Consider the following 144,179-nt stretch of genomic DNA (forward strand, 5'->3'; position numbering starts at 1 on the left):
ACCCTATGACCCAGCAGTAGCACTGCTAGGAATTTACCCAAGGGATACAGGAGTGCTGATGCAGAGGGGCGCTTGTACCCCAATGTTTATAGCACCACTCTCAACAATAGCCAAATTATGGAAAGAGCCTAAATGTCCATCAACTGATAAATGGATAAAGAAAGTGTGGCTTATATACACGATGGAGTACTGCATGGAAATGAGAAAGAATGAAATATGGCCCTTTGTAGCAACGTGGATGGAACTGGAGAGGGTTCTGCTAAGTGAAATAAGACATACAAGGAAAGACAGATACCATATATGTTCACTCTTATGTGGATCCTGAGAAACTTAACAGGAACCCATGGGGGAGGGGAAGAAAAAAAAAAGAGCTTAGAGTGGGAGAGAGCCAAAGCATAAGAGACTCCTAAAAACTGAGAACAAACTGAGAGCTGATGGGGGGTGGGAGGGAGGGGAGCGTGGGTGATGGGTACTGAGGAGGGCACGCATTGGGATGAGCACTGGGTGTTGTATGGAAACCAATTTGGCAATAAATTTCATATATATTTTTTAAAAAACCATGAAGGAGAAAGAATCTCAGGTCAGATTGTTAGATGAGTATGCACAGCACCTCCCTGCATTAATAGCAGTGTCCCTGTGATTTCTAACAGCACAGTCCATTCTGGGGATCCGAAGAGAGGGACAGTACCTGGCAGAGGTTGGATCAGGATAATAGGACATGTAGGACGTTCAGTGTGACACTGTGACATGGCAAGAGAAGGGAATCCTGTCACAATCCCACATTTGTGAAGGGCTGTATGGGTGAGGTGAGTGGTCACATTTCCAGAATGTTGTCTAGGTGATAAGGCCCTTGCTCCTGATCTGGAGGGGCCCCAGGGGCGTGTTGCTTGGCCACCAAAGTGCAGAGCATTAGACATAATACAATGAGCCCCATGTCTTTTGGGTAAAAGGGTAAAACTCTCCCTGCTCCTCACGAACGTGTGTCAGATGTGGAGAAGGTGTGGAAGGATGGTCGGGCGAACCGAGACTCCTGGGAACGTTCGTCTGGGAAAAGTGTACAACAATGTCAATATATTCTAGACATAATGGGACGTGAAATGGTCTCACACCTCTTTTCTGATATTCCTACAAAAAAGTGGAGAGTGACGTTCCGTCTGGCCGTGGCAGGGGCTGGGCCTGAGGCCATGTTTGGGGAGCAGATGGGGTTCCAGGTTCATCTGGGACCAGGAGTCTCCGAGAGCTATCAGGGGAGCAGCAGTGTGTTTTCTGGGCCCTGGGATTCTTTGCATTGCCTCTGGGCCGTGGGTTTTGGGTTTCCCTGGTACCTGCACTCACCCTGAGTCAGCGCGGCCCCCTGCTGATGGCATGGGGCTTCCTCCTTTCCTCCAGGGAAGTAGAGCAAGGGCTCTCATTCAGCTTCTCCTCCATCTGTGGCATGTGGCTCTGTAAAGACAGTGCCCAGCAGGCAGGCAGGCAGGCAGGCAGGCAGGCAGGAGTGCTCAAAGACGTGTCTGCTTGCTTTCGCTTGTCCTCAGACCCATATGAATTCATTCCAGATATGGCACCACAGTGTGCACTCACCTCCCCCACGGAGGAGAAGCAAGGTGGCTTGAGGGCTTGGATTCAACCTGTTACAGGTTGGAGGCACCTCAGAGATCCCTTTTCCCTCCTTCCCAGCATGACATGTGCGTGGCCATGATGGGTCCACCAGGTGGTCCACTGCCATCCAACCTGCTCCGGTCCCGGGGAGGACCGGCCCCCATGTCCCCCATTCCCTGAAACTGAACATGAGGGGATGGGAGTGCCCAGGGAAGGCTCAGAGCTGTGACCTGGCCTGTCCTGACCTGCTCTAGGCAGCTCTGTGTTACCTTATGTGACCTCCTGGAAAACATCCTGAGGCATCGCCAGCGTGGGTTAAGGAAACCTCTCCAACATCTGAGTAATCCTGCGCACTGGGGTTTCTGGTATCCAGAGCCCCGGTACCTGGGAAAACAACAAGAGAACATCCTAAAGTCTCTGTGTCTGTAGGCAAGTGAGCCTGGTATGGGACCTTACTAGAACATGGGTGCCAGGTTACGGGAGTTCCAAGCTTTCCTGGGGCCTGTGGTGAGCAAAGTGATGTCACTGCCTAGGATCCACCTCCTGAGTCCCCTTCTGGGATAACACCTTTGCAAATAGTCCTCTCTTTGCTGACTGCTCACCCCCATTCTCCATGAAATGTCACATGGTTACACAGTTCCACCAGTGCACCCCTCTCCACAGTCCCCTGGGAAGGTCTGGGGCAGCCAGGGTCCCAGCTGTGAGACCTATCTGGGTTGAGACAGAACTCTTCTTTCTTACCTCTTTCTGGTCCCAGATTCGCGACTGTGCTTCTCAGGGATGGTCCGTGTCTTTTCTGCCCAATGGAGATCATTCTAGCCTGTACTTCCTCAGGAGGTCCTCAGGCATATGTGGGATGATATCTGTGAAATTGGAGCAGCGGTGTCACCTGTTGGAAATTTATCCAACCACATTGACTTCAACTTCTCACCTCCTCTGATTCTGCTGCTCCTCTGATCCCATCCCACAGTCCTTCCAGGTGTGTGTACGTGCGTGAGTGTGTGTGTGTATGTGTGTTTACCAGTGCTCGTTTTCTGGGGTCCCAGAAGGTCACATCCCCACCTAGGGAAGCATGGCCAAAAATTCCCTAAGAGCTTAGGTTCTCTACTTTCTAAAGCAATCCCTACAGAAGGGATTGGAGTTGGGGCCTAGTAGGACAGAACTCTCTTTTACATAGACTTGGTCAGTAGTGTGCCACGAGCCATTCCCTCCCTTTCCACTGAGTACATACAATGGGGACAGGGTGGCACTCAGTGGGTTGCCCTGGCCTGGGGGTCCTCCTCAGGGAAGAACGTGCTGGGATGTCTTCTGTGACGCTCCTCTTCAGCCTCACCCCCACGCCTCCTCCATGTCCACACCCAGTGACAGTAACACACCCTTTTCCAGACCCCCTCCGAAATCCTGGGTCAAATCCAGGACCCCATTTTGAGGACATGGAGTTGGGGTCATGCCTGGTTCTGCCTTTCTACCAGTCTGTGATTCTGGGCAAGGCACTGACCCTGGCAGGGCCTTCACTTTCCCCTCCCCTCAGTGGCTCCCTGGGATGCCCACATCCTGTCAACACATCCTTGTGGGATTTCCTTCCTGGAGTGTGGTATGGACGTAGTGTTTGATTTCTGTTGCAAAGAAGATGGCACCGTGACCCCAGACCAAACAAGTTTAGGTGATAAAATGTGCATGGCACGGCCACGTGCTCACTGTCACTCTCCGTGTTGTCTCTCAGCTCCTCACAGTGGGGACCAACCCCCGTGTTGAGTCGTGACACAGTTACACTAGCCTAGCCCTGAGAGACAACAACAGACAGGGAAGGACTAAGGCACTCGATGTGGACTGAATCGTGCCACCACCCTGAAGTGGGCTCAGGGGTTGAGTGAAGCAGTTTCTGTCTCAGTGATGACAGCAGCCCCAACCTCCTGAGAGGCTCTGGTAGGAGCCCCCAGCTGAGTCCTGCTGAATTCCTGGTCCCCTGGGCCTGTGAGGTGGCAATTTTATGAGGAAGCCACTAAGGGTGGGGGAATATTGTCCCACAGCACTAGAGCAGAGTAGTGACAACGTCCTCTGCCCCAGGCCCTGGCCCTCCTCACCCTCCCTCTCTGCTGTCCTCCGCAGCTCTCTCCGGTCTCCCTGGTCTCCTTTCACACGTCCCCTCTGAAACAACGACCCCTGCCTCCGAGTGTCCGCCCCACTGTGCCTTCTGCCAGGCTACATACCCTCGGACTTGTGCAGGGCTGGCTCGTTCTTGCACTGCGGCAGGAAATCTTAACGTTGCCTCAGCACAGCCTTGTCAGACCCTCCCCTGGTGGAGCTCAGGACCCAGTTGTCGCACCTGGAATTTTTCTATGGAGTCCTTGCTCATGTCATTCCCATTTTGTTTCATGTTCTTTCCATCTTCCTGGCTAGACCTTGAACTCCTAGAGGGAAGACGTGGCTGCCTTACTAGCACTGGCACTATGTGAATGCTCAGATGCTCATTCCCAGTGGCTGACTGAGGAGGTAAAGGGATCCCACCCACCATTTAGCAGCTCAGTCATTGTAGCCTAATTTACCTGGGTCATTTTTCAATACTTATTTTATCGTATATCTGTTCAGTCCACTCTAGTCGTCATTTGGGGCGTGAAATCACACTCCAAGATCAAGAGTCTCATGCCCCACTGACTGAAACAGCCAATTTTCATGGAACTAGACTGATTTCTAAGTTATCTTGCGGGTTAACATTTCGTACGTGTATTAGGTTATGCTGAATTACCAGAGAACGCGCCACATTTCAAAAAGCATGTCCCCACAGATTTCCTCACCTGACGTTGCTGGGTGTGTGTTTAGATTGGAGACTAAAGTCCTTCATGTGGTCATTGAGGAACCCAGAGTTCCTCCATTTTGTCCCTTCTCCCTCCCGAGGATATCAGGTAGTTGCACAACCAGCAGCACAAGGGGCGATAAAGGGGAAAGAGGACAAGGAAATGCACATGGGAGCATGTTATCAGCCTGGTCTAGAGTGCCTAAAATATCCACCTTTTCACTCATTCCTTGTTTTAAAGGCAAGGATTTTTAAGTAGTGATCTGTGAGCACCTATGTCCCACAAACCATAGAAACTGCATCCCTAGATGTGCACCACAAAACATACAAAGGTAATTCCTGATCTGAAGGAAAATTTTCTCCCTCCGGGACACATCGTATGAAGGGAATAAGAAGAGGAAACATCTTATGTGTGTGTTTGTGTGTGATGTCTACATATTAATGAATATGACGTTTTATCGCTATCTCTGAATATCTTTAAGAAGTGAAGGATCATTGACTTTTAAATAGAAGAATTAGTAAAACGATAAGTAAAAAGTCATAATTAGTGAGCTTACAGACATATAGTGTTAAGATATATGAGAGTAACGGGGCGCCAGGGTGGCTCAGTGGGTTGAGCGTCTGCCTTTGTCTCAGAACATGATCTCACGGTTCGTGGGTTCGAGCCCCGCATCGGGCTCTGTACTGACAGCCTGTTTCCGATTCTGTGTCTCCCTCTCTCTCTGCCCCTCCCCCACTCACGTTTTGTCTCCCTCTGTCTCAAAAATAAATAACCATTCAAAAACATTTAAAGAAATTCCATTAAGATCTAGGCCAGTAGGAAGTAAACGACTGGTGGTTGAGAAATCAATGAAGTGCCTCTTAAGATTGATTGTTTTCAAGTACGAAAACCCTCATAAACCACATGACTGTAAGTATAGTGTAAATATTGAAACTCCCGCCCATTTAGCCAGTTAAATGGAAAGAATTCCATATATCTGTGTTCACTTACACTTCGCCATCCAGAGCAGGGTCTGGTACACCTTGCACATTCAGTAGATGCTTGCTGAAAAATCGCATGGGTGATGGCCTGTCTCGCTCACCAAAAGAAATAAACGTTGAAAAGCAATTGTTGAAAAACAAGAAAAGGAAAATGGCACGGAGGAGTTGGGATCTGAGGCACAGTGTGAAGAAAACATGGGGGTTGGGAGGTAGTGGAGGTGGAAAGGCGGTTCCACAGAGTTGAAGGACATGCCACAGTCAGCGGTGGCAGGGTGGACTTGAGGGTGGGACCGCTGGTGGTGCAGTCCAGGTAGGGCCATGGGAAGGGCATGCAGAGCTGAAAAGCACCGGCCTTTCAAGGAGAAGGCAGGTGGAAGGAGTCTCGTGTGCCCAGTGTGTCTCCCTGTCCCTTAGGGCTGCCCTTGCGGTCACGGGTCACGAGCGAGGAGGGTGCACAGCTGCAGATGTCCACGGTTGGCGGGAACGTGAGGCAGAGTGAAGAACACAGAAGCCTAGGATGCAAGAGGGAGCACTGGGTTCATGTCCAGCCACCTCCCTGGGAAACCAGCTTTGCAAAAGCTTCCTGGGTCTCTTGAGGGGTGACAGGGAGGTGTCCACCTTGGGAGGAGACACCTGCCGGTGCATCTCCCACTGGCCTGGTCCCTGGAGGCCTCTGCCTCTCTCCCGGCTGTCAGTCTGGCCGGCAGTCGGTCAGAGCATCTGGTGGGTGCAGCGAGGTGCGGTGGTGCAGACCCTGGCGCCCAGGAGCTGTGCCCCCTGCGGGGGGTGTGGGTGTGGGTGGGGGGATGGGGCGGCTTGGATCCTGGGCCCAAGCAGGTGTGCGGGAGCGCGAGCGCGAGCGCACGCATGCGCGTGGGCCAGGGGCGGAGCCCGGTGAGGGCCACAGCTGAGGCTGCAGCCGTGCTGTGAGTCCTGGCTCCCAGCCCGCCTGCCGCCCCAAGCCCCCAAGTGTCTGGGCCAGCCAGGGACTGACGCCCACCTCAGCCCCCGACCGGGGACATGCTGCTGCCTGGCGCCTGCGACCTGGTAGCCATGGCATCGGCGGTAGGGGTAGCGGTAGTGCTCGCGGGAGCGCAGGCGGGGCTGGCGTGGAGAAGACTGGGAGCCATGAGCCTCCAGCCTCGGAGGGTGGCGGCCCTGCTGCTCCTGCTGCTCCTGGAGCCAGAGGCCAGGGTGCTGGATGCGCTTCCCGGGTGCCTCGGTCTTTGGCCAAGCTGGTGGAGTGCCAGAACTGGCAGGGGCAGAGCGCGATGCGATGGCCCCCGGCGCCCCCAAAAGACCAACTGGGAGAAGCCTAAAGGTGGAGCAGATGAGACCCACAGCCTCCCTCCAGGACCTGCCTCAGTCGCGGTGCTGCCAAGGTAGGGATCCTAGTGACAAGGTCCCATGTGGCCTTCCCCCCTGCCCCTCTCTGTCTTCCCCTTCCATCACCACCCCCCCCCCCCTCCCTGGTGAAGCACAAGGGACCTGAGATTCCAGAGAAATATTCCAGGGAGAGTCAGGGTGGTGGGCCTGAGTTGCTGGAGGCCAGCCGGGGACGGTGTTGAAGGGATTGAGAGTGGAAGCAGCAGGTGAACACAGGCCTTCTGCCTCCCCCCTCCATACCAGCTGCCCTTTGCTGCCCAGCCCGGCCCCGCCCCTGGTGGCACAGTTTCACCCTCTGATGGGGCGGGGGAGATCCCACCCGGCTTGTGGCTAAAGGGGGTCCTCTATCATGGGAGTCAATGGGATTCTGGCGTTTGAGGTCTGAGGTAGGTGTAGTGCAACTCCCTGTTGAGCTCTAAATTTCTGAAGGCAATTTGCGATCAATCAATGAACTCCGAGGCAATGGGCCAGGAATAAGTGGTGCTTCTTTCTTTTAGAGGGTGGTCCAGACTCTTTCCTACTTGGAGATGTGTGCTGAAGAGAACTGGGTGTATTGGATGGCGTCAGGCATCTTTTTGGGACATGTTGGGTGGGAACGTCTTCTTCGCACTCTCGCGAGGAAGGTGGATGGGAAAGCTCCTTGTTCCAGGCAGACTTTGGGTTTTGTTCTTCATAACTGTGGGGCGTGGCGCTTCATGTGTCCGTGGAACCCGTCCTGTGTTGCATTCGTTCTGTGTTTCAAGAGTTTCAGACCTTAGGAATCCCATCTCCTCCAGCATTCACCAGGCAGCATGAGGGAGAAGTGACTCTGAGCCCACCGGGTCTCTAGAAACCAGTGCATGTGTACCTGAGCAGACGGTGCTGGTCTCTCAGCCTCCTTTGGAAATGAGGTCTTGAGCAAACGCTCTTTCATTGCATGGGTTCCACCTCTGTCAGGTTGTTGGGGTTTGTGTTTGTGCATGGGTGTAAGTTTCTGCGGTGCCGTGTCCTGTATTTAGTCCGGACCGCGGCACGGTCCCAGTTCTTTCCAAAGACACAGTTTTGTTGCATAGGAAATTCTCATTTCAATAGTGTGTCCCAATGCTGTTACAACGGATGAAAACTTCCTGCAGGCAGCACCGTGACCTCACCGAAAGCAAAAGTCTGAGAACTGAGGCTTTCCCAAACTTCCATATCAAGCTGACTGGTACTTTATGTTTTCAGTAAGATGGTGTGGTGTAGGCCACTTTGAGCAGCTGAGGCTCCTAAGCATCTGGTTTGTCCCCGGGGGGTGAGTTGTCTCTGTCTGCAATTCAGGAGATTATGATTACCTTGAAGATCATTATTTTCTTGATTACCATGATTACTATATTCTGCATAACCCATCGCATGGAATTTGATAAGGAGCTCGATACCCGGAACCTTTACGTCACCAAACGCTCGCTACAACAAGGAGAAAAACAATCACTTTTGTGCGATGGACAATGCACCTTACCTTTATTGTACTCTTTTAGAGGTGTGTACATATGTTTAGAGTAATGAAAGTGTCCACTTAGATCTAAGGAGTTTTTGTGACATGATGGTACTTCAAGAAACCATAAAAATAATGGAAAAATCTAAGTTACCTAGTAATCTAAGCACTCTGTTCTTTTGGATACGAAATCCTAAGTAAAGAACTCTTCTTGCAAAACCTGCCAAGACCTGATACTTCGTTACTATTCACGTAGGTCTAGTGAATGGAATGGACTGAACTAAGGTCTCTGAAATAGAGGAAGCTAGAATTTGAGATATTGAGTCACCTTTACTCTCCCTTTCCCTGGTGACATGGTCTTTTTATATTCGGTGATGTCTTTTGACCTTTACCTTATTTCCCTCCTTCCTGCCCCCCAACCTTTGCAATCATCTTTATGTATTGATGGGCTTGTTTCATTCTGTTTTGAGGATTTTTGTTTTTTGTTTTCTTAGTTTTTGTTTCAGATTCCCCATATATGTGCGAGCATTCTGTATGTGTTTTTCTCTGTGTGAGTTCTTTCACTTGGCATAATGCCCTCTAGGCTATTATAAAACACTGTGGCATAATAACAGGTGTGAAGGTATTTTTGGGAGTTAGTGATTTCATGTGTTCTGTGTAGTACCTAGAGGGTAATTGAGGGAAGTTGCTGGATGACACGCATGTTCCTGTTTAATTTTTTGAGGAAACTTTATATTTTTCTGACTGCCTCTGCACCAAGTTCCAATGCCACCAACAGGGCACAATGATTCGCTTTCTTCCACATTGTACCCGACGCTTGTGTTTTCTTGTCTTTTTGATAAGACCGTTCAGACAGGTTTCAGGTGATATCTCTTTAGCTTTGGACTTTCATTTCCCTAATGTGGAGTGACATGGAACTTCTCTTCATGTATGTGGTGGCCATCTGTATGTCTTCATTGGAAGAATGCCTCTTCAGGACTCTGCCAGGTCCATCATTGCTCTTTGGTTTTGCATTGTGGCGCTGTAGGAGTTCTTGGTATCTTTTGTGTTTTAACCCTTGACCACGTATGTAGTTTGCAAGTATTTTCTCCCATTCACTATGTTGCCTTTCCATTCTGTGGAAGATATTGTTGCTGTGCAGAACTGGTTTTTTTAGTTTCATGTAGTCCCACTTGTTTAGTTTTCCTTTGTAGCTTTGGCTTCTGGTGTCAAATCCCAAAACTCAAGTCAAGACTGAGATCCAAACATTCTCGTGGGTGTGGCATTTGACTTTGTCCAGCAAAGCCAAGGACAGCAGAAAGGATTGCTTCAGACTCCACGCAAGTCAAGAGAGGTGAGAGGGAGTTTAAGGGACGTCTCTGCGAGCTGCTCTCAGGCTCCCGTAGTCATTAAGCCTACAAACGATGTGCAACACGCCAGCGGGCCACATGCTAGAAAGAACGTATTGAAGACATGGTGCAAACCACATCTAGACAGGATAAAATATTCCACGCGACAACACGGTCCAAGGACTTGGTGAGCCCATGCAGAACCCAACCCCTAGATACACACGCACTAGATCAGCCAAGTCTCGCCTGCCCCCCAGATACACACCAACTAGGTAAGTGAGCTGCTGCTGGCTGTTTGCAGGAAGGCCAGAGAGCAGTGATCTGCTCGGCAAAGCGTTCCCTATAATCTCCCAACTCAGGACATCGGTGTGCGACTTCCCACACCTCCTGTCCAAGGTCTTATCCAGGTCTTTTGTGGTTTCAGGTCTCAAGTCTGTAATACATTTTAACTTCGTTTCTGTGTGTGATGTTAAATAGGTGTCAGGTTGTGTTTCTGCGCCTGTTGTTTTCCTGTGCCCAGTGATTCTGGGCACCACCTATTGAGGAGACTGCCTTTGCCTCAGGTTATATTCGTGGTTCTTTGGTTGTGAATTAATTGGTTACATATGTGTGGGTTTCTTCCTGGGCCTTCCGTTCTGTTCCAATGACCTGTGTGTCTGCTATTAGCCGAATAGTGTACTGCTTGTGTTATTGTAGCTTTGAGATCTTGTTTCAAATCAGAAAGCATGATGCTTCCAGCTGTGTTCCTCCTTCTTAAACTGACTTTGGTATTCAGAGCCTTTTGTGGTTCTGTCCACCTTGAAGGATTATTCTATTTTTGGTAACGTGCTTCCACTTTGATAGGGATTGCACCTACAAAATGTGTAGATGCTTAAGTAGTGTGGACATTTTGAGAATCTTAATTCTTGGGATCCCCTAGCATAGAATGTCTTTCTGCTTATTTCTGTCTTTTCAAACTCTTTCTCCACTGATTTCTTCTTTTCAGGAAAGAGGTCTTTCTCCTTCATGGTTAAAGTCATTCTTTTCTTTTTTAAGTTTTCTATATTTTTTCTTGACAGAGAGAGATACATGGAAACACAGATACACACACACACACACACACACACACACACACACACACACACAGAGAGACAGACAGAGAGAGACAGAGAGAGCACATATGAGTGGGGAAGAACTGAGAGAAAGGAGACACAGAATCTAAAGTCAGAATCTAGGCTCCAGACTCTGAGTTGTCAGCACAGAGCCCCACACAGGGCTCAAAACAACATCATGAGATCACGACCTTAGCCAAAGTCAGATGCTTCACTGACTGTGCCACCCAGGTGTTTGTAGGCTAAATTTCCTCTTAAGCTTTTTCTTCTCTTGGAGTGATTTTAAATTATTTTCTTAATTTCTCTCTCTCTGAGACTTTGTTATTCATGTATAGAATTGAAGCACAATATGTACAATGACATACATATTAACATGACTGAATTCACTTATTAGGTCTACCAGTAAGGTTGTGGAGTCACTGCGGTCTCTCTAGAGCATCTCATGCACTCCCAATAAGTGAAAAAGTACCTGGGAACATAGGATGATGCGATCGCATTTAGATGAGAGTAAGCAGAAACATGGAGTGAGAGTGTGCAAATTTTCTGAAATGTTTTGTGGGTGATATAATCCAACAAGTCCATAAACAAGGTTCGTTTGGATATACGTTTTCTTTAAACCAGACCCAGAGAGCTGTGACATAAATATATGCTTCCCAACACATTGCCACAACACGCCCTGTGCATCTTGGGAGGTAGCCACCTTGTCTCTCTTTTCTGTCCTGGAACCCAGTGCCTGACTCCCCCACTCAGTGAATTCATCTCAGAATACCGCAGTTGGGAAGAGACATATGTTTTTCATAGACTTCCTGAAAGGCACCTCAAAAGCATTGGATTTTACAAGGTTGTGTCTGATCTGCCTGGAATCCTCTGAGGATGTGTCGGTTGGAATGGCACTTTCTTTGCTGGGAGATCAGGGAGCCCTGCAGTATTCCTGTGTGCCTTGTGGCCGGTCACCAGAGGGTGCTGTGTGGCTGCTCATGACAGGGACACTGCTCCCCAAAGATGGGGCTGGCAGGTGCCTGGCGTCACTGCTGGAGGAGCCTGAAGGGTGGAGGGGCTTGACTCGCTCTCAAGAGCCTTGACTGAGTCTCCATCCTGCAGTCTCCTTGAGCTCCTGATGTGCTGTGTAAAGGACTCTCTGGCTTGCCGAGGTTCAAGTGGTTCTTGCTGTTGCCACTCAGTCGTCAGGACGAACACATTCAGGTCATGGTCTTTAACTCATTGACCCGATCTGCACTTAGAGGTACTTTCCTGAGAGTAAGCGACCCCGCCTGGGAGGAGGGCCAGCAAGCAGACAGCAGTGGCCAAGCCTGCATCCTCCACCGGCCTGAAAGCAGGTACTGGCTGCTCTACTGAGAAGCAGAGCTATGGAACAGGAGGTGCACAGGCAGCTGGGGTTTGTCATGGGATGGGGCCTGGATGAGTGTGTTCCAGGGCATGGGGCAGGGATGCTGTGCAGGAGGTCAGAATGAGGGAGTGTGGTTTCTTTCCTGCCCCATGGGTCACTCCTAGGTACCCTGATGGCCACAGTGCTGGCTTGTCCTCCTGATTCTTCAGGGATCCACTCAGTCCCAGGGGTCCCTGCTTTTCACAGAAGACCCCAACAGAATAAAGAGTCTGTAGATATTGGAAACTGGAGGCAGCGCCCGAAAAATGCCTATAAATTATGTCCCCAAAGTTGTGCTTGGTGTACGTGCCTACAGAAAGGGAGAGTTTCGGTACACATGTACCCTTGTGTACACTGACGAGAGACAAAATATTGGAATTGGCCCAGTCATTCAGCTTCTGGAGACGTAGAGTAAAGGATGATGTGTGGCCCCTGAGAATGCAGAAGGGGACAGGACTGTGCCTGTCCACTGTGGGGACATCCCATAGTACAAGACCATGGTCCTGGATGGATGCCCAACCTGTCACACTACTCATGAACACAAACACAGACAACTGCTGCACTCAAAGCCAAAGGACTGTGAAGATGACACCATGTCTTGGGGGCCATTATTTCTTCAAAGAATATACACTTTTTTTCCCGTATGTATTTGTTGTTTCCTATTTATTTTTTTGGAAAGAGCAAGAAGGGGAATCCTGACCAGGGCTTCAAGCTGTCATTGCAGAACCTGACTTGGGACTTGATCTCGAGAACCATGAGATCATGACCTGAGCCAAATTCGACTCGGAAACTCGCCCATTGAGCCACCTTGGTGCCTGTCCTCATTCTTTAAATCTTCCTTTTACTGAATACAAGTCACCTGTAGGAAACCTTTCAGAACTTTATACTTTATTGCCTAATAGATTAGCATAAATGGCATATTGACGGTTTCATTTGGGTATTTTTATAATATGCACGTTAGACCAATATCACCATGGCCAGTCCAGGAAAATGAAAGATTTTCCAGGTATTCGCTCTGGTCCAGACATTTCTCTTCTGGCTTCTGCTCTTGTGTCAAACCTCAGAAGGTCCCCATGCCAGATAATGAAGATATTTCAAGTGGGGACTTCACCTAATCTTTGTTGTTTGAGGACTATTCCTCTGTCATAAAAAATATTAGTGCCATTGAATATTTAAGCAATTATTAATCGGTCTCCTGTCATGTAGCCAGACACAACAGGCCATGTTGAGTGTTTGCACACACATGGAAATCCCAGAGGAGCTAAAGCAGCAGAAACCGAGATCGCTGGTTGCAGAGACTGGGGTGAGGGAATGAGCCGTGGGTGATTAGTAGTCCACGTGTCTCTGTGATGGAAATGTTCTAGGAGTACATAGTGGTCACGGGTATAAAATCCTGTGAATGTACGTACTGACACTTGAAGTTGTAATTTCAAAGGATGAGAGTAAATTTTTTGGAGCTTAATTTATGTTTTAAGTATAAACCAGTAGTACATAAGGACACTAAATACCTCTATACCCACTACTAAAATGACAACGAATGCCATGACAAGGTCAGGGAATTCATCCTTTGGGGCTGCGGCCGACATGAGCTGCTGTTGGGGAGCTGAGGCTGGTTGCTCAGCTGCAGCAGGTGGTTGCTCCAGCCCTTCCGTGACCCCGCCGGCTGGGGCTGAGGGCTGCTCATGCTCTGGGGCCACCAAAGGGGCAGGTGGCTCTTCCAGATCCTGTCTGTCAGCCAGAGCTGGGAGTACCTCCTGCCCTGGTGGGGACGCTGTAGTGAGGGTCTCCGATTCTCGTACGCGCTGAGCTCCAGGAGAACTGGTGGCTTCTGGGAGCCTGGGCTGCGAGGCTGCAGTGGGCACCACAGAGATAGCGGGGGCTCGCTCCCGAGGGACGTGTGGATGTGGCTCTGGAGCTGCTGCCAAAGCTTCAAGAATAGAAAGTGTCATCACCGTGATTGCCATTCCATGGCAGGAAACCTCTCCCGCAGACATTGTCATCTGAGTCAAAGGACCCACCAGGAGGAAATCTCCCAGACGGCAGGCTAATGGAACAGTGATCTGAGACTAGTCCCTACGCCTGGCCCACCTGCAGTCTCAGGAAACACGTTCTCTGTGGCATACCCCGTCCCCTCCACATGCCCACATCTCCCACCCAGAGTCCTCCTCGCCCTGAGACTCTGGCTCATTGGGCTCACGGTGTTTCCGCCATGAGTAGAGAAGGCGGGCGCGGTGCTGCAGCTCGGAGCCCGGCATGTGGACGGATCCTTACATACGCCCGCAGCAGCTTCAAGCTGGTGAAGTCTGGAGGCTGGAAAAAGTCCTCGGGGTAGTGATCCAGCCAGGTGCCCAGGATGGAGGAGATGGCCCTGGGGATACAAAAGTAGCCAGAATAATCACCATGGGGTGTTCCTCCCACTGATGTCTCAGGACAGGCCTGTGGGACCTGGCCTCTATGCCTCCTGCTCCTGGATGTCCAGAGGGTGGTCCTATACGTTGTCCACCTGTGATTTGGCAGTCCCGCCTACGAGAGACCTGGTCACTGAAGAGGGACCGTCAAGATTCTGTTTGACGGGAACCCCTTAACCAATGATGTGGTTGTCTCTGTCCTTCTTGGGGAAGCCAGCCAGACTCCTCGCTGTGTCCCGAGCCAACCTACCACCGGAAATCAAGTCCGTGCGTGAGTGGAGGGGTGGTGTCGGGGTGAGTCAGTGCCTTCACTGCATACCCTAGCGCTCCATGAAAATCTGCACAAATACGGGACAAGGGGACTCTGTCTCTTACCTGGGCTTGCTGGGACCCTCCTGATGCCTTCAACGTGACGACCTGTGCCTCTGTGCTGCCTCATGCCCTCAGTGCACATGTGGGTGTCCTCCCGCTGACACTGTTCTCCCATCGTGTGGGTGATATGTGCTCCTTGAGCCCTCACTGTGTCTCCTGTACCCTTGCTAAGCACGCACTGTGGATGTTCCCCAAGGTGGTGAGCGTGATGCTCCCCAAAACCGTTATTCTGGGTCCCCTGATGGGGGTGGAGGCAAGGCTGTGAGTGGGAACAGATGGGGTTGGACTCTCTAAGGGGCTGACGCGGTCCTCTGGCGCCCTCTGCTGCCTCCCTGTGCCCAAAGCCCATCCTCTACCAGACAGGACAGGACCCCTTTCCTTGCTTCCAGGGAGAATCCCTCAGAACTTTGCCCTCTCACAGGACTCTCAGACGTGTGGGATGCTGGGTCCTGCGGCCCCTCCCACGCACAGTCTCAGCACTGACCTCCTTTAGAAGGAAGGCCATCCAGCATGAGCTCAGCCTACTCACATTTTCTCCTGTTCCCTGGGTCTGGAGGAGGCCAGAAGGACATCATATGAGCTGTCCTGTGGATGCTACATCTTGTCCTATCCAGAGTCACTGACTGCTGACTAGAATGCAGCTCTGGAGGGGAGGGTACTGTCAGCTCTGTCCATGGGATCCCAGTCAGCTCCTACAGAAGTGCCTGCACCTAGTAGGGCTTGCTGCGTGTTTGAAGTATGATAGGGCCCCAGTCAGCTCCATCACACATATTGCTGTGGGTCTGGGCATCCTGCTCATCCTGGGCATCCTTGACTGGTTTGAGCCAGGACTCAGACACACGGATAGAGCCTCCAATATCCTTTTCCAATGGGAAAACAGCCCAACTCAACACCTGGCGACAGTGAGGGATGAGGCAGAAAGTTGATCATGGGGAAGAGGACAAAGATGACCCAGCAGCGACGCAGCCCTGCCAGCAGAGCTTTCCACAGGCCAGGGTGACTTTCCCTGCAGTGCCCCCACTGAGGACCTGGAGTGTTTCCACCCGGATCAGAGGAACAAAGTGAGACTCCAGGACGTTTGGTGACTTTCCTGAGACTCAGAGCTTTCAGGGGCTGAATCACACTGGGCTGTGAAGGGCAGGGTGCTCACCTCATAAACCGTATGTCCAGGACCTGCGGGGTGGTAGCAAAAGCTCTGTATGTTCTCAAGAATGTGAAGAGGTAGGAGGGGTCTCTACCAAGGAAGCAGGTACCAGGTGCTCCCCTCGCTGTTCCAGTAGCATCCAGCCTCCTTCGATGGTCCACTCCACACAGTTCTCATGTCGCGCATGGGTGAGAAGTTCGTACCCTGAGTTAGAACACAGGAGGGACACAGAGTCAGACACAGCACCATGGACATCAGGAGGCTTGGGGTCAAGAATGCAGACCAAACCCCCAAGCCATCAGTGACTTGTGGCAAGAGTGAGACCTGGGTGCCCAGAGTCCGAAGAAGGATGTTGGCATTCACACGGGAATTTGAGGTGGGAAATGGCTGAACACGTTTGGATCTCCGATCAGACATCCCCACAGGCGAGGGAATTAAAAGCAAAAATGAACTATTGGGACCTCATGAAGATAAAAAGCTTCTGCACAGCAAAGGACACAACCAACAAAACTCAAAGGCAACCAATGGATTGGGAAAAGATATTTGCAAATGACATATCGGACAAAGGGCTAGTATCCAAAATCTATAAAGAGCTCCCCAAACTCCACACCTGAAAAACAAACAATCCACTGAAGAAGTGGGCAGAAAACATGAATAGACACTTCTCTAAAGCATCCGGATGGCCAACAGGCACATGAAAAGATGCTCAACGTCGCTCCCCATCAGGGAAATACAAATCAAAACCACACTCAGCTATCACGTCACGCCAGTCAGAGTGGCCAAAATGAACGAATCAGGAGACGGGAACAGGAGGACGTTGTCACTGCTCTACTGCTGTGGGACGGGGGTCCCTCGGGGGTTATGGGGATCTCGGACGAGCCTCCAAATGTTATGCCCAGAATTCGTGATCCCCAAATACTGCCAGGGAGCCGTGTCCGATGTAAGCAACGGAGCCTTTATTTGAGCTAGCTCGAGCTCAATCCCCTACCTGCACAAACGCAGCGGTGAGATACCAGGGAGAGCATGTTTCCAAAGCAGAAAGGTTTTATTGGGGCCTAGGGGCAGTTGGTGAGGTAATGGCTATGGCCTCAGCCGATTGGCTGGGGAAGGGTCAGAGTTCTGTCAGGCAGGTGGGGGAGGGGGTGGCTCAGGGGAGCACCAACTCCCCTAGGGGCAGTTGGTGAGGTAATGGCTATGGCCTCAGCCAATTAGCTGGGGAAGGGTCCAAGTTCTATTAGGCAGGTGGGGGAGGGGGTGGCTCAAGGGGAGGAGGTGTGGTCAAGGTGAAGGACACAGAACAAGATGGAGTTTGCCAGCATATGCCCGCCCTTTCAGAATTACCTTCGTATGTTTTGTGGTACATATCTAGGGATGCATTTTCTATGGTTTGTGGGACATAGGTGCTCACAGATCACTACTTAAAAATCCTTGCCTTTAAAACAAGGAATGAGTGAAAAGGTGGATATTTTAGGCACTCTAGACCAGGCTGATAACATGCTCCCATGTGCATTTCCTTGTCCTCTTTCCCCTTTATCGCCCCTTGTGCTGCTGGTTGTGCAACTACCTGATATCCTCGGGAGGGAGAAGGGACAAAATGGAGGAACTCTGGGTTCCTCAATGACCACATGAAGGACTTTAGTCTCCAATCTAAACACACACCCAGCAACGTCAGGTGAGGAAATCTGTGGGGACATGCTTTTTGAAATGTGGCGCGTTCTCTGGTAATTCAGCATGACCTAATACACGTACGAAATGTTAACCCGCAAGATAACTTAGAAATCAGTGTAGTTCCATTAAAATTGGCTGTTTCAGTCAGTAGGGCATGAGACTCTTGATCTTGGAGTGTGATTTCACGCCCCAAATTACGACTAGTGGACTCAACAGATATATGATAAAATAAGTATTGAAAAATGATCCAGGTAAATTAGGCTGTAATGACTGAGCTGCTAAATGGTGGGATGGATACCCTTACCACTTCAGTCAGCCACTGGAAATGAGCATCTGAGCAGTCACATAGTGCCAGTGTCGGTAAGACAGCCACGTCTTCCCTCTAGGAGTTCAAGGTCTAGCCAGGAAGATGGAAAGAACATGAAACAAAATGGGAATGACATGAGCAAGGACTCCATAGAAAAATTCCAGGTGCGACAACTGGGTCCTGAGCTCCACCAGGGGAGGGTCTGACAAGGCTGTGCTGAGGCAACGTTAAGATTTCCTGCCGCAGTGCAAGAACGAGCCAGCCCTGCACAAGTCCGAGGGTATGTAGCCTGGCAGAAGGCACAGTGGGGCGGACACTCGGAGGCAGGGGTCGTTGTTTCAGAGGGGACGTGTGAAAGGAGACCAGGGAGACCGGAAAGAGCTGCGGAGGACAGCAGAGAGGGAGGGTGAGGAGGGCCAGGGCCTGGGGCAGGAGGACGTTGTCACTACTCTGCTCTAGTGCCGTGGGACAATATTCCCCCACCCTTAGTGGCTTCCTCATAAAATTGCCACCTCACAGGCCCAGGGGACCAGGAATTCAGCAGGGCTCAGCTGGGGGCTCCTGCCAGAGCCTCTCAGGAGGTTGGGGCTGCTGTCATCACTGAGACACAACATGCTACTCAACCCCTGAGCCCACTTCAGGGTGGTGGCACGATTCAGTCCACATCGAGTGCCTTAGTCCTTCCCTGTCTGTTGTTGTCTCTCAGGGCTAGGCTAGTGTAACTGTCTGTGTCACAACTCAACACGGGGGTTGGTCCCCACTGTGAGGGGCTGAGAGACAACACAGAGAGTGACAGTGAGCACGTGGCCGTGCCATGCACATTTTATCACCTAAACTTGTTTGGTCTGGGGTCACGGTGCCATCTTCTTTGCAACAGAAATCAAACACTACGTCCATACCACACTCCAGGAAGGAAATCCCACAAGGATGTGTTGACAGGATGTGGGCATCCCAGGGAGCCACTGAGGGGAGGGGAAAGTGAAGACCCTGCCAGGGTCAGTGCCTTGCCCAGAATCACAGACTGGTAGAAAGGCAGAACCAGGCATGACCCCAACTCCATGTCCTCAAAATGGGGTCCTGGATTTGACCCAGGATTTCGGAGGGGGTCTGGAAAAGGGTGTGTTACTGTCACTGGATGCGGACATGGAGGTGGCGTGGGGGTGAGGCTGAAGAGGAGCGTCACAGAAGACATCCCAGCACGTTCTTCCCTGAGGAGGACCCCCAGGCCAGGGCAACCCACTGAGTGCCACCCTGTCCCCATTGTATGTACCCAGTGGAAAGGCAGGGAATGGCTCGTGGCACACTACTGACCAAGTCTACGTAAAAGAGAGTTCTGTTCTACTAGGCCCCAACTCCAATCCCTTCTGTAGGGATTGCTTTAGAAAGTAGAGAACCTAAGCTCCTAGGAAATGTTTGGCCATCCTTCCCTAGGTGGGGATGTGACCTTCTGGGACCCCAGAAAACAAGCACTGGTAAACACACATACACACACACACTCACGCACGTACACACACCTGGAAGGACTGTGGGATGGGATCAGAGGAGCAGCAGAATCAGAGGAGGTGAGAAGTTGAAGTCAATGTGGTTGGATAAATTTCCAACAGGTGACACTGCTGCTCCAATTTCACAGATATCATCCCACATATGCCTGAGGACATCCTGAGGACATCCTGAGGACATCCTGAGGACATGCTAGAATGATCTCCATTGGGCAGAAAAGACACGGACCATCCCTGAGAAGCACAGTCGCGAATCTGGGACCAGAAAGAGGTAAGAAAGAAGAGTTCTGTCTCAACCCAGATAGGTCTCACAGCTGGGACCCTGGCTGCCCCAGACCTTCCCAGGGGACTGTGGAGAGGGGTGCACTGGTGGAACTGTGTAACCATGTGACACTGGGGGTGAGCAGTCAGCAAAGAGAGGACTATTTGCAAAGGTGTTATCCCAGGAGGGGACTCAGGAGGTGGATCCTAGGCAGTGACATAACTTTGCTCACAACAGGCCCCAAGAAAGCTTGGAACTCCCATAACCTGGCACCCATGTTCTAGAAAGGTCCCATACCAGGCTCACTTGCCTACAGACACAGAGACTTTAGGATGTTCTCTTGTTGTTTTCCCAGGTACCGGGGCTCTGGATACCAGAAACCCCAGTGTGTAGGATTACTCAGATGTTGGAGAGGTTTCCTTAACCCACGCTGGCGATGCCTCAGGATGTTTTCCAGGAGGTCACATAAGGTAACACAGAGCAGCCTAGAGCAGGCCAGGTCAGGTCAGGTCACAGCTCTGAGCCTTCCCTGGGCACCCCCATCCCCTCATGTTCAGTTTCGGGGAAAGGGGGACATGGGGGCCGGTCCTCCCCTGGACCAGAGCAGGTTGGATGGCAGTGGACCACCTGGTGGACCCATCATGGCCATGCACATGTCATGCTGGGAAGGAGGGAAAAGGGATCTCTGAGGTGCCTCTAACCTGTAACAGGTTGAATCCAAGGCCTGCCGTCTGGGAGATTTCCTCCTGGTGGGTTCTTTGACTCAGATGACAATGTCTGCGGGAGAGGTTTCCTGCCATGGAATGGCAATCACGGTGATGACACTTTCTATTCTTGAAGCTTTGGCAGCAGCTCTAGAGCCACATCCACACGTCCCTCGGGAGCGAGCCCCCGCTATCTCTGTGGTGCCCACTGCAGCCTCGCAGCCCAGGCTCCCAGAAGCCACCAGTTCTCCTGGAGCTCAGCGCGTACGAGAATCAGAGACCCTCACTACAGCGTCCCCACCAGGGCAGGAGGTACTCCCAGCTCTGGCTGACAGACAGGGGCTGGAAGAGCCACCTGCCCCTTTGGTGGCCCCAGAGCATGAGCAGCCCTCAGCCCCAGCCGGCGGGGTCACGGAAGGGCTGGAGCAACCACCTGCTGCAGCTGAGCAACCAGCCTCAGCTCCCCAACAGCGGCTCATGTCGGCCGCAGCCCTCAAAGGATGAATTCCCTGACCTTGTCATGGCATTCGTTGTCATTTTAGTAGTGGGTATAGAGGTATTTAGTGTCCTTATGTACTACTGGTTTATACTTAAAACATAAACTAAGTTCCAAAAAATTTACTCTCATCCTTTGAAATTACAACTTCAAGTGTCAGTACGTACATTCACAGGATTTTACACCCGTGACCACTATGTACTCCTAGAACATTTCCATCACAGAGACACGTGGACTACTAATCACAAACGGCTCATTCCCTCACCCCAGTCTCTGCAACCAGCGATCTCGGTTTCTGCTGCTTTAGCTCCTCTGGGATTTCCATGTGTGTGCAAACACTCAACATGGCCTGTTGTGTCTGGCTACATGACAGGAGACCGATTAATAATTGCTTAAATATTCAATGGCACTAATATTTTTTTCTGACAGAGGAATAGTCCTCAAAGAACAAAGATTAGGTGAAGTCCCCACTTGAAATATCTTCATTATCTGGCATGGGGACCTTCTGAGGTTTGACACAAGAGCAGAAGCCAGAAGAGAAATGTCTGGACCAGAGCGAATACCTGGAAAATCTTTCATTTTCCTGGACTGGCCATGGTGATATTGGTCTAACGTGCATATTATAAAAATACCCAAATGAAACCGTCAATATGCCATTTATGCTAATCTATTAGGCAATAAAGTATAAAGTTCTGAAAGGTTTCCTACAGGTGACTTGTATTCAGTAAAAGGAAGATTTAAAGAATGAGGACAGGCACCAAGGTGGCTCAATGGGCGAGTTTCCGAGTCGAATTTGGCTCAGGTCATGATCTCATGGTTCTCGAGATCAAGTCCCAAGTCAGGTTCTGCAATGACAGCTTGAAGCCCTGGTCAGGATTCCCCTTCTTGCTCTTTCCAAAAAAATAAATAGGAAACAACAAATACATACGGGAAAAAAAGTGTATATTCTTTGAAGAAATAATGGCCCCCAAGACATGGTGTCATCTTCACAGTCCTTTGGCTTTGAGTGCAGCAGTTGTCTGTGTTTGTGTTCATGAGTAGTGTGACAGGTTGGGCATCCATCCAGGACCATGGTCTTGTACTATGGGATGTCCCCACAGTGGACAGGCACAGTCCTGTCCCCTTCTGCATTCTCAGGGGCCACACATCATCCTTTACTCTACGTCTCCAGAAGCTGAATGACTGGGCCAATTCCAATATTTTGTCTCTCGTCAGTGTACACAAGGGTACATGTGTACCGAAACTCTCCCTTTCTGTAGGCACGTACACCAAGCACAACTTTGGGGACATAATTTATAGGCATTTTTCGGGCGCTGCCTCCAGTTTCCAATATCTACAGACTCTTTATTCTGTTGGGGTCTTCTGTGAAAAGCAGGGACCCCTGGGACTGAGTGGATCCCTGAAGAATCAGGAGGACAAGCCAGCACTGTGGCCATCAGGGTACCTAGGAGTGACCCATGGGGCAGGAAAGAAACCACACTCCCTCATTCTGACCTCCTGCACAGCATCCCTGCCCCATGCCCTGGAACACACTCATCCAGGCCCCATCCCATGACAAACCCCAGCTGCCTGTGCACCTCCTGTTCCATAGCTCTGCTTCTCAGTAGAGCAGCCAGTACCTGCTTTCAGGCCGGTGGAGGATGCAGGCTTGGCCACTGCTGTCTGCTTGCTGGCCCTCCTCCCAGGCGGGGTCGCTTACTCTCAGGAAAGTACCTCTAAGTGCAGATCGGGTCAATGAGTTAAAGACCATGACCTGAATGTGTTCGTCCTGTCGACTGAGTGGCAACAGCAAGAACCACTTGAACCTCGGCAAGCCAGAGAGTCCTTTACACAGCACATCAGGAGCTCAAGGAGACTGCAGGATGGAGACTCAGTCAAGGCTCTTGAGAGCGAGTCAAGCCCCTCCACCCTTCAGGCTCCTCCAGCAGTGACGCCAGGCACCTGCCAGCCCCATCTTTGGGGAGCAGTGTCCCTGTCATGAGCAGCCACACAGCACCCTCTGGTGACCGGCCACAAGGCACACAGGAATACTGCAGGGCTCCCTGATCTCCCAGCAAAGAAAGTGCCATTCCAACCGACACATCCTCAGAGGATTCCAGGCAGATCAGACACAACCTTGTAAAATCCAATGCTTTTGAGGTGCCTTTCAGGAAGTCTATGAAAAACATATGTCTCTTCCCAACTGCGGTATTCTGAGATGAATTCACTGAGTGGGGGAGTCAGGCACTGGGTTCCAGGACAGAAAAGAGAGACAAGGTGGCTACCTCCCAAGATGCACAGGGCGTGTTGTGGCAATGTGTTGGGAAGCATATATTTATGTCACAGCTCTCTGGGTCTGGTTTAAAGAAAACGTATATCCAAACGAACCTTGTTTATGGACTTGTTGGATTATATCACCCACAAAACATTTCAGAAAATTTGCACACTCTCACTCCATGTTTCTGCTTACTCTCATCTAAATGCGATCGCATCATCCTATGTTCCCAGGTACTTTTTCACTTATTGGGAGTGCATGAGATGCTCTAGAGAGACCGCAGTGACTCCACAACCTTACTGGTAGACCTAATAAGTGAATTCAGTCATGTTAAGATATGTATGTCATTGTACATATTGTGCTTCAATTCTATACATGAATAACAAAGTCTCAGAGAGAGAAATTAAGAAAATAATTTAAAATCACTCCAAGAGAAGAAAAAGCTTAAGAGGAAATTTAGCCTACAAACACCTGGGTGGCACAGTCAGTGAAGCATCTGACTTTGGCTAAGGTCATGATCTCATGATGTTGTTTTGAGCCCTGTGTGGGGCTCTGTGCTGACAGCTCAGAGTCTGGAGCCTACTTTAGATTCTGTGTCTCCTTTCTCTCAGTTCTTCCCCACTCATATGCGCTCTCTCTGTCTCTCTCTCTCTCTGTCTGTCTGTGTGTGTGTGTGTGTGTGTGTGTCTGTGTATCTGTGTTTCCATGTATCTCTCTCTGTCAAGGAAAAACATAGAAAACTTAAAAAAGAAAAGAATGACTTTAACCATGAAGGAGAAAGACCTCTTTCCTGAAAAGAAGAAATCAGTGGAGAAAGAGTTTGAAAAGACAGAAATAAGCAGAAAGACATTCTATGCTAGGGGATCCCAAGAATTAAGATTCTCAAAATGTCCACACTACTTAAGCATCTACACATTTTGTAGGTGCAATCCCTATCAAAGTGGAAGCACGTTACCAAAAATAGAATAATCCTTCAAGGTAGACAGAACCACAAAAGGCTCTGAATACCAAAGTCAGTTTAAGAAGGAGGAACACAGCTGGAAGCATCATGTTTTCTGATTTGAAACTAGATCTCAAAGCTACAATAACACAAGCAGTACACTATTCGGCTAATAGCAGACACACAGGTCACTGGAACAGAACGGAAGGCCCAGGAAGAAACCCACACATATGTAACCAATTAATTCACAACCAAAGAACCACAAATATAACCTGAGGCAAAGGCAGTCTCCTCAATAGGTGGTGCCCAGAATCACTGGGCACAGGAAAACAACAGGCGCAGAAACACAACCTGACACCTATTTAACATCACACACAGAAACGAAGTTAAAATGTATTACAGACTTGAGACCTGAAACCACAAAAGACCTGGATAAGACCTTGGACAGGAGGTGTGGGAAATCGCACACCGATGTCCTGAGTTGGGAGATTATAGGGAACGCTTTGCCGAGCAGATCACTGCTCTCTGGCCTTCCTGCAAACAGCCAGCAGCAGCTCACTTACCTAGTTGGTGTGTATCTGGGGGGCAGGCGAGACTTGGCTGATCTAGTGCGTGTGTATCTAGGGGTTGGGTTCTGCATGGGCTCACCAAGTCCTTGGACCGTGTTGTCACGTGGAATATTTTATCCTGTGTAGACGTGTTTTGCACCATGTCTTCAATACGTTCTTTCTAGCATGTGGCCCGCTGGCGTGTTGCACATCGTTTGTGGGCTTAATGACTACGGGAGCCTGAGAGCAACTCACAGAGACGTCCCTTAAAGTCCCTCTTACCTCTCTTGCGTGGAGTCTGAAGCAATCCTTTCTGCTGTCCTTGGCTTTGCTGGACAAAGCCAAATGCCAAACCCACGAGAATGTTTGGATCTCAGTCTTGACTTGAGTTTTGGGATTTGACACCAGAAGCCAAAGCTACAAAGGAAAACTAAACAAGTGGGACTACATGAAACTAAAAAAACCAGTTCTGCACAGCAACAATATCTTCCACAGAATGGAAAGGCAACATAGTGAATGGGAGAAAATACTTGCAAACTACATACGTGGTCAAGGGTTAAAACACAAAAGATACCAAGAACTACGGCGCCACAATGCAAAACCAAAGAGCAATGATGGACCTGGCAGAGTCCTGAAGAGGCATTCTTCCAATGAAGACATACAGATGGCCACCAAATACATGAAGAGAAGTTCCATGTCACTCCACATTAGGGAAATGAAAGTCCAAAGCTAAAGAGATATCACCTGAAACCTGTCTGAACGGTCTTATCAAAAAGACAAGAAAACACAAGCGTCGGGTACAATGTGGAAGAAAGCGAATCATTGTGCCCTGTTGGTGGCATTGGAACTTGGTGCAGAGGCAGTCGGAAAAATATAAAGTTTCCTCAAAAAATTAAACAGGAACATGCGTGTCATCCAGCAACTTCCCTCAATTACCCTCTAGGTACTACACAGAACACATGAAATCACTAACTCCCAAAAATACCTTCACACCTGTTATTATGCCACAGTGTTTTATAATAGCCTAGAGGGCATTATGCCAAGTGAAAGAACTCACACAGAGAAAAACACATACAGAATGCTCGCACATATATGGGGAATCTGAAACAAAAACTAAGAAAACAAAAAACAAAAATCCTCAAAACAGAATGAAACAAGCCCATCAATACATAAAGATGATTGCTAAGGTGGGGGGGCAGGAAGGAGGGAAATAGGGTAATGGTCAAAATACATCACCAAATATAAAAAGACCATGTCACCAGGGAAAGGGAGAGTAAAGGTGACTCAATATCTCAAATTCTAGCTTCCTCTATTTCAGAGACCTTAGTTCAGTCCATTCCATTCACTAGACCTACGTGAATAGTAACGAAGTATCAGGTCTTGGCAGTTTTTGCAAGATGAGTTCTTACTTAGGATTTCATATCCAAAAGGACAGAGTGCTTAGATTACTAGGTAACTTAGATTTTTCCATTATTTTTATGGTTTCTTGAAGTACCATCATGTCACAAAACACTCCTTAGATCTAAGTGGACACTTTCATTACTCTAAACATATGTACATACCTCTAAAAGAGTACAATAAAGGTAAGGTGCATTGTCCATAGCACAAAAGTGATTGTTTTTCTCCTTGTTCTGGTGAGCATTTGGTGACGAAAAGGTTCCATGTATCGAGCTCCTTATCAAATTCCATGCGATGGGTTATGCATTGAATTCTGAGATGATTTCCACTCACTTTCATGGTAATCATGAAAATAATGATCTTCAAGATAATCATAATCTCCTGAATTGCTGACAGAGACAACTCACCCCCCGGGGACAAAACAGACGCTTAGGAGCCTCAGCTGCTCAAAGTGGCCTACACCACACCATCTTACTGAAAACATAAAGTACCAGTCAGCTTGATATGGAAGTTTGGGAAAGCTTCAGTTCTCAGACTTTTGCTTTCGGTGAGGTCACGGTGCTGCCTGCAGGAAGTTTTCATCCGTTGTAACAGCATTGGGACACACTATTGAAATGAGAATTTCCTATGCAACAAAACTGTGTCTTTGGAAAGAACTGGGACCGTGCCGCGGTCCGGACTAAATACAGGACACGGCACCGCAGACACTTACACCCATGCACAAACACAAACCCCAACAACCTGACAGAGGTGGAACCCATGCAATGAAAGAGCATTTGCTCAAGACCTCATTTCCAAAGGAGGCTGAGAGAGGAGCACTGCCTGCTCAAATACACATGCACTGGCTTCTAGAGACCCGGTGGGTTCAGAGTCACTTCTCCGTCATGTTGCCTCGTGAGTCCCGGAAGAGATGTGATTCCTATGGTCTGAAACTCTTGAAACACGGAACGAATGCAAGAGAGGAGGCGCTCCATGGAAACATGAAGCGCCACGCACCCACGGATATCAAGAAAAAAACCCACAAGTCTGCCTTTGACAAGGAGCTTTTCCATCCACCTTCCTCTCCAGAGTGTGAAGAAGACCTTCCCACCCAACATGTCCCAAAAAGATGACTTTGGACTCCATCTAAAACACCCAATCCTCTTCAACACACATCTCCAAGTAGGAAAGAGATAGGACCATCCTTTATAGGAGAGAAGCGCCACTTATTCCTGGCCCATTTGCTCAGAGTTCATTGATTGAATGCAAATTGACTTCAGAAATGAAGTGCTTAACAGGGAGTTGCACTTCCCCTAATTCAGACTCCACACCCCATATTCCCATTGACTCCCATGATAGACGACAGCCTGTAGCCAATAGCGGTGGGTGGGGGGATCTTCCGTCCCATCAGAGGGTGCAACTTTGCAACCAGGGGCTGGGTGGCGGAGGTCAGGGGGTTTGGAGTGGGGAGGCAGGAGGCCTGTGTTCACCTGCTGCTTCCACTCTCAATCCCTTCAACACCTTCCCTGGCTGGCCTCCAGCAACTCAGGCCCACCACCCTGACTCTCCCTGGAATGTTTCTCTGGAATCTGCGGTGCCTGTGCTTCATTTTCACAGGCAGGAATGTTTCCTCCTGCTCATGGCTGCGACTCTCCTGCCCTTGCCTTGACATTTTCCCACAACCCCAAGTCCACGCTTTTGTTAGTTCCTTCCTTCCTGTGTTCGCACATCCACCCTCCAGCCACCAACCCAGTCACACATCCAACGGCACTCAGGGCGCCCCCCTCTCGACCTGCGCCACTCCCCACCTCCGGAGCCTAACCCCCTACTCGATCTGGGGCCCTCCTCCTCCAGGGAACCGGGGTCCAACCCAGAAAGCTCACTCCTGAGTCCTCCAGACTGCAGCTGCAAAGGAGCCCAAGAAGAAGCCCGGAGGACGAGGGCCGGGGGGGGGGGGGGGGGGGGGACGGGGGGGGGTGGTCATGGAAGGGGAAGACAGAGAGGGGCAGGGGGCAAGGCCACATGGGACCTTGTCACTAGGATCCCTACCTTGGCAGCACCGCGACTGAGGCAGGTCCTGGAGGGAGGCTGTGGGACTCAGCTGCTCCACCTTTAGGCTTCTCCCAGATGGTCTTTCTGGGGCGCCGGGGGGGGGGGGGGGGGGGGAGGGGGGGGCGTCGCATCGCGCTCTGCCCCTGCCAGTGCTGGCACTCCACCACCAGCGCAGCCAAAGACCAAGGCGCCCGTGGAGCGCGTCCCGCGCCCTGGCCTCTGGCTCCAGGAGCAGCAGGAGCAGCAGGGCCACCACCCTCAGGTGCTGGAGGCTCAGGGCTCCCAGTCTTCTCCGCGTGGGCCGCGAGAGCGCTATGGCTAGCGCTACTGCTATCCCTACCGCCACCACCACCGCCATGGCTACCGTGTTGCAGGCGCCAGGCAGCATCATGTCCCCGTTGGGCGCGGGGGGGGGGGGTGGTGGTGGGCGTCAGCCCCTGGCTGGCCCAGACACTTGGGGGCTTGGGGCGGCAGGCAGGCTGGGAGCCAGGACTCACAGCACCGCTGCAGCCTTCGCTGTGGCCTTCACCGGGCTCCGCCCCTGGCCCACGCGCATGAGCGCACTCGTGAGCTTGCTCCCGCACACCTGCTTGGGCCCAGGATCCAAGCCGCCCCATCCCCCCACCCCCACCCCCACCCCCCGCAGGGGGTACAGCTCCTGGGCGCCAGGGTCTGCACCACCGCACCTCGCTGCGCCCACCAGATGCTCTGACCGCCTGCCCGCCAGCCTGACAGCCGGGAGCCAGGCAGAGGGCTCCAGAGACCAGGCCAGTGGGAGGGGACTGGCAGGTGTCTCCTCCCCAGGTGGAGACCTCCCTGTCACCCCCAAAGAGACCCAGGAAGCTTTTGCAAAGCTGGTTTCCCAGGGAGGTGGCTGTACATGAACCCAGTGCTCCTCAAATAATAATGCTCAAATACTCAAATAATAATGCTAAAGTAACACCGTCGAGTTAATTACAAAGCAAATGAATGGCTGTGACTTAAGATCTAAGAGATTCACACTCCACAAAGAGGCAATTAAAATACATGAGCTAGGAGGTACTCAAAATGGTTTGCCCAGGTCTGGCACTTAACTCATACCTGAGGGAACAGTCAGCATCCTCTTCCCAGACATCAGTCACCTGAGCATCTACAAGTATGGTGGGAGTTCAAATGGCAAAGGAAGAGAGGAGGGAAACAAGCAGAGATCATGTGGTACTTTCAGGCACCTGCAGCATCCAGGTTAGTCGCTGACTAAAGACTGCCAAGTCTTCATCCCCTCAGAGCCACTGTGCATCTGTCAAGAAATAAACACCCCAGAGGGCCTGCCTAGAGACAAGTTCACAATCTGTTGATCCAGCCTACACAAAGAGTTAAGGTTCAAGTGGGGGACTTTCCCATGGCCTCCCACAACACTAAGGCACTTCTCCTTTTACAAGTGAATCAACTGAGTCAATGAGAGCTTCAGTAATTTCCTCAAAGACTCCCAGCCAAGGCACACAAAGTGGAGATTCTATAACACATGGTCATGTCATCATCTGCTAACATCCATATGTTCATGTCCCCTCAAAATCCATAGATTGGAATCCTAATGCCTGATGTGATGGTATTAGCGGGTGGGGCCTCTGGAAGTTGATTAGATCATGAGGTCCTCATGAATGGGATTAGTGCTCTTGTAAAAGAGACGCCACAGAGACCCCTTGCTCCTTCTACCAAGGGAGGACACAGCCAGAAGGTGTTTGGCTATGAATCAGGAAGATGGCCCTCATAGGACTCAACCATGCTGGGCCCTTGATCTTAGACTTCCCGGCCCTCAGAGCCATAAGAAAGAAATTTCTGTGTTCAATTTTGTTAGAGCAGACCGAACGGACTGAGACACCACCCAAACAGATGTTGACAAGTTTAACTAGACAAGATGTAGAATGTTAATGTGAAATAGAATTACAATAAATACATTGACCTCAATTTCAGGGTTTTTTTTTTTAACGTTTTATTTTTGAGAGAGACAGACAGATGGACAGAGCACAAACAGGGGAGGGGCACAGAGAGAGGGAGACCCAGAATCTGAAGCATACTCCAGGCCCAGCACAGAACCCAACTCGGTTGCTCCAACACACAAACTGCAAGATCACCACCTGAGCCAAGGTCAAACACTCAACGGACTGAACCACTCAGGTGCCCGATTGACAGTTTCCAAAAAATATAAATTACAGTATACATCTCCACAACTGTTGTGAGGATTTGTGGGTTACCAGGAGCCCCTGTCAAAAGATTTTGATGCCACTGAAAACTCAATGTGAATCTCTTGGCTTATCTTATCTGCATATGACAAGGTCCACAGGAGGGTTCTGATAGAGCCAGTCAGATCATGCCTATAGAACAGAGTGTCCTGAATGTTCAAGTAAGATATAATGGGAAGACATAGGAGGCAAGCCAAAGGCTTCATGACAAAATATACTTACCGCTGAACTCATTCTTTCTTAGCAGTGCACCAACAACCCAGCCCACTTAATGAAAGCAGCTCTAGAATCAATCTTTGGCAACAGGATCATAGGAGAGTACACCACAAATACCACACAAAGGGACAGCAAAATGATCTCGCAGATCTCACGAAGATGCACTACCCCATGAAGCCTATGAAAGGAACAAAGAATCTGGAAGTTCAGCCATAATAATGACTGAAAGGAGAATTCATGCTGAAAGGAGAATGGTAGCAAGAAAAAAGACCGAGAAAAGCTAAAAGAGGGCAATGAAGGTAGAGGGTTCGTTACTAGAGCAATTAATTATGTAAATATATATATATATATACATATATATACACACACACGTATATGTATATGTATATGTATATGTATATGTATATGTATATGTATATGTATATGTATAGATGTGGAAAAGACAGTACCTAGAAGCGCAATCAAGACATAGGCAAATCAGAACCCTGGAAGTGCTCTGCTGATGACCATAAAATTGCCCAGATGCTTCTAGTGTCTTCGGAATAGTTGTTTGGCTTTGTTTTCAAGACATGGCTTGTTCCCTCCAAGGGCTGATTTGGATTGCACAAATCTCATCCAAGGTGCAGTCATAGAGGAACTCAAGGGAAGAATGAGGTGTGCCTGGAACCCTGCTCACCTCCTGCTGTCAACTCTCAGCTGGGCCTAAAGGGGAAGGTGGGATGGTATCCTTTGGACCTGCCCTTGCCTCAATCCTGGGATCCTTGTGCGCCTCCCCCAAGAGGCCACGAGGGGCACCGTGGTCCTGCTCTCGGAACCCACAGTGTAGAAGCAGGAACCCAGATGTTCAGTGCATGAAGATTTTGCAGGCAGGTGTCATCCTGAATGCCCAGGGCTTCCTGACTTTTGGTCACCCTTCCCCCAACATTGGCCTAAGGCCTGTCGTGCCCAGGTCTGCGGGGGAAGGGTTGGGGGGCAGGTGGCCATGAATGCTGAGCTCCCCAGGATCTGATCAAACAGGGAGAAAGATGAGTGCTTCTCTTGCTGGTGCAAAGTTTTCCCTCATCTTCCCCTCAGGCTGACACAGCCTTTCCTGTGTTGGCCTGTGTGAAAGACAATTTCAAGGTGGAGCCAGGCAAACCTAGATGAACAGAGTACCTGTGCCTGCCCAAATGGAGCTGGTGGCCGTGTGCAGATACACCTGTGCTGGCACAGACTGTCTTCTCCCTCAGGCCGCGCTGCCGTTGGCCTGTGCATGTTCTTCCCACCTGAGTTTTCGTTTGCGAGATTACCTCCACTAAGCACACTCCACCTATCTGCAAAGGGCTCCTTATCCGCTTGGTGAACTCACACTTCTCGGACTTTGAGGTCCTCTTCTGCCGTGCTGGCTTGCCATCTATGTAAGAGCCTCCAGGCCTTCAAATCTAGAGGCTGCACGGAATCCTTGCTTCTATAAATTATTATGATGGTTTTTGACTATTGCTGGAAGTGTCTCATCTGCTGCTCCCACAAAAGGAAGGTTTGGGCCCGCCAAAAAGCGGAGTGGGAGAGGGGCTCTCATCCTCAGCTTCTGTTCCTCCCACAGGAACATCCTCTATAATTCCATACACCACAACATACCCTGATTCTGGGGATTCTTTCCTTTTCAAGTGTGTCTCCCCACAACTAAGCCCAGCTCTCTCCACAGCAGTCAAATACGTGTCTTGTGGTTCTGGAGAGTCAGAAGCAGAGAAATTTCCCAAGAGAAAAGGAAGAGCATGCCATGTGGGGTCAAGGAGTCACCCTGCAGAATCTGGATCTAGATTTCCCAGGTCATTCTAGGTTGATATTTGAGGTCAAACTGGATGATAAGAAAATCCAAGAAGATCTTCGGTCTAGGTCATTCCTACATGTAAGAAATTGTGCTATGAAATCATCAACCACGTGACAAGTCACAGGTCAGTCACACCTGGCTGGCTCCATTGGTAGAGCATGTGAATCTTGATCTTGGGGTCAGTGAGTTCAAGCCCCACACTGGGCATGGAGCTAACTGAAAAAAAGTAAATTCACAGATCCTTCTTCACAAGGGGGAAGTGGATTGTGAGTGCCAGTTCCAGAACATAGACAAAACTGAGTTAGATTCTGGAAATGCCCAGGTAGGATACGCTGCTGAGGCCGATGACCGAGTGTCACCCACCTTAATCAGCTTAGGCTGCCTGCACAGAATACCACAGAACACCATGTCTGGGTTTACCAGACATCTGTTTGTCACAATTCTGGAGGCTGGAAATCTAAGATCAAAATGGGAAGTTCTCACCAATTCAGGTGTCAGTGAGAGCTCTGTTCCCGTCCTCACACAGGGCCCTCTTTGCCCTGTGGTCTCACGTGTCCTTTTCTGGGTGCTTGTGCACGGGTGGGAGGTGGGGAGCTCAAGCTCACTGTTTTGGGGACATTAACCCTATTGGATCAAGGGCCCCATGCCCTTAACTGCATTTAACCTTATATCTTCTGTAAAGGCCTTTCTGCAAAGACAGTCACACTGGGCATTAGAGTTCATTGTGTGACTTTTTAACAGGACACAGTCCACACACACTCCTCCAGCCCTGTCCCCCCATGAAATCTGCTTGCAGCACACAGCTCTTATCCCTGAGAACCTTCAAGGCACTGGATCCTCAGATTCCTCCCACCACAGAGTTCCTCCTTCTCTCTCCCCAATTCAAATGCCTCAACACTGGCACGTGCACGGTCTTTCTTTCCCTTTTCCCTTTCGTTCAGTTATGTTCTGGGAAATGTATACATGTCATACTGAAATAGTTTGAAAAATGACAAGCTCTGCTCATAATTTCTGCAGCAGCAAGCACAGAGCTGAATGTATTGCTTCCTTCAGGAAGGGCAAGCCCTGTCAGTCACTCACGGTCTCTCTGAACCGGCCACACTGCTGATCTTATGTAGAATTTTTGGCAAGTGTGGAGTTCTGGAAATGGTGGATGTCGGGGACATACATGAGTTGGTGTCAGCTGCTGACAGGTTGGCTCTCAAAAGCAGGAGACTGACGGGTGGTAATGTGCTGATTTAAGGAATGAGGAGATTGCATTGATTGACATATTTTAGACATGTGTTCACTGATGGGAGTAGCTATGGTAGACTAGAGCTTCCCACAAATGTCCACATGCTCACCCCATGAGTTTGGGAATATGCTACTTTACACGGCGATAGAGACTTTGTAGCTGTGATAAGATGAAGGAATTTGAGCTGGGGAGATTAGCCTGGAGGGGCCAATGTAATCACAAGGGTCCATGTCAGTGAAACAGGGAGAGTCAGTGTCAAGATCATGTGACGTGAGAGTAACTGATCAGACATGGCCGGCTTTGGAGATGGCACGGGCTCCAAGACAAAAAGGTGGGCATCCTCTAAAGGCTGGAAGGGACAACAAACAGATTCTTCCATGGAGTCCAGAGAAAGAAATTCAGTCCTGCTGCCATGTTGACTTTAGTGCCGGGAGACTCACTGCGGACTTTTCATGTCCAGAGCGTAACAATTAGTTGGTGTGGTTTTAAGCAAGGGAGTTTGTGGGAATCTGTTACAATAGGAGTAGGAGGCTCCTAGAGTGGTCACTGACGGATACAGGTGATTGAAAACATGCTTTAATGCGTATTTATTACCATGGCTTTAGAATAATTGCTCTATTCTGAGAAATGTGAAATTTAAAAGTTTTCAAGGTTCATTGTAAATGATTTAAATAATACTGAAGGTTGAATCAACCATCCACACTAAGAATTCTATCCCCTGACCCTATGCTCTGGGCAGTATCAATGTCTGAGTTGTGTTGTGCACGGGTGTGTGTTTGGGAGAGGGTCGGGGAGCGATTGGCACTGGGTTTAGAATGTTCTCCACAAGGCTGTCTACATGGTGTTGGGCACTGGAGGATCTTTTGTCACATCCTGTGCATTCAGTGTCTGAAATCCCTTTGCATGTATGAGGAATATCCCACATTTTGAAACTGAAGGTTCACATACCGGGCTTCTCAGTTTCCCTAAGAGCTAAGATGCCAGCCAGTCCCAATCAGAGACAATTACTCCAGCTTTTAACATGAGTTGCGAGACACAGGGAGCAAGCACTGGAGACATTCCTTCTGGACTCTGCCACAAAATCATCTCAAGCCCAGAAAAGGCTATCAGTTTTTCCCCATTGAGGATGATATTCGCTGTGGGTCTTTCATACATGGTCTTCAGGATGTTGAGGTTTGTTCCTTCTGTTCCTAATTTATTGAGGGTTTTCATTCCAGAAAGAATGCTGTCCTTTGTGAATTCCTTCTTCTCCATCGATTGAGAGGATATGTCCTGCCCTCCTCAAAAGGAGTCACGATTCCCTGTTGACAAATCTCCCATGATCTAGGGGGAAATCGCGAGGGAACTAAGGCCACCTCTTGCAAGAAATTTGGCCAAATCTCCCAGGAAGTCAGCAGAAGCAGGAACTCCTAGCCTCGCCTGATGCACACAGGGTATGCTGGCAGGGCTGGGACATTCCTGGATTGAGGACCGCTGGGAACAACTGTAGTTGCACCAAAGCTCAAAGATGCCACCAGCACTTCCACATCAGGTGCCTGGCTCATACCCCCAGCCTTTCAGTGTCCTAGGTGCAGGAGGGTGAGACGCAGACCAAGACAGGAAGGGATGAGCCAGACAGCCCATTTTCCACACACAAATACAGGGGACACAAACCAGAAAGTAGGAGAGTACAGAGAGACAACACGCACAGGAACTGGCCGTGAACACACGAACCGAGTCCCTGAGAACTTTCCCAGGCTTTGGACATTTCAGTGCAGTCTGTGTCGTCCTGCCCCTGAATTCACAGCCACTCTTCCCTGGTGACCACTGGCGCTTGATGAAGGGAAAATCTCCTGAGATCTAAGGTCATATCTCAGAACACGTGTGTCCAAAACTCACCAGATCTTGAGTCACATCTCACAGGAAATTGGCAGCAGGAGGAACTTCCTGGTCTTGGCTGTACCTGCAAGGCACACCGCCAGGGCTGGGACATTTCTGCATGGGGACTGCTGCGACATCCAGGGGTGTACAAAAGCCAACAGACACCGGAAGCAATTCACACGAATGGCCTCGCTCGTACTTTCTGCCACTCCCAGCCTTAAGGTACTCTATAGCTAAACACAGACCAATGAAGTAAGAACAAATGGACTGGAGGCCCATTTGTCACACCGAACGACAGGACAGAGAAATCTGAGGGCAGGAGGGGAAGGGAGAAACAACGTGCACAGAAAGTGGCTTCTGTGATCACACAAAGAGGCTACTTGAGAGCTGTCCCAGACATTGGACATTGGAGCAGACTGTGTCTATCCGGAGTCCGTAAAAGGAAGCCACAGTCCCCTGGTCACAAGTATCCCGTGATCTAGGGACAATTCTCGTGAGATATAAGGCCAGATCATGCAAGATCTAACTGCACCTCTCAGGAGATCTCGGGACAAATCTCACAGGAACTCAGTAGGAGTGGGAACTCACTCACTTCGTCTGGTTTGTGCAGGACAGGGACATTCATGGATTGGGGACACCTAGGAACTCCTGTACTTCCACAAATGTCTCCAGGCGCCACCACCAAAGTGTCCCGAGGTGTCTCACCAGTACTCCCCGAGCCTCTCAGCATTCTAGGAACAGTGGCGGTAACACGGACTACTGAAATAGGAGAGAATGGCTGTGAGAAGAAAACCTAGGGGGAAAAAAAGATAAAAGGGGCCAGCCTGATGCCTGAGGCTGGATACTCCCCATGCTTTCTAATGGCTTCTGTGATCTTCTCTGCCTCCTGCCTCCACCAACTACCAGTGGAGCACCTCTGATAACTGATAAGGATCCCCTTCCATTTTTCTTTTGTCTCTCAACCCCCTGACATCACTGCCAGAAAAGGAGGCGAAGGCCGAGGTGCGGGGCTCAGCCTTTGGAGGGGACTCCACTGGGCCGGCAACGTTGCCCCATAAACAGTGTTTTCTCATTGCCTGAATGAGTGTGGCTGGGCTCTTCCTGGGTGCCAAGTAAGTGCTGTAACAGCTGGACTGCATATTGTTCATGCTAAACGAGAGGTGGTGCAAACAGGAGGTCAGGAGGTGCAGAGAGAAACAAAGTGCACAGGAGCCGCCTCTTCTGAACACAGAGGCAGCCTGCCATTGCACCTCCCAGGGTGCAGGAACTTGAGGGCATTCTGTGTCTCTCCTGCCTCCAGAGAACACAGCCACCTCGTCCCTGTTGACAAGTCTCCTGTGATCTCGGGGCAGATCTCATTAGATCCATGGCCAAATTTGGCAAGATCTTTTCCAACCTCCTGGGAACTTGGCAGGAGCGGGAACTAGGTAGCCTAACCTCTTTTGTGCAGGATAAAGAAGTCGACTTGTGCTCTACCTGGGTTGGGGACACCTTGGAAAACCTGTGGTCCCACAGTAGACTCTGCCATGTCACCAGCATCAAGACACGAGGGATGGTGTTCGTATTTCCTGTCTGTCTCAGCACCCTGGATGTGGTGGGTGAAACACCTGGCCACAGAAACAGGGGCTGCTGGACCAGATTGACCCGTTATTCCCAGTAAACTAGAGGCGCAAGACACAGCAGAGGAGGAGGAGTGGGGTGAAGCACAGTGCCCAGAAATGGACTCGTGTGAACACAGAAAAAGTATCCTTGAGCGCTGTCCTAGGCCATGGACACTTAGCGCAGTCTGTGTCTGTCGTGACTCGAAAAGATGCAGCCACCTCTGCTCGGTCGACAAATCTTGTGAGGTCCCCAGGCCAAATCTCACGAGACGTCAGGCCAAATATAGCCAGAAGGGGGCAGGCACGACAACTCCTTAGTGTAGTCACCTTTGTGCAGTGTAAATAGGCAGGGTTGGGACACTCCTGCTTTGTGGACTGCTACCAACACCCAGGGTCCCACAAACAACCCAAGGCCACCACCCAAAGGATATGAGCTCCCTGGCTCATCCTTTCCAACTCATCCAGCGTTCCAAGAGCAGCCGGGGTAACAACCACCACTAAAATAGGGAACACTTGGCCTGGTGGCCCTTTCTTTCTGTGAAGCTAGAGGGGATTGAAACAGGAGGTGAGGAGGTGTGGGGGAAAGGAAAGTGCACAGCACCTGCTCCCCTGAACACACAATAAGCCCTCGTTGATTCTCCCGGGCTGTGGAACCTTGAAGGCACTCTGTGTTTCTTCTAATCTCAGAGCAAACGGCCAACTCTGTCCTGTTGACAGATGTCATGAATTTGAGGGGCAAATCTCATGAGATCTTAGGTCAACTCTGTCGAGATCTCAGGCCATATCTCACAGGAAGTTGTGGCAGCCAGAACTTCCTCTCCTAGCCCGGTTTGTGCAGGGGAATTAGGGAGGGCTGTAATATTCCTGGACCGGGGACACCTAGGAAAACATGGAGGCACACAATAGCTTCCTCTATGTCACCAGCACCCAGACACAAGGGGGCTCCTTCCAACTTCCTCTCTCAGCATTCTCATTACCGAGAGATCATGACCTCACTAGAAAGAAAGAGTGGGGTGCTGAAGTGTAAGTGAACACAGATATGTGGAATTCTTTCCATTTAACTGGCTAACTGGGCTGCAGTTTCAATATTTACACTATACTTGCAGTCATGTGGTTTATGAGAGTTTTCATACTTGAAAACAATCAATCTTAAGAGGCACTTCATTGATTTCTCAACCACCAGTCGTTTAATTCCTACTGGCATAGATCTTAATGTAATTTCTTTAAATGTTTTTTAATGGTTATGTATTTTTGAGACAGAGGGAGACAAAGTGTGAGTGGGGGAGGGGCAGAGAGAGAGGGAGACACAGAATCGGAAACAGGCTGTCAGCACAGAGCCCGATGCGGGGCTCGAACCCACAAACCGTGAGATCATGATCTGAGACGAAGGCGGACGCTCAACCCACTGAGCCACCCTGGCGCCCCGATACTCTCATATATCTTAATACTATATGTCTGTAAGCTCACAAATTATGATTTTTAACCTATTGTTTTACTAATTCTTCTATTTAAAAGTCAATGATCCTTCACTTCTTAAAGATATTCAGAGATAGTGATAAAACGTCATATTCATTAATATGTAGACATCACACACAAACACACACATAGATGTTTACTCTTCTTATTTCCTTCATACAATGTGTCCTGGAGGGAGAAAATTTTCCTTCAGCTCAGGAATTACCTTTGTATGTTTTCTGGTGCATATCTAGGGATGCATTTTCTATGTTTTGTGGGACATAGTTTCGCACAGATCATTACTTAAAACTTCCTTGCCTTTAAAACAAGGAATGAGTGAAAAGGTGGATATTTTAGGCACTCTAGACCAGGCTGATAACATGCCCCAGGTGCATTTCCTTGTTCTCTTTCCCCTTTACCACCCCTTGTGCTGCTGATTGTCAAGTACCTGATATCCTTGGGAGGGAGAAGGGACAAAATGGAGGAAATCTGGGTTCCTCAATGACCACATGAAGGACTTTAGTCTCCAATCTAAACACACACCCAGCACCGTCATGTGAAGAAATCTATGGGGACATGCTTTTGAAATGTGGCACGTTCTCTTGTAATTCAGCATAACCTAATATACGTACAAAATGTTAACCTGCAATATAACTTAGAAATCAGTCTAGTTCCATTAAAATTGGTTCTTTCCGTCAGTAGGGCATGAGACTCTTGATCTTGGAGTGTGATTTCACGCCCAAAATGATGACTATACTGGAGTGAACAAATATACGATAAAATAAGTATTGAAAAATTACCCAGGTAAATTAGGCTACGATGACTGAGCTGCTAAATGGTGGGATGGATCCCCTTACCTCTTCAGTCAGCCACTGGGAATGAGCATCTGAGAATTCACATAGTGCCAGTGCTGGTAAGGCAGCCACATCTTCCCTCTAGGAGTTCAAGGTCTAGCCAGGAAGATGGAAAGAACATGAAACAAAAATGGGAATGACATGAGCAATGACTCCATAGAAAAAAAATCCAGGTGTGACAACTGAGTCCTGAGCTCCACCAGGGGAGGGTCTGACAAGGCTGTGCTGAGGCAACGTTAATATATCCTGCTGCAGTGCAAGAACGAGTCATCCCTGCACAAGTCCGAGTAAATGTAGCCTGGCAAGTTGGTGTTCAGTTGGGGATCCTAGTCCCATCCTTGTGACTGTGCAATAGGTTTGGTAACAGGGCCCCTGGGAAGTTGGTGTCAAAACCATTCAGGCATTCAGATGCCTAGGGAATTGGAAGAGCCCACGTTGGAACATTTGCACTTCGACTAGGCCAGAGGACTGGGAAGGGAGCTGGCCTCCTTTCTTGGCTGAGGGGACATGAAGTTACACATCCCCTTTCCAGATTGTTCCCATTCCCATTGGAAATATTGGCCCTCATAATGGACACTTGCTTCCCATGGTTCTATGTCTAACTATGTACCTGTTTAGACTTAGTGTTGGAGCTGTCACTCACTCAACTGGCGCCCAGGCATAGATTTTCACACAAGCCTGTGCATGTTGGAAGTGGGCAGCCCACTTCCACTGGCAAGCAAGCAAGGCAGCCCAGCCACTGCTAATGGCAGCACTTGCACTTATTCAGACTTGGATTTACCTTCCATCTGGGGGCACAGAGGGGTCAGCAGGACCACAGGCATAAGTGGTGGGTGCAGGTCACCACCACAATGAGGTTTCTGGGTCAGGTGCCAAGGCATGAACAACCCTGTGCATCAGGCAGTTCCATAGCTGCCTCAGTGGCCCAGCAAAGCCACTCTGTGGTCATGGTGTGGCAGCCATGGCATTGGCCTATGCAGTACTGTCCTCCTTCAACATACTCAACAGTAACGACAGTGATAGTTCTGGCTGGCAGGACTAGTTCCACAACAGCCCCAAGGACAGTGGCAGAAGGCAGGGCCTGGCAGATAGGGTGGCACCCATTAGAGCAACACTTAGTGTTTGTCTCCTTACCAGTTCACCTCTCCCAGCCCACATTTGGAGGATTAAAGTGCTTTCACATGTTTACCCTCGCATGAAATGGATATGCATGTTGTGATGTGTAAGAGGGCCAGGAATAAACTATGTGAGGAGATAACTTAGTCAAGATGCTGGCCAGTGTGCAGTATGCCTGGAGAAATGCAGAGGAACGAACTAGAACAGGGTTGCTTTGTCTATTCCCATATTATTAAGGTTGCACTGGTTTAAAATAAATAGATACTGACTTGAGCATCATTCAGATACTGTAACAACTTCCCATTTTATAGTTATTCTCGTCTTTTCAAGATGTTTCAAAACCCAAGAGGCTCTGAGGGTCTGTTCATGGCAAAACAAAAAGAAAAACATAGGTCTACTTGGCCAGAAACCTGAGTTTGAGACTCATGCAGAGATGAACAAGCATACAGGGAAGTCTATCCTGTAAAGACCCTGGGGCCCTTTGGGACAACATATGCCACAGTCACAATAAATGGACCAGAACCCCAGTAAGACAATCACATGGAATGGACCCCAGCATGGGCTCAGCACTAAAATAGAGAAAAGGGGTGAAAACATATAGAGGGAATCCCAGAAGTCTGCATCAGAGATAAAAATGAGATAATATAGGAAGTTATGTGACTAGCACAGTCTTCCCCAGTTCACTGACTGACTCAGGAAAGAGAAACACCAGCAGGATTTGGCCAACAGTGCCATGTATAAGTTCCACCTGAAAGCCCTGTCATCAAGAAGCCTTCCGATTTTGTTTTTCAGAATCAGAGGGAAAGACCTGGTTCTACTTATGTGCTCTATCCTTGCCATCAGGACATAGGGGCAGTGGTGATACAGCTGTAGCAGGGATGTACTCCCAGCCGATGGGTAAGTGTTTGGAAGCAGTACATGGTACAGAATTCCATCCAAGGGGACTTTATGTGGTGATCAGATCTTGGAGCATCATGCCCACATGAAAACTGCCTGTTCTTCAAAATGAATGGATCTATATTAGTGAGGGGAGGGAGGGCAACTGGATAGTGATGCTTGTGCATACACTAGCCAGCTAAGCAACACCATGTGCTCAGGGACAGAAGGGCCAGGTTTCCTCTTAGATATTAGACCCAGAGAACCGTCAATTTACAGGAACTGACTGGGAATCTGGCACCATTCATATAGTCATGGCTGTGTTAATAACAGCCCTATGGTCCTGGAACATGAACTGAGACCTAGCTAGAAAATCAGCAATGGGATGTGTATGAGTACAAGCACTGCCAAAGTTCTTCATCTCCAAAGAGAATAGCATCCATCTGCAAAGGAGATATCTCTCTTAATTAAGTCTTGATGCAGATAGTAGGATGGCTCCCTTCCTAAAACCTCTGGCTTAGCCTACACACAAGCATTTTCCAGTGGGCACCTGCAAATGCTCTAGGCCTGGCGATGTCTACAAATTCTGAAACACAACTCCCAAAGCCCCTGTGACCAAACCTATTGCACACTCACCAAAATTGTTCCAGACTCCCTGCTTAATAGGAAAAGATATGACTCTGAGACACTGGCTCTGAAAGGATTCCAGGGAATCCCTTGATTCAAAAGAAGAGCAGTTATTCACTATTCCTATAATAGCCCGCTAAGCAAGAAGAGTTTGAGGACATGAGGGTCAGTTGTTCTCTGAGACATCAGACTCTGAGAGTCCTCCACTGGCTCAGGAACTGACTGAAACTGACTTCCAATCCTTGGAACATGGCTGGGTATAGACAGCCACATTGTCTTTCTGTGTGAACAGAGAGCAAGTTAGAAAAGCAGCAATGGGAGAGGAATGACTACAAGGCCAAAGTTCTCCATTCAAATGGGCACAGGTCTAATTGAGGAAGGAGATATCTCTAACATCCCTTCCTCTTGTCTCACCCAGGATGCAGGATCCTCCCCTAAACACTGGCTTAAACTACCCTCAAGGATTCTCCGTGGGCATCTTTACACACCTTAGGTTTGGGGGTGGCCACGTAATTATAAAATGAAATTAAGAAGGACCCAAAGCAATACCTATATCAACATCACAAGGATACCACCAAATTCCCAAGCTGAAACAAGAGGATATTGCTCTAAGAAACTGACTCTGAATAAATTATATGCAGGATGTTTCTTCACAAAAAGGGTTAAGTGGTGGAGATAGAGACACAGACTGCGAGAGTTCTTCATCACGCATGAGATTTGGAGAATGTTGAGAATGAAGTACCCAGTGCAGTCTCCTCTCAACCAAGTTATATCCGGAATAAGAAATGCCTGTGGGCTTAGGCCAAAAGAAGCCTCTGAAGGACTACATCTGGGAGCCCTGTCAGCAAGAAGCCTGCATTTTTTTCCATAGGAACCAGTGAATTATGGTTTTGGGTATCCCTCCCCCTTTTTCAATCAGTTGAGCAAGGCAGCAGTGTTTGAGCTGTAGCTGTTGGGTTCTGCTGGCTCTTGCTCAGGATTCTGGAACAAGGATTTGGTTCCCTCCATCCTGGCAAGGGCTCTTCTAGTGCTGACCCCCTCCCATTCATGTTGCCCATGTGCTAACTTTCTGCTTGTCAGAATGAAGAAAACTCAATCGTCCAGGTCAGTCAGGCAAGCTGGCTCCCCTTTACCTTACATAGCACAGCAGGCCAACCACCAAGCACCAAGGGAGTAAATGCTTTCTTTCCTTTGGTAGAACAAAGCCTGATAGCTCTCACTTAGCACAGGAGCATAGTGGGAGTTTGCAGCCTACCCAGTAGTGCCAGCTGAGTGAGTGATGGCCCCATGGCTCCTAAGGGAGAAAAAATTATCAAAATACAGAAAGGAAAAGGAAATGCAAGGAGAGACAAAGCTCAACACTTCCAGTGGGAATGGGGATACACTTGGAAAGAAGATGTCTTGTTTCATTTGCCCTCAGCCCAGAAAGATGCCAGTTCCCTGGCCAGATCTCTGGCCCAGCCTACATATGAAACATCCTTTGCTTGGCTGCTAAAAATGCCCTGAATGGCTGCATCCTTCTGAAAGCCAGTCACAAGGATTTTAAATAGGAGCCTTGTGGCAAAATCTCTCCACCAGTCACAAGGACTGGACCAGACTCCCAGGTGGAAGGCAGAGGATAGGACTTGGAGACATTGACTCTGAATGGATTGCGGGAAGAACCTTGTTTTTAGAGAAGGAGCAAAGATGTGTGAAGTTGAATAAGGAAAACCAGAACTCTTCAAAGATTGGAAGGGGAATTCTATGGAAAAGTGAGTGCCCAGCAAGAGCTCTGGTAACATGGCTGTGGGAAGAAGAAGAAACACCAGAGGTCTTAGGGAAATATGCTCCCTAGAATCTCCATTTGGGAGCTGTGTTGGCACCAGGCCTGACTTCTTCCTTCGGAAGGACCTAGAGAGCCCTGGGACTTGGTCTGCCTTTCTTGCTTTCTCCATCATTGAATGGAGTGAGCTCTGACAGTGTTTTAGCTGGGAGGTGCCCCAGATGTGGCTCCAAAGTGTGGAGAGAGGCATTGGTGCCCACTTCTGTCAAGGGCAGTTTCTGGGCTCACCAGCTTCTGGAGCTCACCAGCTCACCAGCTACTGCTCTTGTGTGAACTGTCTGCCTTTCAGGGGGAAGAAACCTCAATCAGGCAGAGCAATGGGTCAAGCTGTCTACACTCCCCCCACCCCTTGCTACAAACAGCCAAGCACCAAGCTCAGGAATAGGAGGGCTATTCTCATTTGGTGTATACGATGCTGATGGCTGTCACTGAGCACGGGACAGTGAGAACACAACATCCATCCCTAGGAGCCCACTGAGTGTGTGCCAGCTCCATAGCTCCTAAGCATGAATGAAGGCAGAGTCAGAGACACAGTAAGGGTGATGGAATGGCTACAGCCATGACCAAAGGGCATTCAATATTTCCACAATGGGAGTGAAACCAATATGGCATGGAGATGTGTTTCTTCATGTCCCCTAGGTGCAGCAAGGAGGCCAGCTCCCTTCTAATACCGTCTGGTCCAGCCTCCAAACAAACTGGTCTCGGGTGGTCCACTGCCAAGGCCCTATGGCTCTACATGTCTAAGTAGTCCTGAAACCAGAAGGCCAGGGATCATTTGGCTCAACCTGTCCCACAGTCACAAAAGCTGATCCACATTGGACATCTCCAAGCCAGAGATAGTACTCTGAAAGACTGAATTTGTATGGACCCTGAGAAGATTTGATGGATAATAAACAATGTCATTAAACTTGATATACCTAAGGCAAGAGTTCTTCATTAAGGACAAGAATTGGGTTATGTTTACAAAAAATGCTGATCCTGGCATTCAAAATTGGCTGTCCAATGCACCCAATCCTCATGCCTCTCCCACACTCTATCAGGCATGGTCAATTCAGCCTTCCAGGGAGATCTGTGCACTGGTACCAGTTCTGTTCCTGAAACCTCCTGGGACCTAACCCTGACCCTAGCCAAGGATCTTTCCTTATTGGGGGCCAAATTTGCAGGTCTGAAAGGAATGGATATGGGGCCCATAACAGATGCAGATTATTCAGCATGGATGTTGTGAAATCACCCTGTCATATCCAAAGTAAGGATGGAGCTGCACAAGGGGGATCCTGAAGCCCGACCTGAGCTTGGCCCACATCATAGGCTGGCCCTTGAACCCAAAGACTAAGCCTGACCCACAGCCTCCCTTGAGCACTCAACTCAGCCCTCCAGCAAATTCAAGGCACTGTTGGTGGTTGTGCCCCTAGCACTTCCTGTGAGCCAACCCTAACCCTAGCCATGTCTCTGCTTCTGAGAGGGATCACATCCTAGGTCTGAAAAAAGAACAGACTTGGGACTCATGATGGGTGCTGAAATATTGAGTGAGGTATGCTGAATTTGACCTTGGGATTTCCAGGCCCTGAATGGAGCTTCAAAGGGGATCCAGTGCCTAAATCTAAGCCTGGAACACACAATGGGCTGTTCACTGCACCCAAAGCCTATTATTGTTACACACCCTAACAGGTGCACTTACTCACCCCTCCTGGGAAATCCCTGTATTGGTGTAGGTTCTGTCCCTGAAGTTTCCTGGACCTAACCCTGACCCTAGCCAAGGCTCTTTCCCTATGGGGGACCAATCTGTAGGTCTGAGAATAGAAAATAGATTTGGTGCCCATAACCAGTGCAAGATCATTCAGCATGGAACTTGTAAACTCATCAGACCATTTGCAAAACAGGGATGGAGATTCCCAAGGGAGATCCTGAGGCCAAAGCTAAGCTTGGCACATACCTTGGGCTGGTCCTTGAACACAAAGGCAAAGCCTGACTCGCACCCTGACATGCGCCCTCACCACAGTCCCCAGGGAGAACCCTGTGCTGTTGGGGTTTCAGCCCCTGGAGCCTCCAGGGACCTTATGATAATCCCAGCCAAGGCTCTGGCCATAAGGGAGCCCAACATGGACATGTGCAAAAAGAACAGATTTAGGTTCAATGACCAATGGGGAATATCTCAGGGTGAAAGTCAGAATTTCACCATGACATTTCCAAAGGAGGGGTGGATCTGCACGAGATGATGCTGAGACCTTACATAACTTTGGCCCACAAATCTTCTGGCTCCTGTATTTAAACCCAAAATTTGACATGTACCCAACCATGCACCCTCAACTCAGCCTTCAAGGCAGATGACCGCATTGTTGTTGTTTGTGTCTCTAGCACTTCCAGGGAGCCATCCTTAACCTTAGCCTTGGCTCTGCTTCTAAGAGGGCCCACCTTTTACCAAAAGAACAGATTTGGACCACATGATGGGCATTGAAATACTCAGCGAGTAACACTGGAGTTGACCATGGGTTTTCTAAAGCCTGAAAGTGGGGCAAAGTGCTAAGCATGGAACACATAATGGGCCATCCACTGCACCCAAATCCTGTGCCTGTCCAGCACACTAATAGTCGCACTCAAATATGCCCTTCTGGGAGATCACTGGACTAGTATGGTTCTGTACCTGAAAACTTCCAGGACCTAACCATAACACTAGCCAATGCTCTTTCATGATGGGGGTACAATTCCTTGGTCTAAGAGCAGAACAGTTTTGGGGCCCACAAACAGTGCAAGAATATTCAGCATGGGATTTGGAAAATCGCTATGCAATTTCCAAAGCAGGGAAGGAACTGCTCACAGGGCATCATGAAGGCAAATCTAAGCTTTGCCATGGATAAGACCTGCCCTGGAACCCAAAGATTAAGCCTGACCCACACCCTACCATGTGCCTTCAACTCTGTGTTCTGGGGAGACCACTGCACTACTGAGCTTTTAGGCCCTGGTGCCTCCTGGGACCTAACCTGAACATTTGGCAGTGCTCTGGTCCTACGGGGGCCCACATGGAGGTTTGGGAAAAGGATAGATGTTGTCCCAGTGGCCGACGGGGAATATCTCAGTGTGGAAGCCAGAATATTGCCATGACATTTCCATGGCTGGAATAGAGCTGCTGGAGGGGATCCCAAGACTTTGTCTAATCCTGGTCCACACAATCCTGTGGCTCTGGAATTCAAACCTTAAGCCTGACTGGTATCAGACCATGCGCCCTCAACCCAGCCCACCTTGGAGACCACTGTGCTGCTGGTAGTTCAACTCCTAGTGCCTCCTGGGTGCTTTTCCTAATCCTAGCCTGGACTATGACCCTAAGTGGACCTGCCATCGAGGTCTGAGAAAAGAATAGATTTGTCCAGGTGGACAACAGGGAATATCTCAGCCTGGAAGCCAGCATTTCACCACAACATTTCCATGACCAGGATGGAACTGCAGGAGGAGATGGTCCTTGCCTAAGGTCCTTGCCTAACCTTGGCACACACTATCTTGTGGATCCTGAATCCAAACTCTAAGCAGCTTACAAACCATGTTACATTTTCCAGTAGCTTGATGTGCTATTTAGAAAGACAAAATAAGGATAAGGAAGAAAATAAAAATCCTGGCATTCGAAGGCAATCACAGCCTAGGTTATTTTTCTACATATGAACATTATTTTCAGAGTGGAATCTCAATGTGAATTAGGTTATTTGGTTGAGTAAACTGTTTTTGTTTTTGTTTGTTTTTGTTATTGTATGGTTTTCATTTTAACAGGGTAAATGCAAGTCCATATCTTTAAATATCCATTTATATTGGTTGTCAACCTTTTTTACTCTAATCATCATAAAGAATAATCTTCACCTGATGACAGTGCCCTAAATAGTACACAGAAATGAGAACAAGTAACCACAGAAGGAATACTCTCTAACATTTTCCTTAAATAAACCATACCTAAGTAGCTGCACGAGTTTGCATTCCAACCTGCAGCGCAAGAGTGTTCCCCTTTCTCCATATCCTTACCAACAACTGATGTCTTTTCTGTTGTTAATTTTAGGCATTCTAACAGGTGTGAGGTGGAATCTCATCATGGTTTTGCTTTGCATTTCCTAATGATGAGTGATGTTGAGCATCTTTCCACGTGTCTGTTTGCCATCTGGAAGTCTTCCTTGGAAAAGTGTCTATTCATATCTTCTGCCCATTTCATAACTGGGCTGTTTGAATTTTGGGTGTTGAGTTTGATCCTCTCTGTCTGAGAAGGAGGTGTCCCATTGAAGGCTCTTAGAGTCAAGCACAGATCACAAATGCCTACATGAATTCTTTGTGCAAATTTCTAATCACTGTCTTTGGTTTCTAAAAGCAGAACCTCTCACCATAATCAAAGCTGATGGCAACTGACATCATGGCAACAATCACCCTCCAGTAAGAGAGTTGGGGTCCCTCTCACTACTGAAACATAAGTGCCCTTAGCTCTAATGCCCAAAAAGGGGTCTAGTTTCAGGAGTTTGGTGAAACGTTTTTGCTGGTTTGGTGGACAAATCCATTGTCCTATGTTCACTTTTCTAATAATGAGTGAGGCTGGACATTCATCACTTACAGCCATTTTGGAAATGGCCACTGTTCTCGCTTCTGGGGTATGCCTGCTCAACATACTCTCCTGGACTTTCCCAGGGGATGCAGACAGTGATGCATGTCCAGTCAAGAAACTTCACTCCTTATAAAACCACTACACTGTTAGTGACTGCCTTCTAACCAGTGAAACCCAGTTGGAGTGATGGGAGATCAATTTCAAGACTTCATGACAAAAATTCTGTCACTTTCTTCTTACTTTGTCCTGTGTTTGTTCCATCTCTCTCTCCTCTCTACTCCGCTGTCTCCCTCCTGCCCTTTCTCTCTCCTCCCTTCTTTCTGTATCTCTACTCTCTCTGTCTCTCTCTGTGTGTGTCTCTCTGCTTTCTGTCCTCATTTGCTCCCTCTGTCTCTCCATGAACCCTGGAAATGGGGAGATCAAATACTTAACTTAGGGGCTACCCTATGAGACCCCTATATAGGAGAGAAAGATATACGTTCCCTGGTCAAAAGATTGAAATAGGCTCTCAGTTCAAACTGAATTCTGATATTGCCCATGTGAGTGAGCTTGGGAGTAAAATATCACCCTGTTCAGTCTCCGTTGAGACCACAGCCCTGGGTTCATAGAGACTTTGAGGCAGTATCACACAGCTATGCTGTGCCTGGATTTTCTCCCAGAAAAATGTGAGCTATTAAATATTCGTAGTTTTAAGATTCAAGGTATTCGAATAATGCTGTCAGAGAGGAATGGATAACTAACGGTCTAATAGATCCCAGCATCTGGTCTATGATCTGCCTTCTCCCTGCCTCTCCCCTTCCAGAATCCTACAGGCACATTTTCCACCTTTCTAATGTTTCTAATGGACAAACACAATTTTGTCTCCTATTCTCTGCACCAGCAATATCTTCTCCCTGACACACTGCAGACATGTGCAGTGTGGATTCCTTTTGTCATTCTGGCTCCAGTAAATGTCACCTCAGTGCAGCCTTTCATATACTCCAGTGACTCCCCAACCTGTCCTCACATCACACTCATTCTTTTCACAATTATATTTCTGGCTTTTTTTTTTTTTTTTTCACATGTCTTTCATACCTTTGTTCATCTCCCCCTCCAAAATGTGAATACCTGGCAGGCAGGGACCACTTTGTCATTGTAAGCCTTGCACTTAGGCCCACCAGATCCCCAAGCACAAGGTGAGTGCTTGGGACAGTTACTGAACGAAGAAATAGAAAGACCATGGAACACTCCATCTAGATTTTGACCAGCTTAATCTGTGGAGATAGCTGCTAGTAATGGGAGATTCCTGTTGTATCCAGAATGACCTCTGAATGACCTTTCCCTGGTCCAGTTTCTCCAGCAAAACTCAGTGGACACCACTGACACTGGAGGCTGCCTGTTCCCTGATGTCCAGCACTAGCACTGGAGCCACAGGCATGAAGATCCCCAAACAAAATCAGCACTTTTATGTGACTGAGAGGAAGGTAGTGGCCCTTTAAGGTCCCAGGATAAAGCTCAGGACCTACAGACTCCAGGACTGTGCAAGGGAACTCAGGCTTCAGCCATTCCCCTTACTCTGTCCATCCCCAGTATATAGTCTTTGCTCATGGGCATCCTCAGGTTGCCAGGACAATGACTCCTTTGATTCCAAATGAAGACTCTGGGTGTCCAACAAAGACTGATATTGTGCTTGGACTCTAGACTCAGTGTACAGTGCTCTGACATATCCTTCCCTATCCCAAATCCTCACCAACCCAATTCCCGAAGCCTCTAGGCTCTCAAAGACTTCCAACAAATGTAGAGCATTTCTACAGTATCTCAGAACACAGTGAGTCACTGATAGAGAGCCAAGGCCAACTGAGCATTTATGATAGTATGCAACTCTGGAGAAACCCACTGGTAACATAACTGTCTATGGAAAAACATTGAAGCCTTTTCTTCTGTAGCTGTTGTCTAAGCAAAGGGGAATTATTCATAATTCCAGGTTCCCACAGAATTGGACTGCTGTACCCTAGTCCTTTCCTCAGAGAGACCTGAGCTCCCACCTAGAACAGGGACTGGCAAATGTTTTCTCTAAGGGGCCAGACTATAAATATTTTAGGCTTTGTGGGCCATACGGTGTCTGTCACAACTACTCAACTCTGCCTTTGTAGCATGATAGCATTAATACACAATACATAAATAAATGAGCATGCTGTGTTACCCATAAAACTACACAAATAGGGACTGGGCCACAGGACCTAGCATGTAGACTGCACTTTGCATTGACTTAGGTAAAGGAACTCAGCCATGCAGCTTAAATTCTGAGCCTCATGTGTTAAAAAAAAAGATGAAGGAAAAGTGCTTACTGCATATGGCCTTTTATTAGGAATTATAAAAAGTAAATGGAGTAAGGTATGTAAGCCTCTTAGCATCAGGCCCGGATATTGCTTGTTTAATAAATAGTAATATACTTTTTTGAAGTCAGTAAAAGAGACTCTCCAATGTTAGTAGCCCATTCTCATTTCACAACTTAAAAAAAAAAAAAAAAGGGTAGGTTTAGAAAAGCCAAATGGAATTAACAAGAGGGAATTTAAGGTGCCCACACCTGTAACATCCAGGGGTATTGCTGGCCTCAGGCATAGCTGGACATAAGGGTTTTGCATGTGCTATTCCTTCCACCTGAAATGTTCTCCACATCCTTGTCTGCCTACACTTGCCAAAAGTCTTTCTCAACGTTCAGATTTCAATGCATTCTTTAGGGAAGGTTTTCCTAAATTCTTGACTAGAAAAACTCTCCCTAGAACAAGATTTTAAAATCCTCCTTTAGCATTATTCATAGCTGTGCTTTAACATTATGAGTAACACTTTTCTTCCTTACTAGTCCACAAGCTCCAAGAAACTTTGATATGCACAGGAATCACCATGCAATCTAAAATGCAGATTCTGGTTCAGTAGGTCTAAGGTGGGCCTCAGAATTTGCATTTCTAACAAGTTTTTAGGCCATGCCAAAGCCAAGGCTACTGGTCAGCACACCACATTTTGAGTATCAAGGGCTTCATTATCCTAGACCTCTTATTCCCTTCTTTCCCATTAAATCCTATTAATTACTTTTGCAGAGAGGAGTGTCTATTTTTTTCCCCTTCAACCCATCAGCCTAGGTTCCCAAAGCTTCTCCTTTTATTACAGTCAATCCCCCTCCATCTCCAACACCACCACTACTTATGGACTGGCTTAGCAAGGAATTTCCCAAACAGAAGCCCTCTCTTGAGGAACGGTAGAGCCATTGACTAAAATGTTTCCTCCCCACCCTCTTTTTTTCCACTTGATTCCTTCAGGCAGTAAACCCTAAGGAGAGAATCTATTGTTAGGATTTAAGGTGCCAGCAAGGTGCATTCCTTTTTCTCCTTCCCGATTCTGGGGACCAATTCAGCTATAAACATAGGAGAGAGACTAAGTTTTTTAAAAAAGTACCAGCTTTATTATGACAAAGATTGGGAAATGTAGCTGGGATCCAAAGCCAAATAGGTTTGCTACTCTGCTCTTAGAGTAACTTTCTTTCAAAGCTTCAAGCCACCCCACTACAGAGGAAGAGCCTACCCCTGTCACCTACCACATGGACAAATGGAGAATTCAGGTGCACCTAGAGGGAGGTTGGGCTTTGCTGCTTAGTTTCTTTTTCAGCTTTATCACTAAAGGCAGGTTGCTCCTACCACAGAAGTGGGTGAGGAGCAGAGAGGGATCAAGGGCACTACTATGTTACTTTCCTTCCAGAAGACCCTCTAACACAAAGCATTAGTACAGTGGGATAAAGGGCTTTTTTCTTCTAGGTGGACAAAAAGCCTAATTTGTTCTGAAATCTCAGACCTCAAATCCCTCTTTTCTCACTAAGCCTTCTATGAAAGTCAAAGGAAAAAACAAAGGTCACCATATTTTGGGTAAACAAATGGCAGGGGATACTTGTGGCTTTACTTCAGTGAAGCTCTGGAAGACAGTGATGATTGGGGGTGGGGGTGGGGGTGGGGTTTCAGAGGAAGGAGTATTTGGGAAATGCTGCAGTTGGCTGGGGCCAGAATGGCTCCAGTAGCCCCAAAGGATGATGAGGGCAGTTGTAAATAGCAGAGGAAGGACTCCTGCTCCATCTCTCCAGATTCTATTTTCTCCCATCTTTTCCTTCTCCTTCTGCAATTCTTACCAATTAGTAAAACTAATGGATGTTTTCATTTTAATCTCTTGACCACACACAAAACAAGCTTAAGATGAGTAGTCATCAATTAGTAATCACATAACCCATGACAAAGACTTTGACCAAACTTTTAGTCAGGCTCCTCTGAACCCTCTTCTCAAACTAGGCCTCAAACTTTGGATTTCCACGTCTGTCTTTGCATCACCCAATTTAGCAAAACTCTTAAGTCAGTTCCATGAGAATCAATATCTGATCAAATCCCTTGTCCCCCAGCCCTGGTATTTGAGTACACTGGCCTGCCTTCAGCAAGAACCTTATCAAGTTGGTTTAGACAGAATTCCCTCCCCATGTTTCCTCTTAGTAATTTTCCATCCACTGAAAATACAATTTGGAATTGAGCCTGGTTCTATACTGAGATCTGTTTTCATCTATCACAAGTCTTAATTAAATAAAACCAGTTTATACCACTTTACTATCCAGCTCTGGTTTTGGCACCCACCCCCACCTCTAATACCAAATACGGCCAATATTTTTGAAATACCAGAGTTATCAGGCCCAAATGGGAGATGCCATTGCACTACATTCTAATCACATATTTGCCTCATGCTAGATGCTGTACAACACACAAAAATAGATACAATATTTCCTGGCCACAAAGGATATTTGATGTGAATAATAAAACAAGAGAACCAACTGACCAATATTTATTAAACTGTTTTATATGGCAAATAAAAGAACAACCTTAAGGAGTTTTGGTTCCTACCTTGAGGTATATGGTGACAGAATCATGGAAATCGAGGTAGAAAATAGAGTGCTGACACCAATGACTTCCCAGCTCCTAAACCTCACAATGGGAAGGTAGTAGGCAAAAAGCAAGAGGGAGACATTCACAAAGGCAAGAAATCTAACACAAGCTTCAAAGAAAATGCAACAGGACAACCAATGAAATGAAAGGGAAGATTCCTGGGAATCAGCTCTGCCTCAAGTCAGCTGTGTCTCAACAGAAGCAGTGAGTCTAGATAAGCCAAGGGCTGCAAGTATGAACACATTTGTTGGCTCTTAACGGGATGCCTCCTCCTTGGCCTCAAGTCTCATTTCCTCCTGGAAGTTTTCATTTCTAAACTAGAAAACTGACCATGCCACTCCCCTGTTAAATAAGAGCCTTCAGTGCCTAAGAAATAAGACCCTAGCTCCTTGATCTGGCTTATAGGGACCCAACAGATTTAATCTGTGGGACTCCCTCCTCCAGACACAATGCTCTAGCAACACTGTTCCCAGGGTACTCGCCAGCTTGTTTCTCACTTCCTTCTCTTTGCTCATGTCAGCACTCTGCCAAGAAAAGCCCTCCTCTCACCTGTACACAACTAACCTAGTTATGAAGATTTGGTTTGTAGGTTTTCCCCAAACCTTCCTCCAGATGACCAGGGGCATACCTCTTTTACTGGACCTATTACATTACAGTGACCAGTTTGTATGACTGGTTTGCTTTCGACAAAGTTAGCGAGGAAAGCGGCTATGTCTTATTCATTTTTAGAATCCTTAGCACCTAGCATACTCGCCCAGTGACAGTTTGTTGGGTGAAACATAACTCCTTAAAGCAGGGAAGAGGCTATTTTGCAGTGGTTCAGTGCATGAGTAAGATTTAAAGGCTGGTTCTCATATTTACTATCTGGGTGACTTCAAATAAAATTTTCCAATATGCTAATGAAAACAAACCTGGCAATACCCATCTGATAGGGTTGTTGGGAAGAGTAAATTAAATCAGGCATACGAAGCACTTGGCTCAGCTCTACCAAGGTTAGTTCTCTCATCCCTATTACATGTGTCCCAACTCCCAAATATCACTCCCAACACAGCTCGGGACAGTAAGCAAATCCTGTTTGCCCAAGATATGTTTAATTGTAAGAATAGAGATAGAGGTCAACTCTTCATAAAAAGCAAACTATGGTCCCATCTTAGATGTGCCGCATGTTTCCTTCTCTTCCTTCTTTGAGTAGCAGTATTTCTGGATTTCTTCTGCAAGCCACAGGCAGTGCAGGATGCGTTTCTTTTCAGCAGCCAGTTCCTTTTCAGAGAACTGGCCCAAGAGTTTCTGGACAAATATGTTTTGATCTTTCAGGAAAATATTCTTATTGACTCCTACATTTGGCATATTCTCCAGGGACCCAGATTTAAAATGGAAGCTTAAATGTCTGTTTCGTTTTAGACCAGGTCCTTTCTCTTCAATCCATGTGAGCGGACTGCAAAGACAAAAGAATCATAAATGTTAGAGATTACAAGAGAGTGCAGGTGGATGTTTGCTAGCCCGTGAGAACCTGGTAACAGGTCTGCATATTGTACCTATCTTCCCTGAAGCTGCTGCTCAATGTAGTGGCTCAGGTGGCATCTTGACCTCTACCAGCCTCCCAAAGGCCTTGGGCGATTGTTTCCAACTTCAGGGCCAAACAGTCCTTCATTTAATTTTGCCATCAGGCAAGGGAATGCACTCAATGATTTTGTGTGAACATGTTTGTTTTTTCTTGTGACTGTCTTATCTGTAACTTTTTAAAAAAGTTTTTATTTTAATTCCAGTTACTTAACAGTGTACAATATATTAGTTTCAGGCGTACAATATAGTGATTAAACACTTCCATACATTATCCGGTGTGTGCATACTGACTGTTGGCACTTTACTGTCAACTGAATAGAGTAGGGCTGAGGATGGGACCTTGTCCACACACGTTCTGGGCTTGGACAACACTTAGCTCCAGACATCCCAACCCAAAACACAAGTTTTAAATTCACAGACCGCTCCTCCGCTCTTTCTCTCTGCAAGAACTTTCATTTGCAAATATTTGCATTTGTCAACTTGGGCATAGACTACCAACAAAAAGCTTCTTAGGTCTCCCCTTCCACAGGGAGGTGTTTAACCACATCCATATCCCGAGTTTCAGCCTGCATCTGCAAACCCGGTGGAGGTGGTGATTTCTAACTGCTCTTCCCAGGCTCTTAAGGATGAGCAGGCAGGGACCACACTCCTACCAGCTGTCTTTGACAGGAGAGCTGAAACATGTAACTCTTCTATACATTGACTATCCACATGACATTTGGATTAAAAAAGTATTGTTTATTTTTACAAAGTGTGAAAACTGTTGGTAAGATGGAAAGAACACGGGCTTGAGAATTAAGCTGCACTAGGGTTATCTGGATGACCTTGGGCTCTAAGACAATGACACCTACGTCATTGGCAGGTGAAGACTGCAACAAGGGAAACACGAGACCTGATGTGGTTTCTAAGACCTTCCTTTCTTGTGCCCTTCCCATGCAGTTTGGGGGAGAAGGTGTCACAATCTGGGGACAGGAGACAGGCTGCCTAAGTGTGATTCTCACACAACACTTAGTTCTGTGCCTTTAGCAAGTTTCTTAACAGTGCTGAACCTCAGTTTCCCAGGTGATCATAATAATTCCCACTTAGAGAGTTCGCATAAAGATTCTATGAGAAAATCCTTGTTAAAGGGCTAGGCCTGTGCCTGGCACACAGTAAGCACTCAGTAAACAGTCTCTAACACCAGCACTTCCACAACAGGAATTCAAGTAATGATCCCTGTCTGGCTAGTCCTTTTATTGTGACCTCTCAAAATCATGCTTCCCACCACCTCCCACCCCCCCCCCCTTCCCTATTCCCAGTTATGGTTCTGTTCTATTCTACTCTATTGTTTGAAGGTAGCTATAACTTAAAAAATTGTGTCTGGAAACAACTGGCACAGGCTCCTAATGTGCAGTTAACAACCCTAGAAAGACATCTACTTATAGTTGAAAGCTGAAACTCAGGCCTGCAGACTGAGTCAAGTTTTGGGGGAGAGAGAGAAAAGAAGCCCACAGATCCCAAGCATTCTTCCCAAGCACAGTCAGAAGCCATAACTGCATTTACAGGATAAGATGGCCTTTCTCTGTCACAGAGGACACTATACTAAGCGGCATGTAAACCAAGCAGGGACTTACTTGCTTTGAAGAGCTACATTTCACCAAGTTGTCTATTCTGGAAGTCATTAAAATGATAAAATGATTCATGTATAAATCAATGATAGCCCATACATAAAAAATTCATATTCAGGTCAGACAGAGTCTAAAAGATAGTAGTTAGATTAGTAAACTAGTAAAACTAAGGTGTTCAATCTATCATTTAAAAATTTTTGATTATGACTCCAATTTTTAAAAATAAATTATTACAAACTCTATCATCAAAAAGTTGGTCTCACTTCTAAAACATTAATCTCCATGGCTAGTTTTGTTTTACTTAACTGAGGTAGGTGACATTAACACTGTATTAGTTTCAGCTCATGGCTAGTTTTAAAAGCACATGGTACACGCTTTAAAACATTCCAGAATTTGATAACAAAGATGAACATTAATGCTGTTTATTCACTGCTTTAACGTTGGATACAAATAAATTTGAGACAGGGGCACCTGGGTGGCTCTATCAGTCGAGCATCTGACTCTTGATTTCAGCTCAGGTCATGATCCCAAAGTTGTGGGATTGAACCCCACATCAGGCTCCAGGCAGAGTATGGAGCCTGCTTGGGATCTTCTCTCTCTCCCTCTGCCCCTCTACCCTGCTCGTGCTCTCTATCCCTCTCTCTCAAATAAAATAAATAATAAAATAAATAATTTTTTTTTTTTAAAGGGAACAAAAAGAAATTTGAGATATTCCAAAGGTTCTGATCTACCTAAGAAAATTTCTCATATCCTTCCATAGAACATGGAGTCTTAAAGTCTGAGGAAATGCCAAACATCAAGGATGTTTCCTGTTTCAATTTCCTAATCAGTGGACATGACTAATAAATATACAGCTTCACCTATGCTATTGTGGTGGTGTGACAGTAAAAGTACAATCTGTGAAGTAGAAAGTATTATATGTAATTAACAACTTATTATAATATGTTGTTTGCCATCTGTCCCAACCTCTCATCTGATGCCTGCCCCGCCTTTGCAATAATGAGTTAGTCTCTGCTTCCCTCACATCTTATTTCCTGTCAAGGACTGAGAAGAGCACACTTTCCTCTGAGAAGCATGACCTGACCTCTCCACATTCCCCTTTTCTGTGCTCCAGAAGCACCCTGAGCTATGTTTAGCTCTGGCTACTGGGGACAGCACCTGTCCGTGGGGATGGTCAGACCAGAGCTGCAATTCTTACACTTACAATGTCAGGGTCCGCTAGTGCTATTACTCCAAATGCAGCACTTGCAGGTTCCGCGTGCTCTATCTTCCTTCATCTGTGACCTCTGCCTTTCCCCAGCAAAGAGGAAACTCCTCAAAATGGACAAAGATCAGGCTTCATTCAGGAACCCAAATACTTTTCTCTTTTTGTAAATACCCAATGGTCTGTTTCTTTTACTACCAAGAGCCCCACCAGCTGGAAGCACATTTAGAAACACTCCAAAACACTTGTTATTTTAAATATTTTATAGAGCCCAAGTGCTTTTCAAGGAGAATTATGAATATGCTTTTGTTTTAAAAGACTTGTTATAAAAAATAAAGAATCAGAACACTTTGGGAATAGTATGACAGTATAAGATAAAGCTGAGAAACAGAACCTTAAATTGTAGTCACAATGAGGGATGGATATTTGGACACGTGATAAGCAAGCAGGATAAAATGTCAACGGCAAGATCTAGGTAGTAGTTGTATGGGTGTTCACTGCAAAATTCTTCCAACTTTACCATATGTCTGAAACATTCATAATAAAATGTTGGAAAAAATTCAGGTTTCAGGGGTAAATTGGATTTCTGTTACTTCATCTGATCTTGCTCACTTGTGTGGCTTAGGCAACTTGCTCAAATTCTGTAAGCCTCTATGTACTTCTTGGCAAAGGGGATCATGTTCGTCTTATTTACCTTCCAAGGCTGCTGTGAGGATGAATAAGGCAACATAAGTGAAACCCCAGCACCTACTGTGTCTACAAAAGCAGACAGTCCTTCTGGAGTTGGGGTTGGGGGTCTAGGCCCTCTGGGCTCTGTCTAGATTCACCTTTGTGAACATATGACAATGTCCTCAAGTTTCCTCCTCACAGTTTCTCACAACCTACCGTTTGTTCTCTGTCTCTAAGCACACAGTCATTTTCATATGTTGATCTTCCTTTCGCTCTTCCAAAGTGGCGGATATAAGAGAAAGTTCCCCAAAGAGGGAGACCAGCCAGGTCAGGCGAGAAATGCCACTGAACGCAGGGAAGCCAAACCGCTCTTCTTCCAATGGGCCAGCTGTGGGGAATCACAAATACCATGGGAAGTGGGAAGTAAGGACTGATAGCTGGAGAGCTGAGGGTGCAAGTGGGCAGGTGTGTGGCTAGGTCCTCAAGACAAAGCAACCTTGCCTTACAGCATGATATGCAAGATGACTACTAATATTTAGGTGCCTGAATGAAAACTTCATAGAAGCATTTCTCTTTTTTCTTGTTTACTTGATTCAATTTTCTTAGGAAAATAAAACATCTTATTGGAAACAGCAGTCCATCTAGCCCATAGGATAATAAAAGTATTTCAGGCTTCTACTATGCACATGTGGTTTACATATAGTAAACATACACACACATACATACATACCCTCTTCAGTTAGTGATTTAAAGAAGTCTTATAAAAGAAAAAGAATCAAGATATTTTAGGCCCCCAAGCCTATATTCCTATAAATACCATATAACTAACAATAGGGTAAATGACAATAGGGTGAAGGCACCATGATAGCTATGAAGAAAACAGCAATACCTATAAACTATGTCAATATAAAAAAAAACTGATACAGTGTTAAGTGTTTCCTTAGTCTTCATAATCTCCTACACAAAAGTACATTAAAAAAAATATCTGTGTGAGAAATACGTGTGGTTAAGATATTGCTCCCGACTCTCTCCAGCCCCAATTTTAAACATAACCCAAACTTAAAAGGCTACATAACCTGTTACGTTGTTTATAAACTAATTCCTTACAAATTTGATACTGACTTGAAAGGAATTCATATTATGACTATGTTTTAAAAAAGAGAACAAGCTATAAATAAAAGCAAAAAAAATTATAAGTTTCATAGACAACATGGTTTGAAGTCACTAGGACCTAAATATCAAAGTTACAAAAGAAAGATTTCTCCCTCTCAGCTGGTTACTGTCTGCTCTTGGGCTTTTTGGAGAGGACAGAGCAGCCATCAAATGTTTGAGCCATGAAGTCAGAGGCCTGAGCTCCAATCTGGCTCTGCCAACAAAGCTGTTTTTGACAACTTTGTGAAGCTATTCACCTCTCTGAGCTTCCTTTTCTCTGTGTGTATAATGGGGGTATAAATACTCACTTTATAGGATTATCATATATGAATTAACATGAACTAATTAATACATTCACATACGTGGCACAGTTCCTTGTACAGGTTCATGGTTATTATTGTTACAACTCTATCATTATTTTAAAAGATGAAGGTGGATTTTAAAAAGGGGTTTCACTGTTATTTTCTGAAAATTCATTAGGAGATAAATGGTTTTACCACTTAGCAATGCCTGACCATGTCAAGGTTTTGCTTCTATAAGGAAAGCCCTCAGGAAAGGTTCCAAATACTCTAGGATATAGCCAGATAAGAAGGCAATCCAAAGAGCAGGAGGCTCCAGGATGCTCATATCCTATTGCTAATGGAGCTCCTCAAATAATGACCAACATAGAGCAAATAATCATATATAGTGTAGACCAAATATTCTGGGGGCTGCCCATGTCCTTGTAACGTGTTGGAGGAAGAAAGGGGCTATGAATATTGTTTACTCTGCAAAGAGAACAAAAATATTCTCCTCTCCAAGAACCTGAGTCCATGTTCAACCTCCTGTGGAAAAATAGTCTCCAATTTGTTAAGATTTAATGAGGAAAATTCTATCTAAGAGGTTGGGACAGAAGCATTTGTAAGCTTAAGATTTCTAACATACTTTTACCTAAGGTCCACCAAGCACTTAAATCTCATTTGAGGAAAGAAAAAAAAATGGCTATTTTTATTGTTTGTGGAAGCATGGGAAGATTATATTAAATTGGCCTTCAGTCAGACAGTCTTTAGAAAAAATGAATCCAAATTAACATCCTAGAGAACTAGGAAAGAACCTAGTTAGCTTTCTGGCCTCACCAGTTACACATGACCTGTGATCCCACCTCAAACTGACCTGTAAAGAGGAGAGACCCTTTTAGCAGGTCTTTTCCCACCACTTCTTTTTTCAGGAATGCAAACTCCTCCATCAAGAGTTCAACATGCTCCTCATGCAAGACCTTTCCTGTCATGACAAAAATGGGAGTAAAAAAGGCAGTCATCATCAGTCATGTATAGATGTGCATCCCAGAGTCTAGGTCTGTCTTCTACCAGCACAGAAGGACACAGCGACTGCAGAACCACCTGGGGTACCACTATACCCTTACACACCCCATCTGGAGGTGATGTCAGTTCTCAACTTACAACAGAAATGAAAGTCTAAGAAAGCAACATGATATCTACCTGCCCCAAAGGCAAGATGAGATCTGGGAAGTATCTGAGCTGAGTGCTAACTTCTCTTCTAGCCAGAATGGGGCAGTGCAGCATAAAAATCTAAGAAACAAGGAGAAGAAAAGGAATTTTGAGGACTGAAGAGAAGCTAAAATTAGACTCTTTATTTCAAAAACTGGAAGAACCAAGTGACTTTTTCAAATTACCCAGGTTGGAGGGTGGATAGATAATTATTCGTAACTAAAATTTTGGATTATAAAAGAAAGCTGTTAATTTTTTTTGCTCTGGTGGCTTTTTCTTACCTAGGTTAGAAGATTCATAAAATACCAGAACTGGTTCCCCTTCTTCAATAGTTCTTTATTTTCAACTAATCCCACATGACTATTTTTTTTTAAATATATATTCCTTCCATATCACCAACCTCTCTAGGTACACAAAACAAAACAAAACTCAGGAAAAACTTAAAGTATAAGAAAGCTCTTTTGTTCAAATATGTTTTGTTCAGTATTTCCCTTTTATTTTTATTTATTTATTTTTATATCTCTCTGGCTTATTTACTACTTGTTACAAGTTTGTGCCCTTAAACATTATGAATCTTACCCCTCACACATCCTATTCCCTGGTGGTAATCACCATTTCACTGGCTATTTTTTTTTTATAGGTTTGACTTTCTAGATTCCACAAATTAGTGATAATCATATAGTACTTGTCTTTCTCTGACTTATCGCACTTAGCATAATGTGCTCAAGGTTTATCCGTGTTGTTGCAAATGGCAGGATATCCTCTTTTCCCACTGCTGAATAATATTCCAGTTTATATATGTACCACATCTTTTTTTTTTTTTTTTTTAACATTCATCTGTTGATGGGCATTTGGGTTGCTTCCATGTCTTGGTTATTGTGAATAATGCTACAATGAACATGGGTGTGCAGTTATCCCTTCGATGCACTGATTTCAATTCCTTCAGATATATACCCAGGAGTGGGTTTCTGGATCATCTGACAGTTCTGTTTTTAATCTTTTGAAGACCCGTCATACTGTTTTCCATTTTGGATATGCCAGTTTACATTCCAACCAAGAGTACATCAGAGTTCCTTTTTCCCCACATCCTTATCAACATTTGTTACCTCATTGTTTGAAAATAGCTACCATAATAGATGTGAGGTGATACCTCATTGTGGTTTTGGTATGCCTGATGATTAGTGACCGTGAACTCCTCTTCATACATCTGTTGACATACCTGTTTGTATATCTTCTTTGGAAATGTGTCTCTTAAATTCCTCTGCCAATTTTCTAATTGGATTGTTTGCTTTTCCCCTATTAGCTGTGTGAGTTCTTTGTATTTTAGATATTAACCCCTTATGACATATATAGTTTGCAAATATTTTTTCCCATTCTATAGGTTGCCATTTCAGTTTACTGAATATTTCCTTTACTGTGTAGAAGCTCTTTAGTTTGATGTGTTTATGTTTATTTTAGCTTTCTTTGCCTGTGAAGTTGGTGTCTTATCCAAGCTAACACTGCTAAAAACAAAGTCAAGGATTTTCCCCCTATGTTTTCTTTTAGGAGTTTTAGTGTCAGGTAAGTCTCTTTTTCTTATGATTTCATATGTCTCTGACACATTTCAAGACAATTTCTGTGACTGATGTAAGACAGGAGTCCAGTTTCATTCTTTTACATGTGCATATCCAGTTTTCCTAACACCACTGATTGAAGAGACTACCATTTTCCCACTGTATGTTCTTGGTGCCCTTGTCAAATATTAGTTAACCACGTATGCATGGGTTTATGTTTGAGCTCTCTATACTGTTCCACTGGTCTATGTGCCTGATTTTATGCCAGTGCCACACTGTTTTGATTCCTATACCTTTGTATCATAAATTGTAATTTAGGAAGTGTGATGCTTCCAGATTTATTCTTCATTCTCAAGATTGTTTTTGGTATTTAGGGTCTCTTATGGTTCCACACAAATTTCAGAATGGTTTTACTATTTCTATAAAAATAATGCCATTGGAATTTTGCTAGGGATTGCACTGGATCTATAAATTGTTTTACAAAGTATGAACTTTAAAAATATCTATCCTTCCAATCCAAGAACATGAGGTACCTTTCCAATTAGTTGTGTCTTCTTCAATCTGTTTTTAAAAATTTTTTATTTAAATTTCAGTTAGTTAACATACAGTGTATTGTTAGTTTCATTATACTGTATGTTTCAGGTGTACAATTTAGTAATTCAACACTTAACATATAACACATGGTGCTCAATTACAAGTACACTCCTTAATCCTCAATACCTATTTAACCCATTCCCACCCCCCCCCCACTTCTCCTCTGGTAACCATGTGTTTGTTCTCTATAGCTAAAAGTGTGTGTTTGGTTTACCTCTCTTTCTCTTTTGTTCCCCTATGATCATTTGTTTTGTTTCTTAAATTCCACATATGAATGGAATTATATGGTATTTGTCTTTTTCTGACTGACTTATTTCGCTTAGCATAAACCTCTCTAGCTCCATCCACGTCCTTTTTTTGCAAGATTTCATTCTTTTTTATGGCTGAGTAATATTCCATTGTATATAAATATACCACATTTTCTTTATTCATTCATCTGTCAAAGAACCTTTGGGTCGTTTCCATAATTTGGGTATTGTAGATGCTGCTGCTATAAACATTCAGGGTACATGTACCCCTTTGAATTTGTATTTTTGTATTCTTGGGGTAAATATCTATTAGTGCAATTGCTGGATCTTCATTAATCCCTTTCATCAATGTCTTACAGTTTTCAGTGTACATGTCTTTCACCTCCTTGGTTAAATTTATTCCTAAGTATTTTATTGTTTTTAATGGTACTACAAATGGGATTGCTTTCTTATTTCTCTTTCAGATAATTTGTTAGTATATAGAAACACAAATGATTTCTGCATGCTAATTTTGTATCTGCAACTTTACTTGCTTATTTTATTAGTTCAAACAGTTTTTTGGTGGAGTCTTTAGGGTATTCTGCATATAAGAGCATGTCATCTGCAGAGACAATTTTACTTTTTCTTTCTAATTTGGATGCCTTTTATTTCTCTTTCTTGCCTAATTGCTCTATGACTTCCAGTACTACGTTAAACAGAACACAGTGATAAGAGTGGGCATCCTTGTCTTGTTCCTGATCTTGGAGGAAAAGCTTTCAGTGTTTCACCACGAAGTATGAGGTTAGCTGTGGGCTTTTCAATATATTATTATACTGAGAAACATCCCATCTAAACCTAATTTGTTCAGATTTTTTTTTTTTTATCACAAAAGAACTGCCAAATGCTTTTTCTGCACCTATGGAGATGATGATATATTTATCCTTCATTATGTTAATGATTTACATACGCTGAATGATGCTTGCATCCCAGGGAGGAACATCATTAAATCCTCGTGTATGATCCTGTTAATGTGTTCTAGAATTTGGCACTAGTATTTTGGTGAAGATTCTGCATCTATGTCCATTATGGATATTGACCTGTAATTTTCTTTTCTCTTAATGTTCTTGTCTTGGATCATGGTATGTTGGTAATGCTGGCCTCATAAAAGGAGTTCGAAAGTGTTCTTTCCTCTTCAATTTTCTGTAAGAGTTTGAGAAGGATTGGTAACAATTCTTTACATGTTTGGTAGAATTCACCTGTGAAGCCATCTCATCCTGGACATTTATATGTTGGGATTTATTATTATTTATTATTGTCATCATCATCATCTAATCCCTTCCTCATTGTTGGTCTGTTCCATTTTTCTATTACTTCATGATTAAATCTTGGTAAATTACATTTCTATGCATCTATCCATTTCTTCTAAGTTATCTAATTTTTTGGCATAAAATTGTTCATAGTAGTCTTATGATCCTTTGTATTTCTGCGGTATCAGTTATACTGTTTCCTCCCTCACTTATTCCAGTCATTTTTTTTTTCCTGGTAAGTGCAGCTAAAGGTTTGTCAATTTTGTATTTCTATTCAAAAAACCAACTCAGTTTCATTTATCTTTTCCATCATCTTTCTAGTCTCTATTTCATTTATTTCTGCTCTAATCTTTATTATTTTCTTCTGCTTTGTTCATTTTCTACTTCCTTGAAATGTAAAATTAGGTTGTTTGAGATCTTTCTCTTTTCTTAATATAAGTATTTACCGCTATAAATCTTCCTCTTAGAAATGTTTTTGCTAGATGCAATAATTTTTGGTATGTTTGTTTCCATTTTCGTTCATCTCAAGATTTTTTTTAAATTTCCCTTTCGATTTCTTCTTTTGACCCACTGTTTTTTCAGAAGTGTGTGGTTTACATATTTATGAATTTTCCAGCTTTCCTATTATTCACTTTTATACCATATCATGTGGTCAAATACTTGATAAGATTTCACTCTTATTAAATTTGTTAACAGTTGTTTGTGGCCTAACATATGATCTATCCTGAAGAATGTTCCATGTTCCATTCTTGAGAAGAATGTATATTCTGTTGTTGGTGGTTGAAATGCTCTGTACTCTGTACATGTCTATTGGGTCCATTTGGTCTAAGTGTAATTCAAATCCATTATTTCCATATTATATTTCTATGTGGATGATTTATCCATTGTTGAAAGCAAGGTATTGAAATCCTCTATTATTGCATTGCTATCTACTTTTGTCTTCAGATCTATAAACTATTTAATGTATCTAGGTGTTCCAATACTGGATGTCTATATATATATTTCTTAATGTTTATGTTTATTTTTGAGACAGAGAAAGACACAGCATGAGCTGGGGAGGGGCAGAGAGAGAGGGAGACACAGAGTACAAAGCAGGCTCCAGGCTCTGAGCTGTGAGCACAGAGCCTGACACAGGGCTCAAACTCATCAAGTGCAAGATCATGACCTGACCCAACATCTGAAGCTCAACCAACTGAGCCACCCAGGTGCCCCTATTGGATGCCTAAAAATTTACTATTGTTACAACCTCTCAGTGAATTGATCCCTTTATCTTATCTCTTGCTGCAGCTTTTCACTTAAAGTCTATTTTGTCTAATATCAGTATAGCTACTCCAGCTTCTTTTGGTTTCTATTTGCATAGAATATTTTTCCATCCTTTTAGTTTTGGTCTATGAGTGTTCTTATAGGCACCATATACTTGGATCTTTTTTTTTTTTTTTTTGTAATTCATTGAGCCACCCTATGTCTTTTAGTGGAGAATGTAAGTCATTTACATCATTGATAGGTAACACTTTTGTCTTTTAACCTATGTGCTAGAGGTCACTATTGCAATATGCAGAAAATTAACTATATATTTATATATTTACCTTTAACAGTGAATTTTATACTTCCATATATTTTCATGTTATTAATTCACATCCTTTCAGCTTGAAGAACTCCCTTTAGCATTTCTTATAAGGCAGATCTAATGATGATAAATTACCCCAGCTTTTATTTGCTTGGGAAAGACTTTATCTCTCCTTCATTTCTAAAGTTTGTGATTGACAGTTCTGAAGTATTCTTGGTTGATTGTGTTTTTCTTTGAGCACATGGAAGGCCTGCTGGGCCTTCTGCTGAGAAGTCTGCTGACAGCTGTATCAGGATTCCCTTGTATGTGGTGAGTCTTTTTTCTCTTGCTGCTTTTAGAATTCTTTGATTTTTTTGAGAGCTTGACTACAATGTGATCTCTTTGGATTAAATCATTTTGGGGACACTTGAGCTTCATGTTCCTGGATGACTGTATCTCTCCCTAGTTTTGGAAAGTTTTTAGCCATTATTTCTTCAAATAAGTTTTCCCTGTCTTTTGCTCTCCTTTCTCCTTCTGGGACTCCCATAATGTGAATATTGTTTCAATTGACGTTGTCCCATAATTCACATACACTTTCTTTGCTCTTTTTCAATTTAATTTCTTTTTTCCCACTGATTGGATAATATCAAGAGACCTGTCTTCACATGCATAGATTCTTTCTTCTACCTGATTGAGCCTGTTGTTGAAGCTCTCTACTGAATTTTTCATTTCATTCACTTATATGCTTAAGCTCCAAAATGTATGTATTTATGTCTTATGATTTCTCATTTTGTTCATACATTGTTTTCCTGAGTTTGTTTATTGTTCTCTTGAATCATGCTGAGCTTCCTTCAAGTAATTATTTAGAATTTTCAGGTAACTTGTAGATTTCCACTTCTTTTGTGTCAGTTATTAGAAAATTATTGTGTTCCTGATAATGTCATGCTTGTTTTTTTCCTATTTCTGATGGCTTTTGCATTGATGTCTGTGTATTTGAAGCAGTCACCTCAATATCTTTCAGCAATGTTTTGCAGTTTGTCATATATAGTTTTTATTATCATGAGGTAGTTTCCTTCTATTTATTGTTAGTTTGTTGAATGTTTTTATCATTAAAGGGCGCCGAATTTGGTCAAATGCATTTTTCTGCAACAACTGAGGTGATCATGTGGGTTTTGTCCTTCATTCTTTTAATGTGGTATATCACATTCTTTGTTTTCATATGTTGACCCAATTCTTGCATCCCAGGAATAAATCCCACTTGGTCCTGCTGAATCTAGGCTGCTAACATTCTGATGAGAATTTCTGCATCTGCAGAAACCAGATATACTGGTCTTTACTTTTCTTGTAGTTAACTTTGTCTGGCTTTGGTATCAGGCAATGCTGGCCTCATATAAGTCTGAAAGTGTTCTTTCCTCTTTAATTTTTTGGAAAGTTTTGAGTAGAATTGTTGTTACTTCTATAAATGTTTGGTAGTATTTTCCAGTGAAGCCATCTGATCCTGGGCTTTTCTAGTTAGGAAGTTACTGTTTCAGTCTTCTTACTAGTTATAGGTATGTACAGAATTTATGATTCAGTTGGTATTTTGTCTGTTTTTAGGAACTTATCCACTTACTCTATGTTATCCAGTTGTTGGAGTATACTTGTTCATAGTAGTCTCCTGTAATACATTTATTTCTGTGGCATGTCATAATGTCTCCTTTACACTTCTGAGTTTATTTGAATCTTTTTTTCCTAGTTAATCTAGCTAAGAGTTTGTCAATTTTTTAAATCTTTTCAAAAATCAATTGCTTTAGTTTCTTTGAAATTTTCTATTGTTTTTCTATTTATTTATTTATTTATTTCTATTCTAATCTTTATTTATTTATTTATTTATTTATTTATTTATTTATTTATTTATTTATTTATTTATTTCTATTCTAATCTTTATTATTTTCCTTTTTTTCTGCTAACTTTTGATTTAGTTCAGTCTTCTAGTTCCTTGAGGTGTAAAGTTAGGTTGTTGACTTGAGATCTTCCTTCTTGTTTAATGTGTTTACCACCATAAATGTTCTTCTTTGTACTGTTTTTACTATATCCCACATATTTTGGTATGCTGCATTTTCACTTTCATTTTCTCAAGATATTTCTAATCACTCTTGTGATTTTTCCCTTCACCCATTGGCTAACTAACAGTATACTGTTTAATTTTCATGTATTTGTGGATTTTCCAGTTTTTCTTCTGCTGTTGATTTCTAGTTTCATTCCACTGTGTTCTGAAAAGACACTTAGCATGATTTCAATCTTTTTAAATTTGTTAAGACTTATTGTGGCCTACATACAGTCTATCCTGGAGAACGATCTATGTGTGCTTGAGAAGAATGTGTATTCTGCTATTATTGGATGAAGTATTCTCTATATGTCTGTTCAGTTGGTGTTGTCCAAGTCCTCTGTTTCATATATTGACCTTCTGGCTGGTTTTCCTATCCATTACTCAAAGTGGAGTACTGAAGTCTCCTATTATTGTGTCCCTTCAACAATGTTTGCTTCATTCATTTGGGAGCTCTAATGTTAGGTGAACTGACCCTTTTATCATTATATAACGTCCTTCTTCATCTCTTATGACACTTTTTGATTTAAAGCCTATTTTGTTTGATAAATTTATGTCTTCTTGCTCTTTTGGTTACTATTCACATGGAATATCTTTTTCCATCCTTTTAGTGCATATGTGTCTTTAGATCTGAAGTCTCTTGTAGACAGTATACAGTTGGACCTTGTTTTTGTTTTGTTTTAATCCACTGAGCCAATCTAAGTCTTTTGATTAGGGAGTTTAACCATTTACATTTGAAGTAATCACTGACAGAAAAAAAAACTTCTACTGCCATTTTGTTAACTGTTGTCTATAAATTCTTGCAGTATTTTGTCCTTCTTTTCCTCTCTTACTGCCTTCTTTTGTGTTTTGTTGATTTTTTTTTTTTGGTGACATGTTTTGATTCCTTTCTCATTTCCTTTTGCACATCTCATGTGGTTACTGTGGGGATTAAATAAAACTTCTAATTATAGTAATCTACCTTAAACTAATAAAAACTTCAACTGTATACAAAAACTTTATTCCTTTACATTTCCAACCTCCCACTTTATTTTACTCATATCACAAATTATATCTATTTATATTGTATATCCATTAACATAGATTTATAGTTATTTCTTATGCTCTGTCTTTCCAATTTCATACTAGAATTAAAAATGATTGGGGTGCCTGGGTAGCTGAGTCAGTTAAATGTCCAACTTCGGCCCAGGTCATAATCTCATGGTCCATGAGTTTGAGCTGCACACAGGCTCTGTGCTGACTGCTCACAGTCTGGAACCTGCTTCGGATTCTGTGTCTCCCTCTCTCTCTGCCCCTCCCCTGCTCATGCTCTTGCTCTCTCAAAAATAAACATTAAAAAAATTGTTTGATGATTTATGAACCAACAAAATACTACAAGATTCTATATTTCTTTTTATGTTTCCCTTTACCAGAGTACTTTTTATTTTCATATGATTAATTGCTGTTTAAAATCCTTTTGCTTCAGTTTAAATGACTCCCTTTAGCATTTTTTGTAGAATAAGTCTAGTAGTGATTAATTCCCTCAGTTGTTGTTTTTCCAGGAAAGTCTTAATTTCACCTTCATTTCTGAAGAACAGTTTTGATGAATATAGTATTCTTGGTTGGCAGTTGTATTTCTTTCAACAAATTGAATATATCATCCAACTCCCTCTGGCCTACAAGGTTGGTGAGAATTCTGCTGATAAGCTTATTAGGAGCTCCTTGAGAAGTCACTTTTCTCTTGCCTTTTTCAAGATTCTGCCTTTATGGTCTTTACAGTGTGATTATGTGTCTTGGTGTGGATCTCTGGAATTACTCTAGTTGGAGTTCATTAAGTGTCTTCAATTTGTATTCCATTTCCTTCCTCAAATTTGGGAAGTGTTCAGCCATGATTATTCCACATAAGCTCACTGCTCCCTCTGGGACTTGTATAATACATATATTGATCTGTTTGATGGTGTACCATAAATCCCTTAAGCTTTCTTCACTTTTCTTCATTCTTTTTCTTTTTGCCCCTTTGACTCAAATTTCAAATGACCCATCTTCAAATGTACCAATTCTTTCACTTGATCAAGTTTGCTGTTGAACCCTTGCACATTTTTCAATTCAGTCATTTTATTCTTCATCTCTAGAATTTTTTTGTTTTTTATAGTTTACAGCTCTTTGTTGATATATTCATTTTGTTCATGCACTGTTTTCCTGATTTTATTCACTTGTCTGTGTCCTCTTTTAGCTATCTTTTAGAGTTACTTTGAATTCTTTATCAGATAATTCATAGTTCTCTATTTCTTTAGGATTAGTTTCTGGAGATTCATTTTGTTCCTTTAAGAGGCCAATTTTTCCTTGTTTCTTTTTATGCCTTGTGATCACTTGTTGAGATCTGAATATTTGGAAAAACAGCCACTTCTCCCAGTCTTTACAGACTGACTTTTTGTAAGGAAAGACCTTCTCCAGGCAGGCTAGCAATTCAACGAGCCTCTCAAATCCTTCCTGGGGATGTATCTTCTCTGGGATTATGTGTATAATTTCCAAGTGAAAGAGGTTTGCCCCTGTTCTCAAAAACCTAATATCTTGCTCACCCTGGTTTCTTTATGCAGTACTGCAGTCTCTCTGTTGCTATAACAAATCACAGAGTTTGCCTTGTTCTTGGCAGCCTCTAATCTCGCATCTAAAGTACACTACTGCTTCCTTCAGCACCCCAAGTCAAGAGAGATAGAAACCAGTCTCTCAAGCAGCCCTTGCAAAACCAGAACACTAGATGCAGGTTCCACTCATCTTTCTTCCCCCAAGGGAGAAGCTAAGACTTGGGAGTTTTGTCCTGATCACACCCTGTTCTGCCAGGGTGAAGGTGAGCAAATGCAATGAACCTTGTTACCGGCTTCAACGCAGCTCTTCTTGGCTTTGTGTATGCCTGGGTGACTACAACCATTTAAATTGTTTCTGGAATTCTCACAAAGGCAATATGGTCTATATATTGCTCTTAAGTCAGTGTCTCCACGGCAGAATGAGGTCCTAGTGCTTCCTATTCCACCATCTTGCTGACATTATTCCCAAATTATCCTTAACTTTTGCCATACAAACTGATATTGCATTTAGGTATTCCAAGTTGAATAAAATTATTACTTCCCTGGGCTACAATGTAAATGTTATAGTTACATTTTCAACTCATTTTCAGCAGATTAATCTTACCTAGTTGTGAACATATGGCAATGTGGGCTCCTCAAAAGCAAGGGTCATCTTTTTATTATCTCTATTGTTAATAAGTACGGTATCTCATACATAATAACTATTGTGTAAAAACTGCTTAATAAACGCTCTGAGTTATAAATACTTGCCTAGAGAAAAAAATGTCAGTTTCATTGCTAAGAACCTTTTTCTTTTTAAAAGCCATTAATGATCTAAACATATCCACCCAGATTGTGCTTGCTAATGGAGATAATACCAAGGCTCTAATATAACACTTATCCTTAGTTTTTAAAAAACTAAGCTTATTATTTTTAATTAACTAAAGTCCATATTTTGTTCAGATTTCCTTAGTTTACACCTAATGTGCTTTTTCTGTTTCCAGATACCACATCACATTTAGTTATCATATCTCCTTAGGCTCCTCTTGGGTTAGAAAGTTTCTTAAACTTCCTTTGTTTTTTAATGACTTTGACAGTTCTGAAGAGTATTGGCCAGGAATTTTGTAGAATGCCCCTCAACTGGGATTTTTCTGATGTTATTCTCATGATCACACTGGGGTTATGGATAGGGGAGGAAAACTACAGAGGTAATGAACCATTCTCATCATATCATGTCAAGAATACATCCTGTTATCATAACTTACCACTGCTGATGTTACTTTTGATCAACTAGCTAAGGTAGTGTTTGGTTTCTCTAGTGTAAAGTGTACTCTTTTCCCCTCCTTTCTATATTTACACTTTGGAAGGAAGTCACTATGTGCAGGATATTACCTTTCTGAGAAAATTTAGCCTGTTATTTTGTAGCATGTTCCACATTCTAGTTTGCTTGATTTTTTACAGTGCCATTTAATTTGCTCCTTTATCCTTGCATGTCCTGTAAGTCTCAATTATATGATTGACACTGTGTACATCACATCAGATGGTATGTATCATCAGACTGACCCATATCAGCAATCATTCGGTTAGGATGAAAACAACAGAGCTCTTCATTGTAAAGGCACATTTTTTTTTTTTCTTTCCTTTGCAGTTAGCAAGAAATCTATGGTGTATGCTTTGGTGTCTTGTTCTTTGTCCATGGATATCTGTGCTATAAGAAAATAATATACAAAGGTGATGGCCTCAAAGCTCCTCTTACTCACAGCAGTAATTCTCTATCTCCTCATTCAAACACCTCCTGAAGGTCTACTCAGTTCTAGGCACTGCTTAGCTGCTGTGGCGATGGGCTCTGTCCTTCAGCAGCACATCCCAGTGCTACAGAGTGCTACAAGAGTTTCAATAAAGTCTGACCAGTCTACACTGGTGATAAGCACAAGGTGCTTTCTTTGGTGATTTTCATGCAATTGTTCATGATACTTTGCTCATATATTAAAGCTTTTCAATAGCAAATGTTGAAACAAAGAGTTTTTAATTTAAACTTCATGTAACTAGGTCCCTTAATCATTAAACATTATAGTTAATTCTTGTTGCCTCCATAGAGGGACTTGTGCAGGTAATGTAAAAACAAAAATCTCTGGAAGGCAGTATGGCTTAGAGGAATGAATGTAGACTTCAGAGCTGGAAAAGACTGAATTCAAATCTCTATCTTCCAATTAGTAGTCCTGTTACTAGCTTTGTGATCTGGCACAAATTACTTAACTTCTCTGAGCCATGGATTCCTATACATAATCTCCTATACATAAGAGAAAATACCTACCTCCAAGGGTTTCTAGAATTAAACAAAATAATATATGAAACACGTAGTAGAGTTCCCAAGTTCCTAACATGTAGGAGATATTTGATAAATACTCCTCTTGAGAAACAACACAAACTAGAAAAGTATGCACATAATTGCAAATGACATATCAGATAAAGGGTTAGTATCCAAAATCTGTAAGAACTTATCAAACTCCACACCCAAAAAGTGAATAATCCAGTGAAGAAATGGGCAAAAGACATGAATAGACACTTCTCCAAAGAAGACATCCAGATGGCTAAGAGACACATGAAAAGATGCTCAACATCACTCATCATCAGGGAAATACAAATCAAAACCACAATGAGATACCACCTCACGCCTGTCAGAATGGCTAAAATTAACAACTCAGGCAACGACAGAGTTGGCAAGGATACAGAGAAAAGAGGATCTCTTTTGTACTGCTGGTGGGAATGCAAACTGGTGCAGCCACTCTGGAAAACAGTATGGAGGTTCCTCAAAAAACTAAAAATAGAAGTACCCTACACTCAGCAATTGCACTACTAGGTATTTATCCCAGGGTTACAGGTGTACTATTTCGAAGGGACACATGCACCCCAATGTTTATAGCAGCACTAGCAAAAAGAATGAAATCTTGCCATTTGCAAGTACACAGATGGAACTGGAAGGTATTATGCTAAACGAAATTAGTCAGAGAAAGACAAATACCATATGACTTCACTCATATGAGGACTTTACGATACAAAACAGATGAACATAAGGAAAGGGAAGCAAAAAGAATATAAAAACAGGGAGGGGGACAAAACATAAGAGACTCTTAAATACAGAGAATAAACAGAGGGTTGCTGGAGGGGTTGTGGGAGGGGGGATGGGCTAAATGGGTAAGGGGCATTAAGGAGTCTACTCCTGAAATCATTGTTGCACTATATGCTAACTTAGATGTAAATTAAACAATAAATTAATTAATTAAAAATAAAAAAAATAGGGACACCTGGGTAGCTCAGTCGGTTAAGCGTCTGACTTCAGCTCAGATCATGATCTCACTGCTCACGGGTTCAAGCCCCACCTTAGGCTCTGTGCTGACAGCTTGGAGCCTGGAGCCTGCTTCGAATTCTATGTCCCCCTCTCTCTCTGCCTCTCCCAAAATCACACTCTGTTTCTTTCTCTCTCTCTCTCAAAAATAAATAAGCATTAACAAAAATTTTTTTGAATAAAAAATTTAAAAAAGTATGCATATAAGACTTGGGCATGCATTACTCTGACTTGGGCATTTTTCTACTACCAATGTTTCATATGAATAACACCAAAATAATATCATGGCACTGGCACAGGGCAAAGCTAATTCATGCTTTTCATTAGAGTCAAAGACTCTGATAAGTCTCTAACAAAAATGTGCAAATTCCCACGCATCCCTCCGCCCTGCTGGCCCTCCACACGTGCTCCTTATGCATGCCTACAATTTTGGGGATGAGTAGGGGGTTGGGAGCCCACAGGACCAGTAACATATCTGACATAGGGTTAAGTTTTAAAGGCATAAAGATGGTACCAAAGACATTTTACAGGCAGAAACTCTAAAAGAGGGTCTGTGCTCCAGACAGAACATACGTCACCTTTCTGCTCAGCCAGCTTCCACAGGTCCTGAGCTGCTTCCCAAGACAGTGTCATTGGATATTCCACAAGGACATGCTTACCAGCATTAAGGAACTGCCTTTGGAAAAAAGAGAGAGAAAATATATTCAAGTAAGCTTCACTAAAATGCCCTGCATAACAGAGAATGGAATGTTATAAATACACATAAATCTCCAAGTTATGTAGGACTACAGATGAGAATCAGTGAGAACTGGGGCCAGAGGATAAGGAGGACGAATTGTACTTCCTATTATTTTCTAATGCGCTAGAGGAGAATGACTTTCCAGGTATGTGTTAATTTGAACATGCATCCATTCAACTACTCATGTATTCAACTAGGCACTATTTATCAGCTACTCTGGAGGAGAAATAAAAGACATTAATATGAAAATTGTCTATTACCACATGATAGCTATAAATAAAGACTACCAAACCCATGAACCCATGACAGCAGCTCTGCCTGAGGCAGTTTGAGAAGATTTCAGTAACTACATCTGAATTGGGTCTTGAAATAGGAGGCATTTTCCAGGTGCAACATGCAAGATGAGGGAATTTCACTTTGGGCAGCATATGCAGAGGCGTGGATATTTATGGGAAATTTGTCCATCTGGATAATAGTATGAATTTCGGCATGGCAGGGAAGCGGACTCAGGGACGAGAGGGAAACAAAATCATGAAAGTAGCTGAGAGTCTGACTGTGAAGAACCCAGAATGCTACACTCAGAAGTTTGGATTTTATTTTCTAGATACTCTTAAGGTACAAACATTTATAAGATGAAAATTACACAATTACCTTTTTAAGGAAATACATTCTGGTGCCAAAGTGGGTTAAAGGGAACCAAGGAAAGGTGTTTCTTTCCACACTAGAGTTGGAGTGACAATGAGGGAGCAGCTTACTCCTGGGGAACAGCACGGTGGCAGCTTCAATTTAATGTAAGGACCTAAGAGGGCAGTGAGATTCAGGGAGGCGACTGGTACTGCCTTGTTAGCCGCCAGATCCTGTGTGGGGCTCCTCCTTCCAGGGTCAGTACCACCCAATGCTTGAAGGGCTCTAAGCTTTGCATTTGAAGCTGGGGCAGAGGAACATGTCACCTCCCTTGCTCTATGATATCGATGCCACCACTACTTCTTTCCTCACCTCTTGGCAAAAATACTTCATATTAAAGGAACTCCTGGAGATATTTAACAATATTAAAAGCACAAGAAAGGATTACAACAATCTGCCAAGGCACAGAATAGATGCTGGCTCCACATCCTACCATGAGAAGAAACCAACACTATTCAAACTACTGTCAGTTTTTTACAAAGAAAACTCTTTAATTCTTTGTTTCTATTGTTTTAAATTACAGTGTACTAAATAAATTTTAGTTTTACATAATTTTCATTTTCTTATATTTTTATAACCAATAGTAAGAGTTTTTAGGATTTTGACAATTTTTAAAGGTAATGGCCCCACTGTAATTTTTCCCTTTAAAAAATTTTTTTTTTTTTTTTTTTAACATTTATTCATCTTCAAGAGACAGAGACAGAGTGCGAGTGGGGAAGGGGCAGAGAGAGAGGGAAACACAGAATCCGAAGCAGGCTCTAGGCTCTGAGCTGTCAGCGCAGAGCCTGACACGGGGCTCGAGCCCACCAACCATGAGATCATGACCTGAGCTGAAGTTGGACGCTTACCCAACTGAGCCACACAGGTGCCCCTTTTCCCTTTGATTATTAAAACTTCTTTGCAAGATTTCAGCTTTCCCAGTCATTTTTATACTCCTGCACTACTGTGCAAGGCAAGGAATACCTACATTGAAAACCCACCTGATATAGTCCTCATGGCTGGAGCTCTCACTGCAGATATAAGCAACCTCTACCTCTGGGCTGGAAAGAGCATTTTCCAAAGAAATCTGCTGGACTTCATCAATGTTCCCGAGCTCTCGTCTAGTTAAGAATAATAGAAATGCAACTCAAAAGTACACAGAATATCAAATAAATAAATGACCACATATATACATATATATATATATATATGTTATATTTATATTTATATTTATATTTATATTTATATTTATACTTGTATTTATTTGAATTTATCCTTCTCTTCTCCTCCCAACAATGTCCTGATAATTAGCTTTTGGGCTTTTGGATATAAAGAAATTAATTTCCTCTGTCCCATTTCCAGGACAGTTTCCAACATGGAGTGAGAAAAACAGCCTCAGGGTTTAAGTCAAGAGATCTGGCACTGAGTGCCAACACTACTGCTAACAGCCTACATGACATGGCGGTCTTTGAATTATTCCATCTCTAAAATAAAAACAACTGATCTCCTTTTATCTCATGAGAAGTGGTCTCTATGATCACAGCCAGCTCCAAGCATTTGGCCAAACACTGACTATACCAGACTTCATTCACAGTCTAAAAGAGGAAGGAAGGCACACATGCATAAATGTAGCACCATCACAACATTAATACAAGAAACGTTGTGTTGGGGGTATAGGTGGGTAATTCAAGGAAGGCAGGGAATATCCACTTTAAGGTTTCAGAGTAGGCTTCCAGGGGAGATGCTACAACACAGCGGGTAGGTCATGAAGAATGGGGAACAGTGTGAGAATGGCAGGACTGTAAAGCAGGCCATCTTCCCTCCTGACTTGGGTAGCTTAGGAGTTTCGACTGTATCAGTCACAGCAGCCAGCTAGCAGGGGACTGGGGCTTATGGGACAAAGAGAGGCCCTGCTTCAGCCTTGAGCCCAAGTGTTGTGTTCAACCTGGCTTCAGGCAGGGGTGCAATGGGAGTTACAGTGCTAATAATAATTTTGATATCCCATTTGTGTGCAACTCCCTTAGAATCTTACTGAGAGGAGAAGACTGCCCAAGGGCAGACTCCTAGCACTTCTGGGTCTCTCTACTGTCCCCAAACCCACTTTATATCCTTAAGGGAAAAGCCAGGTTTGAGACAGGTCAACTGGAGGAAAGTAGGTCCCATGAATTAAGATATGGAAAAAACATCTGCAGGGACCATCACAGGAGTTAAAACATGCTTTGTGCCACTATTTATTCGATTTCTCTAAAGCGCTAGAAAGCAGAGACGTGTCTAAGTTGCATGCCACCCCCTCTCCTTAGCCAAGAAAGTGCCTACATCTTGTTCACTCATAAATTAACACTCCTAAATGATGTTATATGGTGTTAGTTCAGTGAATGGTGTGTATGAGGAAGTGGTAAGTGGTGAAGGAAGGTGCTGAGCACCTTCTCTATGGGTCAGGGAAGAAGAAACATGGTAGGAAGTCTGGTTTTGATTGAGTTATAGGAGATAAACGAAACCTTAAAGAAAAGTAAGGCTCAAAATTATCAAAAGGAAAATAACACATGTTGCTTAGATGAAGGGCTTTGGAATCAAATAGACATGCATGCAAATCCAGGTCTTAGACTTTCCAGCTGTGTGTCCATAGTCAAATTATTTAACCCCTCTGTGGCTCAGTTTCTGTATCTGTAAAGTAGGGTTGATAATGGTATTTATGTCAAATAGCTGAAAAGGCTTATAAAACCCAGGGCCACTACATAGATGGCCATCATAACTGACATAATGATTAACTGGTACACACCTAATGCCTTCTTTTAGCCAATCCACATGTGTTCACTGTGACCCTTCTGTAACTATTAGGCACTGCTCTCATCTTCTCTGCCTTTGTCTTCACAGTCCCATCAAGGCTGACTCGCCTTACACCCCAGCCGCAGGCCCAGCACTCCAGACCCCAAAGCCATCCAAACTTGAGATCCTGTGGGGCTGACCCTGAGCACAGTTCTCTGGAATGACCCCAGAGCTGGCTTTCTCTCTCCTGGGTCTGGAGAGTCTCTATGTCCCAAGCCCTAATCCATTCTCACTGGTCTTCCCATGAATTACAAGGCACAAGACAAATGCCAGCCACCTGGATACGAAGCCAATCAGGTTCAGGAACGCCGAGGAAGCATGTGGATTCCGCAAGTCCCTGATCCGCACTGAGCCAGCTCTGCCAACGCCAACCACCACCACTCCAAACTTTCTCTCAGGCTGAAAAACACAGGACCACGGTAGGATTTAAAAACAGTCCATGCATCTAGCAGAGAACAGCAGAACAAAGACCTGTGACCAGGACCAGTCAGAGTCCAGACAAGGAAGGAAAGGAGCCAACCCAGAACCAAAAGTTGCAGCATACAAGGGGCAAATAGGACACTCCCTGAAATGAGAGCTCGGAGAGAAGTCAGCTCCACCCAAGATATATTTCTACAGGAGCTCAAGTGTATCATCCGTGGAGAAGGCTCCTCACATCTGGTTCTCCACTTTGCCACCCTTCCAAAGATAAGAGATTTTCCTCGTTAAGCTGTACCTCTGTACTCCCTGAATCCTTCCTCCAGTGGACATACAAATCTGATACAGGTGGGACTCATTCCGAGGCCACAGGTACTTAGTGAGATGCTGGCACACAGAACACAGGGAAAACCATGAGCAGTCACCTTGTTCAGATTCCACATTGGCTGTCTGCATTCCAACCAACTTCACTCCCACGGTACTGTGGTAGCTTACCTATTACTCAGGTATACTGCTGGGTGCTGTATGCAAATAGTATCAGAATGAAAAAATCAAGTCAGTTCTTTAAAGGTACAGAGCCACTTAATATAATCCAAACTGATAAAAAATTATCTACACATCCCTTACACCCAGTTCTTCTTGGATGTCTCTCAGCATACAAATGGGAACATCACCTAGGACTCACCTGTCACCTGAGATATCTGGTATCACCATTTCCCACTAATTCTGCCCCTTCCTGTGTAAACTGTTCTAGTGTTGACCCAGGATTTCTTTGTCTCCACCTGATGCCACACTAAATCACCAACTGCTCTCACTCCTAATCTCACCCTTTCCATGTCTCATCGACAGGCCTGCCAGAGCAGTTGCTTAAGATAAAAACTAAGTCCCTCCCCTGATTAAAGCCTCCATTTTCCTGTTATTGACTGACTGTGTCCTCCTAAAATTCATATGTTGAAATCCTAACCCCCAATATAACAGTATTAGGAAGTAGGGACTTTGGGAGGTAATTAGGATTAGAGGAGTGCATAAGGTAGGAGCCCTCATGAATGGGATTAGTGCCCTTATGAGTCACAAAAGACCTTGCTTCCTCGCCCTGCTCTCTGCCCAGGTGTCAGCAATCTGCAATCCAGAAGAGCTCCCTTACCAGAACCCCACCACACAGCCTGATCTTGGACTTCTAGCCCCCGAACTGTAAGAAATAGACTTCTGTTGTTTATAAGCCATCTGGTCTGTGGTACTTTCTTTGCTTTATCATAGCAGCCTAAACTGAGACACCAGGTAAAGAGAGAAAAATACCAAAGCCCAAGTTCTTTAAAAAAGAAAAGAATCCTCAATCATTATGCTGTACATCTGATACTAATGTATTATGTGTCAATTATATCTCAACAAAAAAAAATACTTTAACATAAAAAAAAAAAAAAAAACCCTCTGCCCCTTGGTGTTCATGGAACAAAAACATGGGAAGTTTTTCATTCTCTACTCCAACCCCTCACCCAAGGTATATTTCCCTCACTCTCCATCTCAGTAATGCCACCACCATCTACTAGGTTGCTCAGGTCCTTAAACTTGGGAGTTATCCTGGCCTTTTTTCTCTGCCCCGCATTCCATACCCAATTCACCCATAAGTGGCCAAGATCCGTCCATAAGCCTTCTATCTACTTCTGTCCATCTTCATTGCTACCCCCTAATCCAAGCTACCATCTCCTCTTTTGGACTGTTCCCACAGCTTTTATAACTGCTTTACTTCTTGCCCTGTTCTATTCTTTTTAATTTTTTTTTAACGTTTATTTATTGTTGAGACAGAGAGAGAGCATGAACGGGGGAGGGGCAGAGACAGAGAGGGAGAGAGAATCCCTGGTAGTTTCCATGCTGACAGTGTGGGGCCTAATGCAGGGCTCAATCTCACAAAAATCTCAAATCTCAAGTCTCTAGAGCCGAAATCAAGAGTTGGATGCTTAACCAACTGAGCCACCCAGGCACCACTGTTTGCTACCTTTAAGTCTTTGCAAATCCTTTGTCCCTTGAGCTCCTCCCTACTCCCCACCAGGACACCTTCAAAACTTTCAAGACCCAAGGATCTTACGAAGCCCTTTTTGATGCTATCAGTTAGATTTTTTGTATCTAATAAAATTCACCCATTTTAGTGTACATTTCCATGAGTTTTGACCAACATACATATTACTACCACAAGTAAAGATATAGAATAATTCTATCAGCCTCCTCCATAATTACCTACGTCCTTTGTAAAAGTCAAATCCAACTCCCACTCCAGGCAACCATTGATTGGCTTACTGTGTCAACAGTTTTGCCTTTTCCAGAAAGTCATATAAATGAAGTCATACAGTATATAGTCTTTTGAGTCTGGCTTCAACTTAGAACAATGCATTTTTCATCTATGTTGTTACATGTTGCAGTAATTTCTTTCTTTTTATTACTAAGTAGTAGTAGTCCATTGTATACATATCCTGGTTTGTTTATCCATTTAGCAAAGGAAGAACATTTCTGATGCTCCAAGCTCGAATGAATTCATAATTCATTCTTTTATGAATAAAACCGCTATAGTCAATCATGGACTAGTTTTTGTATAAACACAGTTCTTATTTAACTTGGGTAAATACCTAGGTATAAGAGTGCTGGGTCATATGTTAAGTCATATGTTTGTGAATTATGTTAAGTCATACATATGTTATGTCTGCTGGGTCACATGTTAAGTATGGGTTTAATTTTATGAGAAATTGTGAAACTATTTACTGAAGTGAACCTTGGCAAAGCTATATGTGCTGTTCTGCATTCTCACCACCAATGTCTGAGTTCTACATTCTTACCAACACCTGGTACCATCAGGTTTTTCTCCTCTTCTTCATTTTAGCCAGTATAATTGGTATGTTGTGGTATCTCTGATTTCTACATATATTTCCATAATGACTAGTGATGTTGAGCATTGTTTTGTGTGCTTATTTGCCATCTGCCTATAGATGTCTGTATCTTCTTTGTTAAAGCATCTGTTAAAATCTTTTGCCACCTTCTGCTGGATTGTTATTATTGAGTTTTTAGAGTTCTTTATATGTTTTTAATATATTCATTTTGTTCATTTATCAAATTTGTAATTTGCAAACAGCTTCCAGTCTGTAGCTTGTCTTTTCATTTTCTTAAGAATGGCTCTTGAGAGGCTAAAGTTAAAGTTCTTAATTTTGATGAAGTCCAACTTATCACAAAAATTTTAATATAACATTCTTCTGGCTAACCCAAGGGTACAAAGGTTTTCTCCTATGCTTTCTTTTAGCAGTTTTGTAGTTAAGATTTACAGTTTTAGTTATGTTATAATTTATATTCTGATTTGAATTTTTATATATGGTGTTAAGGTAGATACAAGGGCTCTTGATAGGTAGAGATGCAGCCTCTAGAATGTGTATTCCACAGGCTCTATACCAACTGTCTACAATGAGGCAGAAGTATGCCAGGCTTGTATGTAAATATACCCAGACTTCACACCCAGCTCATGTGCCATCTCCTCTGGAGGCCAGCAAGGTTCTTTTTTTTTTTTTTTTCCTCTTTGCATATGATATCCAATTGTTCCAACAAAAATTTATTGAGAAAAACTATTCTTTTTCCATTTAAATGCCTTTGCATTTTTGGGGGTGGATATTGTCTCAATTATTGTAGTTTTGTAGTAAGTTTTAACCTTACTACAAAGTTAACTATAAACTTACTATAAACCTAACTATCAATTACTGTCAACCTTCCAACTTTTTTTTCTTTTCAAAAATTCTAGTTTTCCTGGCTTTACATATAAATTTTAGGATGAGCTTGTCAATTTCTACCAAAAAGAAAAAAACTGCCAGGATTTTGAATGGGATTACATTGAATATAGTTTGGGGGGGAAAAAACAAATATCCTGGAATAATGAATCTTCAAATCCATGAACATGGTATATATCCCCATTTATTTAGGTCTTCTTTGACTTCGTTCATTCTATCATTTTCAGTGTATGAATCTTGCCATGTTTTGTTAAATTTATACCTAAGTATTTATGATTTTTAGTGCTAGTAAATACTATGTTTTTTTAGTTTCCACTTCTCATTGTTTATTGCAAAGATATAATTGATTTTTATATGCCAATTTGGATCTTGTAATCCTGCTGAACTCATTACTTCTAGCAGCTTTTTTTGTAGATTCTGTCAGATTTTCTAGATAGACCATAAAGTCAGACATAAATAGAGATGGTTTCATTTTTTCCTTCCCAATCTGCAGTGCTTTATTTACTTTTCTTGCCTTATTGCACTGGGTGGGTCTTCCACTATGATTTTGACTAGGATTAGTGACAGTAGACATTCTTGCCTACTTTCTAATCTAAGGGGAAAAACTTTGGGTCTTTTACCATGAAAACTTAAGTTAGCTGTAGATTTTTTTGTAGATACCCTTTATCATGATGTGAATATTTCCTTCTATTCATATTTTTGCTGTTTTTTAAAACTATAAATGGTTTTTATGGTTTTTAAAACTAAAAACAGTTTAATCAAATTCCTTTTCTGATCTATTGAGATGATCATATAATTTTTTTTCTTCTTAAAGTCTATGGATCTGATGATGCCTTTCATTCCTAGGATAAACATCACTTGGCCATCGCATATTATCCTTTTTATTTATTGATGATTCTATTCACTAAAATCTTATTAAGAGTGTTTGCATTTATGCTCATGAGAGTTACTGGTCCGTAATTTTCTTGTAATGTAAAATGATTTCTAGGATAATTGATTTTATAAAAGTATTCTCTTTTATATCGCCTTTATAAAATATTTTATACCACTGTTGATGCCACTGAAGAGCAATCTTTTCTTTAAGGTACTAACTCCAATAGATGATACATGCTCTTAAAATAGGTGTCCCTTACCTAATAAAATTAAGATCACTGCTAAGTTTCTTGGTTTATGGCTAGACAAGAAGCTAGTAGCACATTTAAACTCAGTAACATTCTTCATTAAAAACTGTGAGATCATCCACTTAAAACTTTCAGAATAATTCATAGAAAGTATATTAAATTACACACTGAATGGTACACATGCTGAACTACTAACCATAGATATTTATACACAAAGCAGCTCTTTTAAGAAATAAGACTCGGGGAGCCTGGGTGGCTCAGTCAGTTAAGCGTCCGACTTCGGCTCAGGTCATGATCTCGCGGTCCGTGAGTTCGAGCCCCGCGTAGGGCTCTGTGCTGACCGCTGAGAGCCTGGAGCCTGTTTCAGATTCTGTGTCTCCCTCTCTCTCTGACCCTCCCCCGTTCATGCTCTGTCTCTCTCTCTCAAAAATAAATAAACGTTAAAAAAAAAAAAAAAAAAGAAATAAGACTCATAGGGGCACCTGGGTCGTTCAGTTGGTTAAGCATCCAGCTCTTGGTTTTGGTTCATGTCATGATCTCATGCTTCAGGAGTTCAAGCCTCCATTGGGCTCTGTACTGACACTGCAGAGCCTGCTTGGGATTCTCTCTCACTCTCTTTCTCTCTCTCTCTCTGTCCCTCCCCTCCTCGTGCTGTCTCTGTCTCTCTCAATAGTAAATAAGTAAACTTAAAACAAAAAATAAGATTCATAAATATGTCTGTCTTGGTATAATATATATAATTGAGATGAATAAAGTTTGGAAGATCAATGTTGTTACACTATGTTCTGTTAGTATCTTTAAAAATCACACAATTAGCAATCCATTTGTGTTTATGGTATTCATATATATAAGCTTACATTTAACAAAAAAAACCTCTGTACGTAATAAAAAGGTTATATATTTAATTATATATAACATGTATGTGTGTGTTTACACACACACACACACACACACACACACTATACTATTATTTAAAACACTTTCCTAAAGTCAAACCCTCCTCTTCAGCTGCAATAACTTTTCATGCTTAACTGCTGACATCTGGAAGCCCCTCTGGTATTAGGTACAGAACGCAGTGATAAAAGACCAAGCAAAAGCCATTAACCAAAAGGTCTTTTTTTTTTTTTTTTTAACATTTATTTATTATTGAGAGACAGAGAGACACAGAGCGTGAGCAAGGGAGGGGAAGAGAGGGGGAGACACAGAATCCAAAGTAGGCTCCAGGCTCTGAGCTGCCAGCACAGAGCCTGACGTGGAGCTCAAACTCACAAACTGCGAGAGCATGACCTGAGCCCATGTCAGTCAGTTAACCAACTGAGCCACCCAGGCGGCCCTCGAGGTCTTTAAATTGATGGTCATCTTCATCTGCACCTTCACAACCCTCACCATTAAGCCCATCATCCATACAATGATCTACTTTTTCATGTTTGTTTCCCATCACTGTTAACTGTGACAATGTTACAGGGAGCCTGTTGCTGACCTCTTTCTTGCCTAACAGGAAATCATCCAACTTGCTGTACATAAACTAGTAACATGACTTCCGTTGCCATGATAAACTGAAAAAAGGAAGAAAAGAAATATACTGTGCTGAAGGGAACTGCAGCTTATGAAAACATGTACCTCTAATCTAGCCAGTGTCAACTGACATTTTCATTTAGCACTGACCCTCCCTGTGCATTCATTTGAACATCCTCCTTTGGATCCATTTTCTTTAACCACTAGATTTGGAGCTGGTGAGATTACTCCCCAGGAACATGTGCCAAATGTAGAGGCTGTGAAGCAGTAGGCTGAGCTGGGTTGGCATTTGATGTGGCCTGAGCTGAAACTACTGTTCGATATTGCACATAATACTAATGAGCATACGTATTTGTCATCATAACACTTGCAGGGGGGCTAAAAGCAGGATACACTGGGAATCTAGGTGGAATAGTTTGCCTGAGAAACTAGCTATCTCCATTTCTTTACATTACATGTGGGAACTGGTAACTCTGTATAGGGTCCATTTGTGCTTGTAGAAGCGTGCACTGTCTCAATCCTTCTGAAGTACTGGAAGCTCTAAACAAGGTTTGTTTGTTTGTTTCTTTCTTTCCTTTTTTTTTAACACACTCCCTCAAAAAACACATAGTGTATTATTCCATTTATACAAAAGTCTGGGCAGTGCAAAGTAATCTATACTGACAGAAGGCAGATTAGAGATCACTTGCCTAGTTGACAGATGGTGAGGAGGGATGAAGAGAGAAATTACAAAGGAAAATGAAGAAGCTTCTGCAGGTGATGCATAACCTCATTACCTAGATTGCTAGGATGTATTCACAGATGTATACATACATCAAAACTTATCAAAGTGCATGGTGAATATGTGCAGTGTATTATATATCGAGTATACCTCAATAAAGGTGTTTTTTAAAAGGATTATCTAATATCTTAAGACATGCTTCTCAAAGTTTCCCACCAAAGTTTTATTCTATACAATAAAAGGAATAAAAGCTTAGGGGTCTGGGAATATAACCCACAGCCACAAAAACTAAGCTTCTTTAAGTCTCAAGCTATATCTTAAAAATCTGTATGTATATTGGGGCTCAGTCAGTTAAGCATCTGACTCTTGATTTTAGCTCAGGTCATGTTTTCATGGTTCATGAGTTCGAGCACTGCATCAGGCTCTGAGCTGACAATGCAGAGCCTGCTTGGAATTCTCTCTCCCCCTCTCCCTCTGGTCCTCCCTCTCAAAATAAATAAACTTTAAAAAATATTGTATACATGTTACTTCATAGTCCATAAATTATGTGTTTCATTAGTGTAAACATAATGTTTAATATTAATTACAAGTTAAATTCTATAACATTTCCCTCCACAAATTTTCAGGTTACATAGATACCACAAGAAGATGTACTCTGTTTTCTTTGTGCCAATTGCTTACAACTAACAGAAGTATACAAAATTTTTTGCACAATTGAAAAGTCTGAATGCTTTTATTGTTTTTCTGTACTGTTTATCTTCTCTTACTCCTCTTTTTTTTCACTTATAATTATTGCAAAACTGGGGCAATAAAACGTTTGCCAGTATTAGATACCACTTTCCTCTTTTAAGGAAGTAACACTTAAGAATTCAAAATATTTGTCATTTAATCAATTTGAAAGGAAAAAATACATTAGACTTTTCATTTATCCAGGAAGGGGGCATTTTTGTTTCTGAACAACTGAATATTCTAGATATTCCAGAAAACCTTGTTTTGTTTTGTTTTTTTTGTTTTTGGGTTTTTTTTTGGTTTACTTTCCACTGGATTAGACAATGCCTTAGGATAATTACGAACTTCAGGTTTTACTATATAGTCCCATGGCTTTTGAGAAAGGTGGAGAAAAATCTGCATTGCAATGGCCCTGAACAAATCTTCCAGGCCTATAGACTCATCTGTCTGCTATGGTCTCTTGAGTATTTATTGAACATGCAACACATGATTCTGATTACTTGAGTTTGCCTTTTCGTGATGAACTATTTGTAATTTTATGATGCTTTATAGGTAGGTGGTTTTATTTTTATTTTGAGAGAGATGGAGAGAGAGAGAGCACCGGCAGAGGAGGGGCAGAGAGATAGTAAGAGAGAGAGAATCTGAAGCAAGCCAGCACAGATTTCACAAACCATGAGATCATGACCTGAGCCGAAATAAAGAGTAAGATGCTCAACTGAGCCACCTAGGCAACCCTAGGTAAGTGGTTTCAAATAAATACATATGTCACTTACTCTAGAATAAAGAAATAATTGAAAATTACTTTTTGGAATGGTACAGAGTTGAACTCATCTAAGCAAGTTCGACCATGGTCAGGTTGACCATAGCTTGCCTACACTGTCTTAATCCATCTGAGAAAAAATAGGCAGCTCTAAACATAGGTTTCTAACTGGATGATGGAGAGGTTGATCTTGAGTTGTTTGAACTGGAATTGTTGCTGATGCCAACACTTCATGATTTTCTCTATTGGTACTGTGTTTTGGAAACTGACAGGAGTTCACTAAGTACACAAATGATAAACTATATGACACTCATTTTGTTTTCAGATGTCTTTCAGCTGCAAATGACCAGAAAGGAGTCTGCCCAAACACACCGATCTCTGACCCTTTGTCAAATATATTATCTCACAATTACCATGGGTTAGGTCCTCTGCTCAGAGTCTCAAGGCTACAGTTAGGAGTTGACCACGTTATGTTCTCATCCATAACAGCTCAGGGTTCTCTTCCAAGCTCCTATGATTGCCAAGAGAATTCAGTTCCTTACAGTTGTAGGACAGAGTCCCTTAAGTCCTAGAAGCCACCGTCAGTTCCCTGACAAATGTCCCTCTCCATAGGCGTGCCCATCATAGCAACCTGTGTCTTCAATCCAGCAGAATTTCTCTCAGTAGAAACATTTTTTAGTTAAAAACGATTCAACTTATTTAATAGGTATAGTTGGAATATACATACATTAAAGTTGCCCATTGTTTTTCTTTTAGATTAAGACACTTGATAAACTCAGTTTATTATGAATCTTCATTTTGGAAAACATGCTAAATTATTTATTATTATTATTATTATTATTATTATTAAGACTTTTTCCAAGAGTGTCTGGGTGGCTCAGTTGGTTAAGCATCTGACTTTTGATCTCAGCTCAGGTCATCATCTCATGGTTTGTGAGATCGAGCCCCATGTCAGGCTCTGTACTAACAGTGCAGAGCCTGCTTGAGATTCTCTCTCCCCCTCTCTCACTGCCCTTCCCTATCAGCTCTCTCTCAAAATGAACTTAAAAAAAAAAAAACTTTTTCCAGAAGACAGTGGAGTAGTAGACACTGGGCATGTCTTGTCCCTCAAACACAGCTACAACAACATCGAAACATCTGGAACACCTAGGAAACGGATCTAAGGATTAACAGAACATTCTGCATAATTTGAGGGAAAGAATGTGGCAGGTATGTGGTGTGGAGAGGTGAACTGGGGGAGAGAAGAGCCATGCTGTCGTGGAGGGGCAGGAGCTGTTTTCATGGAGCTATTTCACGGAGAAGAGAAAGAGAGAGGGGGAGATAAGGCTCTGCATTGGGATCATGCAAGAAAAGTACTCCCCCTGCAAGTAGCTAGAGAGAAAGAAAGACAGAAAGAATGAAAACACGAGCAGGGGACTACACAAGAAAACTGTTTCCCAAAACCATTGATGGGGAAAAAAGAGAGGGTTTCAATACTGCCAATTATTTGCAAACAGTGGAGCTCAGGCTGAAATTTTGGAATTCATGCTCCAATAAGGAAGCAGGGCAGAGCCTCGGGAGCAGGCAGCACAGTCTGAGGATCCCCTAGGTTTCATAGGGAGAAGTGGCTCCACTGCTAGGAGTGCATTCAGTAGAGGTGATACAGCCTCTCCATGAGCAAAAGACCTGGTGGGTGTCATAGAACTGCCTGTTCACTGGTATAGGAACAAAGACACAGGCTGAAGGCAGGCTGTGTGTTGTGATTTTACCATAAACTCTGAGCTGTTGCCACTGCACGGTGACATTAACATTTTCTGGAACAAGCAAGTGCTGGCCAGAGCATGGCAAGAACCTCCCCCAGAGGATCAACGTGGACATGAGCCACAGGTGTCTCCGCAGTGTGGGGTTTTTGAAACACAGTGGCAACTGAGATAAAACTCTGGAGGGAGGCACCACCTGGCAGGTGGACAGCTTGGAAACAGACAGGGTGAATCTCACTTCTGATATTTGTTAACTTCTGGCTTTTCTTTTTCCAAAGCCAAGTTAAAGGTTTATAAATTCTAATGACCTCAAAAAGTTTTTGCTTTCCCTGATTTTCCCAATTGTTTTTGTTTGTTTCCTATTACATAGATTTCTGTTGTTATTTTTATTACTTCAAATTGTCTGCTTATTTTGAATTTAACATGCTTTCTTCTTTTTAGTTTGAGGATAAGAGTTTAGGTCCCTGATTTGAAACCCTTTCCCCCCCCCCCCCCAAAAATAAGCATTTAGTCCTATAAATTTCTCTGGGATGACAATGTTTTAGCTGCATCCCACAAATTGTAAAATGCCACACTTTCATTTTTATTCAGTTTATTGTCTAATCTCCTTTTTGATTAATTCTTTGGCCATGGATTATTTGGAAATGTGTTATTTGGATTACAAATGTTTACAGATTTTCCAGATATTTTTCTATTATGGATCTCTCATTCGGTTGCATTGCAGTCACAAAACATCCTTTAAGAAAGAAAGAAAGAAAGAAAGAAAGAAAGAAAGAAAGAAAGAAAGAAAGAAAGAAAGAAAGAAAGAAAGAAAAAAGAAAATAATTATTTAAATGATCTGAATCATCAAAAAAATTTTGAAACACGCTTTATGATCCAGAATACGGCCTATCCTGGTAAATGTTTTAGGCACATTTGAAAAGAATGTATATTCTACAGTTGTTGGGTGGACCTTTCCATAATACCTTCTGTTATTAGATATATAAATGTTTAGGTTGGTTATGTCTTTTTGATTAATGGACTCCTTCATCATTCTGAAATGACCATTTTTTTCCAGTTAATACTTCTGCCCTTAAATTTATTTTGTCTGATACTAACAATCCACTTCTGGTTTCCACTGATTAGTGGTAGCATAGTACTTTTTTCCCCCAATCTTTTATCTTTAACCTTTGTGTGTTTTTATATCTAAAGTGAGTTTCTTTAAGCAGCATATAGTCAGGTCTTGTTCAATCTAACAGTTTCTGCCTTTCAGTGAAGTGTTTAGACAATTTACATTATAATCATTGAGATGGTTAGGTTTAAACCAACACTTTATTGTTTGTCTTCTATTTGTCCAATCTATTCTGTCCCTCTTTTTCTGCCTTCTTTTAGATTAATACAGTATTTCTTATGATTCCATTTTACCTCATTTATTGGCTATAGCTGCAACTTCTCTTTAGTGGTTATTTAAAGGCTTTTATATTGTACATATTTTACTTATCACAGCTACCTGAAAACAATATACCATTTCACATATAAGACTCTTACAATATTATACTTCCATCTCCTCTCTCCCAAACTTTATACTACCATTTTTACACAATGTACTTCTAATTTTTTCTTATTTTCTTAATGTTTTTATTTATTTTTGAGAGAAAGAGACACAGAGCGAGTGCCTCAATGTACTTCTACTTTTGATTAAACTCCACAAGGTATCAGTTAGGAACAGATCTTAAAAAAAAGAAATCATTCTAAGTGTTCTTAGCATAAAGTTGTAATATAAGAAATTAGAGGGTGGGAACTAGCAGAAGGCAGAGGAAAGGGCAATAGAAAGGAGCAGAAAGAGAAGATGCACACAGGTTGAGGAGGTTGAAGGTAACAGAAAGGAGCCAGTAAGGGTGGGCAATGGATTTCTAGCAACCAGGATATCTAAAATTCCATTTTCGGTTGTTTGCTTTACTTTATCTTGAACCTTTGGGTAAATGCCACTACAGTAGAGGAAAAGGAGCAGATTCAAGACAGCAGAAAAAGGACACACATACAGGACAGCAAAGTGACTCAAAAATTCAGAGCCAAATCATAGTCATGGAATGAACTTGCTCCCTCTTTTGGAGTCAGAGAAGCTGGGGTCTGGAGCTCCAGATCTGATCACAGCATTTGAAGGAAGTCAGGATTAAGAAAACATGCTCTGCTAACTTAGAAAAAACTTGTTTTGAGATGAAAAAGGTAAGAGAAAATGTAAAATAATTTTAGAGGAACCTTGAGAGGTGAGACATGGGGACACGTGCTGAACTACCACTCTGGGAGGGGGGGAAGGAGATTCCAAATAATCAGGGACAACAATCTAATGTTTTTCATCCACTGTTCACAAGGATCAAAAAGTTTGACAGCACATTGGTGGGTGTGGAAAAAGAGGTATAGTCATACACTGCAAGTGGGAGAGAAAAATGGGCAAATTTGTGGAGAGCAACTTGGAAATACTTATGCAAATTCTCTGTGCTCCAATAAATCCATTTCTAAAAATGCATCCTATAGAGATACACAATGAGATGATTTAAGTTTATTGCAGCCTTATTTGTAACAGCAAAAGATTGAAAATAACATGTGGACTGTATTATATATTATATTATATATTATAATAGCAGGCTGGTTATGTACATTTGGTATGCTCTTAAAATGGAATATTACAGGGGCAACTGGGTGACTCAGTTGGTTAAGCAGCCAACTTTGGCTCAGGTCATGACTTCGCAGTCCATGAGTTCGAGCCCCGCATCGGGCCTTTGCTGACAGCTCAGAGCCTGAAACCTGCTTCGGATTCTGTGTCTTCCTGTCTCTCGGCCCCTCTCCCACTCATGCTCTGTCTCTCTTGCTCTCAAAAATAAATAAACATTAAAAAAAACTTAATGAAATATTACACTGCTATAGAAAAGAACAAGGAAGTTCTTTTTGTATTTAAAGGGACTGATCTCCAAGATAGATTGCTAGGTGAGAATAGCAAAAAACAGATCAGTGTTAAGCTGTGTGCTATAGTTTGTACAAAAAAGAAGGAGCCATATGGAGAGAAAAAAAATATTTGTTGTATATGTTTAGAATCTCTCTGAAAGAAAGATTCCAGGAACACAAAGTTACGTGGGAGCATGAGAAACAGAATAGCTGGGAGGGAAGAGAATTTTTTTCTAAAGCCTTTAAAATTTTGAATCAACTGAATATATTAGTTACCTAAAATAAAAACACTTAAAATACATACAAATATCTAAGGGATGCTCCAAGTAGATAAGAACTTGACAGCTTATGGACTCTTTGGCTTACTCCCATCTCCCTTCCTGGAGTTCCCTCTATAAGGCCCAGAATCTTCTGCTGTCCCATGTTGGGGACTTTCTGCCCCTGACGGTGTCCTGTCCAATGTCCCCAATCATCTGACTCCTCACAACTGCTGTTTCCACCCATACTTTCTGGCCCAGTTGTAATCTGGTTTTCAATGCTTCTCTGCTTCATCACAGATCTGAGACCTTCTCGTTGCTAAATTCAAGGGCTTTTTCTCTACTGAATTCCCCTAGACCTCAGACCTATTTAAAATTCAAATGGACCTTCCCTCCTTTCTTCTCACCTCATACTGAGGTTTTCTTTTCATACTTCACTTTCCTTCTTCACCCTGCCCCCTGGAAGTGCATAATTCCCAGCACTCAATCCTTGTCCCTCTGTTTTCCTCTCTTCCCCATAGTCCCAGAGGTTGGGGGAGGGGGGAGTCCCTTCACCATGACCACTTTTATGCTGAAGACTCCAACATCCTGAGCTGTGAGCCATTCTTTCCTCCAAGTTCCAATCATAAGAAGAAATGCCAATTGGGCATTTCCAGTTTCCACCTGGCCATCTCATTCTGACCTGGATCATCCACTCTGTGCTAGATGCCAGCCATCCACTCTACCTGACTGGCTATGCTCTGAAATTCTGGGCAAATGCCAATGGCTCTACAAATTCTATCAGGCACCCAGCTTGAAATGCTCAAAATCCCGGGAGTCATTCGTGTACTCAGCAAAGTTCCTCTGAGATCCAAGGGCTCGCTGAGGCTGACAATCTTTCTCCGCCCTTCTACTCCAGCCAGACTCTGAATCACAGCAAATTTTCCTTGAAATTTTCTGTCATATGATTTCCTTCCTCTACATTTTCTCTAACCCACCCAAGTTCTGGATTGCATTACAGGATTACTGAACAGTTTCTGAACCATCTGATCATTTGACTAAATGATGACTGACACTTGGTGAGGACAAACTAAGTATGAGGCATCATGCCAGATGCTGTGGGTATACTAAGATGAACAAGATACACAGACAGCTATATTTGAGGTCAGAGAATGGAAAGTAACCAAAAAGTAAAGAGCAATGAGAATCAAGGAGAGGGAGATACCACTTCTAGAGAGAAATCCCTGAGAAACTTTTCATGCAACAGTAACAACATTTGAACTGGATGGACAGGATTAGCTGAATATACACAAGAAGAAAGACATTCATGGAGTCAGAGACATCAGGGCTTGCATCACCATTCTGCCCCCAATACCCTGTGACTTGAGCAATTTACTTAACCCTCCTTTTCCTTATCTACAAAACTGAGACAATAATAGCATCTTGCTCCTAGGTGTCTTGTTAGGATTAAACAGATACACATCACGGGATACTGTGCAACAGATTAACTATATGTTTTATCTTGAAAATGTAGTGCTGAGTAGGAAAAAAAGAAAGAGAACTAGATATAAACTGTAACATAATACAATTACTAAAATTAAAAGTATATTACACAGTGGTTGCCAGGGGTTAGGGGTGGGAAGGCTGTGACAAACAAAGGAGCAACAACAGAAAGGAATATTTTGGAGTAAGGGTCTAAATCTTGATTGTGGTAATTCACAGAACTGTACACCAAAAAAAATTAAAAAGCTAATCTCACCAAATGTAAATGTGAAGGGTATTTATACAAAGACAGTGACATATAGTTTCCTAAATACATGAAAACAAGAAGACAATCATTTAATACATTAGAACAGCTGTCTTTGAGGGTGAGAATGGGGATGAAGACCAAAAGGAATGAGAACATACATACAAGAGAGGAGCCTTGCACAGACCAATAAAGACAACATGTCACGAACAGAGGCTGAGAAGTCTGTTCTATGCCTAAGGTCTCCTCCTCTGCCCCTCAAAAGACCTAGAAGAGGGTAAGAAAAGGAGGGGACAGTGGGGCACCTGGGTGGCTCAGTCAGTCAAGTGTCCAACCTCAGCTCAGGTCATGACCTCAGGGTTCGTGAGTTTGAGCCCCGCCTTGAGCTCTCTGCTGTTAACATAGAGCCCACTTCGGATCATCTGTCCCCTTCTCTCTGACCCTCCCCCACCTGTGTGCATGTGCTCACTCTCTTTCAAAAATAAGTAAACATTTAAAATAAATGGAAAGGAGAATAAGTACAGAAGTGAGGAAGCGATAAGGAGGCAGAAAGTCAAGCAAGAAAAGGGCAGATGTGAAAGATATTATGGTCTCACTTCTCAGCAAATTCCATGAGTACAAGTACCACATCTGTATTTTTTACCATTATAGGCATAAAGCCAAATGTAGAGTCTGGTACAATGTACTGTTTCATAAATTTTACATCAAAATAAAGAAAAGAGCAGGATTTACGGGATGGAGTGTGGGAAAGGAGTCAGGAGGATGTCAGGCTTCTAGGCCGTGGAAATGGACAGCACTAGTGCCCTTCCGTACAGGGCCCCATTAAGAGAAGCTTACGTGGGTCAGGTGAAAAACAGCAGGTCCAGCTTGGGTGATACTGAGCTGGGAGTGCCTGTGGCACCTCTCAATGAAGATGAGCAATCCAGGCTTCCAGATAGATGGATTTGACGTTGAGGAGTAGGATCTGGTTGAACAGATCCATCTGGGGCATTCCTAAATCTGATCAATAAAATCTGTGGGACTGGATGAGCAGCCCAGGACAATGGTAGGGTGAGAAGTGTCCTGGGAAATGCAAAGTTTTAAGAAGCAGGCAGAAGAGAAGCCCAAGAAAAAGTATGAGAAGTGAGCAGAGAGATGGGAAGAAATCCTGAGATATCATGGGAACATTGCAAGAACATGGCCGATAGTGTCAAATGCCTCAAGAAGAAAGTTTCCACAAAATTTGGCAATATGAGCTACTGGTGACTTTCAGCTGTAAAGTTCTGGTGGGACAGTGAGAACCATGTCAGACTGCAATGAGACTGACATAAAAGGAAAGTGAGGAAGTGGTCACAGACACTGAACCATGAGTGTTTAAGGCAGAAGAGAAGGGAAGATAGTTAAAGGGAATCCAAGGTCTAGGAACGTTTTCAAAGGTTGACAGGAAAAGCCACTGTTGCTGGGCCAGGCATTTTAGGCTTAATATTAATGCAAAGTTCCTACTTTTTCTTCAGGACTCCTAAGACCATAAGAATTTAAGTGAGTCACAGGGGGTTTCACAATAAGGGGTCAGAGGCACCAGAAAGTGGTTAAGAGAAGTCAGCCCTGAAGTGAGGAAGGCCAGGGGATCAGGCAGTAGGGAGACTTATTTTGACTTTTATCATTTTGTAGCTTTTGAGTTTTGTACTAGGTGTTTGTATTGACGTTACTACAAAAATAATTTTTAAAAATTATTATTTACGATGAATTTCTGTATAATGGTAAGAAAGAAGCCCGACTGCAGCAGGTTGAGAATGACTTGGGAGAGAGGAATAAAATGGAGAAATTACCCATGGACATCTCTTTCAAGCCTCCCTTTGAAAGAGATTGAGAACAGTAAGATTACAGTAGCTTGACAAGATGTCATGTGTTATTTTATTCTGAAGAAAGTAAAAACTAAAGCATTTTGAAATATTAAAGAGAACGAACTAGTAGAAATGAGATTAATAATGCAGGTGGTAAGGGAGATAACTAGGGAAGCCATAAGAGGTCTGAAGAGGCAGCAGAATTTGCAATTCAGAGTATGGACAGGAGTCTCATGGGACACTAGAAATGTCTCGGACTGGATGCTATAGGTTCCCTTTTTTCTTTCTATATCCAGCCAAAGCATGGGGTGGGGAACTGCTTGAGGGCAGGCCTGACTAGTCTACGCCAATTGGCAAAATCTTGGTTCCTCTAACCCAATAATTACTCCAGGAGTGGGCATGTGACATAATTCTTAATAAAACCTAAGGAGGCATTTGGTAGGACTTCAAAAAAAAAAAAGAAGTTCCTACTTTTCTGGGAGAGCCACAGGAAGTTATCTCTTTCTCCTGCTCAAAGTGAATGAGGAAGCATGTAGCCCCAACGGGTAACTGGCAGCCATCCCATAACCATAAGGGGAACCATCTCTAGGATAAAGCTAACACTTGGATAAAAAGCAGAGCGGTGAAATGATCCTGGATCCTCAAGATTGCCGAGCCACCAGATCAACCAGCCCTGAAGCCTGCCCTCCATTTGGACTTCCAAGATAAAAAAACACGTGAAGTTGGGTTTTCCTATGCTCACAGCCTGGAGCTCTCTCACTGACAGACATCCCTTCCACTGTGAGAAGAGCAGTAAGACACATGGGAAGGTAGGAATTGAGAGAGATGATGTCTGATGGTTCTAATTTTTCTCTGTAAGGTAAAAGGTGGTCCAGATGCTAACAGTAAGGAGAGAGCAGGGAGGGGTGAGAAGACTGGACGTGGCCATCCAGGGCAATGGGAAAGGGGGCCTCCTGCAGCTACATGGGGGCCAGGCTGGCAGTGCTGAGTACCCACTTGAGGGTTTAGAGATAGCTGCAAGCTGTAAACAGCATGAAGCTATACCACTCACCTCAGACCACTGTCCTGGGTTTGGATTGGTGGATCAACAGGACAAGAGGAAAAGAAAAGTTAGGGACATCAGACCAAGAGTGGTTGAAGAGATGGAGCCCACAATTCAGTGGCTTGGAAAGGAGTAAAGACAGGAAGAAGCTGGTTAGTCAGGAAAAAGAACAAAACAGCCAAGTGACTAGACATCTCACCAGATCAAAGAACAGGGACAGTGGAATGGAGAACTCCCAGGAGACAATGCAGAGAGTAAGTGTCCCCAGAATAACACAAAGCAGGGCTCTAGGCCCAGCACCCCAATGCCGCCCCGCTGTCCACTCCACGCCTAGCTCTTAACTGTTGTTTCAGGATTAACTGCAATAGATAAATTCTAATCTAACTGAGGCTGGACAGACACAGATAAGAACTCAGAGGAGCCTAATTCCTCCTATATCACCCAGAGCCATGTGCACGTGGGCAGGTTGGAGGGGAAACGTTTTCAAGTTTGTGCAGGTGTTTCTGAAAGCTCTCTAGGGAGACAAGACACTCTGTGAAAGAGAAATGAGGAATACTGCAAGAAAAGCATTCCTTAAACTGGTCCTTTTAAAGAACTTACCTCTGCATTCATCTTGGTCCCTTCCTTCAGTGGCTGTGAAGACAAAAGCAGAGGTCAGGACTCAGATGACACCTGTCCCACACTCCAGGCAGACACTCCCCGCTGCCACCCCACTCTCTCCCACACTACTTACTGTCCACTGGCCCTATCTTCCCCAAATGCCTCCACCACCTTGAGCCCTCCAGTAAGGGGACCCAGGCCAGTGTCTGATTCTGAGGCTGCTGATGGTGGACTCCCCTGGGATGTCATGCCCGTGATGTTTCTCTGAAGAAGGACATTTCCAACCCCCAGGCACACCTCCTATACTAGATGAGGGACTGTAAACACAATGCCATGTGTACTTAAAAGAATAATGCTTGTCCCAAAGCTAGTGCTTGGAGAGGATAGCTTCGGGTCTGCCTTTCTTTTATGGAGACAAGCAGGGCAGCAGGAAATACACACTTCTTTTTTTTTCCTCCCAGCTGACTTTCTAAAGGATTAAATTTATTACAAACAGTTTGATAGGCTAATCTGAACCGGCAGCATTAAGGAGGAGGAAGGAAGGAACAAACAAGTCATCAGGAGTCGGAAGAAATGGGGAAAGAAAAAGGGAAGGGAAGGAGAAACAGGAGAGAGAAGGAAAAGAAATAAAAAACTAGTACAGAATAATAGTGGCTCCAAACTATAATGTACTCCAAGGACTGCTTGTTGAAAATGCATATTTCTGGGTTCTACCCCCAGTGTCTGACTCAGGAAGTCTACAGGGGAAGGGAGGCTAAAAATCGGGTATTTTCAACTGTCATCCAAGAGATCATGCCACACTTGGAGAAACAATAGAACAGAGAGGCCTATAAAACTTAACTTTTTCATTTGTTTTTCAGAGCTGTTAGAATTGCCACTTTATTTCAACTAAGACTTGGGCAGGCAATGGCAGGGTGACTGGGTAACCAGAAATGACAAAGAGCTAAAGCCTCTCTAGCCCCTCTACCTGCGTGGGATGTCCAGGAAGCCAATGCAGATGACTGCTCAGAGCTGAAGGAGAAGGAGGGCTCTCCAAGTCCTCTGGGAAGAAAAGGCCATGGTAGCCTCAATCCTTGGACCCACCCCTGAATTTGATCTTGTCCTCTTTCAAGATATAGAAAGAGTTGAGCACACTGATGATAACCATGAATAAGAACAATGAAATAATAACATCAATTATTTGAAAAAACAAAAACAGGGGTGCCTGGGTGGCTCAGTTGGTTAAGTGTCTGACTTCTGCTCAGGTGATCTCTCCGTTGGAGTTCAAGCCCCGCGTCGGGCTCTGTGCTGACAGCTTGGAGCCTGGAGCCTGCTTCAATTCTATGTCTCCCTCTCTCTCTGCCCTCCCCCCACTAGCTCGTGCGCGTTCTCTCTCAAAAATAAACATTAAAAACATTTAAAAAACAAAAACAAAAAAACTTGACTCCTGACAATCCTATGAACACCTGGGAGGTCACCTAGGCTGTGTGTTGAAAATAACCCATTTTCAGTAATTCCCCTCCCTTCTCTCTTCTCATTCCTCCTGTTTTGAGATCGGGTCTCATGACCCAACCTAGCCAGCACACATGCAATCTTTCCTTTAATAATCTGGAGGTTTCATGCTTCCTGAAAAAATATGAAAAAGGGAACTGCTAGAAGACAAACCCTAAAAAGCAGGAAGTGACAAAGTGGGTAAGCTTTCTTCTCAGATCCCAGGGAGTCAGTATAGGTGTAATATCTTGTGCATAAAATATCTCAGAGGTATGACTAACACACTGATAGCAAAGTCAGGGAAAAAAGCCAAAACTAAGGCAAGGATGTGTGTTAAGCAACAGTCTTGACCACAGGGACTCCCCAGAGAACACACTTGGTTGCCCTCCCCTGCATAGATGCCCTATCCTAAACTCTATTGTGCTTTACTTATGTTCTAAACAACTTTAGTCTAAGCCTGCTTAGAGCTTACATGTCAGTGGAAAAGTCAGATAACAAAATGCAAAAATATGAGGATAATAACAGTTGTGAGCTTACTTGTGTCAACTACTTTATATTAACACTAACCCATAAAACCCTTGACAAAAAGGCCAACACTAACTCCATTTTACAGATGAGATACCTGAAGTGCAGGGTGGGTAAAAGCGTTTGGTCTTTCACAGTCAAGGCACTGTAGCACTGCACTGTAATTTTCAGACTTTCTGGTTCTAGAGCCAAAGTCCAGAGTGCTCCGGAGAACTTTACAGATCCTGTCAGACAGCTATTATGACAAACAGGAGAATGAGTGTTTGCCCTGCTTCAGTCATGGGCTAGCCAAGCAGCCAGGTCCAAACAGATTCATCGTAGGCTGTGTGGCTGGACTTCATCTCTAAGGTCTGTTCCAGCTCTAAAATGTTCTGATTTCCACAAAAGGAAATTCAGATAACTCTTAAAATAGGTGGAACAATGCTCAACCTCAGTCAGTCATGATCACAGAATGCAAATTATTATTTCACAATTATTTCTGATGCTCTATCAGACTGTCAGAGATCAAAATGTTTGCCACAGTGCAGTGGTCAAAGTGTGGGGAATAGACTCTCTGACAATATCAGGGGGACTACAGATGGGTATCATCTCTATAGTGGGCAGCTTAGCAATGTCTATTACAAATCTAAATTCAGGCAACCTCTGACATAGCCATTCCACTGCTTCCAATTTGTCTCCAATCCCCAAATCATATTCAAGAGAAATTAAACTGCCCTAAGTCCTTTGTCTTCATAGAAACATTGCTACTACTTGCTTCTCACATGAGAACTTCCAGGAAAGTTTTCCTATAAAAAATGTCTACAAAACATTGTTAATAAACTTGACTGCTTCCCCAAAGAATCTGGGAAAGCAAAACAAAAGAAAACAAACAAACAAACAAAAATGATTTGGAGAAATGCACATGTGTGAAACAATCCCACTTAGAAATCTACTGCATTAGGCATTAGCAATCTACCACCTACGATGAATAGCACTGTCATGTATAAAGCACATTCAACTGAGGGATCCTTCCCATGCTCTTTTCCATCCAGCTTTCAACTCCCCTTAAGATGGCACTATCAGGAGGCAGAACCCTGGCCAGGTGAGATCTGGCTCTGCCTTTCCACATCTTCCCTGCTCATCACACAGCTCTCTCTTCCTCCCCACTGTCTTGCCAAGACTAGTTAAGGTTTGAAAAGAAGCCAGGGAGAATTTTATTCTATATTTTAATATATTCTTAAATATCTAAGACCTAATCCTATAACAAGAAGATTTAGGTTTGTTTGCTAGTTTATTTCAAGGGTTTAATATTTAAATGGTCCAACTTAAGTTGGGCCAAAAAAACTTAAGTTTTTGACTTTTAGTATTATGTTTAGAAATACTTATAGACACATTCTTATTTCCTTGATTTTTAATTCTTTTATACTTTTATATTTTAATCAATCTAAATAGTATTGTGGTGATGGCATAAGACTCTAACTATACTTTTCCCCCAAATAGTTGAGTTGTTCCCAAATCATTAATTGAATATTTCATCCTTTCCCCCAATGATTCATACATAACTTTTTATAAACACAGTTATTCTTTTTTTCACTTCCTCTACTGTGTCACTGACCTTTATTCCCATGCGTATAATATATTGTTTACATAACTGTGGCTTAACAATGTTTTGCTATCTGGCAGTTTAAGTTCTCTCATTAACTTGTAGAGTATTCCTATCTAGTCTTGCCTGTTTGGACTTCCAGATTAATTTTAGAATATCTTTGTCAAGTTAAAAAAACAAAAAAACAAAAAACAATTTCACTGGGATTGTGCCTATAATTGTATCAAACGTATAAATTAAATTAATGTGAATTAATAGGTTTTCTCATCGAGAAATATATGGTATGCCTGTCTAGGAGCAGGCACTTTAAGAAAAATTACAAAACAGAAGAATCTTGAGTTAGTTCCTGAATTACCACATAATAACAAATGATAGTTCAGGCTGCAGTGGTTCACTAGAAAGATAAAGAAAAAAGGCAACACTTTTGCATAAAAGACCTTCTTAAACCAATTTAAAGTAGGTTTCTCCTTTCCCCTACTGTGGCAGGTCTACTAACTTAACAGAGGTGGAGTTTGAGCTTTGACCCCAAAATATGAGGCACTGAGGTACACACAGACAAGTTATCCCTCTGGGGGATAAGAGCCTGCCTGTGACTCAAGAGCCCAGAATTCTACACCTGGCATGGGCACCCACTACCACTCTGACCAAGGCCAACGTACATGGCCTCTTACTGCCTTGGTTTCTGCACCACAAGAAAGGAATGGGGGCAGATGAACTTTACACAAACTTAGATGATCTCTACGCTCTCTTTCAGTGCTGACATGCTATAATTCTAACCCACTTCACTTCTATTTTTTCTTCTCCTCTGGCCTTAGCTTCCTCAGTGTTTGTCTTGGTTAACTGGAGGTTATTAGCTTCTCTCCTGGTTCTCTCATGGGCAGAACTGTACACAAGTAAACTGGGACAAGGCTTGGGTTATCAGAACCAGGGAAGCTTTCTTGAACACTCCCTCTAAACCTAAGCCACTCTCTTCCCCCATCCCACCTTCTTGCCCCTCCTGCTCAATGTTCCTCCTATTCCTCATCACCATTTCAAAACTTACTACCTTTTCTTTAAAGTGGTCTTGATATAATAAGAGAGAAAGGAGATAGCAGAAGTCAAAATACTTTTAAGGAATAAACGTCTACTGTATTGAAACTTGTAAGGATACATCCATTTTTTTTTTTTTAAGTGACTTATTAATTCAAATTGCAAGCAATGTGCAACTCAGTTTCAAAATCGGGTTGAGATCAGGACATTCTGGGCCCATACATGTTGTTAGGCACTGATCCCCCAGAAAGATCTGAACCTTGACTCCCTCTTACTGAAAGACTAGTTCTTTCTGTAGGAGGAAACCATGAACTACTGAAGAGCTGACCACAGCACAACTGAGGAGTGGGGGTGGGCAAAGGAACACAAAGCTTCCACACAGGCAAAACGTGTAGGAGTTAACTTTTTGTTTTTAACATTTAAAAAAGTCCTTACATACACAAAACGAAGCGGTGGTTGCCAGAGGGAAGGTGGGAAGAAGTCTCTAGCATGCTTTACTACCAAATGACTAGAACTGTGTAACTGAAGTTAACCGTCCTAGGATACTCAGCCCGCAAAACAATATAGACCTGCCTGTGCTATAAGGTAGCCACTTGACACGTACAGCTATGTAAATGTTAAATATAGGCCACTTCCATTACCGCAGAAAGTTCTATTGGACAGCACTGACATACTTTCTTTTTCACCCAGACTTATTTTGTTCTTACATCGTCTCTGTCCCCAGTATCTTAGTCATTTATTTTTTATATTTATGTGTTACTATTCTACGTGATGTTGTCGTAAACTACGTTAATTTATTTGTCAAACAATTCAGGGTATCAGTACTTCGAAATATCTGTGTATATATTTAACCCTGTTGCTGCTGAGAGCTCAGCCTTAGTTTTTTAGAGCGCACTTAATTCACGTAACCCTCACAGGGGTCTGTGAAATACCTGATACTTCCCAGTTTCCCAAGAGGAAAGTGTGGCGAGGAGAAGCTACGGGGCTTGCGCAGGATTCGTACCCGAGGAGCAGAACCCGGCCCCGCACATCTCCTGTGGGCCGAGCTGTCTCCCCCACGTTGGAGCTGCCTCGACAGAACCACTGGCTCAGCCTCAGTCCCCTAGGCTACACCGTACATGTACGCAGCACCAGTCTACGTAAAAACCGAAACCATAAACTCTTCTTAGATAAAATACAGATTTTTTAAACACTCTTGCATTTTGGAGGAAGCCCCTTCCCGAGGGAGCTCGTCGCGATCACCAAGCCTCCGGACTGCTAGCTTCCCTCTGGGCCCAGCGGAGCGAGATTAGGAGGCGCTGAGGCTGCGCCTGCGGTTTGGGGCTTGGGCCCGAGACCGCAGGGCCGGCGCCGGCCTCCAGGGGCGGCGCTCTCCAAGCTCCTAACCCGAAGGCATTATCAAAGCTGCCCGCGACCCCCACTCCTGGACGGGAGCCTTACCTGCCGCGGGGCACAAAGCTCGGATTCTGCGCGCAGCCGCCTTGCTGCCACCTGACCGCGCTGCTGTAGGAGGCGGGAGCCGGGCTCGGATTGGCCGCGGCGCGGGAGGACGCGAGGGCGCGCGGGGGCGAGGGGTGGGGGGAGAGCAAATGGGGCTGGGAGGGGAGGGGCCCTGTCTCCCGCCCGCTTCTGGGAGAGCCCGGCTCTAGCGTTCCGCTCCGCTAGAGGGCCGCAGGGCTGGCTGTGAACCTGAGCTGCCTCTAGCCTGCCCCTCGGACTTCTGCCTTGCTCCGCTGCGGGGCCATTGGGAGCTTGCGAACAGGAGGAGATGACCTTAGGCCGTGCTCGGGACCTGCGAGGCCTGAGGGGGAAAGGGGTGGGGGCCTCACCGAGTGCTCTGTCCCTCTCCTTGGCCGCACCGCAACCTCGTGAAACCTGCTCGGTTCTTTTTGGGCCCAGACCAAAGAGGCAGCAAAACTTTTTTTTTTCTTTTCTTTTTTGGTGTTTCTTCCATTACCATCTTGATGATTTTAAGTGCACAGTTAAGCGGTGTCAAGTACGGTAACATTGTGCGATGATCACCACCATCCATCCCCTGTGTTGATCTTGTGAAACGCAAACTCTATACCCATTAAACAGTAACTCTCCCTTACCCCCTGCCAAAAGAACAAAAGTATAGTATACTTTTTGTCTTTATTATTTGACTACTCTTATGTTCCTCCAATAAGTGGAATCGTGCAGTATATGTCTTTCAGTAACTGGCTAATTTGATTTAGCATAATGTCCTCAAAGTTCATCCATATGTAGCATATTGCAGAATGTCTTCCCCTTTTACCACTAAACATTTAAGTCTTATCCGTTCATCCATTGATGGACACTTGAGCTGCTTCCACAGTTTAGTTGTTGTGAATAATCTTGCTATGAAAAGTGGTGTACAAATACCTGAGACCCTGCTTTCGGTTCTTTTATATAAAGTACATACCCAGAAGTGGAACTATCGGATCATATGGTAATCCTATTTTAAATTATTTGAGGAACCACCATACCGGTTTCCATAATGACTAAACATTTTTACATTCCCACCAATAACGCACAAGGGTTCCAATTTCTCCACATCCTTGCAAACACACATTTTTCTGTTTTCTTGATGGTAACCATCCTAATGGGTATGAAGTTGTGTCTCACTGTGGATTTGGTTTGCACTTCCCTAATAACTGGTGATGTTGAACCCCTTTTTGTGAGCATATTTTATCTCTTCTTTGGAGAAATACCTATTCAAGTCATTTTGAATCAGGTTTTTTTGTTGTTGTTGGTTTTAGGAGTTCTCTATATATTCTGGATATTAATTCTTTATCAGATATACGATTAGCAAATATTTTCTCCCATTCTGTGAGTTCCTTTTTTTTTTTTTAAGAGATGGAAAGTCATTGAGGGTTTTTTTTAAGTTTATTTATTTTGAGACAAGAGAGTGAAAGTGGGGGATGGGCAGGGGTGTGGAGGGGTGGGGAGAGAGTCCCAAGCAGGCTCTACACCACCAGAGCAGAGCCCAAAGCAGGTCTCAAACTCATGAACCTCAAGATCATGACCTGAGCCATAGTCAGATGCTTAACCAACTAATCCACCCAGGTGCCCCTATGAGTTACCTTCTTACTCTGATGATAGTGTCTTTTGATACAGAATATTTTTAAATTTTCATGAAGTCCAATTTCTCCAATTTTCCTTTTGTCACTGTGCCTTTGATATCATATCAGAAATCATTGCCAAATCTGATGTCATGAAACTTTTGTCCTATTTTCTTCTAGAAATTTTATTGTTTTAGGTCTTATTTTGGTTCTTGACCCATTTTTGAATTAATGTGGATATTCAGTTTTCCCAGCACCATTTATTGAACAGACTGTCCCTTCCCCATTGAGTGAACTTGGCATTCTTGTCAAAAATTATTTGAACATATATGTGAGGGTCTATTTCTGCAGTCCCTATTTTATTCTGTTTAGTCAATATATCTGTCTTTATGCCAGTACTACACTGTTTTGATGAGCTTTGCTATGTATGAAAAAGAAATCACTGGAATTTTTGGGGACTGAATTGAATCTGTAGATTACTTTGGGTAGTATTGACACTTTAATTTCCATTTACTTATGTCTTCTTTAATTTCTTTCAGTAAGGTTTTATACTTTTCATTGTGCAAGTTTTTCACCTCTTTGGTTAATTTCTAAGTATTTTATTCTTTTTAATGCTGTTAGAAATTGAATTGTTTTTGTAATTCTTTTCAGATTGTTCATTGTCAGCACATAGAAATGCAAGTGATTTTTGTCTGTTGGCTTTGTGTCCTGTTACCTTCCTGAATTCACGTATTAGTTCTAACCATTTTCTATAGGATTTTAAAATGTCTACATATTAGAGGGGTGCCTGGGTGGCTCAGTCAGTTAAGCGTCCAACTTCGGCTTGAATCATGATCTCACATTTCGTGAGTTTGAGCCCCATGTCAGGCTCTGTGCTGACAGCTCAGAGCCTGGAGCCTGCTTCAGATTCTGTGTTCTGTGTCTCCCTCTCTCTCTGCCCCTTCCCTGCTCATGCTCTGTGTCTTTCTGTCTCTTAAAAATAAAGATTAAAAAAATTTTTTTAAAAATGTCTACATATTAGATAATATCATCCAAAACAGACATAATTTTACTTCTTCTTTTCCAGTTTGGATAACTTTTATTTCTTTTTCTTGTCTAAATGCATTGGCTAGATCTTCCAGTGTGGAAAATAAGTTTAAGAATTCTATAGCTTACACCAATAGGTTAACAAGGCTTAGGGCAGAAAGCTGCCACAGGCAAAAGTGCCCAAGGCCAGTCATTAAGTAAGACTTACCGTAGAGGTAGAAAGCAGCTGCAGGGCAAAAGTGTCCAAGGTTAGCTAGTGAGAAGAATGCCTTGTTAACCCTGAGGTTACATGCTCCAGCAATCTTAAACCTTAGAGATAATAGCTAATTGGCTGTATCACCTACAGAAAAACACTTTCCATCTGGTGCCAGTATATCATTGTGCTTTATCTCAACCTCAAACGCCATTTGCCCCCCAAACCCTTTGCTTCTTACACACACAAGTTAATGGTCACTCTCATCTTTTCCTTCTGCACATTCACCACATATGTACAATCTTTTGTACGGAGACAAAACCTCTGTTCGGGGCTCTTGTCTCCTCCTGGACATTAGCCTCTCTGGTTTTCATTGCTGCGTCTGCTCTCTTGTTGGACAAGAGAGAATTCTAGACTCATAGTCTGCAACATTCCAGTACAATGTTGAATAGAAGTGGTGGAAGTAGGCATCCCTGACTTGTTCCTGACAAGGAACCTGACCTTACAGGAAAAGCTTTCAGGTACAATCGAGTACACTATCGAGTATAATTTTTGCTGTTAATTTTTCATTTCTAGACTTTATGATGATGAGGTAGTTTCCTTCTTTTCCTCACTTGTTAAATGTTTTTGTCATGAATGGCTGTTGAATTTTGTCAAATGCATTACCTGCAGCAATTGAAGTGATCAGGTAGTTTTTCCTTTGTCTCTTGATGTGGTACATTATATTGATCAATTTTCATATGTTGAACCATCCTACTTGGTCATGGTGTATAAACCTTTCAATATGCTGAGGAATTCTGTTTCCTAGTGTTTTAGTGACTATTTTTTCATCAAAGCTAATAAGGGATATTCATGTGCAGCTTTGGCATCAGGGTAATATAGGCCTCATAGCCTAAGTTAGGAAGCATTCCCTCCTCTTCAATGTTACAGAAAATTTGAGGATTGGTACTAGTCCTCTTTTAATGTTTAGTAGAATTCACCAAGTAAAGCCAGCAAGTCCAAAGCTTTTATTTTTGTGGGGATTCTTGATTACTGATTCACTCCTTACTAGTTATAGATCTATCCAGATTTTATTTCTTCATGATTCAGTTTTGGTAGATTTTGTTTTTCTTGGAATTTGTCCATTTTATCTAGGTTGTTCAACTTGTTTAGTGTACAATTTTTCATAGTACTCTCTTATAGTCCTTTTTATTTCTACAGAATAGTTACTACTTTCATTTCTGATTTTAGTAATTTGAGTCTTCTCTCTTTTTATTTTTTTCTTAGTTCTTCTAGCTAAAGTGTTGTCAATTTTGCTGATCTTATCAAAGAATACACTTTTGGTATTATTTGTTTCTCCTTTCATTTATTTCTGCTCTAATCTTTATTATTTCATTCTTTTTGCTAGCTTTGAGTTTAGTTTGTTCTTCTTTTCCAGTTCCTTAGGTTATAAAGTAGGTTGTTGATTTGAAATCTTTTTTGTTTTTTAATATAAGTGTTTATAGCTATAAAGTTCCACCTTAGCACCACTTTTACTGTGTACCATAAATTATGGTATGCTGTGGTTTTGCTTTCATTAATCTTTAAGTATTTTTTAATTCCCCTTGTATTTTCTTCTTTAATCCATTGGGTATATAAACATACATTGTTTAATTTCCACCCTTTTGTGAATATTCCAGTTTTCCTTTTGTTATTAACTTCTAATTTCATCCTATTGTGGTCATAGAAGATACTACAGAATATCATCATCTTTTAAATCTATTCAGACTCCATTTGTGGCCTAGCATCATCTGGAAAACGTCCAATGTGTACTTGTGAAGAATGTGTATTCTGTTATTGTTAAGTTAACCATTCTGTGTATGTCTATTAGATCTAGTTGGCTTATTGTGTTCTTTAAATCCTCTATTTCATTACTTGTGTTCTGATTGCTTTATCCACATTGTGAGTGGGGTATTGATGTCTGCAACTATTATTGTGGAACTGTCTATTTTGCCCTCCCATTCTGTCTATTTTTGCTTCATATATTTTAATGGTCTGTCACTAGGTACATGAATGTTTATAATTATTATATATTCTTGCTGTATTGAAAGTTTAATTAATATATATTGTCCTCCTTTGTCTCTTATAAACTTTTTTGATTAAAGTCTGTTTTGTCTGATATTATTAAAGCTACTTTTGCTCTCTTTTGATTACTATTTGCATGGAATATCTTTTTCCATCCCTGCACTTTCAACCTCTTTGTATCTTTGGACCTCATATGAGTCTCTTGCATGTGTTTTTATCCATTCTGCCAATCTCTGTCTTTCGATTGGAGAGTTTATCCATTTACATTTAAAGTAATTACTGATGAGGAGGGACATACTTCTGTCACTTGCTATTTGATTTCTACATACCCAGTAGTTTATTTTTGTTCCTCATTTCCTACATAACTATTTTCTTTTTTTAGTTGACTTTTTGTAGTGAAATGTTTACTTTCCTTCCTCATTTCTTTTGTGTATATTCTATAACTTTTTTCATTGTGGGTACACTGGAGATTACATTTAACATCCAAAAATTATAACACTATAATTTGAATTTATATCAGCTTAACTTCAATAACATACAAAAACTATTCTCCTTTGCAGTTCTGTTCCCTCTTCCTTTTGGTTGTTGATGTCACAAAATTATTTCTTTATTCTTTGTGTGCCCTAAAACATAAACTAATGATTTTTAAAAATAGTCTTTTTTTTAAACGTGTTTAATGTTTATCTATTTTTGAGAGAGACACACACACAGAGTGCGAGTGTGGGAAGGGCAGAGAGAGAGAGGGAGACACAGAATCTGAAGCAGACTCCAGGCTCTAAGCTGTCAGCACAGAGCCTGATGCAGGGCTTGAACCCATGAACTGGGAGATCATGAGCTGAGCCGAAGTCACGTGCTTGACCAGCTGAGCCACCCAGGCGCCCCAAAATATATTAGTTTTTTAAATTATATAGACAATATGATTTAGACTTACAAACCAATGTTAAAGTAATACTAACTTTTACATTAATAACAAATTTTCTTTAAATATATTAGTTTCTTAAATCATATAGAAAACAAAAAGTGCAATTACAAACCATTGTTATAATAATAGTAACTTTTATAATCTTGCATGTGTTTACCTTTGTTGAGATCTTTATTTTTCTGTATGGCTTTGAGTTACTGTCTACTGTCTTTTCATTTCACTCTGCAGGACTCTGTTAACCATTTCTTTTTTTTTTTTTTTAATTTTTTTTTTAACGTTTTATTTATTTTTGAGACAGGGAGAGACAGAGCATGAACAGGGGAGGGTCAGAGAGAGGGAGACGCAGAATCTGAAACAGGCTCCAGGCTCTGAGCTGTCAGCACAGAGCCCGACGCGGGGCTCGAACTCACAGACCGTGAGATCATGACCTGAACCAAAGTCGGCCACTTATTAACCAACTGAGCCACCCAGGTGCCCCAACCATTTCTTGACAAGTATGTCTGGTGGTCACAAATTCCCTCAGCTTTTGTTTATATGGAAATGTATTAATTTCTCTCTCCCTTTTTTTTTTTGTTTCTCACTTCTGAAGGACAATTGTTTCAGATATAGTATTCTTGGTGGATTTTTTTTTTTCATTTAGCATTTTAAATATATCTACCCACTGCCTTTTGGCTTCCAAAGTTTTTGATGAGAAATCTGCTGATAATTTTATTGAGGAAATATGAAGATTCACTTCTATCTTGCTTCTTTCAAGATTCTTTTATTGTCTTTGCCTTCTGAAAGTTTGGCTACCATGTGGGTTAGTGTGGGTTTCTTTGAGCTTATACTTAGAATTCATTGAGCTTTTGGGACATTTATATTTATGTTTTTCATCAAATTTGGGAAGTTTACAGCCAGAATTTATTCAAATATTCCCACTGCCCCTTTCTCTATTCTCCTTCTGGGACTACCACAATGCATATATTTTTCTGTTTGATAATATCCCGCAGGTCCTTTAGGTTTTGCTCACATTTCTTCAGTTATTTTTTCTTCTCGTCCTCATACCCATAATTTTCATTGTCCCATCTTCAAATTTGCTAATTCTTTATTCTGTTTACTGAAGTCTCTCTCTGAATCCCTCTAGTGAATTTTCAATTTCAGTTATTGCAGTTTTCAGCTCTAGAATCTTTTCTTGTTTTCTTTTTAGGTTTCTATCTCTTTGTTGGTGTTTCCCTTTTGTTCATGTATCATTTTATTTACTTTACATCTTCCTTTAGTTTGTAGGAGGATTCTGACACAGAGAGTCATGACACTAAGGCTTTTCTTTTCAGGAAGCAATTTTATTCCTGCAGGCACCACTCAGTTGGGTTCATACCCAAAGAACTGAGCCCCAAACGCCACGTGGCGAGTTTTTAATATATTTTTTACTTCTTTGTCTCCCATAACACACAAACATGCAGTCTGATTAAGTGGTCTCATGTTACAAGGTCGTGAGGGATGTTGTCACCTACTGGGATAGTCAGGTTGGTTGCCTTGAGGTTTTTTTTTTTTTTTTTCCTTAGGAGGACCCTACCACAAGTTCTCTGGAGGTATTAAAGACAATTGTTTTGAAGATATTTCCAGTATATCTATCTTTTTAAAGAAATGTTTATTTATTTATTTTGATGGGGTGGCAGAGAGAGGGAGAAAGAGAATCCCAAGGAGAATCTGCATTGTCAGCGCAGAGCTGGACATGGGACTTGATCTCATGACTGTGAGATCATGACCTGAGCCAAAATGAGTACTCAGATGCTTAACCAACTGAGCCACCAAGGCTACCTTTTTCAAGGACAATTTCTATTAACTTTTTTCGGTTGAATGGGCCATATTTTCCGATTTCTTTGTATATCATGTGATTTTTTTTGTGGAACACTGATCATTTGAACCTAATAGTGTGGTAATGCTGGAAATTAGAGCCTCCCCCTTCCCCAGGGAAGGCTGATTTTTGTTGTTTTTATTGTTTTTGTTTATTATTTTTAAAATTTTAATAGGTTGCCTCTATGGTGAAGATCAGCCTGAGGTGTAAATTTAAGGTCTCCTCAGGTGTTTTTAGAGCCTTTCTGTGGGCATGTACAATCACTTTCTAATTTTCCCCATTTATGCAGTTGCTTTTTTTATGTCCTAGTCTTTAATATCTGGCTCCCCAAAGGGGACGAATCGAAAAAAGAATGGGGGGAAATGGCAGTGGCCCTTTAAATCTGCCAGAAGTCACTTCAGTTGAGGTTTGTAACAGTGAAAGGAATTGCAACAATAATGGCTAGCCACCTCTTTGCCAGAACTTCTGTGATTATAATTGGCAAATCAGTGACCAGAGTACAGATATTTTGAGGACAAGCTTCTGGCTTCTGCAAGCTCCAAATAAGCTGCTACAAGAACACATGCCCACCTGTCCGCCACGTGGCTGGGGATAGGAGATGCGCAGCTACTACTGTGCTAAGAGCTGAAATTAACTGAAATTCACCACAATTTACCATCCACATCTTTCCTTCTACGTTGCAAGCCTTCTTAGGACTCAAAAATTCCAAAATAGTTACCTTAGACAGATTCTGCCAGTGCAATTATTGTCTAAATTGGGGAGACTGATTTCTGATGCTTCTGAATCTACCACCTTCCCAGAATCAGGACTCTGGCCTCTAAGCTGACTAGTTTTTTTTCCCTCAACAAAGAGTTCTTATCCTTTATCCTATGACCTAACAATCTTGCTTAACTAAATGAGGTTTTCATTGTGTGTGGAGAGAGAAGGCAAACCTTTTTATCTTGGCTTTAAATTTTTATCCCCAGCCCATACCTGTCTCCTGAACTCCATATTCCTCTATCCAGCTCTCTATTTAGTATCAACTCTTGGGTGTATCAAATATATGTCAGTCTTAACATGTTCTAATCTGTGCCCCTGAACTTTTCTCCAAAATTTATCCTTCCCGTATTATCACCATATCATGGGCAACTCCATCCTTCCAGTTGTTCAGGCCAAAACCTTTCGTCTTATCCTGACTCCTCTTTCTTTTCTTTTTGATTTTTTAAAAAATTTTTATTCAGTTTTGAGAGACAGAGAGCATGAGTGAGGGGCGGGCAGAGAGAGAGGGGAGACAGAATCCGAAGCAGGCTCCAGGCTACAAGCTGTCAGCACAGAGCCCGATGCAGGGCTCAAACCCATAAACCGTGAGATCATGACCTGAGCCGAAGTCTGCCACTCAGCCAACTGAGCCACCCAGGTGCCCCTCATCTTTCTTTTCTATCCCACATCTATGGGTCAGGAAATTCAGTTGGCTGGATCTTCCTAGCATATCTAGAATCTGATTACTTCTTACATTACATTACATCATCACCCACCTGAGTCACTGAAGTCTCCTCTCTGTTCTTCCTGCAGTTTATCCCTCCTGCAGCACAAGAGGGACCTTAAAAAAAATGAAATATCATGTCCCTTCTCTGTTCAAACCCTCCAATGGTCTCCCATTTAAATCAGAGTAGAAGCCAAACACTTAAAAGACCCTACAAAGCCTATATGATCTACTTCTCTGTTACTCCTGCAACCTCATCTACTATGACCTTCCCCTTGGATTGCTCTGATCCAGTCACTCTGAACTTCATGCTCCTCCTTGAGCAAGACAGACAGGATTCTGCTGTAGCGTCTTTGCACTTGCTGATCCCTCTGTAATGCATGGCTGATTCCCACTCTTCCTGATCTTTGCTCAAATTGCACCTCAGTGAGAACTACTCTGACAGCTCCATTCAAAATAATCACCTGCTCTGCTCCCCACTTCCTTAGTTTACTATATCTCTTCCCATAGCACTTTCACCTTCTAATGTATTCTATTATTTATTTATTATGTTTATTATTTACTGCCTGTCTCTTCTATCCACCTTAATTCTTTCCTCTTGTGCCATGATATATAACTTTTCTTAAAAATAAATAACTGCACAAAAGGTTGCCATATTTTCACTGGCAAAGCTTAGGTCACTAAACTCTGGGATCTGAATGCAAGGTCACTTTAAATAATCTGTATGGAGAAGTGGTTCCCCAAAAATGGAATGCTGAATTCTGTTACTAGGATGAGAGATGCTGGCTAAGCAAAACTCACAGATGTTCACTTGCTGAGTCAGACTAGCATACCCAGACGAATTTTGAAAAAGCCTGTAAGAGGGGCCATATGTGTCCTCACATATAAAGTGAAAGATGGAACCACTAACATCCTAACTTTCTGGTAATGATGTGTTACAAATGTGTTAGCTTACTTATTTTAATCCTTATGAAGTCTGATTTTACTTTCAGTTTCTATGTCATTTTTGAATAGGAACTTCTCAAGGTACAAGGTAGTACAGCCTGAAGAATTCTCCAGCCTAAAGAGTCTGGAGGTGGTAGGTTTTGGGGACAGTAACAGACTTCCTTAGGCCACAAGTAACAGAAAACCTTACTCAAACAGCATTAAACATATAAGAACCTTTTTTAGGGCTCCAGTTCCATTTCTCTAACATTCTTTTTGCATACCCCCCCCTCATATGAGTAACAGATTTTGTATCGGTTTTGGTTAAAACAAAAGGATACACTAGATGTAAAAGTCTAGGATCAGATCTCCAAGATAGAAGAAGGAATCAAAGTGAAGAGATCATTTGGCCAAGAAATCTCCAATGAGTTCTTGTTGTGCTGTGACTTTCCCTTCTTCCCGTTTGAAGAAAGCTGCAGCCAGGCTATTTCCCTACTATCACACCTACAGGCTACCAGAGTTCAGCTGGGGAACTTGGTAAGTATGTCAGTGCACTTGGGGAACTTTCTGGACTGTCATCTGTCTCCCATCTGGGAGAGACAGGATGCAGACACTGAGGTGGGCAAGCCAGCTGTGTGCTGCTGTGGAGTTGGTCAGCATACACAGAGGGTCAGTTCGTAGGACAAATTTGAGTTTCCTGTTGGTATGGGCGATGCAGGAGGGAGAGTCCTCTTGGGTCCAGTCCAATAAAGCTGGCTGAAAGGAGAAAAAGATCCCCTCAGCAAGAAGCTGGAGGTGAATGTCAGATTTGTAGAGGCCAGGGAAGGAGTCACAGTACATCTACCTTTGACTTTCCCAATACAAAACTTCCTGTAGACTTAGCCCACCTTTGATAACTTCATTTTAGAGTAGATCAAAACACATTAGCTACAAGCTCCAGCTCCCTCCTCCAAAGACCTCTGAATGCAATTTTAAGCCTCTGCAGCCCATTGGTTAGAACTAGTCCATGGCTTCATCTAACTGCTAGACAGACTGGAGAATATAGGGGACCAAATGGAATATTTAGTAGGTCATACTCTCTCTGCTATCTAAGGCCATAATGTCATCCAGCATTCTACAAATATTTATTGGGCATATACTATGAGAACTGGTACAAGGCACTGGGAAACATGTTAAAGAAATAGTTCTAAACAACAGAGTTTTGAGGGTGTTGTAGCTTTGGAAGTATGTCAGGCAAAGTCAGGAGAGTGCAGTATCCAGCGTACTGGATACTGTTTACGGCCTGTTTATGAACCCTTCTAAGATACTGCTTGAGGAGGGGGTGTTGCATAAGGTCCTGCATATGTAGGTAGGAATGATCATGAAAAAAAAAAAAGGAAAATAAATGCAAATGTGACCTTACTTATAGAAACAGGTGGGGGAAATTTGAGGACATTAGAAACATATCTACATATTCTAAAATTTTGAATGTTGTCAACACATAGTTGGGAAAGGATTACCATATTGTCCATTATAATGTGAATGTCAGATTTGTAGAGGCTGAGGAAGGAGTCACAGTACATCTGCCTTTGACTTTCCCAATATAAAACTTCCTGTAGACTTAGCCCTGCCTTTGATAACTTCATTTTAGAGCAGATCAAAACACATTAGCCCCAAGCTCCACCTCCTTCCTGAGAAAAAACAAAAACAAAAACAAAAACTTGTGCTCTTAAAAGAGTTACATCTGAATCCCCTTTAAGATTTGGAGGGATTCCTCCTTTCCTGGAAATACTGCTTAAGAAAACTGTCTCCATTTTATGCTATTTAAATTGTCTACCCAGAGAAATGGCTCTCAACTACCTGCCTCATCATTTACCTCTACCCCTTTCTTTCCCTTAAGGTTCTTCCACAATTGACATTGGGCTGTCTTTTTGGCTCCTTGTATTGGCCCCATATTTTCTTTTCTCTCTGCAAAATATACTAACTAATGCTAAATACTCACAGCTCTAGTATGGTACCCACTTTTATACCAACCCCCTGGGCAATACTCACCAAGTAGTAAATGGACTGTTATAGGTTGAATGACGTCCCATAAAAATAAAAAAAGATCCTTTAAAGTCCTAACTCCCAGGACCTCAGAATGAGACCTTATTTGGAGGTAAAGTCTTCAGAGCTATTCAAGTTAAAATGAGGTCATTAGGGCAGGCTCTAATCCATTATCCCTGGTGTTCTTATGAAACAGAGAAATTTGGATACAGAGATAGACATACACAGAGAGAAGACATGTGAAGACAAAGAATTGGAGTGATGCCTCTACAAGCCAAGGAATACCAAAGATTTCCAGCAAACTATCTAAAGCTAGGAAGAGACAAGAAAAAAATATACCTTCTACAGGCTTCATAGAAAACATGGCCTACTGATACCTTGAATTCAGACTTCTAGCCTTAAGAGTTGTGAGACAGTAACTTTGTACTAAGTGATCCCAGTTTGTGGTAGTTTGTTATCTCAGCCATACAAAGCTAATGCAGTCTGTGTATGTCAATGCCAGTTATATTAATTATCATAATAATGTTATTTAAGTAAATATATATAAATATATTTAAGTAAATATATATAAACATATAATGTTATTTAAGTAAATATATATATATATATATTTGAATTCAAATATATATTTGATATAATTCAAATATATTTGAAATATATATATTTATATTTATATATATTTCAAATATATATGTCCAAATATATATTTGAAATATATATCAAAGAATTAATGTAAAAAGAAGCTATTGTTTCTAAGATTTAAGTTGAATGCTTTGGAAAGACTGGATAGGAGTGAGTCAATGCGAGGGGCACCTGGCTGGCTCAGTTGGTAAGGTAAAGCATGCAACTCTTGATCTTGGAGACATGAGTTTAAGTTCCACTTTGGGTGTGGCGACTATTTAATTTTAAAAAAACAAAAACAAAAAACCAAGAAGTGAGCCTATGTGAGGTTCAGCACTCAGATTGCTTTGAAAGTATTTCTCCTTTAAAGAAATAAAAACTGGACCTCTTTCATGGTGCTTGGTGTCATTCATGCAAGAAAAATGCTAATCCAGACAAATGCCTTGAACCTACAAAAAAGATTGACAAACAAATACACATTTATGTGTTTTAAGTTAAAATATTTGGGAAATGTGGGGCACCTGGGTGGCTCAGTTGGTTAAGTGTCCGACTTTGGCTCAGGTCATGATCTCACGGTTTGTGAGTTTGAGCCCCACATAGGGCTCTGTGCTGATAGCTCAGAGCCTGGAGACTGCTTCAGATTCTGTGTCTCCCTCTCTGCCCCTTCCCCCACTCACACTCTGTCTTTTTCTCAAAAATAAATAAGCATTAAAAAAAAACATTTGAACGATGTGTGTATTATTTTTAAGTAATTCTCCATCTTGACTCTGGGTTAATTAATCATTTACATGCAGAGTACATGAGTAAGAGGGCTTCTACTGTATTGTGGTAGCTTGGAACTAGTTATGAACTTGAAATGTGGTTCAATGAGCTGTACGTCTTGTACAAGCTACTAAATTTTTCTAAGTTTTAGTTGCCTCACTCAAAATGATAATAATAATACTAATGCGCTGCAAGTGTTGTGAAATTAAATGATATAATATATTTAGTGTCAAACAGTATTAACTATTTTTCTGTTGAAAGTGAGAGAAAACCTTATCTATTATGACTTTAACAAAAATAATATGTATCAGCTTGTGGCAGAAAATAACAAAATTCTTTTTATTTTACATGTATTTATTTTTGTGAGACACAGCACAAGTGGGGGAAGGGCAGAGAGAAAGGAGACACAGAATCCTAAGCAGGCACCAGGCTCAGAGCTGTCAGCACAGAGCCCCACATGGGGCTCAAACTCACAAACCACGAGATCATGACCTGAGCCAAAGTCAAATGCTTAACCAACTGAGCCACTCTGGCACCCTGACAATAACAAAATTCTAAAGGTAGCATTGGCTCCAGGCACAGCTGGACTTAAGTCTGCAAGTAAAGTCTCAGGACCTGGTTTCTCTATGTCCATCAGCTTCTTATCATTGTCTTTGGACAGAATCTCTCTGATGGCCACAATAGGCATTTTTTCATATCCTCCCAAGTTCAAGACTAGTGGCTGGCAAATAGTGGCTGTTTTCTCTCACAGTCTCATAGAGTCCTTGATTCTGAATAGATTATATATTTATCTCTGGGTCACTCACTATCCCAGAGAAATGCAGTGATGTGATGTGATGTGATGTGATGTGATGTGATGTGATGTGATGTGATGTGATGTGATGTGACGTGACATGATATGATTTGGGAGGTCTAGGTCCTACACTTCACACATAGCAGTGGACTGAGTAGGAAAAGGGAGTTCTCTAAAGAGAAACTAGATGAGTATCAAAAGTAGGGGGAATGGATTTGGGGCAGGTAGAAACACTGAATGCTCATAACACTAGCTCTGAGGATAATTCCTACTCCACAATTAGCATTTGCTACCTCCTTTCAGTGCCTTTCACTCCCAGCCCTTTGCTTAGACTTTACTTAGACACTTTGGGCTCTGATGACAGTGCTGATTTCATTAGGGCAGATGCTCCTGCCATACCCCAGCTCCACTTTTCCATCTACTTTCAAATTTGTGACTGTGAACCCAACCAGTCTGTCAGACCAGTGTGGCAAATCTCCCTTGGCCTAGTTCTAGCCTCCAACTGCCTGGCACTGTATTTAGTCATTAAAACCTTATCAGATCATCATTCCCACCCACTACCCCAGTTAAAGCCTATTTCAAGTTCCAAGTTTTCCCTTCAATTCTAGTACAGTAGGATGTAATAAAGTCTTAATCTCTTCATGATTGTCATGACTTTGCACATTTAACTCTTATTCTTGCTCTTTTTCTCAACTCATATCTTAATTTTGATTTAAGCCACATATGGAAATGTATCCCTCTCCTTTCCCTTGCATTTGAAAACTGGATTTTGTCTATCACTTTTTCTATAAGTGTTTGGAGTAGATGTCTGTCCAGTATTCATAATTGGCTATAAATAGAATACTGTGGTGGAAACTACTAACCAACCCCAATATCCATTCTCCTGCTTTTGGTGCCACAAATTTTACCTGGGCACATGCTTCCAAGAACAGACTATATTACCTAGCCTCCTTTGCAGAATAATCATGAGATTAGGTTCTAATTGGAAGTATGTGAACTGAAGTGATTCACACAATTTCCAGGTAATTTCCTAAAAGGACAAAGGTGTTCCCTCAACTGCTCATTTTCCCTTCCCTTTTAGATGGAATATAGATCCAGTGCACATTGTGGCATGGTCTTTTGATTGTGTGGAAGAGAGCAACATTCTAGGACAGAGATGACACACTTTTTCTGTAAAGAGTTAGATATTAACTATTTTCAGCTTTATGAGCCATACAAACTCTGCTCAACCCTGTTCCAGGGTGAAAGCAACCATGAACAATATGTAAAGGAATGGATGTGACTGTGTTCTTATAAAACTGTATTTATAAAAGCCAGCAGTAAGCCAAATTTGGCCCATATGCCATTGTTTGCTGACCTTTGATTCAGAACACAGTGAGGCAACAACATTAAAAAAGCCCATATCTCCAGAACTCTCAAGTTTTGTATAGTAGAGGAAAATTAACTGTACTTCTACAGAAAGAGTTACCTTTTGTTAAGCCATTGTATTTTGGGGAATAGTTGTTTTAGCAGAAATATCTTTGTATTTTTTAATACCATGAAGCCAGCATTTTTAAACTTAGAATATGACAAATATTCTCTCATTCTTTCTCCTTTATTCTTTCTATCTCTCTCTCCTCACAGGCCCTTTTCTCTCTGGTTATAAATTTACTTGCATTGTAAAAATTATTTTATGAATCCTAAATTGTTCTCAGCTCATTCTTTCATTTTTTACTAGCAAAAATTTTTCCTTACTTACATGTATTTCTGCTGTACTGAAGTTTGGCTTCTACCTCTGTCTGCTGCAACTGAAGATCACATTGCCACTGAGATCTCCAACTTCACTCTACTGAAACTGTAAGGGTTAAATTGTAGTGTAGGGCTAACCTGCAGCCTTGAGAAATAACAGCTTTGTTTTGACACTGTAGGTTAAGAGATAACAGCCTTGTCCTATCAATCAAGGGAACAAAAGTTCAAGGAAAATCAACTGGATTAGTGTCTGATTGGATTGGGGCAAGGGCATGTCTGAACTGTTTCCACCCCCATCTGGGAACTATTTCTTTGTTCTGTTCCCAGGTGATGATAAGGCGATGTGGTCGGCTATAAAAACTCTGTACCCCGGCTGTTCGAGGCCGCACTCTGGTCAAGAGTGCTGGTTCTGATCAGTAGGCCTTGCCTCTCATTGCAATAAACTTTGTTGTGACTGTCACTGGTGCCCGTAGCATTCTGTTTCAGGAGTTGTGTGGATGCAACAAAACTTTCCATTGTATTTATCATGATGATCATCTTCTACAACCTTTACTGCCAAATCCTCCTCTTTCATGCTTTCATGAAACTGTCCCTCCTTAGCTTCTGCAACAATAGTATATTCTTAAATCTTTCTCTACATTTATCTCTGGCCAATTCAGCATAGCTAATCTTAGCAGTTATTCATCTGCTACCTATGTCTTCATGTAGATAATATTGCCAGTGGCACCCTTGGTTCTCTTTCAGTTGATCCTAGAGTCCTACAAAATCCTGAGGCTTTCATCATGCACCATATTCTAATGACTTCCAAATATGTAACTCCAGGCTTAATTGTTCTCTGAAGTTCTAAACCCTTTACACCCAACTGCTTATCTTATTCCAGATGATTTTCTAAATCCATCATCTATTGTATCTCCTTGTATCTATTAGAATTCTTCCATTCAAAAGAATTTACCCTCAGGGCACTTCGGTTGGTTGAGTGTCCAACTTCAGCTCAGGTCATGATCTCATGATTTGTGAGTTCCAGCCCCGCATCAGGCTTTGCACTGATAGCACGGAGCCTGCTTTGGATTCTCTGTCTCCCAGTCTCTCTGCCCCGCCCCCGCTCAAGGGCGCACGCTCGTGCACACGTTTGCTCTCTCTTTCCTTCTCTCTCTTTCTCAAAAAACAAATAAAGATTTAAAAAACAAACAACAACAAAAAAGAATTTACCCTCATCAGCTACTTGGGTACCCTGAAATGAAGTATGTACAGAAAAAGCAGGTGAATGTTTTATTTATTCCTGTTCTAATTCAGAATACGGTTCTGGTGCTCTAACAACCACCAAAAGAGAGTTCCTAGGTAGCACTATGTACATCAAAAGAAGAAACCAACCAATTAAAAAGGTAACCTACAAAATGGGAAAAATATCTGTAAACCATGTATCTAATAAGAGGTTAATATAAAAAATATATGAGGAACTCATACAACTCAATAGCAAAAAAGAAATAATCCAATCAAACATAGACAAAGAATTTGAATAGACATTTTTTTTTACCAAAGAAAACATACAAATAGCCAATAAGTACACGAAAAGGTGCTCAACATCATTAATCATCAGGGAAATGGAAATCAAGCCAGAAAGCACTCCTGTTAGAGTTGTTATTATCATCAAAAACACAGGGGATAACAAATGTTGGTGAGGATATGGACAAAAGAGAACCCTTGTGCAATGTTGATAAAAATACATATTGGTACAGCACTAGGGAAAACAGTATGAAGTTTCCACAAAAAAATAAAAAATATAACTACCATATGACCTGTTGCAGCATGATTCACAGTAGCCAAGACATGGAAACAACCTAAGTGTCCACTGACAGATGAAAGGATAAAGAAATATACATATTTATATTTATATTTAATTATATATAAAATTATCATATGCACATGTAATTATCGTATGTATATAATTATTTAGCCATAAGAAAGAAAGAAATCTTGCCATTTGCAACAACATGGATGGATTTTGAAGGCATCATGTTAAGTGAAATAAGTCAGAGAGAAAGACAAATACTGCAGTATCTATCACTTATATGTGGAATCTAAGAAGGCCAAACTATTCCAGAGAGTGGAATAGTGGTTGCCAGGGGCTGGGGAGTGGAGGTAATGGGACAATATGGGTATAAACTTCCTGTTTTAAATGAGTAAGTTCTGGGTATCTAATGATCAGCATAGTACCTACACTTAACTATAACCATGACTTATTATTTATTTATTTACTTTTTTTTAGGAAATGTTTTTTTAATATGAAATTTATTGTCAAATTGGCACTTGTACCCCAATGTTTATAGCAGCAATTTCAACAACAGCCAAATTATGGAAAGAGCCTAAATGTTCATCAACTGATGAATGGATAAAGCAATTGTGGTTTATATACACAATGGAATACTACGTAACTATAACTTATTAACTTAACTCTATTATATACTTAAGATTGCTAAAGAGAGCAGATCTTAAATGTACACACACACACACATACACACACACACACACACACACACACACACACAAGGGTAATTATGCGATGTGATGAGAGGGTTAACTAACCTTATTGTGGTAATCATTTTACAATATATATGAAGACCAAATCATCATATTGTATATCTTAAACTTACACAATGTAATATGTCAATTACATTTCAAGAAAATGGAAAAACATTTCAAGTATCACTATGAACTTATAGATTTTATTTTTTTAATATAATTTATTGTCAAATTGGCTAACATACAGTGTGTAAAGTGTACACTTGGTTTTGGGGGTAGATTCCCATGGTTCATTGCTTACATACAATGCTCAGTGCTCATCCCAAGTGCCTTCCTCAATGCCCATCACCCATTTTCCCCTCTCCCCCACCCCCCTATCAACCTTCAGTTTGTTCTCTGTGCTTAAGAGTCTCTTATGGTTTGCCTCTCTCCTTCTCTGTTTGTAACTATTTTTTTCTCCTTCCCTTTCCCCATGATCTTCTGTTAATTTTCTCAAGGTCCACATATGAGCATAAACATATAATATATGTCTTTCTTTGACTGACTTATTTCACTTAGCATAATACCTTCCAGTTCCATCCACATTGCCGCAAATGGCATGATTTCACTCTTTCTTATTACCAAGTAGTTTTCCACTGTATATACAAACCACATCTTCTTTATCCATTCGTCAGTTGATGGACATTTAGGCTCTTTCCATAATTGGATATTGTTGAAAGCACTGCTATAAACATTGGGATGCATGTGCCCCTTTGCATTAGTACTCCTGTAACCCTTGGGTAAATTCCTAGTAGTACTATTGCTGGGTCATAGGCTACTTCTATTTTTAATTTTTTGAAGAACCTCCACACTGTTTTCCAGAGTGACTGCACCAATTTGCATTCCCACCAACAGCACATGAAAGTTCCCATTTCTCCACATCCTTGCCAGCATATGTTGTTTCCTGAGTTGTTAATTTTAGCTACTCTGACTGGGGTGAGTAGTATCTCAATATGGTTTTGATTTGTATTTCAGTGATGATGCGTGACGTTGAGCATCTTTTCATGTGTCTGTTGGCCATATGGATGTCTTATTTGGAAAAAGTGTCTATTCATGTCTTCTGCCCATTTCTTCACTGGATTATTTGTTTTTTGGGTGTTGAGTTTGGTAAGTTCTTTATAGATTTAGGATACTAACCCTTTATACTATATGTCATTTGCAAATATCTTTTCCCATTCCATTGGTTGCCTTTTAGCTTTGTTGATTGTTTCCTTTGCAGTGCAGAAGCTTCTGTCTTGAAGAGGTCCCAATAGTTCATTTTTGCTTTTAATTCCATTGTCTTTGGAGATGTGTCGAGCAAGAAATTGCTGCAGCTGAGGTCAAAGAGGTTTCTTGCTTTCTCCTCTAGGGTTTTGATGGTTTCCTATCTCACATTTAAGCCTTTTATCCATTTTGAGTTTATTTTTGTGTATGGTGTAAGAAAGTTGTCTAGTTTCATTCTTCTGCATGTTGCTGTCCAGTTTTCCCAGCACCATTTGCTAAAGAGACTGTCTTTTTTCCATTGGATATCCTTTCCTGCTTTGTCAAAGATTAGTTGGCCATATATTTGTGGGTCTAATTCTGTGTTCTCTACTCTATTCCATTGGTCTATGTGGCTGTTTTTGTGCTAAATACCATACTTTCTTGGTGATTACAGCTTTGTAGTGAGGCTAAAAAGTCTGGGATTGTGATGCCTCCTACTTTGGTTTTCTTTTTCAATATTACTTTGGCTTTTTGGGATCTTTTGTGGTTCCATACAAATTTTAGGATTGTTTGTTCTACCTTTGAGAAGAATGTCGGTGCAATTTTTATTAGGATTGCATTGAATGTGTAGATTGCTTTGGGTAGTATTGACATTTTAACAATATTTATTCTTTCAATCCATGAACATGGAATGCTTTTCCATTTCTTTGTGTCTTCTTCAGTTTCCTTCATAAATTTTCTATAGTGTTCAGCATACATATCTTTTACATCTTTGGTTAGATTTATTCCTAGGTATTTTATGGTTCTTGGTGCAATTGTAAATGGGATCAATTTCTTAATTTCTCTTCCTGTTGCTTCATTGTTGGTGTATAGGAATGCAACCAATTTCCATACATTGATTTTATACACTGAGACTTTTCTGAATTCATATATCAGTTCTGGAAGCCTTTTCGTGGAGTCTTTCAGGTTTTCCATGTAGAGTATCAGGTTGTCTGTGAACAGTGAAAGTTTGACTTCTTCTTTGCCAATTTTGATGAATTTTATTTCATTTTGTTGTCTGATTGCTGATGCTAGGACTTCCAACACTGTTAAACAACAGTGGTGAGAGTGGACATTCCTGTCGTGTTCCTGATCTAAGGGAAAGTTCTCAGGTTTTCTGCACTGAGGATGATACCAGCTGTGGGCTGTTCATATACACCTTTTATGATGTTTAGGTATGTTTCTTCTATCTCGACTTTCTTGAGGGTTTTTATTAAGAAAGAATGCTGTATTTTGTCAAATGCTTTTTTCCGCATCTATTTACAAGATCATATGGTTCTTACCCTTTCTTTTATTAATGAGATGTATCACATTGATTGATTTGCAAATATTGAACCAGCTCTGCAGCCCAGGAATGAATACCACTTGCTCATGGTGGATAATTATTTTTATATGCTGTTGAATTCAATTTGCTAGTATTTTGTTGAGGACTTTTACATCCATGTTCATCAGGGATATTGGCCTGTAATTCTTTCTTGTGGAATCTCTTGTCTGTTTGGGGAATCAAAGTAATGCTGGCTTCATAGAATGATTCTGGAAGCTTTCCTTCCATATCTATTTATTTGGAACAGCTTGAGAAGTATAGGTATTAACTCTGCTTTAAATGTCTGGTAGGATTCCCCTGAGAAGCTATCTGGCCCAGGACTCTTATTTGTTGGGAGATTTTTGATAAATTATTCAATTTCTTCACTAGGTATGGTTCTGTTCAAACTTTTTGTTTCTTCCTGTTTGAGTCTTGATAGTGTGTGGGTGTCTAGAAATTTGTCCACCCCTTCCAGGTTGTCCAGTTTGTTGACATATAAATTTTCATAGTATTCTCTGATAACTGTATTTCTGAGGGATTGGTTGTGGTAAGTCATTTTCATTCATGATTTTACCTATTTCGGTCCTCTCTCTCTTTTCTTTTTGAGAAATCTGGCTAGGGGCTTATCAATTTTGTTTTTGTTTGTTTTTCAAAAAAAACAGCTCTTAGTTTCATTGATCTGTTCTGGGTTTTGTTGGATTTTATATTGTTTATTTCTGCTCTAATCTTTATTTTTTATTTATTTATTTATTTATTTATTTATTTATTTATTCGATATATGAAATTCATTGTCAAATTGGTTTCCATACCACACCCAGTGCTCATCCCAAAAGGTGCCCTCCTCAATACCCATCACCACCCTCCGGAGCCTCCCTCCCACCCCCCATCAACCCTCAGTTTGTTCTGTTTTTAAGAGTCTCTTATGCTTTGGCTCTCTCCCACTCTAACCTCTTTTTTTTTTTTCCTTCCTCTCCCCCATGGGTTTCTGTTAAGTTTCTCAGAATCCACATAAGAGTGAAAACATATGGTATCTGTCTTTCTCTGTATGGCTTATTTCACTTAGCATAACACTCTCCAGTTCCATCCATGTTACTACAAAGGGCCATATGTCATTCTTTCTCATTGCCACGTAGTACTCCATTGTGTATATAAACCACAATTTCTTTATCCATTCATCAGTTGATGGACATTTAGGCTCTTTCCATAATTTGGCTATTGTTGAGAGTGCTGCTATAAACATTGGGGTACAAGTGTCCCTATGCATCAGTACTCCTGTATCCCTTGGGTAAATTCCTAGCAGTGCTATTGCTAGGTCATAGGGTAGGTCTATTTTTAATTTTTTGAGGAACCTCCACACTGTTTTCCAGAGTGGCTGCACCAATTTGCATTCCCACCAACAGTGCAAGAGGGTTCCCGTTTGTCCACATCCTCTCCAGCATCTATAGTCTCCTGATTTGTTCATTTTGGCCACTTTGACTGGCGTGAGGTGATATCTGAGTGTGGTTTTCATTTGTATTTCCCCGATAAGGAGCGACGTTGAGCATCTTTTCATGTGCCTGTTGGCCACCCGGATGTCTTCTTTAGAGAAGTGTCTATTCATGTTTTCTGCCCATTTCTTCACAGGATACAAAATCAATGTACAGAAATCAGTTGCATTCTTATACACTAATAATGAAGCAACAGAAATAAAAAAACTGATCCCATTCACAATTGCACCAAGAAGCATAAAATACCTAGGGATAAATCTAACCAAAGATGTAAAAGATCTGTATGCTGAAAACTATAGAAAGCTTATGAAGGAAATTGAAGAAGATATAAAGAAATGGAAAAACATTCCATGCTCATGGATTGGAAGAATAAATATTGTAAAAATGTCAATACTACCCAAAGCTATCTACACATTCAATGCGATCCCAATCAAAATTGCACCAGCATTCTTCTCAAAACTAGAACAAGCAATCCTAAAATTCATATGGAACCACAAAAGGCCCCAAATAGCCAAAGTAATTTTGAAGAAGACCAAAGCAGGTGGCATCACAATCCCAGACTTTAGCCTCTACTACAACACTGTCATCATCAAGACAGCATGGTATTGGCACAAAAACAGGCACATAGACCAATGGAATAGAATAGAAACCCCAGAACTAGACCCACAAACGTATGGCCAACTCATCTTTGACAAAGCAGGAAAGAACATCCAATGGAAAATAGACAGTCTCTTTAACAAATGGTGCTGGGAGAACTGGACAGCAACATGCAGAAGATTGAAACTAGACCACTTTCTCACACCATTCACAAAAATAAACTCAAAATGGATAAAGGACCTGAATGTGAGACAGGAAACCATCAAAACCCTAGAGGAGAAAGCAGGAAAAGACCTCTCTGACCTCAGCCGTAGCAATCTCTTACTTGACACATCCCCAAAGGCAAGGAAATTAAAAGCAAAAATGAACTACTGGGACCTTATGAAGATAAAAAGCTTCTGGACAGCAAAGGAAACAACCAACAAAACTAAAAGGCAACCAATGGAATGGGAAAAGATATTTGCAAATGACATATCAGACAAAGGGCTAGTATCCAAAATCTATAAAGAGCTCACCAAACTCCACATCTGCTCTAATCTTTATTAGTTTTCTTTTTCTGCTGGCCTTAGGATTTCTTTGCTGTTCTGCTTCTACTTCCTTTATATGTACTGTTAGATTTTTTGTTGGGGGATTTTTCTTGTTTCTTGAGATAGACCTGGATTGCAATATATTTTCCTCTCAGGACTGCCTTTGCTGCCTTTGCACCCAAATTGGGTGCATAAACATTTATAATTGCTAGCTCTTCTTGGTGGATAGACCCCATGATTATGATATAATGCCCTTCTTCATCTCTTGTAACAGTCTTTAGTTTAAAATCTAGTTTTTCTGATGTAAGTGTGGCTACTCCAGCTTTCTTTTAACTTCCAGTAGTATGACAGATGGTTCACCATCCCCTCACTTTCAATCTGAAGGTGTTCTCAGGGCTAAAGTGGGTCATTTGTAGACAGCAAATAGATGGGTTTGTTTTTTTATCCATTCTGATACCCTATGTCTTTTGATAGGAGCGTTTAGTCCATTTACATTCAGTGTTATTATTGAAAGATATGGATTTAGAATCATTGTATTATCTGTAGGTTTCATGCTTGCAGTGATGTCTCTGGTTCTTTGTAGTCTTTGCAGCATTCCACTCACAAAGTCCCCCATTAGGATCTCTTGTAGGGCTGGTTTAGTGGTGATTAACTCCTTCAGTTTTTGTTTGGCTGGGAAAATCTTTATTCCCCTCTTCTATTCTGAATGATAGCCTTGCTGGATAAAGTATTCTTGGCTACATTTTTTTCCTGTTCAGCACATTGAATATTTCCTGACCCTCCCTTCTGGCCTGCCAAGCTTCAGTAGATAGGTCTGCTACTACCCTTATGTGTCTACCCCTTTAGGTTAAGGCCAGTTTGTCCCTAGCTGCTTTCAGAATTCTTTCTTTACCTTTGTATTTAGCCAGTTTCACTATGATATGTCATGCACAAGATTGATTCAAGTTACATGTGAAGGGAGTTCTCTGTGCCTCCTAGCATTGCTTCTGGGGAAGCAATGTCTGTTTGCTTCCCCAGATTGGCGAAGTTTTCAGCTATGATTTGTTCAACTACACCTTTTGCCCCTTTCTCTCTCTCTTCTTCTGGAAATCCTATGATATGGATATTATTAAGTTTCATTGAACCACTTAGTTCTCTAATTCTCCCTTCCTGGTCCAGAATTTTTTTGTCTCTCTTTTTCTCAACTTCATTTTTTCCCATAATTTTATCTTCTATTTCACTTATTCTCCCCTTTGCCTCTTGAATTCTTGCTGTCACTGCCTCAAGTTTATTTTGCACCTAATTTACAGCATTTTTAAATTCATTATGACTATTTTTTAGTTCCTTGATCTCTGAAGCAGTAGATTCTCTGCTGTCTTCTATGCTTTCTTCAAGCCCAGTGATTAATCTTATGATGATTATTCTAAATTCTTGTTCACTTACATTGTTTATATCTGTTTTGATCAATCCTTTAGCTGTTATTTCTTCCTGGAATTTCTTTTGAGGAGAATTCTTCCATTTCATCATTTTGGCTACTTTTCTTATCCCTTATGTGTTTTAAAAGCTTGTTATGGTCCTGCACCTGTGAGACTACTATATTAAAGAGGGGTTATACACTGCCCAGGGCCTGGCCCTTCAGGCCTGTTTTTTGGAATGTGTTACTTGCTCTCTTGTTGTGACTTTGGTTGCTTTATCTTCCTACTCATAGTGATGTTTTGGACCCTTTACCAGGTATGCTTTGATTTTTTCATTGATGTTGCCCTGGAAAAGAAAAGAAACAAACAAACAAAAACCAGACAGACAAAAAAAACCCTTTAAAACAAAGCAAAACAAACAAAAACACCAGCTACAAGAAAACAACGGGGCAGAGAAAAGGAAAAGAAAAGAAAATTGACCAGGCAGAGAAACTATACAGCTTAATACAGAGAGTGGCAGAGGAAACTAAAGAAGGAGATATAGAACAGGTATAAAGAGAATAGATTAAATATGTCTGCTTAAACAAACCAATGACCAGAATAACCAGACTAGAGGAGGGAAGAAATAAGAAGGATAAAAGGAAGAAAACAAACAAACAAACAAACAAACAACAACAAAAATATATATATATATATAATAGGAATTGTCCATGAATTAAATCAGAAAATGCAAAACTGCTGGGTGCCTTGGAACCAGTGGCAGCACTGGTCTGACGGAGGGGCTGTCTTGTTCATCAGCATCTATCTTGCTTCAGTAGATACACAGTTACCAGGTGCTGAGGCGTGTGGTTTGTTACAGGTGGGCCTGCCTCCCCTGTGGACCCGCTGTCTGTTCCTTGAGGCCCAACCTTGTTGGTGATAGGGAGAAAATTGGTGACACTCCAGTCTCTCCTTCACAGACCAGGTGTCCCAAACCACTCTGTTCAGGCCATCCTCACGGTGCCATCAGAGTGAACGAGGCCAGTTTGTCTCGCTCTGTGGACTCCTGCACCTCCCTGGCACTTGGTGGGGATTTAAACCCTGATGTCTTAAGGGGTCCTGCTCTGTGCATTCAGTTCTAGAGAAGTGCCACTGCATGCCACCAATGATATATTGCCTCTGGCTGGCAGGCACAGGCAGTCTTTGTCCTTTGAACTGTTGTATACCTTCTTCTCACAGCACTCCAGGGAGGGGATTGCTTTTTCCCACTATGGAATGTGCCTCTGAACTAGTTACTGAGCCCGGAGCTGGCTTCCCTCCTCCCCAGGTGCACGAACAGGGCAACTGGCCCCAGTCCGGAGAAAACTCTGCAGTTAGAGGTTGGATCTTTCTCCCTCCGGGTCCGTGATTCTTTCTCTTGTCCAGATACAGTCTTATGCTTCCCCTGCCTCTCTTTTCTTCCCATTGTCTCTCTGAAGAAGGGGATCCCTCCCATCTGTGCCTATGCTGTCCATTTTGTCTCTCCCAGTTCACAATGACACACCTATGGCCCACCAGGTTGTCCCCGTGGGTCTCTGGAGACAACTCTGTCACTCTGCAACCCGGACTCTTGGAATTTAGAGTCCTTTGGCCTCAATACTGCTGCATTTGAGGGATGAGGGAACTTTGGGTTCCCCTACTTCTCCACCATGTTGGATCTCCCTGAACTCATAGATTTTAATATGCATTTTGCATATTAAATGCAATGTAGTCATTACTTTACAAATTTGTCTTATTTTTGGCCAGATAAAAACGATGTCTTTGTCTTCTTAACAGTGATGTCTGTAGTCTTTGATAGTTACCTTGCTTTCAGAAGTGACAAGATATCCCAGGTACATTTTTTTCTGTTTCCTGTGCCATATTTGGAGTCAGCCATTTCTTCAAAAGTCCTGGTTTCTTTTATAAAGGAATAGCATTTTAAGACCACAATCTATGCACTAGAAATATTTATTCATTGCTAATAGATTGTAATTATGTTTAGTCCTTTTTAGTGAACAGGGTTAGGAAATATGTATTAACTTAGGAAAAGAAAAATAAATTCTATACTTATAGCTATATTTTTTATTCAAATTAAAGATTATCAGGTTTTTAATTCTTCATTTTTATATTTGCAACTCATTTTCTTATTTTGAAAAAAATCCCGATAACACTAATGTAATTACTTATTTGATTTTATTCTAATGCACTCACATAGACATTGAATATTATATATATATAATATTGTAATAGCTTCAAAATAAATACAAAATAGCTTCAAAATTAGTACAAACCTACTGAATTCAATTTAAGTCTTTTTTTGCAGGTATTTTTGTCTTTAGATGGATAGTCAAAATGTAGTGCTTTAAAGTTATGATAATTTTTCTCAAAGTGGTTATACCACTAACTTCATACAGAGTTAAGTTTATTTCCTTAATTTTTGCTTTAGACAGTCTACTCTTTAAATATTTTTTTGAAGTTTATTTATTTATTTCGAGAGAAAGTACAAGGGGGAGAGAAGCAGAGAGGAGAGGGAGAAAGAAAGAATCCCAAGAAGGCTCTGCACTGCCAGCATGGGGCCCAATGTAGGGCTTGAACCCACAAACCATGAGATCACCCAACCGTAAGTTGGGCCCTTAACCAACTGAGTCACCCAGATGCCCCACTCTCCTTAAATATTCTTAAAAATTAAATTTTGGTCCAGTGTGTCATTCAAAGCTATTGTTTCCTTGTTGATTTTCTGCTTAGGTGATCTGCCTATTGCTGTAAGTAGGGTATTAAATCCCCCTATTATTATGGCATTATTATCAATAAGTTTCTTTATATTTGTTATTAATTGATTTATATATTTTGGTTGCATTAAGTTGGGGGCATAAATATTTACAATTGTTAGCTCTTTTTGATGGATAGATCCTTTAATTATGATATAATGTCCTTCTTTATCTCTTGTTACAGTCTTTGTTGTAGTATCTAGTTTGTCTGATACAAGTATGGTTATTTCAGCTTTCTTTTGATGTCCATTAGCATGATAGATGGTTCTCCATTCCCTCACTTTCTTTTTTTTAAACTTAAAAAAAATTGTTTAATGTTTATTTGTTTTTGAGAGACAGAGAATGAGCAGGGCAGGGGCAAAGAGAGAGACACAGATTCCAAAGCAGGGTCCAGGCTCTGATCTGTCAGCACAGAGCCTGATGCAGGGCTTAAACCAATGAACCATGAGATTATGACCTGAGCTGAAGTCAGATGCTTAACCAACCGAGCCACCCAGGTACCCCACCATCCCCTCATTTTCAATCTGCCAACATCTTTAGGTCTTAAATGAGCCTCCTGTAGACAGCCTATAGATGGATTTTTTTTTTTTTATCCATTCTGATACCCTATGTCTTTTGATTGGAACATTTATTCCCTTTATATTCAGGTGATTTTTTTTTTTTGTAATTCCAATGTTACAATTTATTATTTTTAAAAACTTTAAGTTCTACACCTAAAAAAAAAAAAGCAATCTCTACACCTAAAGTGGGGCTCAAACAACCCTGCGATCACGAGCCAAATGTTCCACTGATTGAGCCAGACAGGTGTCCCTCCAATATTGTAATTTATTTATTTATTTTTAATTTTTAAAATTTACATTCAAGTTAGTTAACATATAGTGTAATAAAGATTTCAGAAGTAGAATTTAGTGATCTATCACTTACATACAATAACCAGTGCTCATCCCAACGAGTGCCCTCCCTAATGCCTATCACCCATTTAGCCCATCCCCCCATTCAACATCCCTCCAGCAACCCTCAGTTTGTTCTCTGTATTTAATGGTTTGCCTCCATCTCTGTTTTTATCTAGTTTTTGCTTTCCTTCACCTATATTTATCTGTTTTGTTTCTTAAATTCCACATATGAGTGAAATCATATATATTCAGGTGGATTATTGAAAGATATGAATTTAGTGCCGGTGTGTTACCTGTAAAGTTGATGTTTCTGGTGATGTTCTCTCATCCTTTGTAGTCTTTGTTGGTTTGGTCTTTTTTTTTCACTCCACTCAGAGTCCCCCTTAAAATTTCTTGCAGGACTGGTCTAGTGGTAATGAACTCCTTTAGTTTTGTTTGTCTGGGAAACTCTCTCTCATTCTATTCTGAATGACAACCTTGCTGGATAAAGAATTCTTGGCCGCATATTTTCCCATTCAGCACATTGACTATTTCCTGCCACTTACTTCTGGCCTACCAAGTTTCAGTGGACAGGTCTGCTGCTAATCTTACGTGTCTACCCTTGTAGGCTAAGGACCATTTTTCCCTAGCTACTTTCAGAATTCTCTTTTTATCTTTGTATTTTGCAAGTTTCACTATGATATGTTGTGGTTTTGACCTGGTTTTTTTGTTTGTTTCTGAGGGCTGGTGTTCAAAACCTATAAAGAACTTATCAAACTCAACACCCAAAAAGCAAACAACCCAGTTAATAAATGAGCAGAAGATATGAATAGACACTTTACTAAAGAAGACGTCCAGATGGCTAACAGACACATGAAAAGATGCTCAACATCACTCATCATTAGGGAAATACTAATCAAGACCATGATGAGATACCACCACACACCTATCAGATTGGCTAAAATTAACAATACATGAAACAACTGGTGTTGGTGAGAATACAGAGAAAGGGGAACCTTCTAACACTGCTGGTAGGAATGCAAACTGGTGGAACCACTCTGGAGAACAGTATGCAGAGCCCTCAAAAAACTAAAAATAGAACTACCCTATAATCCAGCAATTACACTGTTAGATATTTACCCAAATGATACAAAAATACAGATTCAAAGGAGTATATGCACCCCAATGTTTATAGCAGCATTTTCAAGAATAGACAAACTATGGAGAGAGCCCAAATTCCTGACTGATGAATGGATAAAGAAGAAGTGGTATATATATAGAATGGTATTTTACTCAGTCATCAAAAAGAATAGTCTTGCCATTTGCAACAACATGGATGGAGCTGGAATGTATTATGCTAAGCTAAATAAGTCAATCAGAGAAAGACAAATATCATATGATTTCACTCATGTGGAACTTAAGAAACAAAGCAGATGAACATATGGCAAAGGGGAAGAGAAGGAAAGGAAACAAACCACAAGAGATTCTTAACAATAGAGAACAAACTGAGGGTTCCTGGAAGGAGGGAGATGTGAGATGGGCTAGATGGGTGTTAAGGAGGGTACTTATTGTGATGAGCACTGAGTGTTGTATGTAAGTGATGTATTAATGAATTCTAATTCTGAAACCAATATTGAATTGTATATTGACTAAAATTCAATAAACAATTAAAATTTTAATTTGGGTTTTCAAGTATGTAAGAAAGACAGTTGTATCCAAAATAAAAATTATAAAATCTGATATATTTAGAGGTCTAGCTTCCATTCCTGTTTCCTTTCTTCTCTTCCTTCCCCACTTCCTATAAAATGATTAGATTTTATTTATCAATATTTTTCCAAAAGTTAGCAAATACATATCTCTCTCCCTCCCCTCCCATTTCTTATACAAAGTATAGCATATTATTTCTACTATTCTGACTCCTGGTTTTTTTTTTTTTTTTTTTGACACTACTTTCTGAATATCATATCATTCCTTGGACCTATGAAGAGATCTTCATAACTTCTCTCACAGCTTCACAGATCTCCATTGAATAGATATATCGTAATTTATTAGACTAGTCTTTAGTTAATAAAGTGAGTAAATCCCAGTATTCTATTAATAGAAATAGTGTTAAAATAAGTATTTTTGTGTATATTTAATTTCATATTAAAAATTTTATTTTAATTGAAGTTTAATTAACATACAGTGTTATATTAGTTTCATGTGTGCAACATCCTGATTCAACAATTTCATACATTACCCAATGCTCATCATGACAAGTTTACTTCTTAATCCTCATCACCTATATCATCACTTCCCCCTGACTTCCAGTAACCACAGTTTGTTCTAAATAGTTAAGAGTCTGTTTCTTGGTTTACCTCTCTCTCTCTTTTCCCTTTGTTCATTTGTTTTGTTTCTTAAATTCCACATATGAGTGAAATCATATGGTATTTATCTTTCTCTGACTGGCTTATTTCACTTAGCATTATACTCTGTAGCTCTATCCATGTCATTGCAAATGGCAATATTTCATTCTTATTTATGGCTGAGTAATATTCCATTGCATATGTATGTATATATATATATATATATATATATATATAATCTCACATCTCTTTTTTCCATTTATCTATTGATGGACACTTTCATAATTTGGCTATTATAATGTTCCTATAAACACAGGGGTGCATATATCCCTTGGAATTAGTGTTTTTTGTTTGTTTGTTTGTTTGTTTGTTTGGTAAACATCCCATAGTATGATTATTGGATCATAGGGTAATTTTATTTTTAAATTTGTGAGGAACCTGCATACTGTTTTCTGCAGTAGTTGCACCAGTTTGCACTTCCACCACTATGTAAGAGGGTTTCTTTTTCTCCACATACTCGTCAACACCTGGTGTCTTTTGTGTTGTTGATTTTAGCCATTCTGACAGGTATGAGGTATATCATTGTAGTTTTGATTTGTATTTCTCTGATGATGACCAATGTTGAGCATCTTTTCACATGTCAGCCATCTGGATGTCTTCTTTGGAGAAATGTTTGCTCGTGTTTTCTGCCCATATATTAATTGGATCATTTGTTTTGGGTGCATTGTGTTTTATAAGTTCTTTATACATTTTGGATGCTAACTGTGTCAATTTCAAATGTCTTCTCCCATTCCATAGTTTCCCTTTTAGTTATGTTGACTATTTCACTGTGCAGAAACTTCTTATTTTGATATAGTTCAAATATCTTATTTTTGCTTTTATTTCCCTTGCCTCAGGAGACACATCTGGAAAATGTTGCTATAGTCAATGTCAGAGACACTGTTACCTGTGCTCTCTTATAGGATTTTTATGTCTTAGGTCTCACATTTAGGTCCTTAACCCATTTTGAATGCATTTTTGTGTATTGTTTAAAAAAGTAGTCCAGTTTCATTCTCTTGCATGTCCTGGACTGGTTTTCCCAACACCACTTGTTGGAATAGACTGTCCTTTTCCCATTGGATATTCTTTCCTGCTTTGTTGAATATTAATTAATCATATAATAATGGGTTTATTAGTGGATTTTCTCTTCTGTTCTATTGATCTATGTGTCTAATTTTGTGCCAGTACCATACTGTTTTGATTACTATCTTTGTAATATAATGTGAAGTCAGGAATTATGATACTTATAGTTTTGCTTTTCATTTTCAAAAATGCTTTGGCAACTCAGAGTCTTTTGTGGTTCCAAATAAATTTTAAAAATGTTTTGTTCTAATTCTGTGAAAAGTACTGTTGGTCTTTTAATAGCAGCTACATTAAATGTGTAGATTGCTTTGGAATAATATTTATTAACAATATTTATTCTCCCAATCAATGAGCATGGGATGTCTTTCCATTTCTTTGTGTCATCTCCAATTTGTTTCATCAATGTTTTATGGATTTCAGAATGCAGGTCTTTCACCTCTTTGGTTAGGTTTATTCCCACGTGTCTTATTATTTTGGATGCAATTATATATGGGATTGTTTTCTCAATTTCTCTTCCTATTGCTTTAGTATTAGTTTTTAGAAATGCAACACATTTTTGTACATTGATTTTGTATCCTGCAACTTTACTGAATTCATTTACCAGTTCTACTAGTAATTTTGGTGGAGTCTTTAGGGTTTTCTATGTAGAATATCATGTCATCTGCAAAGAGTGAAAGTTTGAGTTCTTCTTTGATGATTTGGATGCCTTTTATTTCTTTTTGTGTTCCGATTGCTGTGGCTAGGAATTCCAGTACTATGTTGAATGAAAGTGGTGATAGAGGACATCCTTGTCTTGTTCCTGACTTAAACCTACTTTGTTGAGGGCTTTTATCATGAAGCGATGTTTTACTTGTTGAATGCTTTTTCTGCATCTACTGAAATGATTATATGGTTTTTATCCTTCTCTTATTTATGTGCTGTATCACATTGATTGATTTGTGAATATTGAACCATTCTTGCATGACAGAAATAATTCCCACTTGATTGTGGTAAATGATTTTTTTAATATATTGTTGGCTTCTGTTTGGTAGTATTTTGTTGAGGATTTTTGCAGCTATATTCATCAGAGATATTGGCCTGTAGTTCTCTTTTTTGGTGGAGTCTTTATCTGGTTTTGGTATTAAGGTAATGTTGGCTTCATAGAATGAATTTGGAAGTTTTCCTTCCTCTTGTACTTTTTTTTTAATAGTTTGATAAGAATAGTGTTAAATCTTCTTCAAGTGTTTCATAGAATTCTGGTTCTAGACTTTTGTTTTGGGGGAGTTTCTTGATTACTGATTCAGAACATATAATCAGTATATTTATATGTTCTATTTCTTCCTACTTCAGTTTTGGTAGGTTACATGTTTCTAGGAATTTATCCATTTCTTCTCGGTTATCCAATTTGTTGGGATATAGTTGTCACAATATTCTTTTACCATCATTTGTATTTCTTTGATGTTGGTTGTTATTTCTCCTTTTTCATTTGTAATTTTACTTATTTGAATACTTCCTCTTTTTTTATGAGTCTGGATAGAAATTTATGAATTTTGTTTACCTTTTCAAGGAACTAACTCCTGGCTTCATTTATCTGTTCTACTGTTTTGTTGTTGTTGTTTATTTTTATATCATTTATTTCTGTTCTACTGTTTATTATTTCCTTCCTTCTGCAAGTTTTGGGTTTTGTTTGTTTTGTGTTGTTTCATTTTTTTTAGAGAGAAAGAGCACAAGTGGTAGAGGGAGGCTCCACATCTAGCATGAAGTCCAACATGGGTTTCGATGTCACAATGGTGAGAGCATGACCTAGGCTGAAATCAAGAGTTGGTTGCTTAACTATGCCCTCCAGGTGCTTCTGTTTGTTGTTCTTTTTCTAGCTCCTTTAGGTGTAATGTTAGCTGGTTTAAATGAGATTTTTCTCGTTTCTTGAGGTAGGCCTGAATTGCTATAAACTTCCCTCTTAGAACCCCTGGCTGATTCTAAGCAAAGAAAAAGTTTTAAACCATTGCATTGTGTTTTCATTTTCATTTGTTTCCTTGTACTTTTGGATATTTTCTTTGATTCCTTGGTTAACTTATTCATTGTTTAGTAGCATGTTATTTAACATCCATGTGTTTGTGGTCTTTCCACATTTTTTCTTGTGGTTGACTTCTAGTTTCATAGTGATGAGTTCGATCTTTTTGAATTTGTTGAGACTTGTTTGTGGCCTAATATATAATCTATTCTTGAGAATACTCCATGTATATATAGCTGAATACAATGTGCATTCTGTTTTAGGATTGAATGTTTTATTAAATCCATCTGGTCCACTGTATCATTCAAAACCATGTTTCCTTATTGATTTTCTGATTAGATGATCTGTCCATTGGTATATGTGGGGTGTTAAAGTCCCCTACTATTATTGTATTACTATTGGCTAGTTCCTTTATGTTTGTTTTTAAGTGTTATATGTATTTGGGCGCTCCCATGTTGGTTGCATAGCTACAATTATTATACCTTCTTGTTGGAATTACCCCTTTATGATTATATAGTGCCCTTCTTTGTTTCTTTTTACAGTCTTTGTCTTAAAGTCAGTTTTGTCTGATATAAGTATTGCTACTATGGGTTTCTTTTGACATCCATTTGCATGATAAATATTTCTCCATCCCCCACTTTCAATCTGTAATTGTCTGTAGGTCTAAAATGAATCTCCTGTAGGCAGCTTACAGATGAGTCTTGGTTTTCTTTTTTATCCATTCTATCACTCTATGTCTTTTGATTGGAGTGTTTAGTTCATTTACATTCAAAGTAATTATTGAGAGATATGTATTTATTGCCAATTTGTTACTTGTTTTGTGGTTATTTTTGAAGTTTTTCTCTGGTCCTTTCTTCTCTTTCTTTCATGGTTTGCTGGTTTTCTTTAGTAATATAGTTGAATTTTTTCTTATTCTTTGCATATATATTAGTGGTTTTTGATTTGTGTTTTCCACTAGGTTTGTATATAACATCTTCTGCATAAAGTAGTCTATATTAAGTTAATGGTTATTTACGTTGAACATATTCTTTTCTCCTCTCTTCCCCATGTTTTAGGTATATGGTGTCATATTTTATATTCTGTTATTTTGTGAATTCCTAGACTGATTTTTACAGATATATTCATTTTTACTGCTTTTATGTTTCCTATTTTTAAAATGTCACATTTGGTCTTTCAGATCCACTCAGAATTCCCTTTAGTATTTCTTGAAGGCTGGTTTAGTTATCATGAACTCCTTTAGTTTTTGTTTGTCTGGGAAACTCTTTGTCTCCCCTTATATTCTGAATGGTAACCTTACTGGGTAGAGTATTCTTGGTTGCAGACTTTTCCCATTCAGCACTTTGAATATAAAATCTGCTGATTACCTTATGGGGTTTCCCCTTATATGTAACTGTCTTCTTTTGTCTTGCTACTTTAAATTTTTTCTTTATTACTAAAATTTGCAATTTTAATTACAACATGTCCTGGTATGGAACAGCTTTTGTTGCCGGGCGGGGGGTGGGGTGGGGGGGGCGGGAGGGTGGTGGTGGTGGTGGTGGTGTTCTCTGTGCCTCCTGGATCTAGATATCTGTTTCCTTTGCCAGATTAGGGAAGTTTTCAGTTATTATTTCTTCAAATACATTTTCTGCCCTGTTTTCTCTTTCTACTTCTGGGATCCCTATAGTACAAATGTTATTATGCTTGATGGCATCATTGATTTCTGTATGTCTATTGTTATTTTGCATAGTTCTTTTTCCTCTCTTTAGTTCAGCCTCATTACTTCCCATTACTCTGTGTTCTAGATCATTAATTCATTTCTCTGCTTTTTTCAAGCCTGGTGTTTATTCCATCAAGTGTGATTCCCATTTTATTTATTGAACCTTTTATCTCTGCTATGTTATTCCTTATCTCTGTGTTAAGGTCTTACTGATGTTTTCCACTCTTTCGTCAAATTCAGTGAGTATCTTTATGATCATTACTTTAAATTCTCTATCAGGCATGTTACTTATATCTGTTCCTCTTAGATTTCTGGCCATGGCCTTGTCCTTTTCTTTCATTTAGGACAAATTCCTCTGTCTTCTCATTTTTTCTAAGTTTCTGTGCCTGTTTCTGTGTTAGGAAAGTCAACTATGTCTCCTGTTCTTAAAGGGTAATGTCTTGATGAAAAGAGGTCCTGTAGTGACCTGCAGTGTGGTGTCCCCTGTTCCCAGGGCCTGGTGCTTTTGGGAGTGTCTTCAATGTGAGCTATGTGTGCTTTGCTATTGTGTCCTGGCTGCTTTGTCCTTCAAGCCTGTCATCTGCAGAAGCTCTCTTTACCTGTTGTGGGCAGTATTTGGTCCCTGAACTGAATGTGATGTATTTTAATTAGGTATGCTCTGGTATGCTTGTGAAATGAGACTTGACACCCCACCACTGGATTTGAGGTTCTGCAAACCTCCCAGTTCAGGAGATGCTGTGTTGGGAGGTGTTTGGGCTGATCTTTCTTGGGGAAGGAACTTGCCAAGGTGAAAACTGAAGCAAGCCTGACTTGGTACAGTGTTTCCACTGGAACACAGGGTGGGGTGGGTGTGTAGGGGGTGTGTGACTTGATATAAGCAAGTTAGGTATGAGGGTCAGTGCTGTGCTGATTCCTGCAGGTGGCCCTGTACTTATGTTGAAGGGCAGGGGAGAGAAATGTCTCCTGCCAGTTCCTTTGTTTCCGGAGGGGTCTCTCTGTGAACTCTGTCTCTTCAGAACATGGTCTCAGGTGAGCAAATAACCTTACCCCTGTGTGTTCCAGGTGCTCTATAGATCACTATTTCCATGCTGTATGTCCACAGGCTGTTTGCCCTGCCTTTTCTCCAAAAGCAACCCAAACGCTCCCTGGGCTCTCCCTGAGCCAAGCCACTGACCCTAAAACTCTAGGCTTTATGCCCTGCTGGTTGCAAGAACTCATGAAATTTGGCCCCTCTTGCTTTCTAGGACAATTGCTATGGGGAATTAATATGCCTTGTGTGGGCTTCTCCAAGTGCTAGTCTGTCTCTCACCCTTGTCCATGACCACAGCTCCTTCCCTACCACAGCAACCTTGATCTGTCTCTCTCCCAAACTCCATCTCTGCACTTCCTACCTTCTTTAATGTGGCCTCTTCTCTCCCTTTAGTTGTAGAGTTTGTTCTGTCAGTCTTCAGGTCACTTTCTGGGGTATTTAAGATAAATTGACAGTCATCTATTTGTATTCATAGGTGAAGGTGAACTTAAGGCTCTCTTATTCCACTACCATCTTCCCAAATCCTTATTTAATCATTCTCCTACCATTAGGCATTTTCACAATTTTATTTTTTTCATGTAATTTTTGTGTGTGTGTGAGAGAGAGACAGAGCATGAGCAGAGAAGAGGCCGAGAGAGAAGGAGACACAGAATCTGAACCAGGCTCCAGGCTCTAAGCTGTCAGCACAGAGCCTGACGTGAGGCTTGAAATCACGAATGGTGAGATCATGACCTGAGTCAAAGTCAGAAGCTTAACTGAGTGAGCCACTCAGGTGCCCTGATTTTCACAATTTTCCAATCATTAATATTCTAAAGAATATTAATACCATAGTTAACATCTATATGCAAAATTTTCTCATTTCTCTTTTATCTATAGATTTTATAAATAATTTTGCTATAGTGATGAACATTGAGAATATTACACTAAGTGTAAACCAGTCACATAAACTTCATGTTGTATGATTCTTTTATAAATAGCTAGAATAGTTTATATCTATAGAGACAGGAAATAAAGTACTAGTTGCCTAGGGCTGGGAAAGTGAGTGAGGATATTGGGGATTGACAGCCAAGGCATGTAGGAGTTCTTTTTTGAGGTGATTAAAATGTTCTAAAATTGAAGGGTGCCTAGTGGCTCAGTTGGTTAAATGTCTGACTTCAGCTCAGGTCATGATATCATGGTTCATGAGTTTGAGCCCCACATCTGGCTCTCTGCTGTCAGCACAGAACCTGCTACAGATCCTCTGTCCTCCTCTTTCTATGCCCCTCTCTTGTTGGTTCTCTCTCTTTCTCAAAAATAAATAGATAAACTTTAAAAAAAGTTCTAAAATTGATTGCAGTCATCGTTGCACAAATATAGTACAAGCCATTGAATTGTTCACTTTAAGTGATTACATGCATTTCAATAAATCTATTCAAACCAGATTTTGACCTAATTACGTCTGCTGCTTTTCTATTCTCTACCTCACTAATTTGTGTTTTTACTCTCATTATTTCCTTCTTTTGATTTCTTTTGGCTTATAGGGCTTTTTTGCCTCATTTTGTATCTGGGAATTTAATTCACTTATTTTAATTCTTTAATTTTGATTGACAATAGTATCTAGTGTATTGAATTTTCTTCTGATCACTACTTTACATACATCCCATAGGTTTCAGTGTGTAGTGATTTTATTGTTTTTGTAAACTTTGTAAATTTATTTTATATTTTCTTTTACCAAGCATGTTTAATAGTATGTCTTCAAACATAAATCTAGATTCTAGGTTGACAGTTTCTTCCCTTTCATCACAGTGGAGAGGTTTCATTTTCTTCTGACCTTCATCTTTTTCTGAAGTGAAATCAGCCATCCTTCTTATACTTATGTCCTTTTCTCCCTCCTCTTTCTTATTTTAGCATTTTCTCTTCTCTTTAGGTTTTTAGTACTTCTTTTATTATATACCTAAGTTTTTTTTGAAAGTCCTGGGGGATTACTGAGCTCCCTGTCTCTGTCTGTTCTTGCTGTTGCTATATTTTTGGGGCTGGGGGAGGTTAAGTTTATTTATGTTGAGAAAGAGAGAGCAGGGGGGTGCAGAGAGAGGGAGAGAGAGAATCCCAAGCAGCCTCTGCACTGTCAGCACAGAGCCCAATGCAGGGCTCTAACCCATGAACGATGAGATCATGACCTGAGCCAAAATCAAGAGTCAGATGCTTAACTGACTGAGCCACCCAGGTGCCCCTATTGTTTTAAATCAGATTAATGAAGTTTGGGCTAATATTTCACTTTTTTGCCTGATTTGGGAATTGTGATGTTTTCACCTATTTGTGGCCATTTCTTTTTAGTGTGCCTTAATTGTGTATAGAGATGTTATTTTGTTCCTTACTCCTTTTTTCTCACAGTAACCATTGGTTTGAAACCTCTCAGGAGCTTCCTAGGTGAAATCTGAAACTAGCCCCTGTACACAGAGGGCAGGAAGAGACCAAACAAAAACACAAGCCATTCTAGGTTAGTAGGTGGCAGCAAAAGGAACTTATATACAAGGTTTGTGTTTGCTGGCAGCAAGACAAGTGAGTCTCTGTGCTGGCCCGCCAACTCTTAAAAGTTTATATAGAGGCCTTAACTGGATTCAGTCACATATACCATGCAGGTGTTCTCAACACCACATCGCCATCTCAATACTATGTTCTGGGGCAGCCTCTGGGCATAAGAAAGTCAAGTAGAACCCACATTCCAAGGACAGAAAGGGGATGAGGAGCCACCTAGTGCCTGAGTCCAGCTCACAGGTCACTGTCTTCTTAATGATCTTCTTCAACAATAACTTTATAAAGGATTCAGTTGTGTGATTTATTTGCTTGCTCATGCTTAAGTGAGGTGAGTATTTCTATACTAGTGGAGGATGTAACCTAAGGATAACCTTCTTAATGTCTCAGTTCTAGAGCTCCCTCTTATGTTGTTTTCATAAAGTGCTCCTCCCCCTATGATTGCATCTCGTTTCCTTTGCCTTCTCTATTCCTAACTGCTCAATTTGCTCTGCTCAATTTTAGTTTCAGCAGTTTCTTAATGTGGGCTTTGTCCTGTAAAAAAACTTCCATCGCTTAGAATTGAGAGTTTATAGGACTCAGACTGCTCTAGTCCTACTGTTATTTGGGACTGGGAGTCTTCAAAACTTCATCCAGTTTTGGCTATTCTCAGATTGGCCTTATGAGTATTTCTGAGAATACTTATAGTAATTTGGGGACTTTCCAGCTCTCAGGGCTATCAGAAGACCCTCTTTTTTCTCTGCTCCCTCCTGTGTAGCTGCTGATAATGCCATGCATGTTTGTTACTATTGGAGATTGATTCCTACCTACTCAAATTTTAGTTCATGAGAATACTTTGTCACCTAGTGTGTTATTGATGTTTTGGCTTCCCTACCCTACTTCTTCTGTTTGTTTTTATGGCGGGCTTTAGGAAGTTAAAAAACATATGGTACCATTTTATCTTCCTAAAAGATATGAGGAAAAACCACATTTCTGAAATGTAGTTAAGAAAGTGATTTAGAGCATGAACTTTAGACTTAAGAACGAAAAACTTAGCTCTTTGTTACATGATCTTTGGCCACTGATTTATTCTTAGTCTCCATTTTCTTACCTGTAGGAATGATGTTCAAAATTCTTAATAATTGGAGTAGTCCATGTGCTGATGGATAACAACAAAAACTGTGACTAATAAAAATGGATGGCTTTGAATAACTGGTTCAGCTGTATCAGTATGAATTGAAGACCAACAATGCTCATCTGTAAAATAAAATTGTAATTATATATG

At 42.1% G+C, this 144,179-nt stretch overlaps 2 protein-coding genes, 2 long non-coding RNA genes and 1 pseudogene across 12 annotated transcripts; 1 reads left to right on the top strand and 4 right to left on the bottom strand.

The window, feature by feature from the left end:
- Window positions 1-1,359: 1,359 nt before the first annotated feature.
- Window positions 1,360-2,577, bottom strand: LOC122232961. Its single transcript, XR_006210343.1, has 3 exons — window positions 2,341-2,577; window positions 1,869-1,983; window positions 1,360-1,443 (listed from the first exon to the last, which is right to left on the bottom strand). It is a non-coding gene; the product is annotated as an uncharacterized LOC122232961 (long non-coding RNA).
- A 9,730-nt stretch (window positions 2,578-12,307) lies between these two features.
- On the bottom strand, window positions 12,308-28,438 carry LOC122236335. Its single transcript, XM_042977200.1, has 4 exons — window positions 28,259-28,438; window positions 15,947-16,030; window positions 14,214-14,384; window positions 12,308-13,943 (listed from the first exon to the last, which is right to left on the bottom strand). Exons 1-4 carry the CDS (start codon window positions 28,436-28,438, stop codon window positions 13,539-13,541), a joined length of 840 nt encoding a protein of 279 aa, XP_042833134.1. The 3' UTR covers window positions 12,308-13,538.
- A 25,871-nt stretch (window positions 28,439-54,309) lies between these two features.
- Window positions 54,310-103,649, bottom strand: BLVRA (biliverdin reductase A). Of its 9 annotated transcripts, XM_042963520.1 has the most exons (10): window positions 103,542-103,594; window positions 97,496-97,528; window positions 87,800-87,897; window positions 79,208-79,303; window positions 78,643-78,764; window positions 76,541-76,660; window positions 74,716-74,813; window positions 60,601-60,708; window positions 58,513-58,684; window positions 54,310-54,688 (listed from the first exon to the last, which is right to left on the bottom strand). In XM_042963520.1, exons 4-10 carry the CDS (start codon window positions 79,223-79,225, stop codon window positions 54,391-54,393), a joined length of 936 nt encoding a protein of 311 aa, XP_042819454.1. In that variant the 5' UTR covers window positions 79,226-79,303; window positions 87,800-87,897; window positions 97,496-97,528; window positions 103,542-103,594; the 3' UTR covers window positions 54,310-54,390. The 9 variants fall into 9 exon arrangements, with proteins under 9 accessions (XP_042819454.1, XP_042819440.1, XP_042819482.1 ...); XM_042963506.1 differs by lacking the exon at window positions 87,800-87,897 and having other exon boundaries at window positions 103,542-103,597; XM_042963548.1 differs by lacking the exons at window positions 79,208-79,303; window positions 87,800-87,897; window positions 103,542-103,594 and adding exons at window positions 98,463-98,536; window positions 103,034-103,206.
- Window positions 84,922-86,307, bottom strand: LOC102964482 (annotated as a pseudogene).
- A 33,901-nt stretch (window positions 103,650-137,550) lies between the features above and the next one.
- On the top strand, window positions 137,551-144,148 carry LOC122236425. The gene is made up of 3 exons (XR_006214478.1): window positions 137,551-137,595; window positions 140,294-140,403; window positions 144,012-144,148. It is a non-coding gene; the product is annotated as an uncharacterized LOC122236425 (long non-coding RNA).
- Window positions 144,149-144,179: the final 31 nt, after the last annotated feature.

This window comes from Panthera tigris, chromosome A2, assembly GCF_018350195.1.
Source record: "Panthera tigris isolate Pti1 chromosome A2, P.tigris_Pti1_mat1.1, whole genome shotgun sequence".
Classification (NCBI taxonomy): Eukaryota; Metazoa; Chordata; class Mammalia; order Carnivora; family Felidae; genus Panthera; species Panthera tigris.

Bases quoted from the DNA above. Each gene is read 5' to 3' on its own strand.
- BLVRA (XM_042963506.1), bottom strand. The intron at 76,661-78,642 runs GTGGCTGGCATT...ATTCTTAACTAG, and splicing joins CTGATTGGCTTCGTATCCAG to ACGAGAGCTCGGGAACATTG. The intron at 74,814-76,540 runs GTGGGTTTTCAA...TTTTTTCCAAAG, and splicing joins AGCCATGAGGACTATATCAG to GCAGTTCCTTAATGCTGGTA.
- LOC122236335 (XM_042977200.1), bottom strand. From the start codon at position 28,438: ATGATGCTGCCTGGCGCCTGCAACACGGTAGCCATGGCGGTGGTGGTG. The intron at 16,031-28,258 runs GCGCGGGACGCG...CTTCCTTGGTAG, and splicing joins TCCTGGAGCCAGAGGCCAGG to AGACCCCTCCTACCTCTTCA. The intron at 13,944-14,213 runs GTGAGCCCAATG...CTATTCTTGAAG, and splicing joins CTACTCATGGCGGAAACACC to CTTTGGCAGCAGCTCCAGAG.